Below are 137,779 nucleotides of genomic sequence, written 5' to 3'. Positions count from 1 at the left end.
CACTGTTAACTCTTAAAAAATAATTTTAATTTAGCACACCCTTAGAAATCACATGCTTAGGCCTGTTCAGAGAGCAGGGCCTCCCATCTTTTTGCTCCTTTTCCATTTTGCACTCACTTGAGGAAGTGGGGAGTGATACATTGTATATTGCCATTTTTTTTAACCCTGCCATTTTTCTCAAGATAAAGCACTTTTTGATCATGAAATACATGGAATCTTTGTGTGATGTGGATCATGGTTTCTCAGGCTCCCCTAGATAATCTGCTTATGAATATTATTCTGACTCTATGAAGAGTAGAAACCTTTGCTAATGTTAGAAAGTTTGTATTATTGATCTAGAATGCATTTTGCTAGCTTACAATGGATGGGACAGTGAACAATGCTGCATTCACAGTTTATAAGTTACTTTCCCTTGAGCCTTAAGGTAACTTTTTTTGTCAACAACAGCACTGAGTTATTGTAAATGAATGAGATTCAGTTTTCAGGGTTAGTTTTAGAGTACTGTAAATCAATTAGATGTCTTCCTAAACAGTTACTATTCCCATTGAATAAACTGAATAGTGGGAGTGTGGGTGGGGCTGGGGGGGGTGGGGAGATAGTTTGTAGAAAAGACAAAAAAAAAAATAAAAAATTACCTTAAGATATTAGAGACAAAAAAAAAAAGTGCATGTCAATGCCCTGTTTGAAATTTCAAATATAAGGTAGAAATGGCAAATTATAACTTCATTTCCCATTTTAAATCTAGAAGGCAGCCATTAATTTTCAAATGTTAGACCCCAGAAGTTTCAAGAGATAGACTATTTAAAGTCACCATTCCAAGTCCTCAGTCTTAAAACAGTTTTATTATTGATAATTTAACAGACTCTTAATAAATGTGGTCCAGTTGTCAGTACCAAAAGTTAAATTTGGAAAATGAAAAAATGAAGACTTATTACTCATGTAATTCTCAATTGGTATCTGTACCTCTGATCTAAGTAAGACCTTATGACTATATTTCCTAATGAAATAGGGAATATGTCATCAATGTAATCACCTTTATTCACAGTCTTTTACTTTTTTTTTTTTATTCTCACCCGAGGACATTTTTTTTTTTGCATTTATCTTCAAGTAGAGCGGGAGGGAGAGAGGGAGGAAGAGAGAGAGAGAAACATCGACGTGTGAGAGATACATTAACTGGCTGCCACCCACACAACCCCAACCAGGCCGGGGACAAACTGCAACCGAGGTACATGCCCTTAGCGGGAACTGAACACAGGCCTCTCCAGTCTGCGGGCCGATGCTCTAATCGCTCAGCCCAACCGGCCAGGACACAATCTTACTTTTCATTTGAAAATGTAACATGCCTCTTGAATCAGACATTCCCACTGGGACAGGCAAAGCCATGTTAGAACAGCAGCAATAGAGTAGGACTGTACTTGTAATTAACATAAGATTTTGAGTCTAGGAGCAAATTTCATCTTCCCTATGTTGCATACAGTGTCCCACCTATAAGTGAGGGCTGGTTATATCTTTAGTGTGATGAAATGTGGGCTCCAAGTATTGGAGAGAAAAACGATAGACCTGTCCAAGTTCATTGTCCACCAGCAGTTTTTTTTTATCCTACCTTCAATAATTTCAACAGCTCTTTCAAGAAAATTTATTTAGACCACTCCTTAGTCCTTAAAGGTAAACTTTCATCCCCATTCTTACCCTGTGTCACAAGATCAGGCTGATTCAAAAAGATCTTTATATTTAGAAATAGCAGAGCAAGTAGTATTTTTCTCCCTTTAAAATTGCTTTTTCAGGAACATATAACTACAGGGAGAGTCCTAAGGAAATTGAAAAAATTATATCACTAAGCACAGGTGTAGGAATTTGGGAGTTTCGCATTCAGCTTTACAGACAGGAGATGTAGACCCTGTTCTCCCAGCGGCCTGCATGTTCCCTGTGTGCAAAAGCTCTGGATGCCTGGAAGTGGGCAAGTGCAGAGCAGGGCATACTTCTAAAGAGGGGGCAGTTTTGCATGTTACAGTAGCAGGCAAGTATATTTGAGTTTTTTTGATGATTATCAATATTTGAATAATGTTAAGAGTATCATTGTATTTGGACTTCTTTTTCCTAAAGTTCTAGGGAACTTATGCTTCCTTTTGCACCTTCATGCGGGTGTTTTCCCTGATCACCTTTAAAAGTCTGTTTGTATTGAGATGTTTCTAGTCATATCTGCCAGGGCTTCCTTAGGTTAGATTCTTCACTCCAAAGTGAGGCTGATGTCCTGCTGGTAGAGAATCTCCAGGCATCACTTGAATGAAGTAAAACCAAATCTTGACAGCAGGAGACAGCTTCCTGGTCTTTTTAGATGTACAACTAGAGTTTAGGTTGGAGGTCACTTTACACTTGATCTTGGCCAAAAGGCTGAGAAGCAAGGGGAGTTACTTTAAAAGGGGTTTGGGGGTGTGTTCAGTCTGTGTAAATACCCACCTGCTGTGCATTGTAAACCAAGTGTGTGTTCTTATGTGTGAATTTGTAGGACTGACTTCTGCTTCAAGAGAAGCTGCACCTTTAATTTTATAAGGTTCCCTCCACCTGTAACCCTATAAATATTTGTAAATAGAACACTAAAATTTGTAGTGATAGGATCAATTTGGGAATATCTGCTGAGAGACCAAAAAGTTCATTTTTTTAAAGTACCTTGGTTAAAGAGTAAAGATTATTCCTCTTATTTTTTAAAAGAAGAATGCACTTTAACAAACAGCTGCATGGGCAATTCAAACAAATCCGTGAAGTGCAGTACCCATTCAGAAACCATACTTCCTGGAAACTTCAAAAACAGAGTCTAGATGGGCTGTTGATCTCGCTGCCTGGAGGTTGAAGCTCAGATTGCGGTCAATTTCAAGATGAGCAGGGCTGCTTCAAAAGAGCATGTGAATACAGCCAGAATCTTCAGACAGGTCTCTAAAATGGCGGGTCCCATAATTACCACCAACTAGCAAAACTGACAGAAAAACTCAGAGAGAAAAAAGTGTAAGAATCCTTACTGCTGGTGTGTACTCCTTCCAATAACAGACTTTTGCAAATGGAGTTTTACAGTCTATATTTAAAAAATTGTATGTTTGTAACAAATAAAGTATGCGGAAAAGTGAATGACAATCTTGTGCTGATGTCTCTAATTTAAGGAATTGCCTGGTGACTGGGAGGGGGATGCCATTCAGCATCTGCTGGTGCTCATAAATGGGTATGGAATTGGGTAAGTTCCCACCGATGTGACTTATAAGCCATTGCATATTTCATCTGCCCGGGATTCCCATAACCCTTTCCTAGTTAGTAAGTAATCTGTGGAGTAAATCAAAGTTGCAAATTAATTTTATGCTTTGGTTCATTTCCCAGACAGGCCACTTGTCGCATCCCCTACTTTCTTCCTATACTGGCTTTTGGACGCTCTCATTTCCAGTGGATGTAAAGAAACTGTTCCCTTGCTGTATATTATCATAACTGACTTCTTACAGAGTAGATTAGGCCAGTCTTAAGCCAATATTAAAGGAAAAATAAAATTGATACGTTCGGGAGGATGGGAAGAAAAACCAAAGAATTTCTATGTATATGTGCATAATCAATGGACATAGACAACAGTGCAGTGAAGGTGGGGGGAGGAAGTGGGCAGGAGGGTGTCTGGGGGGAAAAAAAGAGGGATCTGTAATACAACAATAAAAAAAATTAAATATTATAAACCACACACACAAAAATTATGTCCGTACACAGAAAAACATTGCTTTGCTGCCTTTTACACACCCCCTACTGGGGATTGAGTGTACAGCCTTGCTGGGCATGTGCCCTGATCAGGAATCAAACCTGTGACCTTTAGGTGCATGGGATGACGTTCAACCAACTGAGCCACACTGGTCAGGGTACAAATAGAACTTTTTTATTTTTTTGTTAATCTTTACCAGATGATATTTTTCCACTGATTTTTTTTTTTTTTTTTTTTTTTTTTAATTAGAATGGGAAAGAGGGAGAGAACATCGATGTGAGAGAAACACATCAATTGGTTGCCTCCCACACAACCCCGACTGGGGCCTGGGATTGAACATGGAACTGAGGTATATGCCCTTGTTTGGAATCAAACCTGTGACCCTTCAGTCTGCAGGTGGACACTCTAACCTCTGAGCAAAACCAGCCAGGCAGAAATTGAACCATTTTTAAGAGAAAAATAACAAGTATAGTCCAGCTGGTGTGGCTCAGTGGTTGAGCATCGACCCTTGCACCAAGAGCTCGCTGGTCTGATTCCTGGTCAGGACACATGCCCAGGTTGTGGGCCTGATCCCTAGTGGGGGACAAGCAGGAGGCAGCCAATGGATGTTCTCTCTCATCAATGTTTCTATCTCCCCCCCTCTCTCTAAAATCAATAAAGAGAAAAAAAAATTTTAAATATCAAGTATAGCCTGGCTGATGTGGCGCAGTGGCTGAGTGTCAACCCATGCACCAAGAGGTCACCGGTTCAATTCTCAGGGCATAGGTTGTGGGCCTGATCCCCAGTGGGGGGCATGCAGGAGGCGGCCAATTGATGTTCTCTCTCATCGATGTTTCTATCTCTCCCTTTCCCTTCTTCTCTCTCAAAAATCAATAAAGGAAAAAAAAGAATGAACACCAACAAGGCCAAAAACAGTGTTAGGAAAGTAATTTTGACTCTCCCCCCACCCCACCCCCGAGAATATTTCGGGATCTCTGAGAGGTTCTGGATCACTCTGAGAACCACTGAACTAGACTGGGATGTAAAAAGTGTGCCTTTCTGAGGATCTGGTGGAATTGAAGACTAAGCTTACTAATCCTTTAGTTCTTCCCATGTTTCTTTTCTTTATAGTAGAGCCTCTTGCTCTACTATAAATACATCTTTGGGACACAGACACAAAGTATTCTACCTTGTTAAGATGAGAGGCTGGGCTGTGGGGTCCTGTGGTATAAGGAAGGGAAAGGGAGGAAGGGCTGGGATCTAGTAGAGGAAAACAAAAGAAGTGTAAGACCATAGAGGACTCTAACCCAGGCCCAGAACCTGTGACTGCTGTGCCAAAATTACCCACCTCATCACTGGCATGCAGAACCCTTTAGCATGTGCCAATCACTTGGAGGGCTTTTTTTAAATCCTCACCCGAGGACACTTTTTTGCGTTTATCTTCAGATAGAGAGGGAGGAAGAGAGAGAGAAACATCGACGTGAGAGAGACACATTGAGTGGTTGCCACCCACACAACCCCAACCGGGGCCAGGGACAAACTGCAACCGAGGTATGTGCCCTTAGCGAGAACCGAACCCGAACTCTCTGATCCACGGGCCGACGCTCCAACCACCGAGCCAAACCGGCCAGGGCAGGAGGGCTTCTGAGACACCAGTTCCTGAGCTCTGGTTCAGCTGGTGTGGGTGGAGCCCAAGAAGCTGCATTTCAAGCAAGTTCCCAGGTGCTGCTGCTGCTGCTGGTTAAGGACCCACTTGGAGCCTCGCTGCAGAAATTACAAAAGTTCTGGGGAAATTAGCTGTTGTCACCAACTGACAGAGGCCTCAGGAAGCATTCGCCCTGGTGCACTGGTTCTGCCAGAGCCCTGCTGAATTTTCAGCATGGTGTGAATTTGTCACTGCGGTTTTGTGCAGCCGGGCTGCAGCCTAAGAAGCTCTTTGAAGCCAGCACCTCAAGGAATAGGAGTATGACTTCAGAGTTTGGGTATTTTGTGAGTTAGGTTCTGTCCCTGACTCTACCATAAACAATGTGACTCCAGGCAAGTATCTTTAACACACAAATCCTTAAGGTCCTACAACAGTGTCTGGTTTCCTGGAGAAGCCGTTGGGACTTAGGGAGACGAGGGCCGCCTGGTGTTCAGCACTGAGATCTTTTTATTTATTTTTTCTTTCGTTCTTTTTTTTTCTTTATTGATTTGAGAGAGAGAGGAAGGGAGAGGGAGAGAGAGATAGAAACACCAATGAGAGAGAACATCCATTGGCCAACTCCACGCCCCCCACTGGGGATCGGGCCCACAACCTGGGCCTGTACCCTGACTGGGAATCGAACCAGTGACTTCTTGATGCAGAGGTCGATGCCGAACCGCTGAGCCACACCAGCCAGGCAGCACTGAAATATTTTTTTTTTTTTTTTTAATCCTCACCCGAGGATATTTTTCCATTTTTTGTACAGATAGAGTGGGAGGGAGAGAGAGGAAGGAGAGAGAGAGAGAAACATCGACGTGAAGGGACACATCGAGTAGCTGCCACCCGCGCGACCAACCAGGGCCGGGGACAAACTGCAACCGAAGTACGTGCCCATAGCGGGAACTGAACCCGGGTCTCTCAGGACCGCAGGCCGACGTTCTAACCGCTGAGCCAAACTGGCCAGGGCTGAAATCTTTTTAATAACCACTCTGCGCTCAGATCATCTGTATTCATTATTCATTCAGTTCTTTATTGGCAGCTCTGTGCCAAGTACCGTCCCAGGTGCAGAAGGTCCAGATAGAACTTAGAGTTCAGTAGATTGGGAGACAAAACAGTGCAGGAACCAGGAGGAACTACGGTACATTGGATTGAGGGTGTGCTTAGGATTTGGATGTTCTGGTTTATGTGACGAGGAGACGAGGGTGGGTTGCAGCTCAAATCTACTTCAGACCTCCCTTCTCTGAAAAACATCTCTATGAATCTCAAATCCTAAGAAGCCATTTCCCCAAACCCCAGGGAGGAAGTGGGCCGAGCGTAGGTGGACAGAAGAAGGAAGGAAGTGGGAGAATTCATTGAGCCCTGTCTGTTCTTTCCGTTTTTCCTCTGGCATCGCTCACCATACAGTTAGGATCTGGGAGGGGTGCGGCCCCATCACTGGGTGTGCGCCTTACGCTCTCACAGCTAGTGAGCACTAGTGCTAGATGTGACCAGGCCTGGTAGGTTTCCTTCTTGTCCACGCTTCCCCCAAGAGAGGTGACAAGAGGCCGTGGCCGGTTTGGCTCAGCGGTTAGAGCGTCGGTCCACGGACCAGAGAGTCCTGGATTTGATTCCCGCTAAGGGCACGTACCTCGGTTGCAGTTTGTCCCTGGCCCCGGTTGGGGTCGTGTGAGTGGCAACCAGTCGATGTGTCTCTCTCACATGGATGTTTTTCTCTCCCTCTTACCCCCTCTCTCCCTCCCGCTCTATCTGAAGAGAAATGCAAAAATGTCCCACAGTAAAAATTTAAAAAAATAAAAAAGAGAGGTGACAAGCAGGTTCCTAATGGAGTAAACCAGCCTCCATAGCTAATAACCAGACCTCAGTCCACGCAATAAGAGAATTTGTTTGAAACCTCATCCCTGACACAGGCCTCTATTGCTCTGACAGGAGACACCACCACTGACACATAAAAAGGCATTCCTCACGTAAGCGGTAACTTCTGGACTTTCATGGTACTTTATTTGACCCCTCAGTGGGCCCAATTCAGGTCTCAGAACTGGTTGGTGCAAGAGTGAACACATCGGAACCAGCTTCTGGCCTGCTGTACCACGCTGCCGCGGAAGGGACAGCACTCCTGTGCTAAGAACCTGGTAGGACACGTGACGGATCCACAGCGCTCTGCAGAACCTCGGTTGGTTTCTGTAGAAAGGCTGTCAGGCTTCGAAACTGAGGGACACACTCACCCGTGTTTTCAGGATATGGTATCTGAGAACAAAATAAAAATAGACCTGGCTGGTGTGGCTTGTATGGTTGGTATCCTGCGCTGGTTGCCGGTTCGATTCCCCGTCAGGGCGTATGCCCAGGTTTCAGGCTCCATCTCCAGCTGAGGGTGTGCAGGAGGCAGCTGATCAATGGTTTTTCTCCTTCTCACTTTCTCTCTCTAAAAATCGATGTAAAATATTTTAAAAAATAGTTCCCCAAAGTTAAAAATGCTGATTTGGTTCATTTATATCTATAACCAAGAAATAAAATGCTATAGTCTTCTATCAGAGTGAACAGCTTGGGATACCCAACTCAGTTACAAGTATGGCATCCTCTATACGTTAAAATCATGTTTTCCTTTCCCAGAACACAAATGGTTCCAAAGTCACTTTGCAGGAGTGGACTAGAACCACTCAGGACTTAATATGAAACCAGTGACATGGAACCATGTGGACCTGAAAATGGTTCCTTTTTGCCCTGGCCGATTTGGCACAGCGGTTGGAGCGTCGGCCTGCGGTACATAGAGACCTGGGTTCGGTTCCCGCTAAGGGCAGGTACCTCGGTTGCAGTTTGTCCCCGGCCCTGGTTGGTCGTGTGGGTGGCAGCCACTCGATGTGTCCCTTCTCGTCGATGTTTCTCTCTCTCTCTCTTCCTCTCTCTCCCTCCCGCTCTATCTGAACAAAAAAATGGAAAAATGTCCTCGGGTGAGGTTAAAAAAAGAAAAGAAAATGGTTCCTTTTTATGCTTTTATATTTTCCACATCCTAGGTGGCAAATCAAGAAATAGCCATGTTAGGAGTTATTTGGAGGTTGGCTTCATGGGGTTGACGGTCCTCAGGCAGATTGATCATGTCAGACAAAGTTACTATGGACAAATGTGATAAAGAGTTCAAGTACGGGAATGTCATGGTGCCCAAGGACATAGCCAAGCTGGTCCCTAAAACCCATCTGATGTCTGAATCTGAACAGAGGAATATTGGTGTTTAGCAGAGGCACGGATGGGTCCATTATATGATCCATGAACCTCACATCTTGCTGTTCTGGTGGCCACTGCCCAAGAAGCCAAAGAAATGAAGCTGGTGAGCCACTTTTCAGTGTCAAGCTTTTTTTTTAATCCTCACCCGAGGACATTTTTCCATTTTTTGTTCAGGTAGAGTGGGAGGGAGAGAGAGAGAAACATCGACGTGAAAGGGACACATCGAGTGGTTGCCACCCGCACGACCCAACCAGGACCGGGGACAAACTGCAACCGAGATATGTGCCCTTAGCGGGAACTGAACCCAGGTCTCCCTGGGCCGAAGGCCGACGCTCTAACCGCTGAGCCAAACCGGCCAGGGTTCAGTGTCAGGCTTTACACAGCTATCCTCACTTGCTAACATCTTTCTGATAACATCATTATGTTGCCTTCTTGTTTCTCCCCTTGATATTTAAAGGATGTTTACAATGTACTGTTTGAATGTGCTGGTGACTGCTGTGCTTCTTGAGCAGAGCCAACAGCACCGCGGCCCAGACACAGGGCTCCTCGGGCTGCAGCCACTGCTGAGTGTGACCCTGGAAACCATGGTGAACTCTGTCTCCAGCAGAACACATCTGGCAGATGGAGAAAGCATCTGAGAAGAAGACCACAGCTGTTACAGGGATTGTGGAAACTTGTTTTGTTGTTTTCCTGCCCCGTCTTGCGTGTATGGTGATTTATGTTTCGATGTATAGGAAACTTGCCATTTCATTCAAGAACTGTTTCGTGTCAAAAGCCTTGATTAAAGAGGAAGTATTTTTTAAAAAGAAAATGAAATAGCCAAGTTAATAAGCGAGCAATGACCCGTTTATTTAGCTGTCAAACAGGATTCCCAGGGATCGCTTACAGAGCAGAGGTTGGGAGGACGGACCGGGCCTGTGGGTACAACACTGGCCCAGGCAACCATCACAGGACTCCCTCTCTTCTCACTTCTACCAGGAAGCCCCTCAAGAACCCCTAGACTGTCCCACCCTCAAAAGTGTCCTGTCCTTTGCTTATTTACCCAGTACCTCTCATAATTGGTAGGCATCATTTTCTTTTTAATGTTTTTATTAACTTTTTAGAAAGAGATAGAAACATTGATGAGAGAGAAACATCTATTGATTGCTTCCTGCACAACACCAACCGGGGCTGGAGATCAAACCTATAAGTCAAGTATGTGCCCTTGACTGGAATGGAACCCTCCTCACTTCAGTCCAAGGGCTGATGCTCTATCCACTGAGCCAAACCAACCAGGGCAGACAACTTTTGATAATTAAAAAAGTCTCAACAGCCCTGGCCAGTTTTGCTCAGCGGTTACAGCATTGGCCTGTGGACCAATGAGTTGTGGGCTCAATTCTGGTCAAGGGCATACACCTTAGTTGCAGTTCGTCCCCGGCCCTGGTCGGGGTCATGCGGGAGGCAACCAGTCGATGTGGCTCTATCACATCGATGTTTCTCTCTCTCCCCCTCCTTTACACTCTGATGATAAATACATAAGTATCCTGGCCCTGGCCAGTTTGGCTCAGCGGTTAAAGCGTCGGCCTGCGGTCCAGAGAGAACCGGGTTCGGTTCCCACTAAGGGCACGTACTTCGGTTGCAGTTTGTCCCCGGCCCTGGTTGGTCGTGCGGGTGGCAGCCACTCGATGTGTCCCTTCACGTCGATGTTTCTCTCTCTCTCTCCCTTCCTCTCTCTCCCTCCCACTCTATCTGTACAAAAAATGGAAAAATATCCTCGGGTGAGGATAAAAAAAAAAAATACATAAGTGTCCTGGGGGAGGAATAAAAAATAATAATAATAAAAACTAAAAAGTCTCAACAGTGCTAAGTGGCTATCACATTTATATCTATATTGAAAAATAATTAGCTCAGTAGGTTAAAGGACAAGGAATTCATGTTAGGTACATTAATGACTATTTCCAGCAAATGTATCTTATTATTAACTGTGCCACAAAGTCAATAACAGTTATGCAGAAATTAAATTGAAAAGTAATTTAATTCTTCATTATTTTAGGTTCCATTCAATCAGGAACAGGCATATACATCTCTAATGGTAAAACAAAAATGATTGGGCCTCTGGAATTAAAAAAGAAGTCATGATTTCATGAGTTTCGATAAAGGGAGCATTTGCTTTTCATGCTTCATAGATCTGTTTTATTCTATATTCCTCTTTCAGGTAAACAACTTGCATTTAGAATTAGTAAGTCTCTGAATGAAGTGATTCTCTACTGAGAATTCATTCAACTGGATACAGAAATCCAGGTGTCCTTAGCTTTTGTGTTATGAAACTATTGTTCAGTTTAGGAATAAGAGAACTTTTTTTTTTTTTTTTTTGGATACATTATATGACCTACTATGAGTTCCCTTTGTACAGAAAACAAAAAAAATTCCTGACTCTACTTACATTTAGCTGCTTCTGACCTTGAAGCTTTTGCTTAGAATTCAGAAAGAGCCTTTATGAATATATATTGCGTCCCCTGTAAGGCATAGTTCACAACATAAAGGCAGGGATCCCACCTTTAATATAAATAATATAAAAAGATTCCAGGCTGCCCTGGCTGGTTTGGCTCAGTGGTTGGAGTGTCGGCCTGCGGACCAGAGTCCCAGGTTTGGTTCCCGCTAGGGGCATATTAAAAAAAAAAAAAAGATGCCAGGCTGATGTGGCTCAGTGGTTGAGCATCAACCCATGCACCAAGAGGTTGCTGGTTAAATTCCTGGTCAAGGCACATGCCTAGGTTGTGGGCCTGATCCCCAGTGCAGGAGGCATGCAGGAGGTGGCCAATCAATGTTCTCTCATCGATGTTTTTATCTCTCTCTGCCTTTCTTTCTCTCAAAAAAAAAAAAAAATTAATAAAGATAATATAAAAAGAGAACGTTAGGTTCCCAGGAAGAATGGCAAACAGTCTTCTGAGGGAAGGAGAGCTGTCGTCAGCAGTGTGGAATGTTCTAGCCCAGCAGCTGCCAATTTTCCGGCAGGGAAAACCCAGCTGGTGACATCACTCAGGCAAGTTGAACCATCAGGACAGTGGGATCTCCTCTGTCTGCTCCTCCTCTGACCCACACCTTTTCTGGTGGGGACTGCTAGCTCCCTTCTGCTTACAACTGCTGACCTCTCTCAGCTCAAGGTTTCTCTTTTGACTTAGGATGGAGATATGTGTGAGGAAGATTCTCCGGGTTTTTGTTGCAATGTTTCTGCACTCTCTACACTGTAACTACTGCCTAGTCTTTGAAGGCTTCTGAGAAAGCACTTCAGCATGTCGATTAATTTCCTGCCCATCCATTTTCTATGTAAATTAATGAAAGTAAGCAAATTCTCTTTAAGGAGAAATGCCAGCATCATTTTTCAAAAAGACTGATTTCCCCATTAAATTTTTTTTTTTCCTAAACATTTGTTGTTGCCCTGGCCAGTTTGGCTCAGTGGTTGAGCGTCGGCCTGCGGACCAGAGAGTCCTGGGTTCGGTTCCCACTAGGGGCACAGACCATAAAAAAACAAAACCAGCCCTGGCCGGTTTAGCTCAGTGGTTAGAGCGTCAGCCTGCGGTTCAGAGAGACCCGGGTTCGGTTCCCCCTAAGGGCACATACCTTGGTTGCAGTATGTCCCGGGCCCTGGTTGGTCGTACGGGTGGCAGCCACTCGATGTGTCCCTTTCACATCGATGTTTCTCTCTCTCTTCCTCTTTCTACCTCCCACTGTATCTTAAAAAAAAGTGGAAAAATGTCCTCAGGTGAGGATAAAAAAAACAACAAAAAAAAACATTATTTGTTTATTTATTTTAGGGGGGAGAGGGAAAGAAAGAGAGAGAAACAATCTTTTGTTCCACTTATTTATGCATTCATTGGTTGATTTTTGTGTGTGTGTGGTATGTGCCTCTAGCGGGAACCAAACCCGGGACTCTCTGGTCCGTAGGCCGATGCTCAACCGCTGAGCCAAACTGGCCAGGGCCATTTTTCCATTTTTTGTTCAGATAGAGTGGGAGGGAGAGAGAGGAAGAGAGAGAGAGAGAGAGAGAGAGAGAGAGAGAGAAACATCGACATGAAAGGGACACATCGAGTGGCTGCCTCCTGCATGACCCAACCAGGGCCGGGGACAAACTGTAACTGAGGCACCTGCCCTTAGCGGTAACTGAACCCGGGTCTCTCTAGACCGCAGGCCAATGCTCTAACCACTGACCAAAACTGGCCGGGGCATAATTTGCACTTCTTAATCCTTCATCTTTTTTTCCAACCCCCTCCCATCTGTATCTATGAGTCTGTTTCTGTTCTGCTCATTTTGTTTGTAGATTCAATTGTTGATAGATACGTATTTATTGCCATTTTATTGTTCATGTTTTCTTCTCCTCCTCCTCGTCCTCCTCCTTCTTCTTCAAGAAGATCCATCAACATTTCATATAATACTGATTTGGTGGTGATGAACTTCTTTAGCTTTTTCTTGTCTCGGAATCTCTTTATATGGCCATCAATTCTAAATGATAGCTTTGCAGGATAGAGTAATTTCGGTTGTAGGTTCTTGCTTTTCATCGCTTTAAATATCTTTTGTCATCCCTCTGGCCTGAAGTTTCTTTTGAGAAATAGGCTGACAGTCTTATGGGAGCTTCGTTGTAGGTAATTAACTGCTTTTCTCTTGCTGCTTTTATTTATTTTAATTAAATTTTTTTTCTTTATTTTAGAGAGAGGAAGGGAGAGGGGGAGAGAGAGAGAGAAACATCGAGAGAGAACATCAATTGGCCACCTCCTGTATGCCCCACACTAGGGATTTGGCCCACAACCTGGGCACGTACCCTGACCAGGAATCAAATCCGCGACCTCTTGGCGCATGGGTTTATGCTCAATACTAAGCCACACCAGCTGGGCTCTCTTGCTGCATTTAATATTCTCTATTTGTCTTTAACTTTTGCTTTTTTTTTTGGTGGTACGTGCCCCTAGTGGGAACCAAACCCAGGACTCTCTGGTCCACAGGCCGATGCTCAACTACTGAGCCAAACTGGCCAGGGCAACTTTTTGCATTTTGATGATGATGTGTCTTGTTGTGGACCTCTTTGGGTTCATCTTGTTTAGAACTCTCTGTGCTTCCTGGACTTGTATGTCTGTTTCCTCCACCAAGTTAGGGAAGATTTCTGTCATTATTATTATTATTATTATTATTATTATTTTTTATCCTCACCTGAGGACATTTTCCCATTTTTTGTTCAGGTAGAGTGGGAGGGAGAGAGAGCAAGAGAGAGAGAGAGAAACATCGACGTGAAAAGGACATATCGAGTGGCTGCCACCCACATGACCAACCAGGGCTGGGGACAAACTGCAACCAAGGTACATGCCCTTAGCGGGACTCGAACCCAGGTCTCTTGGGACCACAGGCCGATGCTCTAACCGCTGAACCAAACTGGCCAGGGCTCATTATTTTTTCAAATAGGTTTTCAGTTTCTTGCCCGCTCTCTTCTCCTTCTGACATCCCCATGATGTGAATGTTGGCGTGCTTGAACTTGTCCCATGGGCTCCTCACACTATTCTCATTTTTTTGGATTCTTTTTTCCTTTTGCTGTTCTGATTGGTGTTGTTTCCTTATATTCCAAATTGATGGTTTGCTTCTTGGCTTCACTTACTCTACTATTGATTCCCTGTAAATTATTGAACTCTGCATCTGTTAGGCTGCTTATCTCCATTTCATTTAGTTCTTTTCCCTGAGTTTTTTTTTTTTTTTTAAATTTGGGACATGTTTGTTTCCTCATTTTGGCTGCCTCCCTGTGTTTGTTTCCATGTGTTAGGTGGAGTTGCTATGTCTCCTGGGCTTCCTGGGTGGCCTGTAGGGTGGAGTGCCACAGCCTCTCTGGTCACCCAGCTGGGCCCTCGAGGTGCACTCCTTGTGTGGACTTTACACCCTACTGTTGTAATTGAATTTTGATTGCTGTTAGCAAGTCAATGGGAGAGTTTTACTCAGGCTTTTCAGCTGCAAGGACTGGCTATGCCTACTAACCACCGACCTCTGACTACCTTGGGCTCTGGTACCCCGAGTCCATTCCTTGAGTGTGTCAATTGTGCAGGTGGTTGGGTGGTGGTGCTTCAACAGGGTCTGAGGCTGTCCACTGTGTACTGGCTTTGGGGCAAGGTCAGCCACTGCCTGTGTTCTTGTGCTGGTCTTGGAGGTGCTCCGGCAAAGCCAAGATGTGAACCAAGGCTGGCTGCTTCTAGTGCCAGACCTGGGGCCACTCAGTGAGAGGAATGGGGCTCACGGTGGCCAGATGCTGCTTGTTTGAGAGAATTCAGGAAAACTGAAGCAGGAGCCAAAACAGGCCAATCCTGTGGTGAAGCCACTGGAAACAGCTTGTGTGGGTGGAGCAGGGCCTCAGGGAATCACCAGGGCGGGGCCAACAGTATGAGCCAGGTTGCTGGAGTCCAAGGGGGCATGTGCCAGCCTCCTGGGGGAAGGGCTTACGAAAGGTACAACAGCCTCCAACAGCATCACATCTGTCTAGGAGAAAGCTGCCTCTCCAGCTCTTGCCCAGGTGCCAAACAACTCAGTTCTTCCCTGTATGTCTCCGGCGCCTTTCGTGCTGCCTCCCCTCCGAGCTGAAGTGAAGAGGGAGCAGGTCCGAGTAAGCCTGTTTTTAGACAAACTGCCTGGGGCTCCAGAAGCCTCAGCCTTCCTCAGCCTCAATTCTCGCTGGTTTTTACAGTCAGGAGTTATGGGGACTTCTCTTCCTGGCACTGGAACCCTGGGCTGGGGTCCTGTTGTTGGACACGGACCCCTCACTCCTCAGGGAGGACCTTCATAACCAAGGTATCCCTCCTGATTTTTTTTCTTTATTGATTTTATAAAGGGGCGGAAAGATGGAAACATTGATGAGAGAGAAAATCAATTAGCTGCCTCCAGCATGCCCTCCACTGGGGATTTGGCCCACAATCTGGACATGTGCCCTGACCAGGAATCGAACTGGCAATGTCTTGGTGCTCAGTTCAACCACCAAGCCAAACCAGTCGGGCCCCCTCCTGATTTTTTTTTATCCTCACCTGAGGACATTTTTTTCCATTTTTTGTTCAGATAGAGTGGGAGGGAGGGAGAGAGAGAGAAACATCGATGTGAAAGGGACACATTGAGTGGTTGCCATCTGCACGACCCAACCAGGGCCGGGGACAAACTGCAACCGAGGTACGTGCCCTTAGCGGGAACTGAACCCGGGTCTCTCTGGACTGCAGGCCGACGCTCTAACCGCTGAGCCAAACCGGCCAGGGCTCCCCTCCTGATTTTCATCTGCCACACGTGAGTGTGGGACCAGTTTGTAGCGCCTCTGCTTCTCCTACCAGTCTCGATGTGGTTTCATCTTTAATTTTTTTGGTTGTAGGACTTCCATTCAGCTTGATTTCAGGCGGTTCTGAAGGATGTTTGTTCTGTAGTTTAGTTGCAGTTCTGATGTGGTTTTGGTGAGTACCGTATTTATCTACCTGCGATCTAGACTGGAAGTCCATTGGTTGATTCTTATATGTGCTCTGATCAGGGATTGAACTGGCAACCTTGGCATATCAGGATGATGCTCTAACAAACTGAGCTACCCAGCCAGGGTCCCACCAAATTTTCTTGACACCATTGTCAAACATCGAATGACCTTAGGACTCTAATGTATTCCACTGTTTTATGTCTGTTCTTATGCCAGCACACTATCTTGATCACTGTAACTTTGCAGTAAGTTTTGAAATGGAGAAGTGTGAATCCTCCAACTTCATTATATTTCAAGATTATTTTGGCTATACTGGTTCTCTTACATTTCCTTACGAATTTTAGGATGGTCTTATCAATTTCTACAAAAAAGCAAGCTGGGATTCTCTTAGATCTTTAGTTTTTTCAAGAACGTGTAGTAGTTTTAAGAATGTAAGTCTTTGCTGCTTCTTTTTTTTTTTAATCCTCACCCAAGGACATTTCTGCATTTATCTTCAGATAGAGTAGGAGGGAGAGAGGGAGGAAGAGAGAGAGATACATTGACTGATTGCCACCCTCACAACCACAACTGGGGCTGAGGACGAACAGCAACCAAGGCACACGCCCTTAGTGGAAAATAAACCTGGGACTCTGGTCCGAAGGCCGACGCTCTAACTGCTGAGCCAAACTGGCCAGGGCCAATCTTTGCTTCTTTTGTGAAATCTATTCCCAAATATTTTATTCTTTTAGTTGCTATTGTAAATGGAAGTGATTTGTACCTTTAATATTTTGTACATGTGAATATACTACTAGTCACTCAAAAGTTAACTAAATAATTGCATAGAAAAGCCACTGTCTTAGGTCAGGTTTCCCAGGAAACAGACTCTTACATGGGGATTTACCTTCAAGAAGTTTACTGCAGAATGCTCTTGGCAACATTACTGAGAGAATGGAGGAAGCAGGATTAAGTAGAGAGAGAATTTGAACTGCAGTGCAGTGTTAATCACACAGGAAAATCTGGACCTGGAAGGGCCCTTCAGAATTGTCCCAGATTTGCCCTGGCCGGGGTGGCTCAGCGGTTGGAGTGTCGGCCTGCGACTCAGAGAATTCTAGGTTCGGTTCCTGCTAGGAGCACATACCAAAAAAAAAAAGAATTGTCCCAGATTAAGGCAAAAACCCACCAATCACTGGAGGTATGCTGCCCCCTGGAAATGGGTGTAACTATGGGCAATGGTGTTCCTTTGGAAAAAGTACAATTTTTTTTTTCTTCATTTTTTATTCAGATAGAGTGGGAGGGGGAGAGAGAGAGAGAAACATCGATGTGAAAGGGACACATCGAGTGGCTGCCACCCGCACGACCAACCAGGGCCGGGGACAAACTGCAACCGAGGTACATGCCCCCAGCGGGAACTGAACCCGGGTCTCTCGGACCGCAGGCAGACGCTCTAACCGCTGAGCCAAACCGGCCAGGGCGAAAAGTACAATTTTTTGGAAGACACTACACACCAATGATCAGTCAACACTCTCAGGAGCTGAAGAATTAAACTGTCTTGGTTTTGAAATCATATTTGAAACTGCACCACAGCTTATACTATACCAGTGGTTCTCAGATTTTAGTGCACAGCAGAATCTCCTAGAAGGCCCCATCTCCAGTTTCTAATTCAGTAGGTATGAGTTTGGGATCAGAATCTGCATTTCTAACAAATCCTAGGTGATGCTGATGCTACTGGTCTAGGCAGCACACCTTAAGATCCCTTAGACTAGATCCAGCAAATTTGAATAATATATTCGTGTTTGGTAATTTGTCATTTATAAATGCTAATGCCTAAAATTCCCTGGTTAGATTGGTGCTCCTTATGAGCTCATACTGCGGTCTCAGAAACCCTAGCTCACTGCAAACTAGACTTTATTTACTAACATATTTTGTTAATAGGCAGTTTCTCTGTTTACAGAGGCCAGAAAATTTCCCTTTTCCTTCAGTCTGTGGGCCTCAATATATTTCTCCCATCTCTCAACTGAATACACAAGTTGGTAAAGGGACTACCTTGTCTGTGATGAGAACCAGTTATTTCAACCTAACTCCATTTCCGTTGAAATATCTATCAATGACAGGAAGGCTGAGGGGCAAAGAGTGGAGACAAAATGAATTTCCTGTCAAGAAGTTAGCATTCACTGGTTATTTATCACAAGCTTGGTACAGTGCTGAGGACTTCCTCATACATTATCCAAATACTGCTCATGGCAATCTGTAGAATGTGTTGCTATTTTCAGTTTTACAAAGGACAAAACAGGCCTGATGATATGAAATCCGTTGCCCAGGTCACTCACACTTCTAGTGAGTGAAGGAGTCTGAATCACTCAAGCCTTTCCACAGACCAACCATCTCAGTGGCTTTAAAACAGTACATGGCGCCCTGGCTGGTTTGGCTCAGCAGTTAGAGTGTCCGCCGGTGGTCCAGAGAGAGCTGGGTTCCCTTCCCACTAAGGGCACGAACCTCGGTTGCAGTTTGTCCCCAGCCCCACTGGGGTTGTGCAGGAGGCAGCCACTCCACGTGTCCCTTTCACTGTTAATGGTTTTCTCTCTCCCTCCCACGCTATCTGAACAAAAATAGTAAAATGTCCTGGGTGAGATTACAACATAAACACAAAACAACAACAAAAAAAACAGTACATTACGCCCAGCCGGTGTGGCTCAGTGGTTGAGCTTGGACCCATGCACCAAGAGGTCCCCAGTTCAATTCCCTGTCAGGGCACATGCGCAGGTTGTGGGCATGCAGGAGGCAGCCAATCAATGCTCTCTCTATTCCATGTTTCTCTCTCCCTCCCTCTCTAAAAAAAAAAAAAAAAGTACATTGGGCTGGTTGAGCTTCCTTTACTATACCAGGAGGTTCCTGGTTTGATTCCCCGCAGGGCTCCGGCCCGGGTTTCGGGCTCCATCCCCAGCAGGGGGCGCGCAGGAGGCAGCTTTCTGCCTGTCGGTAGAGATGTTTCTCTCTCCCTTCCTCTATCTATACAATTAACGTTTAAAACAGTGTGTTCTTCCCCTTCCTTCACCAAGTGGCATGGACGGGTACTTGGTACTGTCCGAGCCAGGAGCGGTGGCCCAACAGCGAGCCGCGCCAGGGGCACCAATCGGTTGGCTGAGCAGGCTAAGGGCCCAGGTGCAGCGCGCTGGGCCGGCACCCCCTCCGGAGAGGCCGCGGCGGAGGGGAGCCCTCGACCGCACCTGAGGGGCCACCCCTGGAGCCAGCGAAAAGCTGCGATGGGCACTGTTTCCAGCAAAGCGGGTGCGCCCGCGCTGAGCAGGGGCCAAGGAATGCAGGACCTTCTGGGGCTCTGGGGCTCGCCCAGAAGTTGACCAAGGTAAGGCTTGTATTTGACTATTTACTGATTGTTTTGTTGCCAATCTTCATCGAGGACATTTTCCTATTGACTTTGAGAGAGAAGGAGGGAGACACATCCACTGGCTGCCTCCCGCACCCCACCCCCGACCGCGGGACCGAACCCGCAGCCACGCAGCGCCCTGGACGGAGCCGCGCCGCGCGGGCTCCACGCGCTGCGTCACCGGCGGGCAGACCTGGGCTCAGGAACCTGGGGGCCGTGGAGGAAGGCGCCCCGGCTGCGGCCGCAGGCGGGCGGTGGGGGGACCAGCCGAGCCCAGCGCCCCCTCTGCGTGTCCGCCTCGGGCCAGCTCGGCGCGGCTCGGTGCTCCACGCCCCAATGCGCGGAGGCTCCCGCCGACTCCCGGACCCCTCCCCGCCTCGGCCTTCGCCCCCCGAGCTCGGTCCCTCTCCTCCCGTCAGAGGTCCCCTCACGGCGGGGCAGGCCCGCCCCGCCCCGCCTGGCGCGGCCGGAACGGCAGCGTGAAACGGGTCGGGGAGATCCGGCCCGGGAAGCCGGCGGCCTGCGGGCACGCCCGCCTCCTCCCGTCCTCAGCGTCCCAGCGGCCGCGCGCCTCTCCTTTCTCCCGGCGTGCCCCGGGCTAACCTAACGCGGACGGCAGGGCGGCAGCGTCCGCCGCGCCAGGGGTCCCGCTGACGCCAACAACCCCTGGCGTCTGAAAACGCGCGGGCGGAGCAATGCCCAAGGCCGCTCGGTTCCAAACAGTTCTGAGAAGCCGGAGAGCCGACGCTGCGAATGCGCGGAAAAACCTCCAGTCGCTTCCCATTGGTTAATCCCACTGTCGTTTCTGACCGCCCGCCTCCCGTGCTCGCGGGCGATGTTCTTATTGGCTGGTTTCCGCCAGCCGCCCGCCCTCACTGGCCCATCCCTCCGTTCGTTAGGCTCGGCAGCAGACACAGGCGGAGAGAGCCGCGTGGCCCCGCCCCCTCTCGCGCACAGCGCGTCTGTGTTGAGGCTGGAGGTCCCGCCCCCACGTGCCGTGTGCAGAAACAAACAGCCGTTAGAGAGGAGGTGTCGGGGGCGGGGGCGGGCTAGAAGGACACACGCGATTGGACCGCCGCTGGGGTTCAAACTAGCAAAGCGAGCGGCCATTGGCCGGGGCGGCGCGAGGCGGGTCCCGGTTATTGTCCGGGCTCCGGCGGTGGCGGCGGCGGGGGTCGGTGCTGCGGGAGCAGCGGCGGCGGCTCGGCGGGAGTGAGGGCGGGAGCGGCCGAGACCATGGTGAGGGCGGCGTGGCGGCGGCGGCGGGGCGGGTGGGCTGCGGCGGGCGGGCAGAGGCCAGGCGGCCTGGACGGGCGGCAGCCCGTCCGGCGCCGGGAGCGAATCCGAGTGCTTAGCGGCGCGCCGTGTGGACGGGACGCGGCGCTCGGTGGGGACGCGCGGGTCCCTGGCTCTCTGGCCGTGCGGCCCGGAGCCGGAGCTCTTCCGCGCGGCCCCGCTGGTGCTCCCAGGGGTCACGCGCGCCAGCGGTCGCCCGGTGTCCCTTTACCGGCAGCTAAAAATACCGGAGGCACTGAGTTGTCATCCGAGCGCTGAGGGTTTTAAACTTGAGCGGAAGTGCGCCGCGGCCGTTGGGGGACCGTGCGCGCGTCCTGATGAAGTGACTCCGTCCTGCCACAGGTGTGTCCCGCCGCGGGGCGCGCCGCTCAGCCTCGCTCGGGGCTCGGGGCGCCGGGAGGCTGCGGGTTCGAGCCCCTCCTCCCAGGTCCGTCGCCCGCCCGGGAAGCGCAGGGCTTGTGTTTTGTTTCTGGCGGCCACACGTGTTCAGGTGCAGGGGCACGACGCCGGGGGGATGGGCGCGTGTCCGCGGCGCAGTGTCGGCCGCAGCCGGCGGTGCCGCAGGAGGCTGGGCGCCGGCGCCTGCGGGTGTGTCTGGACGCGGAGACCGTGGCCGTGGTGGCGTCCGGTGCCGAGGTTTCTGAGCACGGACTTGGTGTCTGCTTTCTCAAAAGGCAGGTGAACGCACAGCTAGGATGAGCCGGCGAAGCGGAGAAGAGCGCCTTGGGAAGCCCGCAGGGGGTTGCCGGTGACGGCTTGTGTTAGTAACGAAGGAGAGTCGCGGTTCAGAGAGGGACAGTGGTTCGAATTTTAGGCTGTGCACCAGCTGAGTGGTGTCTGAGTGTTTTATACCAGGGCAAACAGCGGAAAAGCTTCTGAGGAGTAAGTGAACATTTAAAAACTTATACAGTATCTTTTTCTTGTACAGAAGTAAGGTCAGAAACTATTAAAAGTTTATGAGGCATCCTGGAGAAATCTAGAGAGCCTCGTTTCTCGCTGTCAGTCTCTTGCTAAGTTGTTTTATGTAAGACACACATAAGAATTCATTCTTGGCTTTTCCCTGCTGTTTTTACCTGCTACACCCTTTTACAAAAATATATAGTTTTCAGAGATAGACATTAAATTTAAACATACACTTATGGGGACTATACACAGTTGACTTTTTTTTTAGCCTCAACCTGAGGACTTTTTTTTTTTTTGTTCACATAGAGTGGGAGAGAGAGAGAGAAACATTGCCGTGAAAGGGACACATCGAGTGGCTGCCACCCGCATGACCCAGCCAGGGCCGGGGACAAACTGCAACTGAGGTACATGCCCTTAGCGGGAACCGAACCCGGGTCTCTCTGGACCACAGGCCGATGCTCTAACCACTGAGCCACGCCAGCCAGGGCCACATTGGCTTTTTAAAAAAGATTTTTAACCCTGGCTGGTGTGGCTCAGCGGTTGGAGGGTGGAACGTTGACCCGCGGACCAAAGAGTCACAGGTTCAATTCCTGTCAAGGGCATGTACCTCCGCGGTTTGTCCCCAGCCCCGTGGGGTCGTGCGGGAGGCAGCCAGTGGATGTGGCTCTATCACAAGGATGTTTCTCTCTCTCTTCTTCCCTCCCACTCTATCTGAAGGTAAATGGAAGAATATCCTTGGGTGAGGATTAAAAGAATAAATAAATAATTTTTTAATTGATACGAGAGACCTCTTGGTGCATGGGTGGACTGAGCCACACCAGCCTGACAATTGGTTGATTCATGTATGTGCTCTGACCAAGGATCAAATCTGGAAGCAGGCCAGGGGCTGTATAGTGGGTTTTTAACCTAAATTTCTCTCTCTCTCTCTTTCTCTCTCTCTTTCGTGGTACATGCCCCTAGTGGGAACCAAACCCGGGAATCTCTGGTCTGCAGGCCGACACTCTAACCGCTGAGCCAAACTGGCCAGGGCTAACCTAAATTTTTTTTTTTTTTTTTATCCTCACCTGAGGACATTTTCCCATTTTTTGTTCAGGTAGAGTGGAAGGGAGAGAGAGGGAGGGAGGTAGGGAGGGAGAGAGAGAGAGAGAGAGAAACATCAACGTGAAAGGGTCACATCGAGTGGTTGCCACCTGTACAACCCAACCAGGGCCGGGGACAAACTGCAACCGAGGTACGTGCCCTTAGCGGGAACTGAACCCAGGTCTCTGGACCGCAGACCGACGCTCTAACCGCTGAGCCAAACTGGCCAGGGCTGACCTAAAACTTTTTTAAGGAAAACATTACAGCCCTGGCCAGTTTGGTTCAGTGGTAGAGCGGCGCCCCTGGACCAATGAGTTGTGGTTGGATTCCAGCCAAGGGCACATACCTAGCTTTCAGTTAGTCCCCGGTCCTGGTTGGGTCATGCAGGAGGCATCCAGTTGATGTGTCCCTCTCACGTTGAAGTTTCTCTTTCTCCTTCTCTTTCTACCTGAAGATAAATAGGAAAGTATCCTCAGATGAGGATAATAAAAAAAAAAGGGCCCTGGCCAGTTTGGCTCAGCGGTTAAAGCGTCGGCCTGCGGTCTGGAGAGACCCGGGTTCGGTTCCCGCTAAGGGCATGTACCTCGGTTGCAGTTTGTCCCCGGCCCTGGTTGGTCGTGCGGGTGGCAGCCACTCGATGTGTCCCTTCACGTCGATGTTTCTCTCTCTCTCTCCCTCCCTCCCTCCCACTCTATCTGTACAAAAAATGGAAAAAAAATATTCTCGGGTGAGGATAAAAAAAAAAAAAGGAAAGCATTACAAAGGGGAAATGCCTGCCTTGGCTAAGTAGGTCATTTGGTTAGAGTGTTGTTCCCATATGCCAAGGTTGTGGGTTCAATCCTCAGTCAGGACACACACAAGAATCAACCAATGAATGCATAAATAAGTGGAACAACAAATCGTTGTCTCTCTCTAAAAAAAATAAAAATTTGAAACTAAAAATGGGAAAAGCCATTTCAAAACTCACCCTGTACTTCAAAAATATAGACCTTCAAACAAGTAGCCAATCTTGTAAACTCATTTCTTTGAATAACTTTTCTAACTTACTGTGTGACCTAGAGTGTATGTGTACACACACACACTATAATACACCATTCCTACATAAACAAGCTCCCTGCACTTGTAGATACCTTGCCTTTTTCATGAAGAAGTATGTTTTGTAGGTTGTTCTTTAAGATAGTCCTCACTTAACAGTTGTGGATAGATTCTGCAACTTGAAGCAAAACAAGGTATAATGAATGCAGTTTTATCACAGGCTAATTGATAACGTTTTTTTATGTTATAACAAAATAGTGTTGAACAAAAAGGCATTCAAGGACCTGGTGTATTTCATTGCATTTATATACCATGTCCTATTCGTAAACATAAAGATTAATGGAGAAATACTTCTTTTCTGTCAGATGAAAGTAGTATTTATTTAACCCCTTGAGTATAAGTTTGAAAGTCTTTTTTTAACTGTAAAACATTTAAGTGTACCGTTTAATCATTACTGCAAGTCATCTCCAGAACTTTTTCATCTTCCCAAACTGAAACTCTGTGCCCGTCTACCCCTCTCCCAGCTTCTGGCTCCACCATTCACTTTCTGCCCCTGTAATTTTCACCTCATATAATTGGAATCTAATGATATTTGTCCTTCTTTGGCTGGCTTATTTCATTCAGCATAATGTCTTCAAGGTTCACCCATGTTGTAGCCTGTGTGAAAATTTCCTTCCTTTATACAGCTGAATACTATTCCACTGTATGTGTGGACCACATTTGTTTTACCTATTTATACATCATTGAAACCTTGAGCTGTTAACATCTTATAGCTGTTGTGAATAATGCTGTTATGAACAGGAGCGTACAAAAAATATCTGTTCAAGTGCCTGCTTTCAGTTCTTTGGGTATATATCTAGAAGTGGAATTGCTGGATCATATGGTAATTCTATGTTTATTTATTTTAGTCAATCCTCACCTGAGCATATTTTTTCTATTAATTTTTTTTTTTTTTTGAGAGAGAGAGTGGAAGGGGAGAGAGAGAGAAACATCGATGTGAGAGAGACACACACATCTACACGTTGCCTCCTGCACACACACTGGCCCGGGGAGCTAAGCTGCAACCCAGGAATGTGCCCTTAACCAGGAATCCAAGCCAAGACCCTTCAGTGCTCGGGCCAATGCCCCAACCACTGAGCCACACAGGCCAGGGCTCATTTTTTAAAAATTGGTATCTAGAGAGAGGAAGTGGGAGGGACATCTTTTGGGGGGAGAAACATTAATTGGCAGCCTCCTGCACGTGTCTTGACCAGGGATTGAACCACAACCTGGATATGTGCCCTGATGACCAGGATCAAACCTTAACCACTCTTTGGTGTCCAGGAACACTGACTGACTACGGCTGTGTTATTGGGTGGTTTTTTTTTGCATTTTTTTTCCGGGAGAGAGGGAGGAAGAGAGAGAGAGAAACATCAATGTGAGAGAGAGACACATTGAGTGGCCACCACCCACACCACCCCTACTGGGGCCGGGGACAAACTGCAACCGAGGTACGTGCCTTTAGCGGGAACCAAACCCTGGCCTCTGTGGTCCATGGGCTGACGCTCTAACCGCTGAGCCAAACTGGCCAGGGCTATTTTTTTTTTCCTCCTAGAAGAGCTAAGTTCTGAATGTTTTTGTGGAAATTATATGTTGACATTTAAAAAAATTATTTCATTTGAAACATTTCTGGCATAAAAGTTATGTTGACTTAATGAATATTCTTAAGTCTGAAATTTGAAAAGTATGTTCAAATTTTTAGCAATTTTATTTTATTTTAAATATTTAAGGCTTGACCTCATTTTATATACATTAATAAATGGTGATATAACATGTATATTGTATGTATATTTACATTATTATTAATTTACTTAAAATTGACAATCACCTAGATCTTTTTTAACTCACTAAAATAAAACTAGAGCCTGCGGCTGGTGTGGCTCAGTGGATGGAGCGTTGTCCCATAGACTGAGAGGTCCTGGTTTGATTCCTGGTCAGGGCACATGCACTGGTTGCAGGCTTGATCCCCAGTAGGGGGCGTGCAGGAGATAGCCAATTGGTGTTTCTCACATCCATGTTTCCTATTTCTCCCTTCCTCTCTCTCTAAAAATCAATAAAAACATAGAAAAATAAATAAATAAAACTAGAAAAATTTTGTTTCCTGAATATTTTTGAAATAGCATCTTCATCTGGAGCCTTTTTTCATGTAGGCTGGAGGCAAAGCTGGTAAGGACAGTGGGAAGGCCAAAGCTAAGGCAGTGTCTCGCTCCCAGAGAGCTGGGCTACAGGTAATGTATCCATGATGTCATAACTTATTAATAAATTGTTTTCTTTACTGTTGTAATTTTATGATCCATCGATGTTTTATTAATTACAAAAATACTGCTGAGCTTTAGTACTGAGATTAATTGTTCGAAATGTAAATCATAAAGCAATTATCTTAGTGTGTATTCTCTCTTTTAAACAAGAACAAGTTATGAAGAGGTCTTAAATAAATTTAGTAATTTTGCTTTTGTAAAATCTATTTCTAGATTATAATTGTGTTCCTGATTCTTTTATAAAGTGTATCATTGAAATGAGTGTGCTGTGGTTTTTCTTTTGAGGAAGGTTTTGTAGTAGTGCATTAACTTTCAGGATGAAATAGAATTCTTGGTAGAATAATGAATTATCCACTGGTCCTCTGAATATTCCCCTAGTAGCTTTCATTTTAGACTTAATGATATACCCAAAACACTAAGTATTTTTAAACTTCATCTATTTGAATAGTTGTACCTTTAATCCACAAACCAAAATTTTTCTAGTTAAGAATTATTCTCTCTATATAAGAGACACTTTGTAAACAGGAAAGTTGGAAGGCCAGACTGTAACATTTGGTGGATTTTATCCTCTTGGGAGTGATGAGCCATTGAAAGTTTTTGAGCAAAAGGCTGACATCTAGGTGGTACTGCAGGAAGAGGGACGGAAACTTAAACTTGATGGGTACATTCTATATTTTAACTCAGCAGGTCAATTTCTGTTAGAACTTATCTGAAGTGGGAGATGAAGACAGATGAATATACGTGATATACGTAATTAAAGTGGGATGGAGAAGAATAGGAGTCAGATGTGTGCTTCCAAAAAGTGGGAGGGCAGGTATAGTGTTGAGAGGAAAGTCAAAGGTTTCTGTAAGCCTTAGAACTAAGGGACACAGGAGTTTGTGGTAAGGACAGCTTATAAGATTTAAGACTGTGTGTGGGGTCATTTTGAAGTTTTGCCAAAACATCCATATGAAAATTCTAAAAGTTTTAGATTTGAGTCCAGCTTTTCCAAGAAAGGTAATCAAAAGAATTACGAATTTAAAATCATTTCTGTAAAATTGGTGGTTCGTGCTATGAATGCATCTCCAAGTGGAGCACAGAGAGGAGCACAGGGCCGTGGTGGGTCCCTGAGAAGCACTGAGAAGACACAGGAGCAGTCGGGGTTTGGAGGTGGGGCTAGAGCTCTGTGATCTGCAGCCCAAGAAGAAATGGTTTTTGAGGTCCTGCTATGTGTCAGATGACACGCTGATCACTGAGGATGCACTGGGGAGTAAGGCATAGATCCTGCTCTTGGGGAGCTCAGAATTATTTAGGGAAGCAATATGAACATTCCCCCCGGCCAGAAAAATAGATGTGTTGTGCCTTTTCACCTTAGGGATGCCATTTAGAGGTGGCTGATACGTTTGGCCATTAAAATGTCACCGCTGGCCTTCAAGAATGGTGTAATGTTTGGGAGAAAATGGGTGACAGGAAAGTAAGGGTTTCAGGATTTGCTTTTATTTATTTTGTTTAATTTTTTGTGTTTTTAATTTTTTAATTGACTTTAGAGAGAGAGGAAGGGAGAGGGAGAGAGAGATAGAAACACTGGGGATCAGGCCTAAACCTGGGCATGTGCCCTGACCAGGAATCGAACTGACGACCTCTTGGTGCATGGGTCCGACGCTCAACCACTGAGCCACACCAGCTGGGCCAGGATTTCCTTTAAAATTTTGCCTTCGGAAAGCAGGTATCTAGGCTGTAACTGGTGGCACTTGACATAGACATGTGGGGAGGTTTTACGTGAAGGAAAGGAGCCTGTGGAGAGGAAGAAATTGGAGCTGTTGGAATGGTGAGGCCAGGAACAGGGTGAGAAAGATCCATAAAAAAGTGGTAGAGGATAGTCAAGGGTGCAGACCAGGAGGATTGGGGTATTTTGGAAATGAGAAAAAGAGAGTCACAGTAGAGAACAGTGTTGGTTTTCCTCAGGCCCCCTCTTGAAACTGAGGAAAGATAGGATGGAGTTGGGGCTTAAAGTAAGGTGGTGGAGTTTCAGAGTCATGAGGCTGTTATGTGAAAGAATTAACCAGAAGAGAATATGATGATGTGGCCACATGGAATGTGCAGTTGACAACTGCACAGCAGAGTCTCTCTTCATTTTATGATGACACGAGATGAGGCAGAAACTAATTCATAAAGCCCTCTGGTGGTTTGTGTTCTAACTCTACTCTTCTCAGGAGGGTCAAAGCAGGCATGAAGATTCAGGGCTAAATACTAGGACACAGCACACAGGCCTAGGGACTGTTAACTGCCAAATAGGTTTGGCTTCTAATATGGGCAACCAAATGTTTTAACTTTATGCTTTGCTTATGTGCCTTTGATTACACTCAGTGGAGTGATGTTAAGACTCTTCAGTGCCTCCCATTCAGATGATGTCTCTTTCAGTTTCCCGTGGGCCGCATCCACAGACATTTGAAGACTCGAACCACAAGCCACGGAAGGGTTGGTGCCACTGCGGCCGTGTACAGTGCGGCAATCCTGGAGTACCTCACTGCTGAGGTGTGTGGGGGTGTTGGATATGGAAGTCCAAAAATACTAGACTAGAAAAGGCTGGGACTGTGGAATGTGTTTGAAACAAAAAACACACATCTGCTTGTTAGTCTCTTTAATAGCAGTTTTAGATGTGTTTTCATCAGCCTGTTACCCAGTACCAGTGACAGAGAGAACCTTGGTGTACTTGTTGCTCTTTTTTTAAAACATATTTTTATTGATTTTTAGAGGAAGGGAGAGGGAGAGAGAGAGAAACATCAATGAGAGAGAAACATCAATGAGAGAGAACATTGATTGGCTGCCTCCTGGATGCCCCCCTGGATGATCCCCACTGGGGATCAGGCCCACAACCTGGACGTGTGCCCTGATGAGGAACTGAACCGAACCGCTGACCCCTCAGTACATGGGTCAGCACTCAAGCACTGAGCCACACAGTCTGGGCTGATGATACATTTTTATTCATTTATTTTTTTCTATTTATCTTCAGATAGAGTGGGATGGAGAGAGAGGAAGAGAAGAAAGGGAGAGAAAGAGAAACATCAAGGGACACTGGGTGTTGCCTCCCGCACAACCCTGACCAGGGCCAGGGACGAACTGCAATGGATCAAACCCGCGACTCTTTAGTCTGCAGGCCGACGCTCTGACCGCTGAGCTAAACCGGCCAGGGCAAATGATACATTTTTTTAAATCACAAATATAATATGAAATCTGACTAAAAACTTAATGAATCATTCTGGTTCTATACATGATTGTATGCATAATATACTAAATTGTGCTCAGGAAGATAAGTTACTTGGTCAACAGTTCTTTTTTTTAAGATTTTTAAAATTGATTTTTTTAACAGAAAATTTATAAAGATTAAACAGTATGAAAAGATGTTCAACTTCAATATTACCAGAAGAAAGCAAGTTGAAGAACAAGAAGTGATCACTGAGTGACTGCGTAATTGACACATTTATAAGTCATTAGTCTTCTGTGGTGATAGCAGGGCTGTGAGAAGAGCTCTCATGCACCTTCAGTTTTCTTGAAGTATAATTTACATGCAAGAAAATGCACCCATGTTAAGTGTACAGTTCAGTGAGTTTTGGCAATAATAAACATCCGTCAATTCCCCCCAAAAAATTGATTTTTAGAGGGAGACAGAGAAACATTGATGTGACATCAATCGCCTGCCTCCTGCTCAGCTCCTACTCGGGATCAACCCTGAAACCCAGGCATGTGCCCTGACTGGGAACTGAACCAGCATCTTTTCATTGCATGTTATGACATCCAACTAACTGAGCCACACCAGCCATGGCTGGGCAGGAGTTCTTCATTGCTGGGTCATGGGCCACCACTTCCTCTGTTCTGGCTCCTCCTAAGGAAAACATAGGTGGCCATGGAACTCCAAAAGCTGTATTCCAAGCAAGTCGAGTGGTAGAGGTAGCCAACCTAGTAGAAACAGAAGGAAGATTTTTACTTGAGGAAGATTTAGGTTCAACCTGTATGTTAATTATCTTTGCTGTCATTTCATTAACCTCACCTGATCGTTTGTGTCCTGTTGAAGAGTTTTTTTGTTTTTGGTACATGCTCCTAGCAGGAACCGAACCCGAGACTCTCTGGTCCGCAGGCTGACGCTCCAGTCGCTGAGCCAAACCGGCCAGGGCACCGTTGAAAATTTAATATTGAATTACTGTGCCCCTGCGCCCCTCCGCCCCCCAATCAAGCCCTGGCCAGTGTGGCTCCACTGGTTGGGCATCATCCCATGCACAGAGAAGTTGCTGGCTGGATTCTGCATCAGGGCACATGCCCAGGTTTCAGGCTCACTCCCCAGCAGGGAGTGTGCAGGAGGCAGCCTATGGATTTTCCACCCTCACATCCATGTTTCTCTTTCTCCCTCTCCCTTTCTCTTCCTCTTAAAAAAAAAAAAAGTCTCCAAAGGCTTTCCATTGCCCTCAGGAAAAAATTTAGATGGGGGTTGTGAATCAATAAATAAATAGAAGAGATTGGCTTACTGGTAGTTTCAGCTTTGCTATGTTGTGAACCGGGTTTTGTTTTGGCAATATGGTACTAGTTGAGAACCTATCTTCCCCTTCCTTATCAGTCTTATACCAGTTTTTGTTTAGCTGCAAACTTTTCAGAAAAGTACCTGTTTTGTTCACTACTAGAGCATCTTCTGGCTCAGAATGTTCAGGTCCCATCTGAACTCCCATTTTCTTTATTCTTGGAAACTTTGATTACAATTAATTAGGTTAAGATTAGATAGTAAACCTATATAAGCAGTCAACATACTTTCAGATATATAAATTTGGGATTTTCATCATTAGTACACGCATAGAAAATAATGTAGTCATTAGTAGAGGTAATCACTTTCAACCTTGGCTTCCTGCTGGGATCACTTCGGGTGCCAGGCCAGTTGGAGTCCCAGGGGGAGAAGAAGGTGGGGTTCTGGTGGATTTTAAAGCATGCCAGTCACTTCAGATGTACACCAAGGCTTCCTGCCACCCTAAATGCAGAGGTTCTGTGGAGTTTCTTTTGTACTCTATTCTATAAGGATTTATAATGCCAGTGTAGTCTGTGGAGGCAAAACAAACTAACAAAGTACATTTCTCTAGCTAGCTGGGACTTTGAAATTCTTCTAGTTGAAAATGTCCATTGTAGCCCTGGCTGGTTTGGCTCAGCGGTTAGAGCGTCGGCCTGTGGTCCAGAGAGACCCAGGTTCGGTTTCCACTAGGCGCATGTACCTTGATTGCAGTTTGTCCCGGCCCTGGTTGGGTCATGCGGGTGGCAGCCATTCGATGTGCCCCTTTCACATCGATGTTTGTCTCTCTTCCTCTCTCTCCCTCCCACTCTGAACAAAAAATGGATAAATGTCCTCCGGTGAGGATTAAAAAAAAAAAAAAGAAAAAATGTCTATTGTAGAATAAAGGTCTTCTAGCTTATTACATATAGATTATAGGGCCCAGTGATGCTAAAAACTCTGAACAAAAAAAAAAAAATTTTAATCTTTTTTACAAGTGCTAAGAAGTAAATTGCAGCCATTAAGCACTATACCAAAGTAGACAATATGGATATGTTAAAATTTATGATTTTTCTACATGTCCACATTTAGAATCTTGGCTGAGGAATAATATTGTCCCTTGGCTTTACTTTCTATAGAAGTAACTTTTTGCTCAAGTTTCTACCGCTCTTGCAGAAAATGAATATTAACAGGCCAAGTGAAGTAATGAGAGCTCTATAAAAGTATTCTAAGAATATGAAAAAAGAATGAACTTTGGAACGTTTGAACATTTCTATGATCTCTCTCTTCCATGAATGGCAGGGGTACTTATGAAAAACAGAATCTCTGTTCTCAAGGATATGATTGTTTTGAAATACATTGGGTGGGACTTGTTCATATGTTTATATTCCTGTTCAATGCCAAATCCATTGTCGGAGGAGCATTAATAAATATCCCAGAATTCATTTTTAAAAAATGAAAAAGAGTCCGGCTGGTGTGGCTCAGTGGTTGAGTGTAGACCCATGCACCAAGTGGTCACTGGTTCGATTCCCAGTCAAGGCACATGCCCAGGTTGTCGACTTGATCCCCAGTAGGGGGCGTGCAGGAGGCAGCTGATAGATGTCTCTCTCATGGATGTTTCTATCTCTCCCTCTCCCTGACTCTCTAAAAAATCAATAAAACATACTTTAAAAATATGGAAAAGAAAAATGTACTGTTGGTTTTTACATATTTTGTGTTTTATGTACAGATGCTATAGTGATCTTTTTAGCTATAATTGTGAACATTACACCAAATCCTTAAACACTTCACCCTTTGATGTGCTGTCTCATGGGTACTGTGTAGGTGCTGGAGCTGGCAGGTAATGCTTCCAAGGATCTCAAAGTGAAGCGGATCACTCCACGCCACTTGCAGCTTGCAATCCGTGGTGATGAAGAGTTGGATTCTCTTATCAAGGCTACCATAGCGGGGGGTGGTATGTATCTGAGCTCTTCAGCCTAGAGTGTTGTTGGCCTTTCTAACTATAATTCAGATCAGTGATCCAGTGCATTTCATCAACTAGCTAGAACACTTATAAACTTAAATTCTATGTTAAATTTTGTTACAATTCTAGGCTTCTTTTCATTATCACCTTAAGAAATATTTCTCCATATGCAAGGCTGCAAGTCCTTTATCTAAATTTCATATGATACTTAAAATCTGGTGTTTAAAATATTTCCCATGCTTGTTAAACTATTTGGAAAATGATCTTGAGAAATTGCTTAACATGATGCCCTTGGAAATCAGAGCATGATCAGATGAGTCAGGATCAGTGCAGGTGAGATGTAAATTGGTGTCCCTTAACCTTTTTTGGGTCACCTTTGGAGAACCTCTTGAAAACTGTGTTTACTCTTCCAAGAAGCACATAAAATCACATCATTTTGCAATCTTAAAGGGGTTCCCAGACCCTGAGGTGGGCCCCCTCCCTTGGTATAGATACTTAAACTGGATCAGACGTGAGAGGGGACTTAAGTAAATTTCATTCTTTGTATAATTGCTCTTTTTGGTTTGAGGCTCTGAAGTTGTCAGATACAGCCACCTAACGTTCTTTAATATGTTTCTTTTAATTTCATTCTAGGTGTGATCCCTCACATCCACAAGTCTCTGATTGGAAAGAAGGGGCAGCAGAAAACTGCTTAGAGAGTTATTTTAACCAGCCCTCTTTCCCCCTGTCATTGTACTGTAACTAGGACAGAAGAAATAATGGGGATATGTGGAATTTTAAAAACAGTTAAATGGAAAAGCATAGACAATTACTGTAGACATGGTAAGAGAAACATTTGTATGTTCTTAGACTCTAAGTTTGATAAAAGTACCTTTTCACGTGGCAACAGTTGTGTGTTGATTGGCTGGATTTCTCCCATGTGTTTTATACAAAAATGGAATCGATAAACCATTTTTTACAAAAATAATGTGTCTCAAAACTGTTCTGTTTATGATGGTTGGAAATATTTTGCTCAAACTTTGAAATTTTTAGTATTTCAAATTGGTTGTATATTCAGAATAATCTTAAAATACAATTTGGGAATATAGCTTTTCCATGATTGATACTCATAATTAATCTTAGATGCTATCCATTTCTAGTATGCAGTTACTTTACATACTACTAAAGAAAGAAAAACTGCCCATTAACCATGATATGCCATTGATAATTAAATGCATCCCAATTTTAGAGATTTTAGAAGATGAAACATACCCTTAGAATTGTTGAAATAAGCCCTGGCCAGTTTCTCAGTGGTTAGAGTGTCTGCCCGCAGGTTCAATTCTGGTCAAGGGTACATACCTCGGTTGCCGTTTGGTCCCCAACCCTGGTTGGGGTGCAGCGGGAGGCAACCAGTCGATGTAAGACATCGATGTTTCCTTCCCTCCCTTCCACTCTGAAGATAAATAGAAAAAATATGTCCTTGGGTGAGGATTAAAAAAAATAATAAAAATAGAATTGTTGAAATTAGGATAGTGGGACCATTCAATTTACTGAGCATTTACTGTATGGCAGGCCCTGTGCTAAGTGCTTTACTGACCCAGAAATTTTATTACCCCCCACTTTAAACATGTGGAACCTGGTAATTAAATAGTTTCCCAGAAAACATTAAGTAGATAGAAGATGGTGGATCTGGGAAACAAACCTAGATATGCCTGACTTCAGAGTCCACACTCTTACCTAGATTTGAAGTTAAATTTTTATCAGTTTTATGCTTTTGGCTTAAAATTCAAACTCTTAGTCGTTTTTTATTGATACAGTAATATTCAGTAATTTGTACAATATTTTAAAAATTATTTTTGTCAATTTCTAAGTAACTTGTATAATGTGTCAGATAGTGGTACGTCAGACAATATTTTTCTGCCTGGAAGTCCTCATTACAAAGAGAAAAATTTTAATGTTTTATAATGTAACACTATCAAAACAAAACTCATTTAAAAAAAACTTATGGAAATTTTCAGAAATAAAGAGAATAGTGTAATGAATACCTGTGCATTTACTCATCCTGCAATCCTAACCATTATCCTGAGGTCAGTATAGTTTTACTTGTACCCCCTACCCCCCAGTCTGCCTCCCAGTGGACCTTTTTGAACCCCATTTCAGGCTGATTTATTTTCATTTCTGCATACTTCAGCATGTCTCTAAAAACCGGGTACTTTTTAGACTATAACCTAATATCATTAACTAGCGTATTTCATAATATCAAATATCACATTAGTATGCAAATTTCCGATTGTCTCATAACTTTATAGTTTGAACCAGAATCCAGATAAGATTTGTATCTTATATTTTCCTGATAATCTCATTTCCTTTTTAAAAATCTTTTTACCGATTTTTCAGAGAGAAACATTGATCTGCTGCCTCCTGCACGCCCCCTACTGGGGATCAAGCCCACAACCCAGGCATGTGCCCTGACTGGGAATCTAACCAGGACCTCTCAATCCACTCTCCATCTACTGAGCCACACTGGCGTTTTTTCTTTTTTTTATCCTCACCCGAGGACATTTTCCCATTTTTTGTTCAGATAGTGCGGGAGGGAGGGGGACAAACATCGATGTGAAGGGACACATTGAGTGGCTGCCACCCGCACGACCAACCAGGGCCAGGGACAAACTGCAACCAAGGTACATACCCTTAGCGGGAACCGAACCCGGGTCTCTCTGTACCACAGGCCGACGCTCCAACCGCTGAGCCAAACCGGCCAGGGCTCGTTTCTTTTTAATCTATAGATTTCTCACTTTTTTTCTTACAATTTTATTTTTGAAGAAACAGCTGTCCTATATAGAATTATATCTAACTATAGATTTTACTGAATACATCCTAATGGTATTTTTTTTCTTTCTGTTCCTTGTATTTTCTATAAACAGCTCTAGAGGGCCTTTTTGTTGCATTCCCCCCCCCCCCCCCCGACATGTTTTTATTCATTTGAGAGGAAGAGAAAGAAACATTAGTGTGAGAAATACCAACCAGTTGCCTCTGTTATGTGCAGACCAGGGATCAAACCTGCAACCTAGGCTTATGTACCCTGACCACAGCCTTTTGGCGTATGGGATGATGTTCTAACCAAGCCTGGCTAGGGCACATTTTGCTTTTTCACACAAGAAATTCATAGGAGAAACCATGTACTTCTATTGGATCCAACACCTAATTCCTGCCTCATCTTGTAACATGAAGACTGATTGATGGTGGGTTGGGTATTGTCAGCCTGTTCTATCCATCAAGTTCTCTTCCCTCATCAGTTACTGCCCAGATCCAGGACCTATTGAGGGTGGCCAATGGGTGATATCCTGTCATCCCTTCTGCTCTTGAATTTATAAGGCAGGACAAAAAGACTTTGTCACCCGAGGGTATTTTTCCATTGATTTTTACAGAGTGGGAGGGAGGGACAGGGAGACATCGATTGGTTGCTTCCCATGGCACCCCAACAGGATTGAACCTGCAACCCAGGTACATGCCCTTGATTTGTAATCAAACCCGTGACCCCTTCCATCCAAGGGCTGATGTCCTAGCCACTGAGCCATATCGGCCAGTGAGAAATGTTCCTTCTAATGGGAATATCTCCGCGCATATTTGGACAAGTTTCTATACTGGGAGGACCCGGTTATCCGTATGTGAACTTTTAATAGTTTTTGGAATCCGAAGTAGTGATAGAAATGGCAATAATTGACCTGGCCAGTTTTCCTCAGTGGTTAGAGCATTGGCCTGCGGTCCAGAGACCTGGGTTCAGTTCCCGCTAAGGGCATGTATCTTGGTTGCAGTTTGTCACCGGCCCTGGTTGGGTTGTGCGGGTGGCAGCCACTCGATGTGTCCTTTTCACGTGGATGTTTCTCTCTCCCTCTCTCTGAACAAAAAATGGAAAAATGTCCTCGGGTAAGGCTAAAAGAAAAAGCAAATAATCAACAGAGAATAGGGTTCTTTTACTTGAGTTTTCTAGATAATTGGTTCAAACATGTTTCCTTTTGATACTGTAGTAGTTGTTTTTTTTTATCCTCACCCGAGGACATCTTTTGATATTTTGTTCAGATGGAGAGAGAGAGAAGCATCAACGTGAAAGCGACACATCGAGTGGCTGCCACCCACACGACCCAACCAGGGCTGGGGACAAACTGCAACCAAGGTACATGCCCTTAGCGGGAACCGAACCCAGGTCTCTCCGGACCGCAGGCTGACGCTCTAACCGCTGAGCCAAACCGGCCAGGGCTATACCATAGTTGTTTGACTGTCTCCAGGGTCATATCCTTTTTGACTTTTAGAGAACTATCACTTTGTTGTTCCACTCATTTACTGGTTGATTCTTGTGCCCTGACTGGGATTGAATCTGCAACCTTTGCAAAGAGATGACGCTCTAACCAACTGAGCTACCTGGACAGGGCAGACGTGATGTTATTCCTGTCAGGTTGTAAGACGGACTCATCTGGTTGGTGAGCCCTTGAGCAAGAGAACAGTCCTGTGTTACCTCCCAAGTAAGTGTCTGCTACAAAGCTGACCCTTCCCTGTGGAGCCAAGGCGATCATGGCACAGGCCAACACCTTGATGGCAGAGGGCTGTCAAGCTGTACTCAGATCCTTGACCTACAGAAATAGATGTTTAGTCATTAAATTGGGGATAACTTGAAACCCCTGAGTAGATACTCATACGATATGCTTTTAGCATGTGTGATTCACAACAAAAAAGTTCCTAATTCTGGAAGAGTCAACAGGGTGCATGTTCAAGTTTCACACAGTTCAGTATTTGAGCCTCCCGTGGGCCATGTACTAGGATTCACTGAACACACTGGACAAAAACCCAGGGGTTCACACTCGCAACAAAAACTAATATACCATGTACTGAGCACTCACAGGAGTGCTGGACAGTGGACTGCTCAACCCCATGCAGCAGTGCACCATATGTAAGGAGGGACTGTATAGAATGTAGACTTGGTTCTGAAAGAACTAAATGGGCAGACCACCACACAGCTTGAGAATTTCCTATGGGTGTCCCCGGAGAGCCTAGCTGCAGCCTCTACCTCCGCAGGTTACACCACTCCAGGTACCTGACTTTTCTTATCAGACTCGATGTTGTTAATTCATATATTAAGCTTTATAACACACCATTTATTCTTCACCTACATCTTCAAAACGAATAGTTCCTACACCATTATTTAAAACAAACCATGCCTTTCGATTTGTTACAGCACTCTTTTTGATAACACACCTTTGAATGTATCAAGTGACAACTTCCTTAAAGGATCATTGCTCCCAACCTTTTCCTGCCCCTGCCTACCGCTCCAGTATTCCACTCACAGCTTACCTGGGTGAGATAGTGAGATTTAATCCTTAGGTTAGGAAAGCAGAAAAAGTTAAGTGCCCTGTGGAATTAACCAAACAGCATGGTTGCTTTAGTAATCTGTTGCTGCTTAAAATGAAACCCAAACAAAGACAGACAATTGTTTAGTTTTTATTTCATAATCATAAACTTAACTCTGCAATCCAGCTAGACTTGGAAAGAGTAAAGAAAATATGGAACTCAACGAACTGCGGCAAGAGCATGAATATTATAGACATTCCAAGCAGATGGGGGCGAAGGGGTGGCTCTCCTGAGCTACAGAAGGAATGGTCTGGTAGTTAAGATAAAACACAAGTCAAATTTATGAGAGTTGTCCACAGTCAGCAATGGTGACCTTTTTGCTGGTCTTGCCATTCCTGGACCCAAAGCTCTCCATGGTTGTCACAATATCCATGCCATCTTTCACCTGGCCGAAGACCACGTGCTTGCCATCCAACCTGGAAACAGAACAATCACTACTACCAGTGACAAGAGACAACAAACAGCCTGCATTGTGCATTAAGATGAGAAGAGCAGCCCTGCCGGTTTGGCTCAGCGGTTAGAGTGTCAGCCCGTGGACCAGAGTCCTGGGTTCAGTTCCTGCTAAGGGCACATACCTTGGATTGTGGTTTGTCCCCAGCCCTGGTTGGGGTCATGTGAGTGGCAACCACTTGATGTCTCTCTCTATTCCGCTCTATATGAAGATAAATGCAAAAATGTCCTTGGTGAGGATTTAAAAAACAAAACAAAAACAATAGTGTCCCACAGACCAATATAGTACACCCAAGAAAGCACCAGACAGGTGGCTTATTCAGCCTTTAACACTAATGTTGCCTGGCTGGCGTGGCTCAGTGGACCGAGCACCATCCCACGGACTGAGAGATCTGGTTCAATTCCCGGTCACGGCATATGAATGCCCAGGTTGCAGGCTCCACCCGGGGGATCTTGCAAGAGGCAGCCCATCCATAAGTCTCTCTCACATCAAAATTACTCTCTCTCCCTTCCTCCCTATTTAAAAAAAACACAAAAAAATCAAGAATATATATATATATATATATATATATATATATATATTTCCTTTGATATGTGCCCCTAATGGGAGCCAAACCCAGGACTCTCTGGTCTGCAGGCCAATGCTCCAACCGCTGATCCAAACCGGCAGTGAGGGCAACAAAAATGTATTTAAAAAAAAAAAAAAATACTAGCTAATGTTAAGTAGTTAAATACTGGAAACATTGCTTATCCTTCTACCTAAAGGAAAAGGCAACAATAGACTGACCAAAAAAAGGTGGCTCAAGATTCTCCAACTGTGGCTATAAATTCAGTTTAGAATGGACTCCTAAAATGGGTCAGTAAGTCACATGTTAATTAGACAGAAGTACTGCTAATAAGCCAAATATCCAGCAGCTAAGTTGCCCTGGTTCAATGTTACACACAACAGATCCCTACTACCTCCAAGATGGAACCAGCAGGGAAAGGCTGAAGCCAACAAGTAGCGCTCCATGGCTGCCCCTTACCACTCAGTCTTGGCAGTGCAGATGAAAAACTGGGAACCGTTTGTGTTGGGTCCAGCATTTGCCATGGACAAGATGCCAGGACCCGTGTGCTTCAGGATGAAATTCTCATCTTCAAATTTCTCCCCATAGATGGACTTGCCGCCTGTGCCATTATGGCGTGTGAAGTCACCACCCTATGAATGTAACAGAGAAACCTGTCACTTTTGCAACATAATCAGAAAACATGCCAAGCCTGCAAGGTTCAAATGTCAAAACTCACGCTTAAACTGACCAGAACGTTTAAGTGACACCAAAATGGTAGAATAACAGCTCATGTATACATCCTAAATGGCACTGGCTCAATCCCAAGTTAAGGTAACAAGGAAAATCAAAATCAGTGAATTTCATACCTGGCACATAAATCCTGGGATAATTCTGTGAAAGGAGGAACCTTTATAACCAAATCCTTTCTCCCCAGTGCTCAGAGCACGAAAGTTTTCTATTGAAAACAAAGAAAAAGGACATACACATGTAGACACACATACACAATTAAAATTCAACTGCCTTTATTAAAGTGAAAAGGAACTAACCTGCCGTCTTTGGAACTTTGTCCATAAACAGCTGTAAGAGAAAAATCACACCTGCTTACATATTTAATTGTTAACTACCCATGTCTTTAAGGGCTTCTGAATCAAATTCATTTTGTCACTAGAAAAGAATGCTTCAGTAATTACTTTGAATCCCAAATAAGTGCTCCAGGCAGCCTTAATGTTCTGTGGGGGTGAGTTAGGCAACATGAGACCCAAAGACATGCCAAAAATCCAGAACTTGTAAAGACTTACATAGTGTGAGGCTTCTAAAAAGTGACTCAGAACTTTATGACACCTACTCCTAAACAGATATATGGCTTCTCAAATGTCCATCACCTCCCCAACCTCAGCTGGAACTGAAGGACAAGATTTTTAGGCATAGTAACTGCTGCTCCACCATCCGGGGTAAATTGCTCTAATCTGAGTCACTGGTAAAAAAAATATTACTGCCTCCAATCTTTTAACATAACTTAAAAGATTAGATAAGCAGTCACTTCTTGGATTCCGGGTCCCTCACCTAGTAGTGGGTTAAAAAATACAAAGACTGGTCTCTAGTACCTGTCTTGGACTTTTCCTGTGTGTATAAAGCATTTAAGTCCTTTCAAAAAGACAGCTTGTTTCAAGTTATCCGACTACTCCAGAAACCTGCACCACAATATGCATGCACACCCCAGGAGGTTCACTTGGGAAGACGCATTTTTAGCTTCTGCGTACTTGTGCCCACCACGCAGAGCCTTTCTAAGCTGGGCGCTGGGAAGTCGCCGCACTGTCCCCGCCACCCGGAGCTGGGGTCGAGGCCTAACTGGCAGCCCCAGCGCCGGCCTCGCCAAGGGATCTGCAGGAGGGCCTATCTCGTTTCCACTAAGCCCCGCGGCTAACCCGACACTAACACGTTAAAAGCATTAGGCTCCGGCCAAGTTTCCACGTGGGCCCTTGACAGTTGGTAGGAGACTCGGCGGCGGGCGGACGACTGGGACGTCCTGTCTGTGCCACGAGGCTGCGGAGCCCGCGCCCAGCGCCGTGTGGGCAGCAGCCCGCGCCCTCGCCCTGCACGAGGCCCCGCACCCCGAGTCGCCGGCTCCGGAGAAGCGCTCGCCGACCAGCGCGGGGAACGCGCCCAGGGCGCCCACCCCCCGCCACCACCGAGCGCGGCCCGGCCTCGCCCAGGGCGTCGTCACGGCGGCGGGAGGCGGGCCGCGGCGCCAGCACGCTTCCGCTGGGCGGGGAGGGCCCGGCGCGCGTCGGCCGCCCCGCACGGCCTACCCGCCGCGACGCCGAGTCACGCCGGGTCGGGGCGGGAGGCTGCCTCGCCTCCGGGCCGGCGCGGGGAAGGCGCCCTCGGGTGCGGCCGTCGCTCAGGGCGGCAGAGGCAGCGGCGCGCTCGGGGCGGCCCGGCGCCCGCCGTCCGTTAGGGGCGTTGCCGACCCGCCGGGCCTGCGGTTCGCGCGGCGGCCAACGGCTCACGGTCCGAGCACGTGCGCGGCCGGAAGGGCGCGGCCGCCCCTCCCCCGTCGCCTTTGTCTGCGCACCGCCCCCAGCCTCCCAAAATGGCCCCTCTTCAGGAAATGGCGCCGCGCCGCTGCGCTCCTCAGGCGGGCGTCCGCCCCGACCCCTCGGCCGCCGCCCCCGTCCCCGGCCCGGGCCCACCCGACGCGCCGCCTCCGCCCCTCAGACCTCGAAGGTGACGCGGCCCAACGGATCGCCATCGACGGCGATGTCGAAGTACACGATGGGGTTCACCATGGCTAGGCTCGAGCGGTTCCGGTACGACGGTGTCTGCAAGGCGGCACGAGTCTCGCCGCGCGCCCCTCTTATAGCCGCACCGGGCCCCGCCCACGGCCGGTCGCGCGCCGCCACCCTAGCCAATAGCGACCGCGCGCTGGTCGGAGTGACGGTGCGGCTGGCCTCTGAGCAGAGGCGGCGCCGCGGGGGGCGGGACTGTAGGCGCGCGTGCGCACTGGCGTTCTCCGGCAGGTTCCCGCCCGCGGGCTCGTCGCGGCACTGCGGCGGAGGGTCGGGTGCGGTGGCCGGGGACGCGGCCTAGGGTGGGGTTGGGGGGATGTGGGAGGGGCCCGGCACGGCCCGGGTGGCCGGTGGGAGCTCGAGGGGGCGCTGCGGTTGAGCGGCCGCCCCCACTCCGGGCGTCACCCCACTGCGCAGAGGGGGCGACTGAGGCGAACGCAGGCCTCAAGGTCGCGCGGCGCGCTAAGGTCGCCCGGCCGGCCCCGCCGCCCGGAGCCCAGGTGGCCTGGGGCAGCGCGGTCCTCGCGCTGCAGAGGCGCAGCCGCTCCCGCCCGAGCGGTTACGACATGCTTCCAAAATGCCCTACTTTCCGAAAATACCGCGCTCGCCCCGCCTGCGCCCGCAGGACGAAGGCGCTGCCGCGGCAGCCGGGCGGCGACGCTGCACCTCCTGCCCTGCCCGTCTCTGCCCCGCGCCCCGAGGTGTGCGGGCTTCTGCCGCGAGACACGGCGGCCACGCCGCGAACCCCGCGGGCCGAGACCTTCACGTTCAGTGCTGATGCCAAGTGTCGCCTGGGCCCGTGTTCTGTCCAGAAAACCTGGAAACGGGGAAGATTTATGTAACCTCCGCGGCCACTCCGTTGCAGTGTTCGGAGTGTTACCGAGTGTCTCCAGCTCAGTTTCTTCGTCTCCAAGACCAGGACCGGCTGCAGGAGCGCACGGGAATCCTGGGCATGGAGGGTCCTAAGGGTGCGAGAACCTGAGTGTGGTTCCGTTCTCACAACCTCCCGTTGTGCCCACTCACAGGTGCGGGCAGTCGGCGCCCCGTCCCGCAGGCTTGCGCCAGGGTCAGCAGAGCCAGCCCCGGAAAGGGGCTCTGTGACCTTGAGGAAGCTGCTTGCCCTCACCTGACACGACAGGAGCCAGGCCCTCAGGCATAAATTCCTTCAACTTCTCCCGTCCACTTTGAGCCTGAGAGCAGTTAGGGCCGCCCCCGTGGATGAACGAACGAATGAATGAATGCAGAAATGCCTAAAGACACTGGTGTTGAAAGTCCTGCCTCCTCTTCACCATCAGCCTTGTCACAGCCTGGCCCTAGGTCTGCTCACTGTATCCACACGGGCACACGGTGTCCACACTCAAAGCGGACGTGAAGGTGTTTTGTTTGTTAAGGGCGAGCAAAAGTGGTAGCGGGTCTTTAACTGGCATCGTCTGTTGTTGACCTGGACTTCCCAACTGAGGAAGATATCAGCAGGCGCAGAACCTCCAGAATGTGGGGCCGTCTGTGTCTTATTTGGACTATTCAGACCAAAATCGAATTCAGCAGAGCCCTGACCTGGCTAGCAGGTGTTCCATGCCCGCGCGCAGAGACTCGGTACCTGTTCACGCAGCATAGTGTACACGAACATTCATCTCAGAAATGTCTCCGAGCAAGAGAGAATGCCACAGGAAATTAAGCAGGTTATCCAAATAAAAACACTCCTGTGAGTGAGGGCAACCTGGCTCGTCTCCTTACGGCCTAGCTTGGTTCTTCTGGCCTCTTGCTTCTGCTCACAACCAGATGGAAGCGGCCCCTGCTGGGACAACCAGTGACATCACAGTCCACAGACCCGGGCGTCTTCCAGGTGGTGTTTCCCCTCCATCACGCCCGTGTACCACTTCCTGCTTCCACAGCTTTCTCCATGGCCTTGACTTTTCTCTGCCATTTCTCCAACTTTTCCCCTTGAACTGTTCCACTGATTTCTCATGTGTCTGAGTTGCACAGTTGACCTTTTTTGTCCCTTACACACGTGCCCTGGTGAACCTCATCCATTCCCCTGGCTCAGATTCTCAGGTGATTTGTAAACCAAGCCCCTCCTCAGGGCTCCTCCCTCCCCACCTCTCTCCTCTGTCCCTACTGCTACAGCTCCAGCTTGGCAGCCTCTTCACTGGTTACTGGGCCCTTGGCTTTCCCAGGTATTTCCAGAGTGGTCATTCTCAAAACCATCTGATTTTGTTGCTCCCATACTATACAGCCTCGTTGGAGTCCTCCTAGGCCAGGCTCACAGTACAGGACGCAAACAGCCCCCTCACTGTCTGGCACCAGCTGGCTGGCTCTGCCGGCTCTGGGTGAACATTTCTCCCACCACATGGAATCTCTCTTACCCCGCCCTGTGTTTCCAGGGCTCACCTCCTGCCTGGGCAGGGCATACCCCCCTAACCCTGCTCTTCTCCACTAGTAAAGCTCACCTGTTGTCAAGGTGGGAAATGCATTACCTCTCCCAGAGTCATAGCACCTGCAACATCCAAGCTCTTAAAGTGACTTGAATGGATGTATAAACAAGGTTACAACCCCACAGGTGGGTGATGAGAGCCAACCGGAGCCTGGCCCTGCAGTGTGTCCCCTGGGGTGGTTAAATCCTCACAGGGCCCAGACCCTATGACTGGCCAGCTCTGCAGTCCCCCATCCTCTTCCGTCAATCAGCCCAGGAGAAAATACGGGGGGGGGGGGGGGTGAAGCAGCTTCACTTCAGCACCCCCTTTCCCACCCTGGGAGTCAGGACAGGTCACCCCAGGTTTGGAATTGCAAGAAACATTGGTGTTCTTTAAAATTTTGGTAGAATTCACCCCTGAGCTGTCTGGACCTGAGCGTTTCTGCAGTGATGGGGGAGGGCATCTGACTCACTCTTGCTCCCTGTGGGTGTTCTGCATGTTTCCAGGGATTTGTTCAATTCAGTGATCTGATTTATTGGCACACAGTTCTAGTATCCCCTCATCCTTACTTCTCGAAGCCCGGTAGCAGTCCCCCCACTTTCATTTCTAATTTGTCGTATGTGCCTCTTGGTCTGACCAAAGCTTCTCTCATTTTGTTGCTTCTCAAAGAAGCACTTGTGCTTATGTTGACTATTGTCTTTCTGGTCTCTAGTTCGCCTCTGCTCCCTCGTGATTTCCTCTCTACTAGCTTTGTATTTAGTGTGTTTCTTTTCTACTTCCTTCGAGTTAGATTATTCGAGACTTTTTTTATCCTCACCTGAGGACATTTTCCCATTTTTGTTCAGATAGAATGGAAGGGAGGGAGAGGAAGAAAAGAGAAAAACATCAACGTGAAAAGGACACATTGAGTGGATGATCCCAACCTGGGCCAGGGACGAATTGCAACCAAGGCCCTTGATCAGAATCAAACCCGTGATTCATTGGTCTGTGGGCTAACACTCTAACCACTGAGCCAAACCAGCCAGGGCAAGACCTCGAGACCTTTTCTTTAAATGTAGACGTTTAGCCCTGGCTGTTTTGGCTTGGCGGTTAGAGCGTGGGCCTGCAGTCCAGAGAGACCCGGGTTCGGTTCCTGCTAAGGGGACGTACCTCAGTTGCAGTTTCTCCCTCGCCCTGGTTGGGTCGTGTGGGTGGCAGCCACTCGATGTGTCCCTTTCACATCGATGTTTCTCTCTCTCCCTCCCACTCTATCTGAACAAAATATGGAAAAATGTCCTCGGGTGAGAATTAAAAAAAATAAATGTAGATGTTTACAGCTATAGATTTCTCTTTAGCAGTGTTCTCACACATTTCACTGTTTTGTATTTTTTTTTAACCCTCACATGAGAATATTTTTTCCATTTATCTTCAGATAGAGTGGGAGAGGGAGAGAGACATCGATGTGAGAGGGATACATTGACTGGTTGCCTCCCACATGACCCTGATCAGGGCCAGGGATGAACAGCAACCGAGGCACGTGTCCTTGGCCGGAATTGAACCCAAGACTCATTGGTCCTCCAGCTGATGCTCTACTGCTGAGCCAAACCGGCCAAGGGGAGACTTTTCCGTTAAATGTAGACATTTGCAGCTGTAGGTTTCCCTCTAGCAGGAGTCTCACACATCTCACTGTTCTGTATGTTTTGTTTTCACTCCTCTCAAAATATCTTGTCACTGTGATTTCTTCTTTGATCCTTTGGCTGTTGGTTAATTTCCACGTGTTTGTGACATTCCCCCCCCCCCCCCATTATTGGCATCTAGCTTCATCTCACTGTCAGAGAATCACTTTGCATGATTTCGGTTTAACTCACTGGGACTTGTTTCAAAGCCTGCCACGTGCTCTGTCATGGAGAAGTGCACTGTGTTGCTGGGTGGTGTTCTAGACCTGGCTTTGTTTAATTGTGTAATGGCTGGTACAGGCATAAGGATGCATGACACATGACGCACACTAAGGTGAAACCCCATACAGCCACCACCCTGCTAGGGCCGTCACCACCACCACCACTGCTCTTCCCCACACCCCACCCTGTCCCCATGGGGAAGCAGATGTAAGAACTCCATGCAATGCAGTTGGTATTGGGCTTTTTGATGGCATTTACTAAAAAGCCCACACCCTGCCTGTGTCCCACATTGTTTGAGAGGGGTCCATGGTGATGTCAGGGCCACAGTCCCCATTCCACTGCCTGACACCTCCACAGTCACTGCTCAGTCCTTTAGGTACACTCCTGCCTGAAGACTCCGAGTAGCTTGCAGCCTTGTGCTCATCTCCTCCTGACCCCAAGGAGCACCCGCAGAGCAGCATGCTGGGCTGCACTGATGCCGGGAGACCATGCTCGGCCCAGCATCCCAACCCCAAAGGCCACAGGTGGCAGGGCCTGCTGATAAGCATTGTGCTGGGCCTGTCCCTGCCTGGCCGCCTTGCTCATCCCTGGGCTGGGCTTCTGGCCCCTGGCCTGGACTTCAGGTGTCCCCTGTGGTGCTGGCGGTACCCACTCACCCCCAGCAGCCAGACAAGCTGGAAACAAAAGCTGCAGTAGGACAAGCTGGGATCCAAAATATCAACAGGCAAGGGCGGGCACGTCCTTGCTCTGCCAGCGTGAGGCCAGACAGACCCCCGCTGGACAGGAAGGTCGGGCCCACCAGGCGGCCAGAGGGCCCACCCCAGGCCAGGTTCCCTGACCAGCACTTCCACGCGAAGAGGGGACGAGGTGGCAGAGGTGTCTCCCGGCTCTGTGAGAGACACTACGCCAAACAGCAGAACAGCTCTCAAGCCGCAGCCAACTTGGAAAATTCCAGGGACAGTAAATACCCCGCGGGTGGGGCGGGCCGGGGTTGGGAGCGGCGCGCAAGGAGGACCGCGGGCCACCGTGGGAGTCCTTTAATGGAGACGGGCAGGCGGGGCGCCCCACTCGGCCCGGCCAGGGGACACGGGAGGCGACTGTAAAAACGCGGAGGGGCTGCATGTTCTCGGCAAGGGGCGTGGGGTAGGAAGCGAGGACGAGGAGGCCGCCGCCGCTCACTGGAGGTGCATGGGGTGCCGGTCAGTGCGGGACGGGGCCAGGGTCAGCACCTCAGCCCACAGCCCGGCTCCACGTGCCCGCAGCTGGGGGGTGGGGTGCGGGGTGCGGGACCTGCGGAACCGAGTGAGCTCCTCTGGGCTGCGGGGGCAGGCAGGGCGGGTCGGCTCCGGTGGGCGGGACCTGCGTGATGTGTGTGCAGTGGCAGAGGGCAGGGCGCGGGGCGCCCGCAGGAGGGGCGGGGCTTGGCGAGGTGGGCAGAGCCGGTCCCCTGAAACCCCCTGCAGCAGCCGGCTGGGCGAGGGCAGGGCAGGGCGCGGCACTGCGCGGGCCCCTCCCAGCCAGCGCAGGGCTGCTCCCAGCTTCGGGAAGGGCGGATCCAGGTGTGCCTTGGGGAGGGGGAGGGCATGAGGGCTGGTGTCGGGACTGGGCTGGAGGGCGGGGGCATCTGGCATGTCCCGCCTGTGGGCAGGGCCAACGCGTTCAGTTATTCTCGAAGAGAGAGAGCAGGTCATCGTTGCTGTTCGTGGGGAGGTCAGGAGGGCCCAGGTAGGACAGCAGCTCATCCGGGTTGGTCAGTTCTGGGAGCAGCTGAGGACGAAAGCAAACTGGCCTCAGACCCGCCTCACCCCCACGTGGCCACCCTGTGCCCGCGCCTCGCCAGGTCAGGGCGGGCTGACATGCAGCGCCCCCTCCCGGACCAGGCTGGCGCTGGAGCCTCAGTGCGGGAATCACGGACCACAGCGCCGGCCTGCTCCGGGAACAGGGCGCACACAGGACTTGGAGGGGACCAATGTGAACAGGGCGATGCAAGAGACAGGACCCCAGTCCCCAGGATTTCCTGCTTTGAACTGCTCTAGTTTTTCTTTCCACGTTGGGCTTGAGTTTCTTTTATTATGGCTGAGGGACAGTCTTTACACATTGATTTTGGCTCACACACCACCTGTGATGGACAGCTCACATCAGACCCCAAGGCTGGTGAGCCCTTCTTCTTAGGAACCCTGTACATGCCACCACGACGCTCAGGTCCCAGGGCTTCGCCTTTGCTTGGAAATCACTGAGGTGTAAGCGTGTGGCCCCAAGGACAACAGACAATCAGTTCCCAGCCAGGCACCCACGTGCTCCCCAGCTGTGGGTGCGGTACTCACATCCAGGGCATGTTCTGGGGCCTCCCCTGCCCCAGACATGGGGGGCCCCACTGTGCCTGTGGCAGCGTGAAAGGCCAGCTCGCCAACGGGGCCTGAGCTCACTGGGCCCAGGGCCTGCCGGGTCGCTGGGGGAGGGTTAGGGTGGTGCAGCTGGGGCCCTGGGGGGCCTCCAAGGTTGGGGGTGTGCAGACTGGGTGGCCCAGGGTTGTGAGCCGGGTCCAGGTGACCTGCAGGTGCCATCTGAGGAAGGAGAGAAGGACCTGGTAAAGCGGCCAGGGCCCCCGTGGGAGACAACCCCTCGGCCCCCTCAGCCTGGCACTGACCTGGCCTGGGAGGCTGGGTGTAGACTTCTCTGGTGTCAGGAGGCTGCTGGGAATGTCGGACTGGTAGGAGATGGGGGGTGGCCCCGGGGTAAACTCAGGAAGGGTTGGCGTGCTGGGTGTGGTGGATGGGAAGGAGTCGGGGAAGGTCCCGGGTCCCAGGAAGCTGGAACCTGAGAGAGGAGAGGCAGGTCCTGGGGGGCCTCAGGAGGACAGGGCCTGCAGCACCCACAGGCACCGCTGGAGTTTAGGGAAGTTGCTGTTCAGAAGAGGCCTTGGCTCTCATCCCGCCAGGGAACTCATAGGCCAGGAGGGACAGGAGTGGGGCCTGCCACGCCACGCAGGCCAGACGGGCGTCTGGATGTGTGCCAGCAGACGGCCCCTTGTGTGACCTGCCAGGAGGTGGGGGCTGCTCGGGCTGAGGGCCTGCTGCCTCTCCCCACTGGCTCAGAAGAGGCTGCATCTGCACTGCCATGTCCTCGACCAGCCCCCACCCAGGTGTGGCCCATGCAGCAACACCCGCACAGGTAGCTGACTGGTCTGGAGAGGATGGTCATTTGCCCAGGGTCATCTGTGTCTGCAGACCAGGCACGGTACTCACCCTGGCTGGGGTAGTCGCTGGGGGCTGGGGCTGAGGGGGGCTGCAAGGGGGTGAAGGGGGCCGCCCCTGGGCCCAGGGCAGCTATCATCTCCATCACACTGGGCAGGAGCGCGTGTGCGGGGCTCACGGTGCGGCAGCGTTTCAGCACCGGCCCATCTGGCTCCTCCTTGACGTGCACGTCTGGCTTCACAGGCACCGGCTTCCAGCTGCACGAGGGGTCGATGGTGATCTCCTCGTAGTCAGAGCTGGGCGGGGACACGGGCTGGTCACCACCTGCCCTGCCGCATCTCCGGCCCCAGGGTAGAGGCAGATTCCCCGTGGCCTGGAACCCAGTGATCTCCAAGGGAACCACCCCACCGGCTCCAGGGCTGCCCTCTGCTGGCCACAGAGGCCGGAGGCTGCAGGGAAGACTCACTTCTGAATGTAGATGAGGATGCCCAGCATGTACTGGTCCACCTCCAGGCCCTCCAGCAGGGCTGTCTTGCTGCAGAAAACCAAGGGGATGTGGCTCAGAGCCTGGCCAACCTCTCCCTGTCACTTCTCAGCTCCATCCTCTGCTTGAGGCCGCCCCATGAGGTGACCTGTGTGAGGTGTCCACCCTGAGCTACCAGCCGTGTCTGTAGTCTGTGCTGTGACCCTCACAGGTGGCTTGTTGTTTCTTTTTGTTTTTTTAAGATCCCTTCCTTCCTTTTCCTTCCTTTCTTCCTCCCTCCCTTCTTCCTTTCTTTCTTTATTGATTGATTTTAGAGAGAGGAAGGGAGAGGGAGGGAGAGATGGAAACATCGATGAGAGAGAACATCGACTGGCTGCCTCCTGCATGTCCCCCACTGGGGATCACAACTTGGGCATGTGTCCTGACCAGGAATTGAACAGGTGACCTCCTGGTGCAGGGTCCGCACTCACTCACTGAGCCCCACCGACCGGGCACCTCGGTGTTTCTCGACGGCCTGTGAAGAAGCCCCCCTGCCCCCAGCGCCGCACGAGGACTGTCTCTGGGACACTCACTTGCACACGGGGCACCTCCAGGTCCCCCGCTCACAGTTGAGCTGCAGGTAGGACTCCAGGTCGAAGCACTGTGGACAGGGAGACCATTTCTCATGCTGGGCAGTGCCAGCCAAGCACTCCGGGAACAAGGCGCATCCCCTCGCGTCTGAGGAGCTGCGTGCAGCAGGCTCCACTGCACCATTGTGCCGCCGGGCAGGCGGGGACAGCCATGCGGCCTCACGGGACTAGACCACCAGGGGCCAAAGCCAGGGCTGGGCCACTGTGCACTTATGTGGCCACGAAGGCAGCGGGCGCAGCTGTCCAGTTTCTGCACAGGGAGCCCGCACGGCACTCCTGGGGACACAGGAGAGGCCGCACCCTGCATCCCCGATGTGGTCAGCACTGGGGGCCCTGAACGCAGTCAGGCTACTATGCTTGAAGACACAGAAGCCAGCCTGAGGGGAACAGGGAAAACCAGGCCACCTGCCCAATGGCTGTCTGTCCTGTCACCTGCCAGCCCAGGTGCTGAGCTTGGCTAGAGAGAATCAGATGGAGATGTTCCAGAAGAGCCTGGAGACCACCCACCTGTATGTGGCGACAGTCATGGCCTCGGGCAGGGAGCTGGATCCTGCGGAAGGTGACGGGGCACTTGAGGGACACCTTGATGGCCGTCTGCTCCACCCCATCCTCTCCGTTGGGCCCAGGGGTGCCAGGGATGGTGCCGCTGCTGAAGTTCCGCTTTACTGGAGGCAACAGGGAGAGAACTGAGAGCGGGGTCGTGACCGGATGCGGCAATTCCCAGGAGCTGTCTGGGGCTGACCGCTGCCCCTGCTTGGAGCCTCCATCCAGGGGAGAAACTCGTCTGCCAGGGGTCCTGCCAGGGGCAGGGGTGGGCAGGTCACTCACTCTTGGTGACACAGTGCTCGGCAGGCAGCAACCGCTTCTTGAGGAGGCCCTGCAGCACCGAGCGGACCGCTGGCCGGTGCACCAGCTGCAGCACGAACAGGTGGGACTGCAAAGCAGGTGCGGGTCAGGGGCCTGCAGGCAGGGTGTGGGCTGGGCCGGGGTGCCTGCAGCCCACATCCTCCCAGTGTGGTGCCCAGGCTGGCAAGCTGCCTTGCCTCAGGCACAGGGGTAAAGGGCGGGCCCTGGCCACCCAGCTGCCACTCCAGGCCCACCCCCCACCCTGCTCCTGCAGAGCACACTCACTTGGGGCGACAGCCCATCTGCCTGCAGCAGCCCCGCCCCACCCCCACCCTGTCTATGCCTCAGGCTGCCCCTGAGTGCAGCTGGCTGGGTCCCAGTGCCCGCTGGAATCCGACTAAGGACTCCAAGCTCCATGAGCTTCCTCCCACAGAGACGCAGGCTCAGCTCGGTGTCTCCTACAGTGACGCGAGCGTCCGCTTTGTGAGGGACCTAGCCGGAAGCCATGAGCCGGGTCTAGCTGGGTCTTCTTCAGGGTCGGAGGACAATGGAGCAGGACCCCTGGCAGGATGAGCCCACGGCCTGCAGGGCCGCGATGCCAGGGAACTCACACAGCAGCAGGCCGTGACGGTGATCTGGATGGTGTTGCGGCCCGGCTGGCACACGTGCTTCAGGTGCAGGGGCTTGTGCGAGGTCTTGTTGTCGCCGCGCTCGATGCTGAGCGGGGTGGCGTTGACGCTGACCTGCACCGAGGCCGGCCAGTTGGTGCTCATCTGCCGGTCCTCGTGGTGGTAGCACTTGAACTGCAGCTCCAGGTCAGGCCTGCAGGGGGAGGGCGGGCGCTGAAAGCCAGGCGGAGGCGCGCGGGCCGCAGGGGCCGCCGCCCACTCACCTGAGCATCAGGGTCTTGTAGACGGAGTCCCGCAGCTGGAAGGCATGGTTGCTCACCGCCAGGTTGTGCTGCAGGCGGAAGGGCTCCAGGACTACCCCGTCCCGCACGGGGAAGGTCAGCCGGAGCTCGTCACAGGGGCTGCTGCCTGAGAGCAGGCCCGTGGGTGAGCAGGCCTCCTGCGTCCGAGCAGCGCGGAGGGCCACCAGGCGGCCTGCACCCCCACGGCAGGGACCATCCTCCCTCCACCGGGCTGGGGACAGGGCGGCACTTCTGGAACCCTGGGCCGCACTACTGCCTCTGATGGTAACAGGATTTTCCCGGGCTCCATCCTGCCTGTCACCTGGCTCAGTGTCCCTAGATCATGACCTGAGAACATGCCCTACCCAGACAGAAAGCGCTCCTGGTGCTCGCGTGGGTGGGAAGACAGGCATCCCCGGGCCACCTGTCATCAATCACCCTAGAGCTCGGACTAAGTTTCCGGACCGCGACCACCAGGGTTCTGGGCCAGGCGGGGCTTCAGGAGCTCCACAGAGACTGCATCCACGGCAGACCCTGCCCAGCGCCCCCTGCAGGACCAGAGTCAGGCCTGCAACACTCACCAGGCGGTGACGGGTGCAAGGAGCTCACGCTGGGCTTGAGGTCGGGCAGGAAGGGAGACTTTACGTCCTGGCTGGTGGACATGTAGGGGACGCTGCTGCCGGGGGTCATGGGTGGCGTGGGGCTCCCTGGCAGTGGGGAGCTGGGGTAGCCAGGGATGGAACGGGTGGGCTGTGGGGTCGAGCAAACAGTCAAGGCAGAATGGGGGGGCTGGAATGTGTTTCTGAACACCCACTTGGAAGGGTCAGGGCATCCCAGGGGTGCATGGGCGCCCTCTCTCCACGCACCCACCCCGGGGGCCTCCCGCCCGTCTGTTGGCGGCCCGTACCCCACTCAGGCCAGGCTGGCTGTAGCCAATGCTCCCGCCGCTGAAGCTGGCGCCCTGCCCGTTGAACTGCTCTGCAGGCTGAGGAGAGAAGACCGTGTGCACCTGGGGCTTCAGCTCGCTCCTGGCCAGGCCCTGCACCAGGCCCAGGAGAGGGCTGGGGGCGGGGAGCCCCCCCCCCCAGGCCTTGCCTTTCATTTCCTTCTTTATTCACTTTTGTATTTTCCAGATAATCTTAGGGAGCACGTACTGACTTTTCACTTGAAAAAACAGCCACATAAACACAGGTGGCCCGTGCCAGCGCTGTCTGCCGACACTCTGGGCGTCCTTGCGGAGCTGCAGCCTCCTGGGGAGCCTGCTCAGGGCCCCTGGGACGCTCCCGCTGCTGTCACCCAGCACAAGCAGGCCCCTCCCCAGCCAGCCGACTGCCAAGGCCGTCTGTGTCCCAGTGTCAGGCAGGGGCTGTCTCGGGCCCAGGAGCTGGCCCTACCTTGTAGTGCAGTCCGGGGGGGCCGGCGGTGGACAGGGGCAGCCTGTGACCAGGGTAGGAAGAGGAGGCAGGGGGCTGCCCGGGGGCATACTGGGTGGCACTGGGTGAGTACTGGCCTCCCGGCAGGTACTGCTGCCCTGGATACACCTGAAGGAGGGAAGACAAATGCCCAGAAGAACAGGTGCTGGGAGGCCAGTGCCCACCAAGGAGCAGCAGTGCCCGCGGCCAGTTCTCTGAACGTCTGACTCCACTGACTCCGAATGGCACTTGGGTTGAGGGTCCAGACACTCACCTCGTTGGAGTAGGCTCTCTTGACCCCTTGTCGGGGCAGCGGCTGGGCCTGGGGAGGCCCAGGGTACCCATGCTGGGGCAGGCGCTGCCCTGCATACAGAGGCGCCATGCCAACTGCCCGAGTGGGGTTCATGCTCATGGAGCTCATGCTGGAGGGGCCCATCAGCCCTCCTACGCTGGCAGGGTTCATGCTGCTGGGGACGCTGGGCCCCCGGGGACCTCCATGCTGCAGGAACTGGCTGTTAAATGACTGTCCGGCCCCCATCTGGGAAGAGAAGAGGGACCATCAGGCCCAGCCACCCCCGTGGGCGCCGGTCCTCTCCCCAGCGCTCTGCCCGCCCACCGCCTCCAGGGTGTCCTCAGGGGCTGCACGGGCACACTGCGTGCACACCCGCACCCAGCCTGAGCCCGCGGGCTGGCCGGCCCACCTCCCCGAGCAGGGCACGGGCCCTCGAGGGAGGGGCTGCGGCCTCACCGCTCCGTACTGGCTCAGCTCCTGGCTCTGCTTCTCCTGGAGGGCGGCCACGGCCGCGGTGGCGGTGGCGGTGGCGGTGGCGGCGGCAGCAGCCATGGCAGCAGCAGCGGCTGCCTGAGTGAAGTCCGTGGAAGGCCGTGTGGCATGGGAGGGGAGGCCCAGACCCCCAGGTCCCCCGGGGCCACCTGCATATCTGCAAGAGGCGCAGAAGGCTGGCTCCAAAGTGCCTCCCCGTGGCCCAAGGGGTGGGGCACACGCAGCACCTCCCGTGGCCCAGACCCCCCACGAGCTGCAGGCGCTGGTGCGGGGAGCAGACCCCATGTCCAGCCAGTCCCTGCCACGGTTCTCAGGGCCCGCCCCGGGGGGTCCTGCTCACCCCGTGGAGAAGCCGGGGCCCCCGGGGCCGTACACGGCCTGCTGCGCGTAGCCCTTGCTGGCGCTGCCCTCGCCGAAGGCCTGCTGCCCCAGGCACTGCGGGGAGCTCAAGGCCGAGCTGCCGCTGGCCATGCCAGGCATCATGGCGCTGCCTGGGGGGCTCCCTGCAGGACCCATGGGACTCCCCAAAACCTGCAAAGAAGCCAGAATCACCGAAGGCAACCATCCAAATAACCTGCTTCACACCGTGGCTCCAAAGTGTGGAGAGGAGAGGCCTGGCGGGGGCGGGAGCGGCTGGGTCTGGGCAGGCCAGGCAGACAGGAGAATCGCAGCCCGTGTAGGGAGGACGGGCCTGCGAGGACCAGGAGTCCGGGAAGCCCGGCTCCACGCTGTCTGGGCTGAATGGCTCACCTGGCTCTGTGCCGCGTTGCCGACTCCCCATACGGTGGTGACCACGGACAGCGATCCTGCCGGCTGAGCGGCACTCTGTTGCCAAGGCACCGCCTCGTACACAAAGGGACCATCACTGCAAGGACGGAGTAGGGGAGGCTGGGTCTGCAGGCCCAGGGGCCAAGGTGCCAGTGGGAAGAACTCAAGGCCGGGAGCAGAGGGCTCCACTCGGCCGCCCCCCACATCCCTGGGGCCCGAGAGGGCAGGGCAGCAGGAGCCCCACTCACCCATGTGGTGTGGAGGGCAAGGCAGGTTTCATGGGGTTCATTGGCTCGGGAGCAGCCTAGAGGCCTGATCTGTGGGTGGCAGAAAGCAGCCTTCACTGGTGCTGATGTGGGTGTCCGCTGCTCTGGCTGCGGGGACGGAGGGAAGAGCGTGAGTGGAGGTGAGGCCCTGGGAGCAGGGAGCAGGGTCGGGTCAGAGAGCAGGGCGGGGAGCCCGTCCCACACTGCCGACCCCAATCCAGCCCGGGCCCGGCCCCCCGGGCGCCCCCTGAATGGCTCTGGAAGCGGCTTTCTGACCCCAACACTTCCCACTCTCCACTCAGAGGCCTGGAAAGTCACAAAAGGTGGGGAATATCCAGACCACCCCAGAAGGCCGGAGGGAGAGGCCAGGGGCCAGCCACCCTCCAGCCTGGCCATCTGCCTGTCCAAACTGGCAGCCCCACTCCCACCCCAGGACTGCAGCAGGCAACTCACTCCCACACCCTGAAGCCAAGGGGACCGCCTGGCATGGACTTGGGGACAGGCACCACAACCCCCAGAGTTCCCGATGGCACAGGACACAGCACTCCGGGCGCAGGTGGCGGGGCCAATGGGCAGGGCAGCGGTGGTGGGTAGATGCTGGTGGTCCTGTGTGCTAGTGCCCCCCACCCCGTTCGGCATCTCAGGGCTGGCTGGCCCTCCAGGCTGCCAAGCGTCCAGACACCCCCACAAGCCGGCCCTTCACCAATAGGCCTAGGGCCCTTGCTGGCTCCCCAGGGCCTACTTCCATGCCCGCCTCTGCCTGGCCTAACCACAGTGGCATGTGGGCTATGGTTCTCGGGGGTCTCCTGGGAGGCACCCTCTTGGGGTCGAAGGTCAGGCCTGGAGCCCCACTGCATTTCAGGGGCTGCGAGGCCTCACACACAGGCCAGCTGGGACATGCCCCAGCACTCCTGATGTCTCCTCTGGCTCAGCTGCCACACGGTGTCCCCAGCACCCCCCCAGCCCCAGGCTCGTCCTCCTGAGTGATGACCGACCACAGGCTGCTGGGGGGGGGGGGTGACCACTGCGTCCTCTGCACAGTCCTGGAGGTGCCCGAGGTCAGCCTGGCCTGGACCCGTGGCAGGGAAGGGCTCTGTGGGGCAGCTCTGCTTTGGAACGTGTGCCCTCGCGGGCCTGAGTCCCAGCACAGCCAAGGCAAGAAGGAGGGGAGGCCATCACGGCCCGGCACCTCCTAGGAGTCAGGCCCAGGTTCCTCTCCTTCCTCCGAGTCTGGATCCCACCCAGGAAGCAGAGGCCAGAAAAAGGACAGGGCAGTGGCTCCAGAAGCTCAGGGCACCTGGACTCTGGGCAGAGGCAGGACAAGGAGCCAGGGTCAAGCCAAATGGGAAGACTGGAGTCCCCAGACCCCACTGCCTGACTCTGGCCCGACACGGGTGGGAGGAGGGAACCCGCCAACAGTCAGAAACTCCACAGACCTGCTGGGTGGGGCCTGGAGCTCTGCAGGGTTTTCAGGGTTCAGAATATCAGGGGCTGATTCAGACTGTGGTGTTGGCAGAGGGACAGACACAGAGCAATGGGAAAGGCCAGAGAACCCGAAACAGACCCACACAAACAACAGTGCAAAGACCGAGGACGACAACAAGGGGATCAGAGAGGCCAGAGAGAGACAGGCAGGAGACCTGAACCCCAATCACAAAGAGAAACAACGAAATGGGTCACAGATGTAAATGCACAACATGAAATGAGAAAATCTTCAGGAGAATACACAGAAGAAAATTTTTGGGATCGAGCGCTAAGAAAAGCGTCATTCGGCCCTGGGTGGTTTTGCTCAGCAGTTAGAGCATCAGCCTGCACACTGGAGAGACCCGGGTTCGGTTCCCGCTAAGGGCACATACCTCGGCTGCAGTTTGTCCCCGGCCCCAGTTGGGGTCATGGGGGTGGTGACAGTCTGTGTGCCTCTCTCACATTGACATTTCTCTCTCTTTCTCCCCCCCTCCCACTCTATCTGAAGATAAATGCAAAAATGTCCTCGGTGAGGATTAAAAAAAAAAAAAAGATAAAAGAAAAGCGTCATTCGATATGATACCAAAGGCACGATCCGTGAAAGGAAAAACGGAAAACTTCTCTGTGAAAGGAGACGAGAAAACTAGCCACAGGCTAGGAGAAATACCTGCAAACCTCGTATCCACAAGGCAACATCTCGAATATACACTACAAACAAGTCCAACTAGAAAGAGGGCAAAAGACAAGAGACATTTCACTGAAGAGGACATACAGATGGCAAATGAGCACAGGACATGATGCTCAGCATCACCGGCTGATGGGAAATGCAAATTAAAACCACAGCCCTGGCCGGTGTGGCTCAGCAGTTAGAGCGTCGGCCTGTGGACCAAGGAGTTTCAGGTTCGGTTCCTGCTAGGGGTACGTACCTCGGTTGCAGTTTGTCCCCAGCCCCCGTTGGGGTTGTGTGGGTGGCAACCAGTTGATGTGTCTCTCACATCGATGTTTCTCTCTCTCTTCCTCCCTCTCTATCTGAAGATAAATGCAAAAATGTCTTCGGTGAAGATAAAAACAAAACAAAACAAAAAAACCACGGCACGACGTCACTGCACACCTACTAGGATGACCAGAGTAAAAACAGTGGCACAGAATCTCTCCCACGCAGTGGGTGAGAGTGTGGGACACGCCACCCCCTGCAAAACAGTCGGGCAGTTTCGTATAAAACTGAGCCAGCAGCTACCATCTGACCCAGCAACTCACTCCTGATCACTCATCTCAGAGAAACATAAATGGATGTTCAGGTAAAAATCTGCACGTGAATGTTTACAGCATCTTTACTCCTAACGACAAAAAAACAGAAATGCAGATGTCCTCCAGGGGTGAAGATTGACCAAGGGCTGCGCACCCACAGCCTGAGGCATAAAAAGGGTGAGCCAATCCAGGCATCTGCCTTCAGGAATCTTGAGGATTCTGCTGTGTGGAAAGAACCAGTCCCCAAAGGCTACACACTATAGGACTCCTTTTATGTAACCTTCCTGAAATGCCGGAACTACAGACACAGAGAACAGAGTCGTTGCCAGGGGTGAAATGTGGAGAGAGCCGCAGAGGTAAAGGATACACTGGCAGTGTCATTCTTACAACTGCATATGAAGCTAGAATTCTCACAAAATAAAAACTTAGGTAAAAAACCACCACTGTTACAATGTGTCAGCGAGATAACCAGAGACGCACAGCCAGCCAAATCGTAAAAGGAGCGCTTCATTCTCGTCGGCGGGCTGTGGAGGGCGTAGTCTCCCCTCAGATCAGCAGCCTCGATTCTCCTAGCTCCTCCAATTTTAAAGACAGGAGCCCCATCCTCCTTTTGCCCCCCTCCCGCTGAGGACCTGTACAATAGTGGGCGTGACAGTGATTACAGAAGTCAAAATTAGCATTATTCACCGGGCTCACGAATACCTACAGATGCCTCCCAACATGTGGGGCAACTATAATCTCAGGCAAAATTCCTTTACTTCTAGGGGTAATTAACCTATTATTGGAAAAATATTGAGGAAGGTCCATTGATGATAAAAATGGAGTTAGTCGCCTTAGCCGAGAGGCCGACATAAGAATGTAATCTAGTCGCTTTAGCCTTGGGGCCCAGGTCACCACCAGCAGCCTTCTCTCTCCAGAGAGGCCCACAGCAATCCTTTCTCACCCCTGCGCTGGTTGGGTTGGCGGGACCCACTTTGCTGTCCCAGAAGCAAAAGGTGGAGAAGGGCAGGAGGAGTCTGAGTCCCAGGGCAGGGAGCCTAAGGTGTTCCCTTTGGAACTGCCTATACCAGAATCACTGGGAGGGCTGGAGGAGGAGGACAGGGCAGGTGCAGGGCGGCCTCCCACACCACGTGGGTCTGGGGAATTCCACCAGGCTTCTCTGCTGTGGACAGACCACAAACATTTCCAGTTACCCCAGAGCTTACTTGGTGGGGGTGGTGACTTCCTGCCTACCCAGCTCCTGAACTAAGTCTGCTCTCCTCCTGAGAAGACCAGTCTCCAGATACCTCTGCAGGTACCCCAGCCCCTGCTCCTGCCAAGGAGAGGCGTGCTGTGAGTCCGCCCCCCCCCCCCCCTGGCCTGGAGCAGAACTGGGAAGGAGCCCGGAAGTGTGCAGGGCCCGTGCCTGCCTGTCCACCAATTCCAGCTGGAAGCCAGGACCCCTTGGCAGAACCGTCCTGGCATGAAGTCAGTCTAGGAGGCCACACAGCTTTCTGGGGATCAGATCACATCTTCCTCCAGAATAAAAACTACAGACAGCTCACTACCCAGACCCCTCTTCCCAGAATCTCACAGCAGCTGCACCCAGACTCCTGTGTGCCAACGAAGGCAGATGTTAATGTTAGTCAACCCTCTTGCACCCTCCACTGCAGTTCCCTTGCCTGGCTGCCCAGGGGCTGCCCCCCCCCCCCCTCAGTCACAGAGCAGGCACTTCCTGCCTGCAGCAGGAGCACGGAGCTGTGGTTCCAGGCTACTCCAGGGGGACACTGGAGTCAAACAGGCTGAGACCCAGTGGAGCGGACACGAAGCTGGGGGCTCACATGCCCAGGTGGCTGGAAGTCCTGCCCTCTACCTGCCTGGACACTGCTTGAGTCCATCCAGAAAGCCCGGGGAAGAGGACTTACGGACGGCTGGGGTGTGGGACAGTTCAGAGACCAACGGAAGGGTTTTACTACCTTGAGCCTTGGTTTATATATGAAATGGGTACTCGGTGGCCAGCCCAGGACCGAGGAGAGGAAAGGACACGTGACCACCTTTATGTCATCAGCCCTGGCTCCTGTCCTGGACACAGGTGCTCGTGGACACTCCATGGGATCAAGTCAGTCATGAGTCCTCCTCCCCTAATGCTTGTTCCAGCCTGTGACCATTCACTGGGTGTGACAAGTCCCCAGGGCCAGGACCCACGGGCTGAGGCCGATTCCCTCGCTGATCCTGTTACCCTTCTGCCGCTTCTCCCAGGAAGGCCCTCTGGTTCTGGCAAACCAGAGTGGGGAGTCTGTGTGCGCCCTGTCTGACCCACCCCATCTTCTGTGTCGAGTTAGGTGTTCTGTATGTTCCTGTGAAATCTGAGACAACGAACGACTTACAGACATCGCCATGGACGTTCTGCAATTACTAGGAAAGAGGGCAGGTGTGGGGGCAGGAGGGTGGGAAAAGGTCAGAGGGGGCAGCAGGTCTGGGGGAAAGCAGGTCGGAAGGGGGAGGTCAGGGCTGGAAAAGGGGAGCAGGATGGGGAGAGCCACGCAGGTGGGCAGGTCCTACGGAGCAGGACACCCCCGCCTGAGCTTCCAGATGCCCCGTTCGGAGCGGGGTGAACCCACCGACGGACGGCTGGGGCTGAAAGGTAAGCGTCGCCGGGCCACGATCCGAGCCGGTGGGCGCGCACGGCCCGCGGGGACCCACCAGCCTCACCGCGGAGCGCGGCCGCGGGCCAGGTCGGCGAGGCCGGGCAGCCCCCCGCGCACCCCGCGGGCGCCGGGCCGGCTTCCGGCCGCCGCAACAAAGGCTCAGGTGAGGGTCGCCCGCGAGCACCGGCCGGCCCCGGGGGCCGCGACGCAAGCGCAGCAGGCCGGCTCCGGCCCCGGGGCCCCGCCGAGGCGCCGCCACCGCCGCCCCGCACCTGCTGCACCTGCCGCCCGCCGCCCGCCCCTGCTCGCGGCCCGCTCACCTCCGCGCGGCCGACCCCGGCCCCTTGCCGCCGCGGCCCCCGGCCCGCGCCGCTCCATGCGCTCAGCCCGCCCTGCGCGCCGCCCGCCGCCCCGGGACCGTCGCCGCCCGCGCCATCGCGCCGCCGCCGCTCCCAGGGCACAATGGAGCCGCCGCGCCGCTCATGCATATGCATGACGCCCGAGGCCCCGCCCCCAGGCCAGAGCAGCGGAGCCCCGAGCGGGCGGCGGGGGGCGGGGCGGCGGCGGCGGGCGGGGCGGCGGCGCGCGGGAGCCCCAGGGCGACCTGCGAGGCCGCCCCCGCCACACCTTTGCCAGCAGCACCGCGTCCGCACAGCCACCGCGCTTCCTGCTCGCTGTCTGCCGGGCGGGGCCGGGTGGGTGGGGCCAGGCCCGAGGAGGCGGGGCCAGAGCGGCGGGGGCAGTAGGAGGGGCGGGGCGGGCCCGGAGGGCGGGGCCAGGGGCGCGCGGGGCGGGGCCTGCGGGCGGAGGAGAGGGGCAGGCGGGCCTCTTTGGAGGCGGGGTGTCCAAGGAAAACCGCGCAGCCGAGGGCGTCGCTGTGCTCCTTGCTCCCCTCTTCCCGGAACTGCCCGGGTGCAGGGTTTTGAGTTCCAGCCCATGGAGCCGCCTCTTTGATCAGGTTGCACCTTTCACAGGCTGTTATCACCCCGTAAGTTCTTCTCCCCTCTTTAGAAAGACCGCCTTGTCGTGATTACCCGCAACGTTCTCGTTGTGTTTAAGTGCACACAACGTGAAATTGACCATCGCAGCCACTTCTGTTGCACAGTTCGGTGGCATTGAACACGTTGATATCGCTGCGCGGCTGTCACCACGTCCAACCACAGAGCTCCTCCTGCAAAGCTGAACCTCTGTCCCACTCACTCACTCACTTCCCACCCCTCCCCCAGCCCCTGGCACCCCGCCTGCTTTCCCTCTCCACAAATATGACGATTCCAGCGACCTCGTGTAAGTGGAACCATTCAGTAATCCCTCTGGGACCAGCCTGCGTCCTCAAGGTTCATCCACGTTTCCTTCCTTTTTAAGGCTGAATAATATTCCATCGTATATACAGCACATTTTATCCATTCACTGGGCAACAAATGCCCCACAATTAGTCTTTTTTTATTTTTATTTATTTATTATCCTCACTTAGTCTTTTTTTATTTTTATTTATTTATTATCCTCACTTAGTCTTTTTTTATTTTTATTTATTTATTTATTTAATTATTATCCTCACCCGAGGGCATTTTTCCATTTTTTTGTTCAGATAGAGTGGGAGGGAGAGAGAGAAAAAAACATCGATGTGAAAGGGACACATCGAGTGGCTGCCACCCACACGACCCAGCCAGGGCCAGGGACAAACTGCAACCGAGGTACATGCCCTTAGCGGACACCGAACCCGGGTCCCTCTGGACTGCAGGCCAACGCTCTAACTGCTGAGCCAAACCGGCCAGGGCCAATTAGTCTTTTTTTTTCAAAACGTTTTTCTTTATTGATTTTAGAGAGATGATGGGAGAGGGAGAGAGAGATAGAAACATCTATGAGAGAGAACATCGATTGGCTGCCTCCTGCATGCCCCCCACTGGGGATTGGGCCCAAACCTGGGCATGTGCCCTGACCGGGAATCGAACCAGCAACCTCTTGGTGCCTGGGTCAATGCTCAACCACTGAGCCCCACTGGCTGGACAATTAGTCTTTAATATTGCTGAAATTTTTCCCAACCAGGCTATGTGAGCCCTGTGCTGTTTCCTTTTGTTATAATGTGTCAGGGAGATAACCAGAGGCCACAGCCAAATTGTAAAGGAATGCTTTATTCTCGGTTGGGGGCTGCAGAGGGCATAGTCTCCCCTCAGATCTGCAGCCCCTATTCTTCTTGCTAGTTCAATTTTATTTTATTTTATTTTTTTATCTTCACCCGAGGACATTTTTCAATTTTTTTGTTCAGATAGAGTGGGAGGGAGAGAGAGAGAGAGAAACATCGATGCGAAAGGGACACATTGAGTGGTTGCCACCCACACGACCCAACCAGGTCCAGGGACAAACTGCAACAGAGGCCCTTAGCAGGAACCAAACCCGTGTCTCTCTGGACCGCAGACTGACGCTCTAACTGCTGAGCCAAACCAGCTAGTTCAATTCTAAAGACAGGAGCCCCATCCTCCTTTTCTCCCCCTCCCTCCGAGGACCAGTACAATAGTGGGCGTGACAGTGATTACAGAAGTCAAAATTAGCATTATTCACCGGGCTCAGGAATACCTGCAAATGTCTGCAATTACTGGTACTCAGAAACTACAGATGCCTCTTAGGCAAAATTCCTTTACTTCTAGGGGTAATTAACCTATTATTGGAAAAATGTTGAGGAAGGTCCACTGATGATAAAAATGGAGTCATTTAGTGGCCTCAGCCAAGAGGCCGACATAAGAATGGAATCTAGTCCCCTCAGCCTGAGAGCCCAGGTCGTTTTGAGAATCATTAGGTCACAGGACACATCTGGTGGGCCTGCCCGTGTGCCAGGCAGAGGAAATGGCAGGTCCCGCCAGCTGCACCTGTGCCCAGCTACATCCCACGTAGGCCCCACTTCCGGTGTCCAGTCTTTGCTCCATGCACTGGGCTGAATGGTGGCCCCCAAAGACATATGTGCACCCCAGAGCCTGCAGATGTCACCTATATGGCAAAAGGTGTGACTAAATTAAAGTCTGTGAGAGGAGGAGCTTATCCTGGATGATCCCAGTGGGTCCTGACATCCTCAGGGAGAGGCGGGGGGTGGGGGCGGGGTGGCCTTGAGCCAGACACACAGACAGCGATGTGACCACGGAGCAGAAACTGGAGTGATGTGGGCACCAGCCAAGGAAGTGTACTTGCAAAGAAGGATTCTTCCCTGGAGCCTCCAGGCGGAGCTGGGCCCTGCCCACACCTGGATGTCCGTCCCTGGCCTCCAGGCTGAGAAAATAGCTTCCTGTTGTTTGAAGCTCCTAATCGGTGTCATTTGTCACTGCTGCACTTATCCTTCTGGACCTTGTGGGGCCAGTGGCTCCTGTCCTCACCAGGTCACAACACTGGCGACCAGACCATCCTTCCAGGGTGCCCCCTCTCTCTGGAGCTACCTCCCCTTTCTCTGGACTTGCTGTCCCTCTCCCCTCCTCCCTGGGCACCCTGCTTGGCCTGTACTTGCCAAAGTCACCTTCTCAGGGGGCAGTCCTCCCTGTCCTGCCGGAGGAGGCACCAGCCCCAGGCTCAGGCCTCGAGGCATCCTGTCCCCCACACTGCAATAGCTTACGTGGCCCTTAGCTCTATGCATGTGAAAAGGACGCTCACACGTGTCACAGCCACCCTCACCTTCCCTGGACCCAGCTGACCTGGCGGGTCCACATCTCTTCCTGATACCAGTCAATGTCCACGCGTCCAGCATGGAGCTCGGGCCTTCCCGAGCCCTGCACATGCAGCTCTCCTTTTGCTCTTTGTAACATCTTACTTGAGATACAATTCACATTCCGCACAATTCACCCGCATAAAGTGTAACATTCAATGGTATTATGTTTACTCAGAGTAGTGTAACCACCACCACAATCAATTTGAGAATGTTTCATCATTCCCAGGAGAAATTGCATACCTGTTAGCAGTCACCAACCTCCCCGCCCTCCCCCAGGCCCTGGCAACCGATAATCTACTTTCTGTCCCTATGGATTTGCCTACTCTGGACATTTGTTTTTGTTTTTTGTTTTCTTTATTGAGTTGAGGGAGAGGTAGAGAGAGATGGAAACATGGATGAGAAAGAACACTGATTGGCTGCCTCCTGCATGCCGCCCACTGGGGATTTGGCCCACAACCTGGGCGTGTGCCCTGACCTGGAATCGAACCAGTGACCTCTTGGTGCATGGGTCAATGCTCAACCAGTAAGCCACACTGACCAGGCTGGACATTTCACATATATGAAATCATATAATATGTTGTAGCATGTGTCAGTACTTCATTCCTTTTTATGGCTGAATAATATTCCATTATATGGGTAGACCATTTTTTTTTTTTATCCTTACCTGAGGACATTTTTTTTGCATTTATCTTCAGGTAGAGCAGGAGGGAGAAACAGAGGAAGAGAGAGAGAAACATCCATGTGAGAGAGACACATCAAATGGCTGCCACCCACGTGACCCCAAATGGGGCTGGGGAGAAACTGCAACCAAGTTACGTGCCCTTAGCACGAACTGAACCCAGGACTCTCTGGTCCACCGGCTGACGCTCTAACCACTGAGCCAAACCGGCCAGGGCCACGCATAATTTTAAATTGAATTTATTGGAATGACATTGGTTAATAAAATTATATATGTTTTAGCCATATATAACTTTCAATTGAGCTGTAGAATTTATATATTCTAGATACAAGTCCTTTATCGGGTTTATGATTTGTAAGTATTTTCTGGGCTGTCTTTTCACTTTCTGGATGGTGTCCTTTGACTCACAAATATTTTTTTGTTTGTTTTTGTTTTGTTTTGTTTTGTGGTATGTGCCCTTAGCGGGAACTGAACCCGGGACTCTGGTCTGCAGGCTGACGCTCAACTGCTAAGCCAAACTGGCCAGGGCTATTTTAACTTTCATGAAATCTGATTTATCTGTATTTCCACGTTACTTAGATTTTTTTGTGTTATATTTAAAACTGTTGCCCTGGCCGTTTTGGCTCAGCGGTTAGAGCGTCGGCCCACAGACCAGAGAGGCCCGGATTCGGTTTCCGCTAAGGGCACGTGCCTCAGTTGCACTTTGTCCTTGGCCCTGGTTGGGGTCGTGTGGGGGGCAGCCAGTCGATGTGTCTCTCTCACATTGATGTTTCTCTCTCTCTCTTCCTCCCTCTCTCCCTCCCGCTCTCTCTGAAGATAAATGCAAAAATGTCCTTGGGTGAGGATAAAAAAAAAAAATGTTGCCTAATCCAGAGTCACAAGCTTTATACCTGTTTTGTTCTAAGTTTTTTTTTTTTTTTAATCCTCACCTGAGGACATTTTCCCATTTTTTGTTCAGACAGAGGAGGAGGGAGGGAGGGAGAAACATTGATGTGAAAGGGACACATCGAATGGCTGCCACCTGCATGACCAACCAGGGCCGAGGACAAACTGCATCTGAGGTACGTGCCCTTAGCGGGAACCGAACCCGGGTCTCTCTGTACCACAGGCTGACGCTCCAACCGCTGAGCCAAACCAGCCAGGACACGAGTGATGCCTTCTTTTTATTTATTTTTATTTTTTATTTTTATTGATTAATTTTTGTTACAGATGATTCTCCTTTTTCCCCCCACTGATTCCCCCCTCCCCTCCTTCTTAATGACATGAAGTTTTCTGCCCATGAACATGGAATATCTTTCCATTTACTTAGGTTTTCTTTTATTCTTCTCAACAATTTTGTAGTTTTCAGCATACAAGTTTTGAGCTTTTTTGTTAACTTTATTCCTAAGCATTTTTTAGAATAGAACCAAATAGTTTATTACAACTATTCAAATTATTAAAAAGGGCGCCCTGGCCAGTTTGGCTCATTGGTTAGAGCGTCTACCTGCAGACCAGAGCGACCTAGGTTTGGTTCCCGCTAGGGGTATGTATTTCAGTTGCAATTTGTCCCCAGCCCCGGCTGGGGTTGTGTGAGTGGCGGCCACTCGATGTGTCTCTCTCTCTCTCTTCCTCCTTCTCTCCTTCCCTCTCTATCTGAAGATCAATGCAAAAATGAGGATAGAAAAAAATGGTTAAGTTGTGGCCAGTTTGGCTCAGCAGTTAGAGTGTCGGTCTGCAGACCAAAGGGCAGCAGGTTCGATTCCTGGTCAAGGGCACGTACCTTGGATGCAGATTAGATCCCCAGCCCTGGCTGGGGTCATACAGGAGGCAGTCAATCAATGTGTCTCTCTCACATCAATGTTTCTCTATCTCTCCCTCCCTCCCTTCCAGTCTATCTAAAAATCAATGGAAAAATATATCCTTGGGTGAGGATTAATAAAAGGGGTCAAAAGTCAGATTTTTTTTTTTTTTTTTATCCTCACCCGAGGACATTTTTCCATTTTTTTGTTCAGGTAGAGTGGGAGGGAGAGAGAGGAACAGAGAGAGAGAGAGAAACATCGATGTGAAAGGAACACATCGAGTGGCTGCCACCCACACAACCGACCAGGGCCGGGGGACAAACTGCAACCGAGGTACATGCCCTTAGCGGGAACCGAACCCGGGTCTCTCAGGACCGCAGGCCGATGCTCTAACCGCCGAGCCAAACCGGCCAGGGCCAGTTAAAGATTTTCATAAACACTGTTCCAAAATTTTAGTTTTAAAATGTTACTAGTAACGTATGCACCCCCCTATGTTCCTTCCCTCCCTCCCTCTCAAAATACACTTGAACACCCCGTGTAACAAACACTTCAGGGAGAACCAGAAGCCAGTCTTTGAAAAGGTGAAGGGGGAGCAGAGGGTATGCAACAGAGGCTGGTTCTGCCCAAGGGGCTGATGCAGGCTTCGGTGGCATTTAGCGCCCCCTGGTAGGCACGAGGTGTCAGGAACCTTGCTCACGCACATCTGGAACTAGGCCACTGGGCACATCTGGAACTAGGCCACTGGGTGACTGCAGACTCCGAAGCACGAGCGCTGGTGTCTGCCAGCTGCCTTGGGAAGCCTGCCCTGGGCTCGAGACGGGCCTCCAGGCTTTCTCCCAGCTGCACCTGCAATAAAAACGACTGTGAGTTCCATCGAGTGAGCGATGCCGAGTGGCCAGCGGCTCCTCTGCAGCAGGGGCCCCTTCCTCCTGCTCAATGTCCAAGTATCGTCCAGTAGGGCAGGAGGCATGTTGGCCAGGGGCTCTTTTTATTGATTTTTTAGAGAGAGAATCATCGATGTGAGAGAAACATCAGCCGGTTGCCTCCTGCTGGGGATCGAGCCCACAACCCGGGCATGTGCCCTGACTGGGAATCAAACCGGGACCTCTCAGCTCATGGGACGATGCTCCGTCCACTGAGCCACTCCTGCCAGGCCAGGAGCTCTGCAACAGATCCAAATTGGGGTGCTGAAATTGGGGATCCCAATGGTAGTGTTGATTCAGTGGGTGCCTGCTGGGGGCCACACCACCTCTGCAGGAAGAGAGAGGAAGTTAACTTGAGCAACACCTCATTTTCCTCCGAGGGCCACGGAAGCCTGTGGCAGTGTGGCAGTGTGCCAAGACCCCCGCAGCGCATGCGGATGCTGCCAGTCCCACCTGCATTGTTGGAAGCAAGGCCAGAGAGCCCTTTTCCTCCAAGGAATCTGAAATGATAGCCGCCTTCTTGGGAGGAGCGTGGCTGCTCTGGAGTCCCGGGTCTGGATCTGGGAGTCCTCAGTGACAGCGCTGATCGCAGTGGAGGTAACGCAGATCGGTTTATGAGCTCTCGGCCTCTGTGGGCCACGCACGCTCCCCGAGCATTTCACTTATGATGCTGTTGCAGAGGGAATTTTTCTTGATCTCATTTTCCAGTTTAGTTGCTAGTGTGTGGAAATACAACAGGTTCTAATATATTGACTTTATGTCCTGCAACCTAGCTGACTTCATTTACTAATTCTAATAGTTTTTAAGATGGATTCCTTAGAGTTTTCTGTATATAAGATCATGCCATTGCAAATGGATAGTTTTCCTTCTTCCTTTCCAATCTGCACGTGTTTTGCTGCGTCTTCTTGCCTAACTGCCCCTGCAGTACAATGTTGAACAGAAGTGGTGAGAAGGGCCGGTGGCCGGTCTCCGCCTCTGCTCTCACAGCCAAACAGCCAGAGTGAGCTGCTTAAAGCCTAAGTCAGCCCGTGACACTCTTCTCGGACCCTGTAAGGCCCAGGCTGCGCAGCTCAGTTGGTTAGCGCATTGTCCGGACACACCAAGGTTGTGTGCTCCATCCCTGGCAGGGCACTTACAAGAACCAATGAATGCATAAATAAGTGTAACAACAAATTGATGTTTCTCTCTCCCTTCCTGAAAAATCAAACATTTTTTTTTAAATAAAGAAAGAATCGCCCTGGCCGGTTTGGCTCAGAGGTTAGAGCGTCGGCCTGCGGTCCGGAGAGACCCGGGTTCAGTTCCCGCTAAGGGCATGTACCTCGGTTGCAGTTTGTCCCCGGCCCTGGTCGGTTGTGCGGGTGGCAGCCACTCGATGTGTCCCTTCACATCGATGTTTCTCTCTCTCTCTGTTCCTCTCTCTCCCTCCCACTCTACCTGAACAAAAAATGGAAAAATGTCCTCGAGTGAGGATAAAAAATAAATAAAAAAAAAAAAAATAAAGAAAGAATCCTGTAGTGATTTCCTACAGCACTCGGGGCAAGGTGAAAGCCAAGCCTCAAAGGCCGTGCGCTGGTCCAGCGTCCCCCTTCATTCCCGCTCCTCCCCTGCTCACTGCGCCACCTCAGACGCCCAGCCTCTCCAGCGAGCCTTTCTTTCTACTTCCTGTGCCGTTTCCTGTGTTAGTCCTTCCCCAGATTTCCACGTGGCCTCACCCTTTATTTCCTTTGGGTCAGTGGTTCTCATCGTCTTTGGGCTCGGGACGACTTTGTATTCTTAACAATTACAGAGGGAGACTTCTGTTTCTAGGAAGAGAGAGATGTACTTCTCCCTACCCCTAACTCAGGCGGAGTTCAGGGCCTGGACAGCTGTCAGGCACACTCGGAGGCTGTGTTGGCTCTGGGCACACATAGGAGGCCCGCTGCCGTCGGCCCAGGCCTGGAGGACCCCGAGCAAGCTGCAGGAGTACACAGATAAGAGGAAGATTCCGAAAAGGCTTTAAGGACGAGGTCCCAGGTGTGACCTAGAGGACGAAGTGACCAGGGGTCTGCTACTAGAGGGCACCGTGTCCACACCCAGGCCTCTCCCCGAGCTCCCCCAGTGCTGGCCTCCCTAGCAGGTCAAGGCTGTCCTGTTGTGAACCCAGACTGGGCCTCGTCAAGAGGGGACACTGGACCCGTCCGTGGGGGATGGGATCTGCCGTGTGGCCCAGGCTCTGCACAGATGGCCCAGGGGACCCACCAGGTACACCTTTTTTGGTCGAGTGGGAGGGACTGAGAGGCTCAGACGGGGACCAGACTCGACACGTACGTGGACAGCAGGGAGCCAGCCAGGTGGGCGGGCGATGGCCCCGGGGACCCCGCAGGGCACGGGCGCCATGCAGTGGGGGCAGGTGGAAGAACGACTCACAGACAGGCCCAAGGTAACTTAGTTTATGAGTCAAGCCAAATGCAACGCAATGTTGTTTTGCTTTTTTTTTTAACCAAAATAAATAGATCAGATCTGTTCCTGTGACAGGTGAGGGGAGGCCCTCACCCTGCCCCACCCCCACCCCGACCGGCGTTGGCTGGGCTGAGAGAACACTCCAGGGGCTCCACTGTGTGAAAGGGACACAGGAGTCTGGGCTGTGCTGGGCCGAGCGGAGGTGCCCGTGAGCAGGACCCAGAGCAGTGGGGCTTTCTGACCGCCCACTCTCCGGCCCTGCACGCCTGGGACCCTCTGGGAGGCCAAGCGGACACGGTGGAGAGTGGGCCTGCCCTCTCTGTGCCAAGTCAGGCTGCCCCACCAGCTGCCGGGGCCCCACCCAGGAGGAGAAACCCACCTCGTGCAGGCCCCTGGCTGGGGGTGCGCCCCACACAGCTGTCCTGGGGGGAAGCTGGGGTGGGGCTGGCCAACCCTCCCAGGACACCTGCGGGGCTCCCTCTCCCCCAGATCCCGCGGCCTCCACAAAGCTGCACGGCGGGCCGGAGTTGGGGGCCCGGGGAGTGTGGGCCTCGTGAGGGGCAGCAGCCTGGCGGCCAGTGGGCGAGAGGCGTGTGGGTAGTGCGCGGGCAGAGGCGTGGGCAGCACGAGGCACTAGGTATTCTTTAGTTGAGAAGCGAGGGCAGTGGTGGACGTGGAGGCCAGTGGTCCAGCAGCATCTATGAGAAGTTCTTGAAGGCGTCCAGGTCAAAGGCCGTGTCCAGCAGGCGCTGCAGCTCCGTGAGGTGGGTCTTCTTGTTGCCAGTGGCGGGAGCGGCCGCGGGGTCCCGGCCAGCATACCTGGGGTGGGGACAGAGGTGATGGCACGGCCACCGGGCCCGGCCCCCCTGCCCCTCCTCCCTGGTCCGGGGCTGCAGCCTACCACACGGGCTTGGCACGGCTGATGGTGGTGCGCAGCCGGGGCTTCACGTAGTCGTAGTAGCCCTGGTTCTTGTGCTCCTCCTGGCACCAGGCCAGCTCAGCGTTGGGGTACTTCTGCACCTCCTGCAGCAGCAGGTCGAAGGGGAACGGCGACAGCTAGGGGAGGAGGCTCGGTCAGGCAGGTGCGCGGAGCAGCCGGCAAGGCTGGCGCCACAGGGACGGTGTCCTGGGGGAGCTCCAGGCCCCACACCCCAGGAAGAGCGCAGCCCCCGCGGCAGCGCCCGCCTCACCTGCTCGATCCTGGTGATGGCCACCTGCTCCACCATGCCCCGTGCTTTGCGCTCTCGAGTGAGGTCGTAGTACACCTTGCCAGTACAGAACAGAAGTCTCTTGACGTTTTCTGGGCTCTGGGCTGCAGGGCCATCTTCTGGGATCACCCGCTGGAAGTGCGTTCCTATGAGAGAACCCGGACTTGGCTGAGGACGCCAGGGCCCGCCCATGAGTGAGGGACCAAACGGCAGCCCAGGACTCGGGCCGTGAGGCAGCGCGGGCCGTCCCCACCCACCTCCCCCTCACCTCCCACCCCATCAGCCTCTGATGCCCTTCCATTTCCAGACGAGGAAGCTTTGAGAAGTGCCTGTAGGAACAGGCCCCGGGGGCAATGCCAGCCTTGATGGGTGACAGGGTCCTCAGACCGCAGGGGCAGGCAGCTGTGTCCGGGAAAACATCCCATGACCATTCCGCTCAGACTCTCAGGGATTCAGACACTAAAATGTCCCACAGCAAACGGTCAGATCAGGTCTGGGACCGGGCCCGTGAGAACAAGGCCGACTTAAGGAAGCTGTGTCCGAAAGGAGGGCCGGCTCTCCTAGTCAAACACACGCACCGCACCAGGACGAGAGCTGCCTCCACGCGGTAAGGCAGGCGTGGGAAACACGCACCGCACCAGGACGAGAGCTGCCTCCACGCGGTAAGGCAGGCGTGGGAAACACGCACCGCACCAGGACGAGAGCTGCCTCCACGCGGTAAGGCAGGCGTGGGACACACGACATCCTGCTCGTGGTGAGACTGAAAGCCGCCCTGAGACAAGGACAGCACGAGGGTCACTCTCACCACCTCCTTCCAACAGCCCCCGGGTTCCAGCCACAGCAGTCAGGCAAGAAAAGGAAGCAAAAGGCATCCAAATGGGAAAGGAAGAAGTAAACCTGCGTGTACATGACATGATCTTACATGTGAAAAACCCTAAAGAGTCCACAAAAAACCCCGTTAGAACAAACAAATTCAGCAAAAGTGCAGGACAGAAAAATCAACAACTAGAACCCAGTTGTACTTCTATACGCTAACGACGAATAACCCAAGAATGAGATTAAGAAAACAATCCCATTTAAAACAGCACCAAAGCCCGGCCAGTGTGGTTCAGTGGACGGAGCATCGTCCCATGGACTGAGAGGTCTGGGTTCGAATCCCAGTCTGGGCACATGCCAGGGTTTTGGGCTCCAGCCCCAGTTGGGGGGACATCACATTGATGTTTCTATCTCTCTCCCTCTCTAAAAAAAAATCAGGAGAAACATCTGTAACAAAAATAAAAAATAAATAAATAAATAAAAACATTTACAAATAAAATAGCATTAAAAGATTAAAACATTTAGAAATAAACTTAATCAAGAAAACGAAAGATTTATACACTGAAACTACAACACGTTCCTAAAATGAACTGGAGAAGACACTAGTAACGTAAGCGTGTGTTCATGGTCTGGAAGACTCGACACGGTCAGGGTGCTAACACTGGCCCGTGATCTGCAGTCGGTGCAGCCCCATCAGAACCCTCTTTCTGCAGAAACAGAAACACCCGTCCTGTAGCTCATGGAATCTCAGAAGGTCCCAAACAGCCTCTGTCTTGAGAAAGAAAAGCAAAGCCGGAGGACTCACGTCCCGACTTCAAAACCACTAAAAGCACAGTGATGAAAACGGCGTGGCCCTGCCCTGGCCGGGGTGGTCCCGTCCTGTGCTGTGCAAGGGTGCTGGGCGGTTCCCGGTCAGGGCACCCAGCTCTCTTTTATGCACTGTTATAATGAAGAATGTTCTGCATCACCAACCAACCAGCCAACCACAGGGTGGTCCTGGCATAAACACACCTACAGACCATGGGCCAGAACTGAGCCCAGAAATAAGCCCTCACGTCTGTGTCCAGTTATTGCCGACAAGGGTGTCAAACCGCTCAATGGGGAAAGGACACTCTTCTCAGCAAACAGTGCTGGGAGGACGGGACATTCCCGTGGAAATGAGGCCGGACCCTCATCCGTACACCTACAGTAACGCAACGCGGATCAGAAACTTAAATGCCAAGAGGACAAACTCTGAGGAGAAAACGCAGGGCAAAAGCCCCACAACACTGGACTCGGAGGGACTTCCTGATGTACACCGCAGGGGACACCACCACAGACGCAGGCGTCACGGAGCCGTGTCCGCAGGTGACTTCACCACAGACGTGGGCGTCACGGAGCCGTGGACAGCCGTGTCCGCAGGTGGCAGAGCGGGGAAGAACTGCAAGCACACATCCGACAGGGCTAACGCCCAGCAGGCAGAGAGAACGGCACTGAACAAAATGCAATGGAAACATCGGCAAAGGCACCCTGGCCAGTTTGGCTCAGCGGTTAGAGCACTGGCCCACAGACTGAAGGGCTGCAGGTCTGATCCCCAACTCCAGTCAAGGCCATGAGGGAGGCAACCAATCAATGCATTGCGCTCACATTGATGTTTCTCTCTTTCTCTTCCTCCCTCCCTTCCACTCTCTCTAAAAATCACCTGAAAAATATTTGCAGCTGAGAATTAATAAAACAAACAAAAGTCAGCAAAGGACTTGTACAGACATTTATCTGAAAAAGATGCAAAGAGCCGATATGCAGACACAAAGAGAAGATGCTCAGCATCAAGGGAAATGCACCGCGAAGGTGGGAGCAACCCGGTGCCGCCAGGGTGAAGGGCGAGCACAGCCTGACCCAGCGCCGCACGGATGCTGCAGGTGTCCACGGATCAGGCCAACTAACAGCTCTGCTATCGACCTGCTTTTCTCCAGTTAAGCCGCATAAACCAAAACAAAAACAAGAACAGGGCTAACAAGATGTGGTCCACCCACGTGGAATGCCGTTCAGCCTCGACGAAGGACCGCCTGACCCCTGCTCCCACGAGGCTGGACCTTGAGGACACTGCTGAGTGAACCAAGCCAGACAGAGGACGTGCACCGTGTGGCTCTGTGTACAGGAGGGCCCTGGGAGTCAGGTGGTGCGGGGGCAGGGGAGGGGAGTGAGGTGTGATGGGGACGGAGCATCGGTGTGGAAGACGGAAGGTTCTGGAGGTGACGGCTGCACCAGTGTGACTGCATTTTATTCACTGAGCTGTGCACTGAACACGGGCGACGTGGTGAAGGATGTTACGTGTATTTCACCATAATGAAAAGTTGAAAAACACAACAAACAAGAGGTTCATACTGATGGGAGGGAGCCTGACGGGGGACCCATGGCTGGGAGGAGGTGGGCTCTCCATGAGCCGGGGGACGTGCGGGGCCTCACCTCACACCAGGGAACTGGCAGGTTCCTTGGCAGGCCCCACCCACCCAGTGCCCTTCCTCAGTCCCTGAGGTGACTGGGGCCAGTCTCCAGAAGCTCAGCCCAGGTGGTGGGGTGAGCTCTAAGCCCAGACTCATTTCACTGCCTCTCAAGGGCCCTGGGGATGCTCTAGGCAAAGGCCACAGACCTGGGCAGACGTAAGACACACCTTTTTTTTTTTGTATGTGCCCCTAGCGGGAACCGAACCCGGGACTCTCTGGTCCATAGGCTCCAACCACTGAGCAAAACCGGCCAGGGCGAGACACACCTCCTGACCACTTGCGGGCGTCTGGGCTGTCATGGTCGTGGTCTCTGCTCAACTACCCAAAGTATGGCAAGGGCCACAGTATGAGCCCCAAAGCCCCACAGGGCAGCAGCCAAGAACCCCGGGATGCCCATCCCTGCACCCACCTGGCAGCATCTCGTCGAAGCTGGTCCTGGCCTCAGGGTGCCGCAGCAGGGACTTGGGTGTGAAGATGATCAACTGAAACACAGAACCATAGGCTCATGAGGGACACGGATCTAAGGGTTCCAGGCAGGTCAGCAGCGGGGGGGGCTGCCTAGGCCTCTTCAGGACACTGCCCTCCCAGCTCCGGGGTCAGAGGCGTGAAGAGTGGAAAATGGCTGGTGCTATTCCCCATGTCTGCCTCGCCCCTGCTCTGAGAGGAAAGGCCCCACTGAGCCAGAGGAAGGGCCCCACTGAGCCAGGCACCCTCTCCTCCAGGGCCCATCCCAGCCTGCTCTGAGTCCGAGGCAGCCCCTACCACATACCTGGGAAAGAGCCCCCCTCCTCTCTTGGCATCCCTTCCTGTGGCTACCCGAAGCTGTCCCATGATGTGGGCCTGCGTGGCCTTGTACTTCAACCGGCAATAGCAGAAGGTGCTCTCCCCCTGGACCATTCACACACACTCCTATTCATCCTTCAACACCCCGCCCAAGTGGCTCCTGCTGGGGTTCACCTGTCTTCCAAGCTCAGTGCACCACCTATACCACCCTTCCACATGTCCACCCCCCGTGGCCAGGGAGTGCCCCACTGACTGGCTTGCGGAAGGGCAGGAGGATCTGACGGCGCAGCACGTGGAAGAAATTGCCGGGCGTGGAGCAGTTGACAACCACCCAGTTGCAGTCGTACAGCTGACATATGTCGAAGTTGGCTTCTTGGAGGTCCTGCAGCGAGGAGGGGGTGCTTGTGGGAGCTCACAGGGTCTGCCGCCCCCTCCCACGCTCGGCCCTCCCACCTCGCTGACTACTGCCCGGCCTGGCCCAGGTCCTGCCTCCACCAATCTCTTCCTAGCAGAGCGACCCCGGCCATCAGTCACTATAACCCCTGAGTTCCTCCTGCACGTCTGCCTGAACAGACGGCGCCGCCCCACGCATACCCACTGAGCAGGCGGAGGCCACGCTGTCTCTGTGCATGGGTGCCTCCCTTGAGCCCCAGTATTGTGGGCCCCCTTCCAACCCTCCCCGCGACGGCCAAAGGGGCAGAACCGTGGCCCTGCAGACACCTGGCCGGCACCCGCTCACCGGCAGGACGTCGGGGTCATCGTTGCACATCTGCAGGAACCTCTCGGGCCTGGCAGAGGAATGTTCTGGGCCCTGGAAGCAGACGGTGGCTACAGCTTTACTTCTCTGCAAACGCCCTGTGGTGCTTGCCTGCTGGCAGCTCCCTCCCCTTGCCTCCCCCACAGTGTGGCGTGGCCACCCAGGCCGGGCCCAGCACGCACCATGCCCTCCATGCCGTGAGGCAGCAGGAGCACGATGCCGTTCTGCCGCACCCACTTGGCCTGCCCTGGGCAGATGAACTGGTCGATGATGCACTGGGCTGTGTTGTGGAAGTCGCCAAACTGCGCCTCCCAGAGCACCAGGGCGTTGGGGCTGGCCATGGCAAAGCCCAGCTCGAAGCCTGCAGAGCAGGGAGGGGGTCAGAAGGAAGGTGGGGACAGGGCGGTGGGGGGCAGGGCAGGGGCTAGAGGGGGGAGGGGCGGGGCGGGTGGGTCCTGCTTACCCAGGACCCCGTACTCAGACAGGGAGCTGTTGCACACAGTGTAGGGGGCCTGGTTGGGCCACAGGTGGTTCATGGGGATGCAGGTCTTCTTGTCCACGTTCTGGTCGTGCAGCACGTGGTGGCGGTGGCTGCGGAGGCGACAGCAGTGAGCAGGCCGGAGTTGCCCTGCTCCACAAGCACCCGCCCTCCTGACAGGAGCGCCCCCCGTAGAGCAGGAGTGAGCTCTGGGTCTGGGACTGCGGCCGGCACGGCCCTGCCCCTGTTCTCTCTGGAAGAGAAGCACCCGCCCCCACCCCTCTGCTCCGAGAGGCCTGGAACCTCACCTGAAGGTGCCCCGCTCCACGTCCTGGCCACTCAGCCGGATGTGGATGCCCTCCTTCAGCAGGGAGCCGAAGGCCATGTACTCTGCCAGGGCCCAGTCCACGGTCCTGTTCTTCACCAGCTCCCCGCGGGTTTTCAGAATCCGGCTCAGCCCTGCAGACACAGGGTCTTACCAGCTGCCCTGCCTCCCACGAGAGCAAACCACCGGAGTGTGGGGGAGGGAGCGTGAGAAGACTAAGCTGGTGAGCGTGATGGGCCCTCTCTCCTCCACGGTTGCCATCGAGGACCATGCTGGGCGGGGGTGCAGGGAGGAGAGCTTCCTGAATTCAACCACCCCATCTCGGACAAGGACTGGGTCCCAAGCTGGTGAGAGTTCGTCAGTGGACTTTGCCCCCGGCTTCCGAAGGTCAGCGCAGTGTCCTCACCTCCATGAATGGTGAAGTTCTCCACAGGCACGGAGCTGGCCACGTTCCCAATATGGGTCAGGACGTCCTCCGTCAGGCCCGTGGAAGGGCAGGTCATGCTCCTGGGCTGTCCGTCCAGCGTAAAGAAGCCTAGGATGTAAGGGACAAGCTGACGCCAGCCGCACTGCGGGCCCGAGATGCTGTGGAAAGGCCTGGGCCGGCCTCCCAGGAGAAGGGCGTCAGCGTGCGCCTCCAGGGCCTGCGAGTGCTGGGGGTCCGCTGGCCACACCTCACTCACCAGGCCAGGGGGAGTCCAGCCAGTGCTTGATGTGCAGGATCTTCTCGTCCTTGGACCGGGCGAAGGCCTCCTCACAGATCTTGTCATATTTGGAGATCTCCTCCTGGAGGGCGGCACAGCGCAGCTGTCGGGGGCTCTGCACGGGCGCCAGGCAGAGCCCTGGCCCTGGGGTCCCATGTCCGGGAGCCATGCTGCCCGTGGCTCCTGCTCCCCAGCTGGGGCAGACCCTGCTCAGAGTGGGGCCTCCAAGGTCTGGCCCTCATGGCTCCTGCAGCCCGTAGGACGGGACCCCACAGCGCCCTCTGCGCATTCGCCTTTCCCGTGCCTCCCGCAACAGCCGCCTAGGACTCACAGGCACGCCGACGCCTTGCCCACTGCCCTGACCTGGACCTGCACCCGCCACTCACCCCGACACTGGACTCCTCCAGCTGGGAAGCACAGGAGGCTACCACCTGTGACCAAGTGCTCAGATCCCACCTCCCCGTGGAAGTCCTTGGTGCCCACACCCCCCACGCCCTGCAAATGTTATGCAGTGAAATGCTGTTTTTTTTTTAACCCTAACCGAAGGATATTTTTCCATTAGTTTTTAGATAGAGTGGAAAGGAGGAGGGAGGCGAAGAGAGAAAGAAAGAAACACTGATTGGTTGTCCCCCCCCCAATCCTGACCAGGGCCAGGGATTGAACCTGCAACCCAAGTACGTGCCCTTGACTGGGAATCGAACTCGAGACCCTTCAGAACACAGGCTGACGCTCTAACGGCTGAGCCAAACTGGCAGGGCTGAGAAGCTGTAGTGTGTTTCACATGCCCTCACTGGGACTAGCCACTCTGCAGCGAGCACTGGCCTCGGTCGGCCCCCCAACCGCAGCTCGCGGGCAGACACACCTCATACTCGGGCTGGTTGACCACGCCCTGGGACACCAGCAGCTCTGCGTACTTCTGTAGCACGGGCTTCTGCCGGCGGATCTGCTTGTACATGAGTGGCTGCGTGAACATAGGCTCGTCCATCTCGTTGTGGCCGTTGCGCCGGTAACACACCTGGGGACAGCAAGGACGCCCCGAGCCGGTGTCAGGGAGCACGTGGGGGGCTTGGGTTCTCGAGGACCGACCCCTCCCCGACATGCTGCCTTGGTCCACCTCTAGAATCAAGGCCCTGTCTAGCTCTCCTTCCACACCACGGCTGCTGCAACTGTCACAGGAGATAAAAGGAGAGCAACCTGATGATGTCCTGGGACAGGACCCGATGACCTTCCTCCACAGCTGACTCACCCAGGCTGCACTCTCAGGAGCTCTCGGGAGGGCACAGGTGGCCCTGCACACACAGCCGGAGCTGCGGCCTCTCCAGAACAGGCCAGGGCACTCACCAGGTCCACCACCACGTCCTTGTGGAAGGTGCTCCTCCACTCCGCGGCCACCTTGCACACGTACATGACGGCCTCTGGGTCATCAGAGTTCACGTGGAAAATGGGGGCGTTCACGACACGGGCCACATCGGTGGGGTAGGGTGAAGAACGGGCCATTCGAGGGTCTGTGGTAAAGCCGATCTGCAAGGGACACACTGCTGAGCATGGGAATGGGGGGCCAGTGGGGGCCGGGGTGGGGAAAGATCACAGGCGTGACCAGGGCAGCCTGGAGGTGGGGACAAAGGCGGGGGGGGCACGGCTACGTTGATTAGAAACCGGACGCCGTGGCCTCCTTGGCCTTCTCTCTGGCTACCTGGTTGTTGACGACCACGTGGACTGTGCCATGAGTTGTGTAGGATGGCAGGTCGCTCAGGTGGAAGGTCTCGTACACGATGCCCTGGCCGGCAAACGCAGCGTCCCCGTGCAGGAGGATGGACATGACCTGCAGACGTGCAAGGACCAGGTGAAGCAGCCTGGCCACCTGCCCATAGGCAGTGAGACTGAGTCACAGTCCACTTTTATTTTTTTACTTTATTGATTTTTAGAGAGAGAGGAAGGGAGAGGGAGAGAGAAACACTGATGAGCGAGAACATCGATTGGCCCGCATGTCCCCACTGCATGTGCCCTGATTGGGAATCGAACCAGTGATCTCGTGGTGCAGGGTCGAGGCTCAGCCACTGAGCCACACCAGCTGGGTACAATCCACTTTAAAAAAATGTCTTCTTTAAATTCTATTCGAGGGTACTTTCCCAATGATTTTTAGATGGAGCAGAAAGGAGAAAGGGAGGGAGAGAAAGAAAGAGAAACATTGATGTGAGAGACACATTGATTGGTTGCCTCCTGCACAACCCTGACAAGGGTTAGGGACTGAACCTACAACCGAGGTACACGCCCTTGACTGGGAATTGAACTCTTTCGGTCTGACAGCCGATGCTCTAACCACTGAGCAAAACAAGCAGGGCTCAAAAAACATTTCCTGAGATCATTCCAAAGTTAGGGCACAAAGAGCCCCAGGCCCTCCTGGGCCCCGGCCTGCCAGTGGGAGATGCCCACTGCCTGAGCACACCACAGGGGACCCCCCAGGGAGCACTGCGGCCACAGCCTCGGTGGCGCGGGTTCAGGTTCTGGCTGCCCTCATGTCTTAGCTCCGATGGCACCTCGTGACCAGACTCAGCAATGGCGCACTCCACCCAAGACACGCCCGCCTGTGCTGGCCTGTCCCACGCCAGTGCAGCTTTGATCACCTGGACAGGTAGCTGCCTCTGTCTCTCCCTACAAACTCCATGGGGCTCCTTGGTACTGAGAACAGTGGCAGAGCACGGGGGCACCTCTGCATCCCGTCTCTCAGCAGCTCCCACACGCCTATCCTCAGGGTCCCGGAAGATCCTCTCCTATCACCGGTCACTCATTTGTACTAACACATGCTCATGGACCCCGATGTCACCAACAGGTCTAAGTGATCGCATCATGTGGTCCCGGACATGGCCTGGGCAAAGCCCATGCGGGGACGTGACTAGGACAGGCAGATGGTGGACACGGTGCTGGATCTGCACAGGGGCCTCCCCAGAGGGCGCAGCTCTGCCGGTCCCAGGCAAGTTGCCATGGGGTAGGAAAGTCACCGGGGTTGCTCGGTGTCCTCCCTGCAGCCTCTGCTGCCCAGCCTGGCCTTCCTCCGCCACGCTGGTCGCACACTACAGGGCTCACTCCGCTCTCGTCACACTGTTTCTCTGCCGACTGCAGCCTGACGCTCTAACCACTGACCCAAACCGGCCAGAGCCACACTGTTTCTCTTAATCTTCTGGTGAAGCCAGACTGCACCCATGCCTGACTGTCCGGAGGTTCCCTCTCTAGGTGGTCCTTGTGCCCGACAGCCCCTGGTGGCCCCTCTGGACCCATGTGAGGCTCCCTGCGGCACAGGAAGCTGCTTGCCCACACAGCACCCCAGGGCCTCGGGCTCGGTTCTGTACCAGCTCAGTGAACAACCTCAGCTACATGGACAGAAACCATACCCTTCTTGTCAAGTGCTCCTGGTCACAGCACATATTCCCTAAATTCTGAATTTAACAGACATCAGACAGCTGCCTGTGGTTTTTAGAGGAGTCGCAAGGCGAACAGGTGTGAAGGTCTAGAAGAATCTGGGCCCATGGCTGAGGAGGGGTGAGGGTTGGAGCGGCTCAGAGGGTGGGCTGGGGTCTGAGGGACGGGCTGTGTGAATTACACATGGACAGGACCACTCCTAGAACAAATGCCTATGACCACACAGGGCTAATCAGCCTCTCCTGGCCTGCACCCCCCAACAGGACCACGGGTGCAATCATTTGGAAGTTCATTTCAGTCCTCAGGATGTTTCTAGCATTCTAAGTGAGTGACTGTTGTCTGTAATTCACGTCACACAAAGCTTTCTGCAACCCTGCTCCTTCCCCAGCCCCTAGTGTCTGGCCAAGGACAGTGGGAATGCTGGACAACTGGTGAACAATACCAGTGTCCCCAGCCACCGTGTCAGCAGTGCCCTGGGGACTGCACAAGAGGCAGCTGCCTGGCTCTGCTTCTGTGGCACCGTCCAGGCCCCAAGCCTGACACCCTCCCTGCAGACACACTCTGACAGCAGGTGTCTGTCAGTGCAGGAGCCAAGTCCTGCTTCCAAGGCTGCCCGGGCCCGAACCCCATCACCTCCAATAGCAGCTTCTCTCCTTCTGGTGGTCCAAGCCCAGGGCCAGCAGACTCCTGGTGTTTGCAGTCAGACCCTGCACCCTGACTCTGGGCTCCACCTCGAGTCTGACCCTCCACCCTCCCCATCTTCCGCTGCAGAGAACTCCCTTCCTGCCCACCCGCCACTCCTGCTCTTCAGTCAGACAACTCCTGCTCCACAGACGAGGGCGACGAACTCCCCTCACCCTGACTCCGCACACAGCTCGCCCACTGCCCTGCTGAGGCTCACCCCACAATGCACCCCTGCCTTCTGCTCTACAGCTTTCTTTCTGGGGAACGTGGGAGCTGGAAGCAGATTGGTGCCGCTGACTTCGCACCCCCAGCACACACACCAACACCGACAAGCGTGGCATTCCTGCCTGTGTGGCTTCGAGGCTGTGACCCGCTGCACGTGGCAGCGGTCAGTCTGTGAGGGTTTGCACACAGCCAGTGACCAGCCTGTGCCCGGCTGGCGCTCACACTGACACCTGGAACCCGGCTTCACAGGGCCCGTCTGCTCACAGCACCCCCCAGCTCACCACACCTGGGAAGACTCCCCACCTGCTCAGTGAAAGCGCCTCTGCCCAGCACGACGCTGCAGGACAGGCTCCTGCAGACAGGGAGGCCGTGCGAGCAGACAGCCCACTGCCTTCCCAGGCCCACTCACAGGGCTCCGCTGAGGTCCAGACAGAGGTGGGAGCCTGCCTAGGACTGTGAGCCGCCCTGGCCCGTGACCTTACCTTCTTCCCCTCGGTGTCTCCACAGTAAAACTGCTCAGCTTTGGTCTTGCCCATCACCACAGGGTCGGCGGCCTCGAGGTGGGAAGGGTTCGCCACCAGCGACAGGGTGATGTTCCTGTCAGTCACACGGTTGATCCGCCGGTGATACATGCCCAGGTGGTACTTCACGTCCCCGGAACCCTGAGGACAAGCAGTGAGGCTCGGTCCTGGCAGCATGCGGCAGCCCAGCTGTGCCCCCCGTTCCCAGAACCCCCTCTTGGAGGCGAGGGCAGGGTCTTCCCAGGGCACAGGACTGCTGGGCCGCGGGCCAGGCGGCCACCCCTACCTCCCAGAGGCCAGTTCTGGCCGCCTGCTTTGTGAGCAGTGGGGAAGGTTCTGGCCCCTGCAAGTCTCCGCGGAGACAGCGGGGCCAGGGCTGCTGTGTGGCTGTGGACACAGAGCTTCTGCAGGAAACAGCATCTCACCTCATCGGCAGCCTCCAGCTTTGAGTCAAACTGACAGAAAATCTGCTCCAGCTCCTTCCTGATGACGTTCGCCAGCACGTTCAGCCGCCCCCTGGGACATGTGGGGGTCAGCAGGGCCCAAGGGTGCCCCGGGCGCCCCTTCCTCCTCCAGGGCACAGGCAGCACCTTGGTCTGCTGCCCGAGAGGCGCCAAGACCAGAGCTATCACTGAGCAGCCCTCCCTCAGGTTCCCTCCCTCTGCTGTGACCCCAACAAGGGCACTCGGTTTTAGCTTTTATGAGATGCAGCACGAGGCCAACACGCCCGTCTGAGACCACCTGTGGCCTCAGGCATGACTGCCTGCAGCGAGGGCCTGGGTGACAGTCGCCCTGCGGCAGGGGTGGCAGGGCGGCCAGGCGGGTACCTGTGCGGCATCCCCATGATCACGTAGTCCACGCCGTTCTCACTCGACTTGTCGATGATGGTCTTGAGGGCCGGGATCAGCACCTCGCAGCCTTCCAGACCAAAGCGCTTCTCAGACGACCACTTGCGCTGCAAGAACTCCTCGAACCTGATGGGGAGCCAAGCCGCCCTGAAGAGCAGTCGCAGGGCCATCCTGGCTCCTGACAGGCTGGCCACGCCCCCCATACCCGGCTAGGAGCGCAGCCCACCTGGTGGACCTCACGAGCCTGGCCAGCAAGGTGCGCTTCTCCTCGTTAGTGAACTGCATGACCCCAGGCGTCTCGAACTTCTGCCGGATCCACTGGCACTGCTCCAGGTCGTTGATGAACATGAACTCCACCCCGATGTGCTGGCAGTAGGCCATCTGTCCACAGACAGGCATGTCAGCGCGGGCATAGCTCATACCCAGCAGCCCCTTGACACCAGAGCTGCGGCGCTGTGCCCAGGTCCGCGGTGCGTGCGCGTGGGCATGTCGAGGGTGCCCTGCAGGCTCAGTGCCCACGTCCACAGAGGGGAGAAGAAAACCAGGGGGGTGAATGAGCAGACCACTGTCTGCACAGGGCACCGCCAGGCAGCTGAGGCTCAGGTGTGCGCACTGGGACCTCAACGTCTGAGAGAAACTCCCACTGGGACTGGAACCCACAGACTGTTTTCTACTTTCTGTGGTTGGTTACAAAAATAAAAACCATAGATTTTTTACCTACAAAATAGCAAAAAACAAAACAAAACAACTCTTTCCCTTATGTTTAAAAAATACACAGGCCCAAGAAAAACCCAACCAGGGAGGAGGCCTCTGCCAGCACGGGCTTTCCCTGGAGAGCGGGGCGCCCTCACCTCCAGCCGCCGGATGATCTCCCGCAGAGGGAGCGCCGACTCCTGCCCGCCGATGAACGTGGTGGTCGGCAGGTGGAAGACCTTGTCCAGGTCGGACTCGTCCAGGCCATAGAACCCTGCGGGGCGAGGAGAGACGGGCAGAGCCACACGGGGACCACAGTTTATGGAAAGGGGAACAGACTCCCCAGGGGAGAGAAAAGAGAAGAGAAAAAAAACATAAAAACCTCTAATATATATTAATATAAATGATATTTTATAGCTAGAAAACACAAACTTAGCAACAAACAGAAGCTGAGAATATTACTGGGTGTCACAGGTAAATAAGAATGAAATTCATATATGCATATATTAGTCCAGTACACCAATTATTCATAACTTAGAGAAAAAGTGTGTTTCAAAGTCCCAAAGACAACAATCAATTTGTTTTGAAAAGGCACTGGGGAAGTCAATCAGAAAGCAAATGAAAGAGTTCAGGAGGGACTTCAAGCAGAAAGCGAGGAACTGTACAGAAGAGGTCACCTGTCTGGGCTGTGGTAACACTCGTGTTGGTGAGTGACAGGGAGCTGGGAGACTGAGAAGGGAGGGACAGTCGCCAAGAAGTGGATTGGTCTGCGGAGCGCAGCGGGCAGCACAGCGAGGCCACACAGCCGTCCCCTCCCTGGGAGTGCGGCGCCCGCATCCTGGACCCACCCTCCGGTCCAGTTCTCACTCCTGCCGAGGGCTCACTAGCTGGGCGGGGTGAGGGAGGGCAGAGACTTGGAGAACTGTTGGGGGCACTGCAGAGCGGGCTCCCACCCACCTGACAGAGGCGTTTCCTGGCCTGGGTGCCCGGGGTCACCAGTAAACACAGCTGTGTATCTGAGCCCCCCGGAGACTAGTAAAAATGCAGTTTTCCAGGCTCCGGTCCCAGAACGGGCTTACGCTGCGTGGTTGGGCATCCCCGGCGCTCCCCTTTAAGCTACAGCCTTATCTATCTAATGCTAAGCAAAGTCTACGTTTCTCAAACCCCAGGGGAGGGCTTCATTCCTGCCGTGGTGTGGGAAGGTGGCTCGGGGGCTCGGCACTGTTCCCACTGTCGCCCTGTCAGAGTGAGGGCAGCCACGGGGACCTGGGTCTGCACAGCTCTGGCCACTCACGGCCCAGCTCTCGGGGCCCACGGAGGAACACGGGGTCACCGGGGCACTGCTCCTCACTGAGGGCGCCCGCAGGGCTCAGCAGGCCTCAGGGCAGCAGTGCCGTGCACTGTGGGCAGCTGGCACCATGGCCTTCCAGCACAAGGGGCAGCGGCCTGGCTGTGCCCGCGGTCTGCACTTCTACCCTGAGCCGGTCCTTCTGAGCCTCACACCGCGGGCCCCACTCCTGAGTCCTTGGGTCTTGTGAGTAATCAAATCCTTAGGGTTGTATTCCGGGAAGTGGGGAATACTCTCTCCTTCCTATTGCCCACTAAGTGTTACCAACCCCCCAGACATCATCCGTCAGATGACTCTGAAAGGTGGGGAGGGAGGCCAACCAGCTGGTGGTCCTGGTTTCCTCCTGGGCTCCCACGTCCTTGACCTGGAGCCACCCTGGAGCCATGAGCCTGCAGCCTGGGCAACAAACAAGCTTCACTACCGCTGCTCTCACGACAGGACCAGGAGAGGGCAGCCCCACCGTGGACCAGAGCACCCCGCAGCCCCACGCCCCTCTCCCCACAGGGCACTCCAACCTGTGGCCTCCGCGGCTCCAGAGAAGACCCAGTTTTCACCCCTCGGGAAGGTGCTGTGCCTCCCACTCCCCCCCCCAGCAGAGTGTGCGCAGAGGAGACGGCTGTGGCGGAGACAGTGAGACTCACGTCTCCTGACACCAAATGCTCTGGTTTTAAAGAACAATCACTCAAACGAGAACCAGGACGACCTCAGATTGGAAAGACCATCACCAGATACCAAAGGGACACAGATGTTGGAATTACCTGACTAGATTCTCATGAGTCCATCGCCACATGGCTTCAGGAGCAATTAGAATGTGACAGAGACAAACAGAAAAGATTGAGACGCAGAAAAACAACAGAAAGTCTGCAAAAAACTGAAGATACAAAGGACCAAATGGGAAATTCTGAACCGGCGAAATATAATAATCCAAATTAAAATTCAGTGAATAGGCCCTGGCTAGGTGGCTCAGATGGCTGGAGCAATGTCCCATGTACCAAAAGGTTGTGGGTTCAATCCCCATTGGGGTGTGAATGGGAGGCAACTGATCGATGTTTCTCTCAGAAAAGAAATAAAAAAAACAGAACAGCCCTGGCCGGTTTGGTTCAGCGGTTAGAGCATCGGCCTGCGGTCCTGAGAGACCTGGGTTCAGTTCCCGCTAAGGGCATGTGCCTTGGTTGCGGTTTGTCCCCGGCCCTGGTCGGTTGTGCAGGTGGCAGCCACTCGATGTGTTCCTTTCACATCGATGTTTCTCTCTCTCTTTCTCTCTGTTCCTCTCTCTCCCTCCCACTCTACCTGAACAAAAAAAAATGGAAAAATGTCCTCGGGTGAGGATAAAAAAAAACAAAAAAAAACAAAAAAAACAGAACAGCTCTGGCTGGCTCGGCTCAGCGGTTAAAATGTTGGACCTCGGACCAGAGTTGCAGGTTTGGTTCTGGTCAAGGGCACGTGTCTCAGTCAAGGTTCGGTCCATGCCCTGATCGAGGTTGTGCAGGACCAGTGTGTCTCTCTCACATGATGTTTCTCTCTCTCTCCCTCCCACTCCATCTGAAGAAACATGAAAAAATATCCTCGGGCGAGGATTAAAAACAACAACAATAAAAAACCAACAAAACAAAACGTACCGTTGGGTGAGGATTTAAAAGCCCCAGTGGACGGCTCCGTGGCAGAGCCAGAGACGGGGACCAGCTACCTTGCAGACAGAATGGAAGAAATCAACCAGTCTAAAGAGGAGAGAGAACAGCGACCAGGGAGAGTGAAGAAAGCGGTGGGGCGTGTCACCCCATCACAGAATGCGTCACGCTCGGCACGTCCTGTGGACAGGCCACGGAAGTCAGAGCAGGAAGAGGGCAGCTGTGAGACGTGGCCGAGCATCCCCAAGCACGCAGAAGGCTCACACCCACAAACTCAAGGAATCCAAAGGAACCCAAAATATGTCAATTAAGCCTCTGAAAATGAAAAAGTCTCAGAAGCAGCCACAGTAAAATGACACCCAGGGGGAAAACAACTCAAACAGCAAGATTTCTCAGCAGAAGCCCAGAGCCAGGAGAAAGGGGTGCCTCACTCCTCAGAGCTGAAAGAACGGTCTCCCCAGAAACCTACACCCAGTGATAGTATCTTCTGGGAGAACTGAGCCATGCTCGGATGAAGGGAGTAAGAGAATCTGTGACCCTAAATGGGTGGCTACAGCATGTGCTCTCAGCAGAAGGAACGCTGGTCAAGGAGGAGGAAAGAACACCAGGAAGTAAAACACGTCCCTGCTCCTCTCAGTTCTTCTGAATCATGTCTGACGGTCGGAGCAGCTTTCCCAACACTGGCCACTGTGGTTCTAAACACCAAGTAGGGAACAGGGCCACTGCATGTTCAATGGAGAGGGTGGAGAGAAGTTAAAGGTGCCTTCCGGACTGGCAGAATGACGACACCAGCAGATGGTGCAGATGTGTGCACACAATGTCACACCCACACAACCACTACAAAAGGCTAAAGGGACAGAGATATGCCCGAAAATACGATGTATAAATAAAAACGCAACTCAAAAATATAGGCTTAAAAATCCACAAGAAGTCAGGAAAAAGAAAGCAGAGAAATGAGAAAAAGGACGGACAAAAAATAAAGAATAAAGTGGTAGACTTAAGCCCTAACATATCAACAATTACATTACATACAAATCATCTAAATATACCAATTATAAGACTGGCAGAGTGGACAGGAACCAACCCCATGCTCATCCACAAGAACTTCACCCAAACCCAATGACAACACAGGCAGACTGAAAGGGAAGAGATGGAGGAAGGCACGTAAACAGAATCAAACAGAAGCAGAAGTGGCTGTTATTTACAGATAAAGCAGACATCAGAGCAAAGAAAATGATCAGACCCAGAAAGGCACATCATACAATGAGAAAAGGGACAGCCCACTTAGGAGACACACAATCCTAAACGCCCACACACCCAACGACAGAGCCGCAACACCCGTGAGCCCAGAACTGGTAAGACTCAAAGGAGAAGCAGACATGCCCACAGCTGCAGGTGAGATTCAGCACCATCCTCTCAATGACTGGCTGAAAAACTAGACAGAAAATTGGCAAGAACATAGGACTCTTCACCCAACAACAGAATGCACATTACACTGAAGTGTCCATGGAAATTATGCTGAGACAGAAAATACACTGGGCCACTAAAAAAAATTCAAAACTCAACCAATTGAGCAGAACTGAGATTGTACAGAGCACTCTCTCCAACCACAATAGAGTCAAGCTAGAAACCAAGAACACAAAGGTAAAGAAAGATCTCCCAGTTCTTGGAAACCAAACAATACCCTCTAAATAGTCCCTGGGTCAAAGAGGAAGTCTGAAGGGATATAAAAAAAATAAGTGGAAGTGAATGAAAATGAAAGTACAACATATCCCAGTATGTGGGCGGTAGAAGCAGTTCTGAGGGGGCCATTTATAGTAAATGCAGACAGTGGAGAAGTGTCTAGTCAGTCATCTAAGGTGCTATCACAAGCTCCTAGAAAAAGGAGAGGAAAAACAATAATAAAGATGAGAGCAGAAATCAAAACAACTGAAAATGGAAGAGGAGAGAAAAACCAGTGAAATAAGAAGCTGGGTCTCTGAACCAGCACTGAAGAACCTCAGCAAACACAGACACTGACCAGTATGAAGGGAACAACCATCGCAGACCTGCAGACACCAAGAAGCACTCAGGGGCTACTATGGGAACGTACACACTTGCTTGGCAACTTGGACGGGCCATTCCAACAGCAACACAAACTGCCCCGACTCACCCAGCATGAAGCAGGTCATCTGAACAGCTTTAGGAATACTGAAAAAACGAAACTCAAAAAGCTTCTGAAAAAGATCTCCAAATCCTGATGGTTTTGCTGCAGAATTCTACCAAATGTTTAAAGAAGAATTAATACCAATTCTACATAATGTCTTCCAGAAAATAAAGTAGGAGGAAAATTTCTTTTTATGAAGCTAGAATTACTGTGATATCAAGAGTACACAAAAACAGTCAAGAAAGAAAACTATAGACCAACTCCCCTAAGAATACAGATGCAAAAACATATACAGAAGCAGTGATATATAAAAAGAATTATATATCAGGACCATGTGAGGTTTATTCCAGGGATACCAGTTTGGTTCAATATTTGAAAATCAACTGGGCTGGTGTGGCTCAGTGGATTGGGCTTCATCCCACAGGCTGAGAGGTCCCCGGTTCAATTCCCGGTCAGGCACATGCCTGGGTTGTGGGCTCGATCCCCAGTGGGGACATGCAGGAGGCAGCCAATGGATGTTCTCTCTCGCATCGATGTTTCTAACTCCCTTCCTCTCTCTCTAAAAAATCAATAAAAACATATTTTAAAAATATTTGAAAGTCTATCAACCACACAGTTAAGTTAAACAAGAAAGATCACATTGTCCAGCTGGTGTGGCTCAGTGGTTGACCGCCGACCCTGCACCAAGAGGTCGCCAGTTCGATTCCCAGTCAGGACACATGTTCAGGTTGTGGGCCTGATCCCCAGTGGAGGGCATGCAGGAGGCAGCCAATTGATGTTCTGTGTCATTGATGTTTATCTCTCTCTCTAAAATCAATAAAGAAAAATAAATAAAAGAAAAAAGAAAGATCACATTAATAGATGCAGAAAAAGCACCTGATGAAATTCACCACCTATTCATAATTTAAAACTACACAGAAACAGAAACAGAAACAGAAACAGAAAGGACCTTCCTCAACTTGACACACCTTACAGCTACAGCACACTGGATGGCGGAAGATTCAGGCCCCCACCCTGCTCAGGAACAAGGCATAGCGCTCACTCTCATCACTCGTATTCAACACGGGGCTGGAAGTTCCAGCCGGGCAAGCAGACAAGAAAAGCAAAGGCACAAGTTGGAGAGGAAAAGGTGACTGTTCCTGTTTTCAGATGACATGATCATTCAGACAGAAAACCCTAAGGAATTAAATAAAAGTCCTAGAAGCAGTGAGCCCAGCAAGACCATAAGACACAACATGAACACAGACATCAACTGTGTTTTCAGATCTTAGCGATAACCACATGGACACTAAAATTAGAAAGAAAAGAGTCCATACCCTGCCGGTGGGGCTCTGTGGACTGAGCATAGCCCCCGCACCAGGAGGTTGCTGGTTGATTCCCGGTCGGGCATATGCTGGGATTGTGGGCTCGATCCCCAGTAGGGAGGGCAGCCGATCAATGTTTCTCACTGATGTTTCTATCTCTTTCCCTCTCCTTTCCTCCATGAAATCAATAAAAACATATTAAACAACATTTTAAAGAGAAAAATATCCATATGAACTTAATGAAACATGTATGGACCTGGTATGTTGAATACTACAAAGAGCCCTGGTCGGTTTGGCTCAGCGGTTGGAACATTCGGTCTGCAGACCAGAGAGTCCCGGGTTCGGTTCCTGCTAGGGGCACATAGCAAAAAAAAAAAAGAAAAGAAAACTACAAAGAACTGATGAAAAGAACCTGAGATGTGAACAAATGCAGACACACTGTGGTCAGTCTGGAGGCAACATGTCAAGGTGTCAGTTCTTCCTAAACTGACCTCTAGGCTTAACACAGTCCCTGCTGAAGCTCAGCACGGTTCTCAGCAAACAAGTATGAGCCTGTTCTGAGTTTAGGTGGGAAGACAGGCTCTGAAGCCAAGGCGCCTCTGAGAAAGGAAGAGAGTGTGTGCACCAGTCATGCCGGGTGCTGCTAGTGGGACAGACGCACAGACCAGAGATCAGAACAGACCCCACCACGTAAGCCCTGCTGATTATTCACAAAAGTCCAGAAGCAATTCAATGCAGGAAAGCATTTTTTCAGCCAATGGTGCTGGAGCAATCTGACATCCATAGGCAAACCTCCTCCAAATAAACAAAACTCTTCACCTGACTTCACATCTTCTGCAGAAATTGACTCAAAGTGGATCACAGATTTAAACGTAAAATGCAAAACCCTTTTGACAAAGACACAGGAAGACACCCATAAAAGGAAAACTGATAAACCAGAGTCTTCAGAATCTAAAACTTCTCCTCTTCAAAAGACCCCATCAGTCAAAGGAGGAAACAGCCCAAGGTGCACCAACAAGTGAGTAGTTACAACCACTGTGGCCACCCAGGGCCAGGATGCTACCTGGCAATCAAAGGGACAAAGTGCCAGAAAATAGCCCAGGCAAAACTCAAGAAAATCAGGCTGATCAGAAAAGGCCAATTCCCAATGTTACATATGGTGACCCCATTGGTCTAACCTCCTGGAAATGACAAGGTCACAGAAACAGAGAGCAGACAGTGGTTGCCAGGGTCACACACAGGGGTGGGCGGGGGAGTGGTGTCACACGGCAGCAGGAAGGACTCTGTAGGGACAGGCAGGCAGTGGCAGCACCAGCTGGGACAAGGTGTGACCACTGGGGAACTGGCTGGGAGGCACATGCTCTGTTACTTCTAACAACTGCCTATGAATCTCAAGGTAATGGGTTTAACCAAAACTAGAGTCTCATCGATATTGTGAGTACGATGGAGGAAAAAGAGAACTGAGACACCTGGTAAGAAAGGAAAACGGGCCATGGATGAGCGACAGCAGGCAGAGGACCCCGCAGCCCATCTGGACTCCTCAGAGGCGCTCTGCCGAGCCCAGGGCCAGTTAGGGCTCCTCACTCCGTGGTGTTTTATCAATATACCGAACAAGAAACCTTGCCATAGGTGCCAGGAGGCAGAATCTGAGAGTGCAGAGTCCAGCTGAGGGCCCAGCGTGAAGGGGGATGGTGTGTACATGCAAAACGCAACATGGTCTCAGGTGCAGCGACAGCAGGGGCACGGAGCACGGCAGCGCAGCGAGGGTGCCGCGGCAGGCGGGGGCGCTCCCGGACACCGACAGGGCAGGTGGACAGACTGGTGGGAGAAGCAGTTCTGCCTGCTGGGCCACACCGAGTGATGGGCAAGCACACTGCCAGCACTGACAGCAGTGTGGACTTCTCCAAGGGCATGCTGGGAGAAGCCGCACGCTGTCCGAGGCAGCCCGGCTCCAGGGAGAAGGCTCGGTTTCCATACCTCCCACTGTTAGCACTCGAAGTCGTTCCTGGAAAACGGCAAGGTCTGAGAGCAGGGGAGTGTGGGGGAGTGCGGGAGGAAAAAGACAGGTGAGAGTTAGTTCAGAACCTCCCCCCACGCCACGGCAGTACGGGAAGCACAGACAGTCACAGACACAGACACTGGAGGAGGACAGGGTGGGTGACAAGGTCGGGGGCTCCTGTGGTCAACAGCTGGCCTGAGGTGAGGGGGGAAGACCACCAGGGTCAGTGTTTGAGACCTTGGGCCCCCTCCCACAGAAGTGGCCGACACGTGGCTCCTGGGAAGGAGTCCGCCCATTCTAGACACTTTGGGAAAAGTCAAGGAAAAGATGAAAGATTCTCATTCCTCAGCCCTGGAGCCTGAGGCAGGAGACTAAACCCGAACCCTCAAGATTCTGGCAGATTCTGCAGTGGAAGGCAGTGCCCCCTCCCCCTCCCCGGCAGGACTAGCCACCAAGAACTAGCCCACAGCCATGTGCTCAGCAGGCACCGTCTACCACACTGGCAGCTCTCCTGGCTGAAGTAAAATCACCAAATACTTCTTCCGACCTGGTCACCTGGGTGTGTGGGCTGATGGCTGAGTGGTCAGAGCGTGGTCACCCCACTGCAGCCAGTCCGGAGTGCACAGAGAAGCCAGCGCACTTTCCTGGGAGTGGATGCAAGGACTCCTCAGGCCCCCTGGGTGGGGACAGCAACACCCATCAAAACCCTGGAGCCAGTGGCTCTGAGACAGAACACACACGCTCTGCTGGGCAGATGCTCTGCCCAAGGTGGGAATGAAGACCCTGCTCTCCTTCAGTCCTCAGAATCAGGACACAGGACCATGCTGTGGGGCCACCTGCAAACACACCATCTGTTCAAGTCTAAAGGCAAGTGATCAGACGTTCACACTTGCTCACCTGTACAGCAAGCAGCTCCCCGCTTATCTGTGGGTTAGCTATCAGAGGTCAACTGTGCCCAGAAATATTAAATAGAAAAATTCAGAAATAAACAGTCTGTAAGTTCCCAGTCGCATGCTGTTTTCAGTAGTGTGATGGAGCCTGTGCGCCCTGCTCTGTCCTCCCTGGGATGTGACTCATTCCTCTGTTCAGCATGCATGCCTGCTGGTCACTCCGCAGCCACCTTCATTATCAGAGAGAAGAGGGACCACGTTCTCCTAACATCTACCACAGCACACTGTTATAATTATTTCACCGTCAGTCATTGTGGCTACTCTCTCACTGTGCCTAATTCATAAATTAGACTTGTCCCAGGTGGGTGTGCAGGAGAAAACAGTACACATACTGTTCACTCACTGGGGTTAGAACATATCTCTGCAGATGGGAGAAGACTGCTGTATTTTTTTTTTTTTTATTCTCAGCTGAGGACATTTTTCCATATTTTGTTCAGATAGAATGGGAGGGAGGGAGAGAGAGAGAGAATCATCGATGTGAAAGGGACACATCGAGTGGCTGCCACTTGCACGACCCAACCAGGGCCGGGGACAAACTGCAACCGAGGTACGTGCCCTTAGCGGGAACCGAACCAAACAGGCCAAGGCAACTGCTTTTTAGCTTTATTTTTTAGCTTTTAAAAATAAAATGCAAACAAAAGACACAAACCAAAGGAGAGCTAAGGAGAAATTCTAGCTGTCACCTGCGAGAGCACACAGGGTCCCCAGCACCTGAGCACCTGAGAGAAGTACTTCTTGCTGAGCACACAGGAGGCCCTGCTGGATATGGGGGCCAGGGCTGGACCACTGTGCCCCAGCTGAGCACACGGCAGGCATAGGCAGGACGGACACTGGGCCTGGGCGTCCAGGATGGAGGATAGCCCGAGCCCAGGCCCCCCCCGAGTCACTGAGGAGCCTGAACCCAGCTTGCCACTCACAACAGCCAGTAGTCACTAAGTCCACTGCTCGCCACTGCTCTCAAGTTATGCAAACTGATTAAAAACCAACTGCTTTTACCTCATTCTCCCAGCCCTCAAGGGACGGTCTTGGGGGTGAACTGATTCAGTTAAGCAGCTAAAATGTTACAATTCCGGTCGTCCGTCCGTGCACCCATCCATGTATGTGCCCCTTCCATCCATCCATCCATTCATGTAAGTGCCCCTAGTGGGAACTGAACTCGGGACTCTCTGGTCCGCAGGCCGATGCTCCAACCACTTAGCCAAACCGGCCAGGACAATTCTGGACTTTTAAATTGGGTTTCTAACTGTTTAACTCAAGTTCATTTCCCAAGACTGGCAGTGTGCAGACACTGCGGTGCCGTCCCTCCCATGAGAGAATGTTTCCGGCTGTGCTTGACCTGAGTCTCATGCAAAGTCAGCCTCGATCACCGTCACCTGGGCAGTCCAACTGTGGCGTTTATTCAGGGGCTACTGTAGATGGCATTTTTTTTCTTTTTATATTCTCACCTGAGGATATTTTTCCATTTTTATCTTTAGATAGAGTCGGCGGGGGTGGGTGGGGGGCATCGATGTGAGAGAGACACATCAATTGGTTGCCTCTTGAGACCCTGACCAAGGCCGGGGATCGAACCACAACCAAGGTATGTGCCCTTGACCAGAACTGAACCTGAGACTCTTTGGTTCATGGGCCAATGGTCTAACCACTGAGCAAAACTGGCCAGGGCTGAAGACAGCATTTTAAAGTTGGAATCTAATGAAATGTTGCACGTGAAAGAGGAGACAGAGGACAAGAGTTAAAGGGAACTTTCTCCAGGTCCCCAGACCAGTCAAGGCCAGCTCAGCTTGGCCAGAACCCAGAGGGTCAACGCCAGGACTGGCTCAGCTCCAGCAAAGAGGACACCGAGGGGCTCACCGCAGAGCGCCCACCCTCCCCTGGGAGGTGGGTGGAAGGAACAGCCTGGCACCTGGCACCTGGCCCCAAACACACATCCTGAGAAAGGGCACCTGTTCCTAGCAGTCACCTTCACCGTAACAGAACACAACCTACTCCTCATGGACTGTCCTAAACTAACTGAATTTAACTAGAATTGCAGCAAGCCCTCCATCTCGACGCCGCTGTGCTGCGTTCACAGTGAGTCCTGCACAGGCAGTGTCCTTGACGTCCCTCTGAGAGCATCCAGGACACTCGGCTGCCTAGCCTGTCAATGACCCACTTCTCCACCTGACTTCAGGGGCCGGGACAATTTCTGGGCCAGCATTTCCCAGCCTTCTCAAAACTGGTCAGAAAAGGTCCAGAACTGGGCAGGAAGAATCCACATCCCATGTGAAGAAATTCTGCATGGCCAGAAGCCCTGCTCGCACCACAGATGTGCTCTAAACGCGTGGGGTGTGTGCGCCCATGAGCCTGTTTCCCACAAAGTGAGAAGCCCAGGAGGCGTGGCAGGGGCTGAGGACACAGCAGCCACTCACTCACCCCGGACCCGCAGGTGAGCCACGTTCCCACATGCAGTGACACTGCACCCCATCACCAGGGCGCACCCAGGCCTCACCCCTACCCCTATCCCTACCCCTGTGTGACTCAGGCCCCATGGCTCAGCTTCTGAATCTGTTTCTACCAGACGGCCAACAGCCCCTCCCTAGACTGTGCCCATTACGCTGGCTCATGGCCTTGCAGGGCTCAGGGACCCAGGCTCCATTCTGAGCTCAGCTAATCCTGAAACCACCTGACAGATGAGGAGCCAGGCGCCCACCAGAGCCAGACCTGAGGGCTGGACCACGGTTTTCTTCACCTGCACACATCCAGGATGAAATTCAAGACTAACTTTCTTACAGACTCGAATGCATACTGAATTTACACTATTTCCTCTTTTTTTTTGTAGCTAAAGAAAAAACTTAAAAGTGCACTTTTCTGCAAAGGGTGGGGCGTGGCTCCCCGACTCTGTACAAGTGGTTCTGAGGACTCCTGGCCAGAGGAGGCAGCATCTCTTCCTCCACTGAGCTCAGGACGCTGTGGGGCCAGTGCTGGTGTCCCCTAGTGATCAGGCCCCCTCACTGCGAGATGCACTCAGGGGCACCGTTCCAGAGCAGACGCAAAGCAAGGCCACACGGCCTAGAAAGAACAGAGGCCCTGCACTGAGAAGCTGGGCAGGGTCCACAGGCCGGACTTCTCTCCCTTCACATGCACCACCTGTGCCTGGCAGCTGCACTGACCCTTCCTAAGCAGTGTCCAGGGGGACAGAGGGGAGCTCCAGGCTCCCCAGGCAGTTCTAATGAGCTCAGAACCTCTAAAAAAGGTCCATTTTGGTACCAAGAAACTGGTACCCTTGGATGCTCTGGGAGGAGAGCCCACCTCCCACGTACCCTCCCTGCTGCTGGAAGGCTTTGCCATGTGACACACAGGTCCTCTCCTGGGAGGACACGGGTACTGAGGTGGTGTTGGGCCTGGGTGCTGCAGGGCTACATCCTGAGGAGGAGGAGGGGCTGTGTCCTGGGGGACACCTAGAGAGAAGCCCACTTCAAGAGCACAACGTTGTCACCCTGAAGAAAGCAGCGGGACTCACTGTGTGCCTGCCTACAACCTGAACTGCCCTGTCCTGCTACGCATAGGAGGGCTCCCCTTCTAGAGCGCAGACACCGCGCAGAGGAAGCCCCATACCACCCAGGGCTGTTTCTGAGATGATGCCGCAGACAGAGGCCAGAGCCCGTGTGGTCTGCACCCAGCCTTACCTGACTAGTGTCTGACCTCCCAGGTAGCACTGAGCATTCTTACTCAGAGGAGACGGGTGAGGTCCCCTCGCAAGAGCAGCATTAGCCGGGGAGATAATTGTCAGTCTCATTAGCATGCAGTGTTTCTGCGACACCGCCCACTTCGGAATTAGTCACGCCATCATCTTTAGCATGGGTTAGCAGCATGGTGACTTAGAGCAGATTAACTCAAGGAAGCGACTGCAGGTGTGAGCCCAGCCACGCCCTGGACAACAGCAAGGGTGCCTGTGACAACGGCCTGTGCACCTCACAAGTGGCTCCCTGTGCACCGGGGCGCCTCCCGAAGTTTCCTCAGTGTGATCACTGGCAGTTAAGAGTCGACACCCCCAGCTGCACAACCTGCTCTGGAATGCGCCCTGCCAGAGGCAGTACACACCTTGCTCAGAGGGACAGTGTGGCACAGGGCTGAGCATGGCCTCCCCCCACACAGGTGGTCCTGCACCGAGCGGGAACCTGGAGCCAGAGGCGCACGGCTCTGATCATCTTCTCATCTGCCTGCACAGGTGGGTCATCCTCTTCCCTGTGTCCCAAACCTTTTCTGTCCCAAATTTCACTTTCCAATTCCAGACTCAGACAATTAAGCTCATGTCATCTGTCTGAGAAGCTGGGATAAAAATAACTTGCCCCAGCACACTAAGGCTGAATGACTGATAAATTTCAAGTGATCAGAACAAAGGAAACTTAAGAGTCTCCCCTCCCATCGGGGGTGTCTGGCTGTCACAGGCTGGGACACGGAGCTAAGCAGCGCAGCGCTGGCCGCTCTCAGGCCCTCACCAAGTTTGTCTGTGGATGAGATAATGTCAGCGGGCACGGAGGAGTCCAGATCGGCATCCAAAATTCCCAGGGGGTCCAGCTGTGCTACATGGTGCCCTCGTATCTACGAAAGGGCCAGCAATGGAGAGGGAAGGACACACACAAAAGGACAGGAGAAAAAAAAGAGGGAAGGGGCAAAAAAAGTAAAATTACATTAAAATGAGCGTTTACATATTAATCCTCACCCACGTTTGAAGAAACAGTTACTGGAGCATCATCAAAATTTACACAACTAATTCCGAGAGGATCAAGTTTTGCAATGTGGTGACCCCTGACCTGGAAGTAATAACACAAGCAGTGGTTAAGCAGGTTCCGGGCTGTGGGGTAAAATCACATGTGGTCAAACCTTCCCTGAGAGCAGCGAACCCGAGTACCAGATTAATTTGTAAAGGCCTGAGAACAGTCGACTTTCCCAGCGCTACTGCACACAAAGGCTCTTTAATAAAAAGGGACAAATTCTCAGGTTATAAGGAATTTGGGAGTCTAAATGGACCCACTTCTTGGGACTCTTAGTTTCCCTGGATAAATGGGAATGGGCTCTGTTGGGACTGTCACTCAGTGTGACACCAACGCAGCTCAAAACAGGAAAGGACCCTGAGGAGGAGATGCAGCAGCGTCAGGCCGTGCGGGTGTGTCAGAGGAAGGATGCTATGACAGGGACTTTCGCCTCTGACCTGAACTGCCTGAGCGCAGGAGAAGGCAGCCCTGCGCACCTGCTCCAGTGGGCACAGGGAGGGCACTCATGCTCTGCATAACCGCGGGACAGACGCCTGCTCCAGGCTGAGTGCAAGGCCGCCTTCTACAGCCACGCCCACCGAGCAGCCCGTGGGGCCTGGCCTGCTGCCTTCCCTTCCTTGGGGAGAGCACCCTACCTGCCGCTGTTCCCCGTGCACCTGTCCTGACACCTGACCCGTCTGAAGGCAGACGATGCCCCTGCTGCGTGATGACAACGCAAAGGCAGCAAGCAGGGGAGCCTGGGTCCTGATGGCTCCCCGAGATATCTGCTCCCCGACCAGAAGCCCAGGTCTGGACTCGGGCTCTTCCCCATGCCAGGCAGCTACCCAGGGCAAGGTTCCTGGGCTCGCAGACAGGCCGGCACCAGTTCTCCTCCAGGGGACTGATTGAGAACTGGAGTACCCTCACCTGCCTGTCCCCACTCCGTGGGCACGCTATCCCCACACCCTGCAGGCCCCTTCCCTCCTCATACTTGGGTGCTGGAGGCTGGCATGGGAAGCACTGTCTCCTGCTCACTGGCACTTCCCACTGACTGGCAGTCTCCCTGCCCACAAGTCTTTCTAGCCACCTATGGACACAAACAAGGAGCCATGTCCAGGCTGCGCTAAAGGCAGCAGAGAATGGCTCCACGGCGAGACTGTCCTGCACCTGTCCTGACCCTTCATTTCTGTGTCCCTCGGCCCGGGGCAGGGAGAGAGCACCCGTGTCTGCAGGGCTGGAGTGAAGACACCTGGGAAGGAGCAGTGCCGCCTTACCTGGTAGGCCCTGATGAGAGACTGCACTGCCAGGTGGTCCTCCACCAGTTTGTCCACGTTGGGCTGGGCGGCCACCAGGGGCTGTGCTCGGGCCACAGCAGACAGGGCGCCCGGGCTCAGGGGAAGCGGGCTCTGGTAGGCGGTGCCTGGGGGCGCCCCAGCATTGGTGTTTCGGAAAAAAATGTCCCAGGACTGAAGAGAGAAGGAACACATGTCACTGCACAGAAAAGAATTGTTCTTGGCAGACAGGTTATGTCCTGGTTGGGCGACATCCTCCTTTTCGGGTCAGCTGCTTCCACCCCCAAAGGGTGGGTCTCCTGGAGGCTGGGCAGCCTCCTTCACCCTTCAGGATGCCCCACATTAAGGACGCAGATGCCCTCTGGCTGCCCTTCCATCATCACCCCAAAGGCTGAGGCAGGACAGAAGCCTGCCTGCCTGTGTGTCCTGATCTTGACCCCTCAACACAGCCTCCAGGTTTGCCTGTGCTCTAAACCCCACACACAACGAGCCCTTGTATAAGAGGCAGCCCGGGGCGCGGACAGAGAAACCAAGTCGTCCATCCTCGGGAGGGCCGCTCAGGAGCTGAGGGCTCTGGGAACATGGTCAGAGGGAGAACTTTTCCTGAGCCCTGAAATCTCGGCACAGTCCCTAATGTCCGGGCTCAGTGAAGAGAAAAACGTGTCTTCTTCCCAGGTCTGCTGTAGAGACCGAGTTGTGCAGGTGACAACAGTCAGCACACCACCTGCAGGCAGTAAGAGCCTAACCGTGTTAGCGTCAATTTTCTCTGTGCTAATCAAACTAACTCATTTACTTCTTTTTCTACTACTTTTGGCTATTTCACGTTTGAATGATTCAATTTATAAACTGCACAGGCACCGTAAACTATAATAGTTTATTCATCTCATACAAAGATGTGGGTTTTGTTTTTTAATCCTCACCTGAGAACATTTTTCTATTTATCTTCAAATAGAGTGTGAAGGACGGAGGGAGAGAAACATGGATGTGAGAGGGACACATCGACTGGTTGCCTCCTGCACAACCCCAACCAGGGCCAGGGACAAACCGCAACCAAGGTACATGCCCTTGACCAGAACCGAACCCACGACTCTTTGGTCCATGGGCTGATGCTCTAACGACTGAGCCAAACCCGCCAGGGCCAAAGATGTGGGTTTTAAATAAAAACATTTCAGAGGTTAGAGAAACTAAAGCTTAATAAAATTCGAATGCCAACAAAAACCCCAACTATTAAAAACCAGAAAGGTTGGAAACATGAAAACACTGTCTTTCTTCTCTGCCATACGTTTTCCGGTTTCTAAGGTCATTCCATCAATAGACTGATTAGGTTTTTTGAAGAACCTGGAGGGAAGCATCACTTGATTGCGTTCGCCCGTTTAGCGAGGCCACCCAGAGGCAGTCAGGGTGGCACACGGGTCTCCTGCTCCTGCAGGCTGGCCTCCAGCGCTGTCCCTGACTCCACCGTCCCCGAGCCCACTGCCTGCTGCCGCCAATCACCAACCAGAAAACCTGCTGTGGTGAGTGGAGGCCTGGGGCACCCTCCTCACACAGGGCAGTCTGGCCTCTTGCTTTACTGTTTCTAGGGGAGCTTTGCCAAATGCCCAAATCATTCTGCAGTTAGAACATGTTCCTCCTTCTCAGACACTTACACAAATCCCACTACTGGGTGACGACTGTACAACATGGCGAACATGCTAAAAACCAGAGTGTTGTTGTTTTATCCTCACCCGAGGATACTTTTCCATTTATCTTCAGACAGAGTGGGAGGTGGGGGGAGGGGGAGAAACATAGATGTGAGAGAGACACATCGACTGGCTGCCTTTCACACGACCCCAACCAGGGCTGGAGACTAAACCGCATCCCAGGTACATGCCCCTGACCGGAATCAAACCCACCACTCTTTGGTCCACAGGCTGATGCCCTAACCACTGAGCAAAGCTGGCCAGGGCCAGAGTGTTGTTTTTGTTGCCAACCCGCACCTGAAAATAGCTTTCCATTGATTTTTAGATAGAATGAATGGAGGGAGGGAGGAAGGGATAGAGACACACATCAATTGGTTACCTCCCACACGACCCCAACCAGGGCCAGGGCCAGGGCCAGGTATCGAACATGCACCCCAGGTACGTGCCCTTGACTGGGAATCAAACCCACAACCCTTCGGTCCATGAGCCGACGCTCTTACCACTGAGCCAAATCAGCCAGGGCAAAAACCAGAGCTTTTACCTTAATAAAAACTGAATTATCTCTTAATAGTAATTTTTAAATGTTTTACTAAATCTCATTATTCAAGGTCTTCTTGTTTTCCCTATTCTGGTTGACTGTCAGCGTGTTGGCAGATGGTGGGCTAGAGCTCTGGGGTTCTGGGCTGGCACCAGCCACATGCCAACTGCAGAGCACCTGTACTATGTACCTGCCACGGGTCGCCCTCTGCCCCTTGGGTGGGACTCAGCATCCAAGACCGTCCTCTGCGCCATTTATCAGGCTGCTCCCACCGACGCTCTGAGCCCCGCTCTGCTGCACGAGAGGTACCATGTCCGTCAGCAGCAGGGCTGACGCTCCTGAGAGAAGGCAGAGGCCACCTCAGTGTCCACTGCCCACGGCAAGGCAAAGCCCCTACTGGGCTCCTTGCCTAGTTCATTACAAGGATATATGACAGGACACCCCAAACATTCCTGTCTTCCTAGAGCTTTGACAGCAGGCCCAAGTGAGCTCCCTTGGGCCTGGGAGCAGCTCTCCCTGCCCTCCATTCTGGCCTCCAGTGACCAAGGGCTTGGCCTACAAGGAGCACCTCCATCATGGCAGGTAATGGGGGCAGGAGCCAGCCCAGCCTTGAAAGGCAAGAACCAACGGCAAGCTGCTCTTGCCTGTATCTACAGAAGGCCCTGCTCTGGCCCTGGCCGGTGTCACTTAGTTGGTTGGAGAATGCTGGCCCACACACTGAAAGGTTGGCGGTTCAATTCCCAGTCAGGGCACATACCTAGGTTGCGGGTTCAGTCCCTGGTTGGGCAACTGATTGATGTCTCTCTCTCTCTCTCTCTCCCTTCCCATCTCTCTCAAATCAGTAACACAGATCCTTGGGCGAAGATTAAATGAAAAACAAAGGCCTGCTCTGGACACCCAGGGCTGTGAGAAAGCAGAAGGGCTGGGCCTGACCCCAAACCAAGGAGCTGCTGGAAAGGACGCTCTGTCTTCGAGCTTCACAGCAGGTGGTCGTCTCCTGCCTCACAGAACGCCGAGGGTGTGTCCAGGGACAGGGCAGTCACCCAACAGCAAGTCCTGGGACCAAGGGTCCCCAGCCACATGGCCGCCCATCATCCTGATGGCCCCAGCTGCTGACAGAGCCAGAGCCAATGCCACACAAAGGCCCAGTGTCACCCTCCCTTCAAAAGCACCAATGACCAGTGACAGAGGAGGGAAACGCTGTTCGGGTGCCTGGAGCCCCTGCAGTGCCAACCTCCCGTTCCTGGAAAGATTCGGGGCCTCCAGGCAGGGATCTGGCTCAGGATGAGGAGGGAAAGACTATTCTCACTGCCACTGGACTATGAAATAAAATGAATTTCCAGGGCTGCTGCCCCAGGGCACAGGGCTCCTTCCAACCCAGCCCCGGGAGGGGCAACTGCCATCTAACCTTCTAATTTGCAGAGGAACGTGGCACAGGGGCCTGCAGAGAGCCTACCAGGAATGTGCTTCCACCTCTCCTGTGACTCACCTCACCGCACGACCTCCACCAGGCCTCGGTATGTTCTAGGCAGCTGGTATGGGAACCTGCACTCAGGTGTGCCCCACCCACCCAGCCCTAAAATGAGGAGCCCACCCCAACAACAGTAAGCTCCCTCCCACCAAGACCTGAAAGTTTTTCATCTGGGTGATGGACAGCGCTTGACTGTGTACACTTGTCAAAACCTGAGCACCGCAATTTAGAACAGGTAAAATCAAGGCCAGCCCTGGGCCTGTGTCCCACGGAGCTGGGCTGGTGGCACTCCTCCTGCAGGTGTGCCACAGGCAGATTTAGCTGCTGCCTGCCACGCTCAAGTCAAGACACATAGTCACCGAGCTCACAGGCCCCAACCTCTGTATCTGCCTGTCCCACAACTAACTCAGTAAGGCAAGGGACCCCCTGCGAGGCCTTGGACGGACCAACAGCCCGACGTAAGCACTCATTCCTCTGCCCACCAGAAGTGAGAGGAGTGTAGCCTGAAGGAGGAAGGACCTTGGCCTCAGGAGCGCAAGGGAAGGTACCTACCCAGCAGGCCAGCACCTCCACCTGACAGGGCCACAGGGTCCAGCCGTGTTCTTGGTACAAAGGGACTGTCTCCCCAGCTGTGTGCATCAATGAGCACGAATGCTCAAAAGCAGCACTCCACAGACATCTTCCGAGGCTGCCTTTGTGCAGTGCTCTGAGGTCTGGGGACAGGAAGGTCTATGAGGAGCTTCTCACTCTGGGAGCAGCAGGGCAGTCGAGGGGACATGTCATTTCAGAGCCAGTGCTGAGGACAATACATGGAGGGTAGCCGACTGTGAAGAGCTCAAGGGAAAGATGGTCACACGGGCATAGGCGGCCACGTGGGTGAGCTGGCAGACAGGACCAGGAAGGTGGGCTGGGACCAGGTCTTGGGCAGCCAGGCAGTGGGCAGTATTATGGTGCTCCTTACCTGTGCCTGGCTAGGGGCTCAGAGGGAGTGGGGTAGAGACAGCCTATCCTCAGAGGTGTGGGCCTGCAGCCACCTCGCGTGAGTTTAAGGCCATGAACTTGTTGCCAAAATGAATTAAACCAAAACATGACAGATTTTAAGTGTAAATAAGGGTAACTAACATTCTGGTTGAAATGAAACCAGGACTCTTTAATTTTACGTAATGAAAGCATTTAAGTGTACAATCGTCCCTCATTCATCACGGTTAATCTGTTCCACTCTAGTGGTTGCCCCTGGTGTTGAAGAGTTCCTGGGTGCTTGAATACATAGGCCTACAGTCCATACGTACAGTCATTTTCATTTTAATTATAATACAGGGGTGTATAATTGACTCAGACAACCGAGTGCGTGCTGTATCATTTTCACTGTCTCGGTCAACTTTTTAACGAATATATTTGAAAAAAAACCACGATAGAGTGAAGCCACGAAAGTCGAAGTGCCAAGTGGCAAGGGACGACTGTAGTCCACGGAGCTCTGCTTTCAAAGGCTACTGCTCCTCCTCTGCTCTCCCCCAGCCTCCCAGACCTTCGAGAACCATGACAGGTCTCCCTGCAGCCACAGCATCCCTCTCCTCTGAAATGCCCTAAGGGAGTCCGTCTAGCGCACAGCAGGCTCAAACTCCATGGGGCCGGCAGACTGACAGGCAGGTGTCAGGTGCGGCGCTGTGTGTGGTGTCAGCTGTATGAACCCTGAACACCCAGGGTCCAGAGGTCTCACTCCACCTCAGAGAGAGGCTGACCTCAGCAGGTGTGGGACTGCTAACCAGGGAATGTAGGTGTGAGTGGTTCCGGGAGGCAGACGGACTTTGTCTGTTTACTGCCAGCACCAAGTTCCTGTTGAGCTCACATCAGACTTGCACAGAGGCGTCAGTGCTGGAGGGCTGCCAGTACTCCACTTGGTGTCCCTCGCTGGCCTCAAAGGCCCCACTGTGTTGAACACGTCAGCCAGCTCAAGTGTGTGACCTAATAGGGCCACGCCCACGACAGAGCCTCCCACGACGGGCCTGCCTGCTGCCAGCTCTAGGGTCTGGGAGTCCCTGTTCCCTCACCACAGGCTGGGAGAAAACAGGGAAGGCACCTGGGCTCTCTGTGCCTGGCTCCTCGCCTACAAAAGCAGGAGCACAAGCTACATAGGACACTCTGTACCTGTACAGCTCCTTGCACTTTAAAAAGCACCTGCAGAGACGAGAAGTTGGTGATCAGAACTCAATCCTCGGTTACTAATGCTTGTACCAGCTGCCAAATTCTAGGATTCTGGGTTCTGGACTTCTGTGGCTGTCTTGCTGTCTCCACCTTTGATAGGAATCTGTCCCACCTGCCCACAGACACACCCCGATCACCTGATGGCCACCCTGGAATGGACCAAACCCCAGGTTCAAAGGCCATCACACACTGTTAAACTAATGACTGCTGGTCCACTTCAGACGCCAGACGCAGCAGACAACCACATTAAGTTCTGATCCTAACAAAGTTTTTTAACTGCTTACAAATAGAAGATTCAAGGCAACAAGTCACCAAGGAAAACAGGTGCATGGCCAGCTCAAAACAAGGTTTGGCCAGTTCAGTCGAACAAATGGACAGGCAATGACTCCTCAGGCCAAGGACAGTTGGTTACCAGTCTTCCCAGACACCTTGCACACAGGGCTCTTCTGGGTTAGAAAGTGCGGCAAGTCCTGCCTGGCATCCCAGCACCAGGTTCCTGTGCACACGGTCAGTTCACATCACTACTGTGCAGCAAAAGGAGCACTGGGTGGTCTCTCAATCCTCCCAGTGCGTCCTCTCTGTGCTAATCACTGGGTTCCACACACGTCCTGAAAACACAGTGTGTGACTGCCCCATCTGTACAGGATGCCCAGGTGAGAGAGGTTGGTGGTCGACTGCCCACCCCCACAGAACCTGCACAAAAGGTTCCTGCTTTAGGGCTAAGCATCTCGAAGGACAGCACGCGGGACGTGGAGTGCTGGCCTCAGACCCCCATCCACTGCAAGACCTTGCTCAAACCATCCCCAGCTGAGGACGGGCAGGGCCACATCCAGACCCAGCTCAGAGCACTGCCCACCACTGCGTCCAGGAGGCACTGGGATCCAGGTCTGCCTGACTTGTCACCATGGAAGCAGTTAAAATTGGGAGTTCTGCTTGGGTATTCCTCAGTGACAGAAACCAAACGGATTTATGCTCGATGACAGCAATGCCACTGTTTTAAAACCATAGGTAGGCTCTGAGAGGAACATCTCCACACAACTTCACTACCTTCTCTCTATGATGTGCAAGCAAAGTATCCAAGAACTCCAAGGTCAGAGAAGAAAAGCTGCCTCAGCTCTGCCCTTTTGGACCTGTGGAGGGTGCGAAAGGTCTCTGCCCCACTGAACTGTTAGAGAAAGGACTATGGCCGGTTGTCCAGGGGCCGCACGTTCCCATATGCCCCTCCAACACCCCTGTCACAGATGAGCCTCACATACATTCAGGTGCTAGTCTCTAAAATCGACTATAATTTAAGAAGACCTGGTTGGTTCCATTAAGAGGTCATATTCAGGAAAAGGCAGGCAAGGGATAGGCCTGAGCACGAGATGACAGTCTGGTCTCGAGACCTCTGGCTTCCAACACCCGGGCAGGGCTGTCTTCACAGCACTTCCTTCCAGACCACCCACTGTTTACAGCCTGGGGAAAGCTCCAGAGAGCCTCTCGGGAAATCAGGCCCAACCAGGCTCAGGCGGCCAAAGAAACAGGAAGGACCCAGCTAAACATCCTCCTTGGTTGAGCCATGATGTTCAAAGAGGTGGCATTTCTGGTGAGACAGGGCTGGTGGCTCCTATAGTCACACAAATGTTTCCAGTCTTCAATGTCACTAACATAAAGCTTATTCTCAGGGCCCAATGGAAGCAGGCTACCTTTTGACGGTGCGACCCCAAGATTCACAAGGAAGATAGAGGACAGTCGAGAGTGATGATGCCAGCCTACATGGAACACATCTCTGCCGACCCGAGCACCTTCCACAAACCATCCGCTGCAATCCCCCACACCCACCACCAGGCCCGAGGAGCCGGAGCAGCTTGGGGCCCCACCCTCCAGCTCCTGCGCTGGGCCACTGCCTGACCTGAAAGCCAAAGACATGGTCACTGAAACCCAAAATTTCCACTGGTTGATGCTGTTGAGAAATTCTGCCACTGGGTGTACCTTGTACCAAATATACTGCGAGAAGAGGGCGGTGAGGAGGACACACCTCACAGATGGCACAGAGGAATTTACCTCCAAATACAGGAGAAAACCATGAGCATAATGATCTAGATTGTGAATGACACTGACATCACATGAGATGCTTTTAGGCAGTCCTGAGGTCATCCTTCCGCTGGCTTTTCTCCGGCGTCCCCACCTCCAGCAGCCTCATGGAGATACTGGAAGTGTTGCAAGTGCATCTTCAGATCCTTGCGGGTTAATTGCTGTCTGTCCCAGAGTGCAAGGCTCAGCAGGCCAGTGACGCCCTCCAGGGAAGGCGGTTCCTGTTGGGCCTGGGCGGCTGCAGAACACTGGAGTCGCTAGGCTCCCAGCTGCCGCCTGCCTGCCTGCCCAAGGGCTCCTCAGGACACTTACCTGGATGACCAGCCTGTATCAGCCATGACTCCAAACATATGAGGACCCGCTCCTGCGAGTCTTACCTTGTGAACACTCTTGGGGTTCTCCAGCCAGGCATAGTACATCTCCTCCACATAATTGGAGCTAGTCCCACTCAGGAAGGGCTCTGCAGCCACAGGGGCAGTGTAGCACCGGATCTGCCCAAACGTCCTAGCGGCTGCTGGTCTGTTTTGGGAAAATGTCTTAACAGTCTGTGAGGCCGTCAACGGCCTCAACTTAGTAGCACAAGTCCTTAAGTGAAACATCCTTGTCCTGAAGCTTCTCACAACTGCCTGCACAAAAAAAGAAAGAAAAGTCAGAAAGAGCATTTTAGCAGATAAAGCTACTGGGGAAGAAACTCACAGGCTATGGAGGAGAAAGAATCCAAACTGCACTGGTGGCAGGGTACCCCACTCCAGTTGAGAGCACACCCGAGCGTGAGAGTCAACCCACACCAGCTCCACATCCAGGGCCTAAGTTCCATAGCTATAGGGGCAGGTCTTCACTCATAAGTGTAAGTTCTAATTTCAGAGATACAAACTATCACATAATGTAGACATGTAACATCTCTGGGTGGATACATTGTATAAAACAATTCCAGAAAAGGCAACAAAGATTGATTGATTACAGATTAGATTTGGATTAAGGGCAAAATGAGAAAGATGTTCTCTCCTTTATGTGGAAACTATGGGGCACCTGTAGGACTCACTATATTCTGAAGAATACTGAGAAATTGGGAAAAATATTTCTCAAATAATTTATATTTGAGCACAAGAAAAAACAAAACAAAATTAAAAACACCACAGAGAAAGCACTGAGTGCTTGAGAGGCACAGAAAACGCCAACTCCATGGAAGACGCATTCCATTCAGCCCGGAGGCTGCCATTTTCAGGCACCCTACCTGAAGAGTCAGGAGGAGGGAAGGCAGAGAGTGGAAAAGCATGAAGAACACGGGATAAGCAGGAAACTCTGGTTTAGGACAGCAACTGGGACCTCAGAGGTTCAGAAGGAAAGCAACTCCCCTTCCGTTTTACAGGTCAGCTTTCTGAGTTTCAGTTTACATTTCCCCCAAGGCTTGTTGCCTAGCACTGGGAGCAAGAAGGAGCAGGGAGGAGATATAACTAATGGGTAAGGGTGTTTTCTTTAGGGGGCACAAAAATGCTCTAAAACTAGATTATGGTGATGGCAACACAACCTTCTAATATACTGGAAAACAGTCAACTGCACAATTTAAATGGATGAATTGTATGGCATGTAAATTATATCTTAGTAAAGTTGTTTATGTCCAGGAAAAACATAAGTGAAGTTATAAATGCCAATAAAATACACAAAGTAACACTATTTGCAACACATTAATTTAAAAATGCGTGTATAAATTTATACATTTGACAAAAAATAAGGTTTAAAAAGTAAAAACCCAAACAAAATTTGTTTATAAGGATTTGTAGCTCTGCTCATAGGGAACTATATGCTGAAATAAACAGAATTTTATCTGTGCCTGTACCTTCCCCAGCCAGGCAGTACACACCCTAGGTCACCTCCCCACACACAGAATGGGGTCATAAATGAACTGATGCCTATCAGCGTCGCGTTGGCCCGGCAGAGGGGCAATTAAAGAGGCAACGTCAGCAGAAACAGCCTGAATACAGCATCTCAGGAAATGAGTCTTGGAGGGAAAAGAGCATGTACCATTAGGTGACTGTTACCCGTGTGTTGCCTGACAACCATTTGAAAAGAACAACTCAACCTGAAAATATTTTTTTCCGGTTTCGGACTCATTAGGACCCCTGTGCTGGCCCTGGCCAGTCTGGCCCAGAGGTTGGAGTGCTGGCCCACGGACCAATGAGTCTCAGGTTCGATTTTGGTCAAGGGCATGTACCTCGGTTGCGGCTAATCCCTGGCCCTGGTCAGAGTCGTGCGGGAGGCAACCAGCTGATGTGGCCCTCTCATGTTAATGTTTCTCTCTCTCCCTTCCTCCCTCCCACTCTATCTGAACATAAATGGAAAAAAAAATCGTTGGGTGAGGATTAAAAAAAAAAGACTCCTGTGCTGGATCAAGAAGACAGTGCGATACACACCAACGTCACTCCCTGCCTGCCATCACCTTAGTTCAGCAGTGATGCAAAGAGCACATGTAGGGAGAGAGCAGCATCCATTCTCCCTCTGAAATGAGAATTGCAAACTCAATGTCTTTCCCTTGTAGCTCCATCAAACATAAACTAGAAACAGGGAGGCAGTGAGGATCACTTTTTCAACTGCGCAGGCATTTTGCTATCACTAGACAGAAATGACAACTGAGCCCAGGGGCAAACATGCAGAGTGACTGACCTAAAATGCCTCACTTGATTTGTGTTGTTTCCTTCACATTCCTGCAATTATGATGCAAACATGATAGCACACTCTAGAAGTGTTTCTACAATTACAGAATTACAACCTACCAAGAAAAACGATCAACCAAAGATCTCTTAAAAAGCTGAAGTTCCCAAGGTAAACCTAGATGCAAGTTAATTCAGAGTGGGTAGCTGGCCAGATCTCTAGGAGGGGCTTCCACATCCACAGTCAGAACCCCAAACAAGCTTTAGTTTGGGGGGCCTGCAGGCTGATATGCCCGCACCCAGACTGCACCCTCGACGGGAGGTAAACTGGTTGCAATGCTCCAGGGTGCAGGTAAACAGGCACTTTCCACAGTTTTGATTAGAGTACAATTAACTCTTTATGGAAAGCAAAGGCATTTATCAATATTTATTAAAATATGTAAAAGCATACCCGGCTGGTGTGGCTCAGTGGTTGAGCATCAACCCATGAACCAAGGGGTAGCCGGTTCAATTCCTGGTCAGGGCACATGCCCAGTTTGTGGGCCTGATTCCCAGTGGGGGGCGTGCAGGAGGCGGCCAATTGATATTCTCTCTCATTGATGTTTCTATCTCTATCTCTACCTCTCCCTCTCCCTAAAAATCAATATAGAAAAATAAAAATACTTAAAAGCATAGACAGGATTTCCGTTTCCCACCCAAGGCAGCAAAAGACATGAAATGCTACGTTTAAAACAAACCAAAGACTCTGAAAGATGGAGAGGAGACAGACTAGGAAGGGACTTTGGGGCCCAAAGAAAGACACAGCATTGAGTTATTGGTTTTCTTTTTGCTTCACATATCCCAGACTAGATGATGGAGAAGCTAGCAACCCAGAAATGCCAACTAATGCAGGCAGAACACCCACAACGAAAGCTGGCTTCTTCTGGCCAGAAGACAAGAAATAGGGAAGCCTAACAGGACAGAATATTTTAGATAACAACAGCAGTTAACCCCACAGAAAACACTGGCCCACACCTACCTCACCTGGTAACGTCAGAGATCGTGAATTTCCATTCCCACTAGGTGACAATTAGCCCCTCTCAACAATGTCAGTGGAGGCCAGGAGGGAAGTCTGGCTTCTATCCCCACCCAGCAGAAACAGGGCAGCACCCCTCTCTTTCCAGGCAGGATGAAATCACAAAGGCCTGATAGGGAACTTACACCCACACAGTAGATACCAAGGAGGCTGGGAGGGGAGCTTGGATTGCAACCCCCGCCCAACAGTGACCAGGTAGTGTACCCCCATCCCCCATCAGTGTCAGAGGAAGTCTGTTCCGCTCAGAGATTTAAATAAGATCCAGTCTCATAACATAACACCCAAATGTCCAGGCTGCAATCAAAGATCACTTACTACATCAAAAACAAAGACGATCTCAACTGAAATCACAAAAACAGACAACCTAGAGACACCAACACCAAAATGACAGATGTCAGAATTATCTGGCAGATTTTAAAGGAGTCAGCATCAAAATGCTTCCATGAACAACTATAAACATGCTTGAAACAAATAAAGAAATGAAAAATAAAAAGCCTCAGTAAAGAAATAGAAGCTATAAAGAACTAAATGGAAATTTCAAAATAGAAAACTTGATGGATGGGTTAAACCACAGAATGGAGGAGACCAAAGAAAATCAGTGAACACGGAGATGGAATAAAAGAAATCATCCAATCTGAACGACAGAGAAAATGAACAGGGCCTCAGAGACATGTGAGACCATAACAAAAGACCCAACGATGACATGAATAATGAAAGGGGAGTCAAAACATTTTCAGATGAAGAATTTGCTGCCAGCAGACCTACCCTCAATGAACAGCTAAAGAAATTTCTCTAAACAGAAAGGAAATGATAAAAGGAATCTTGCAATACCATGAAAGAAGAAAGAACGAAAAGAACACATATTGAGTAAATATAATTTCCTTCTCCTCTTGAATCTTCTGAACTATGTGTGATAGTTTAAACCAAAAGTACATTATATCTCATGTGCTTCTAAATGTGTATAGAGAAACCAGTTCAATTTTTCAACGGGGAAGAGTAAATAAAGGGATGTGAATGCAGGTAGGATTTCTACACTACATCCAAACTCATCATGACACCAGTGGACTGTGATAAGTTGTGTATATATAATGTAATATCTAGACAACCACGACAAAGCTATACAAAGAGATATACTCAGCCCTGGCCGGTTTTGCTCAGAGGTTAGAGTGTCAGCCTGTGGTCCTGAGAGACCCGGGTTCGGTTCCCGCTAAGGGCGCGTACCTCGGTTGCAGTTTGTCCCCGGCCCTGGTAGGTCATGTGGGTGGCAGCCAGTCGATGTGTTCCTTTCACATCGATGTTTCTCTCTCTCTCTCTGTTCCTCTCTCTCCCTCCCACTCTACCTGAACAAAAAATGGAAAAATGTCCTCGGGTGAGGATAAAAAAAAACACAAACAACAAAGAGATATACTCAGAAACACTACATATTGCCCTAGTTGGTGTGGCTCAGTTGGTTTGGTATTGTCCAGTGCACTTAAAGGTTATCGGTTCGATTCCTGGTCAGGGCACATACCCAAGTTGTAGGTTTGACCCCTATATGGGCGGCACGGGAAGCAACTGATCGATGTCTCTCTCTCTCTCTCTCAAATCAATAGAAACATATCCTTGGGTGAGGATAAAAAAAAAAGCCCTGGCCAGTTTGGCTTAGAGGTTGGAGTATAGGCCTGTGGACCAGAGAGTCCTGGGTTCAGTTCCGCTAGGGGCACGTGGCTGGGGTGCAGTTTGCCCCCACCCCTGTCGGTCCGGTGGGTGGCAGCCACTGATGTTTCTCTCTCTCTCCTTCCCTCTCTATCTGAAGATAAATGCAAAAATGTCCTCGCATGAAGATTAAAAAGAAAAAAAAAGGGCCCTTGCTGGTTTGGCTCAGTGGTTGGAGCGACGGCCTGCGGACCAGAGTCCCAGGTTCGGTTCCCACTACGGGCACACAGCAAAAAGAAAAAGTAAATGAATGTGAACAGTAGTCTAAAAAACAATAGCATATTCTGACCTTCCTCAACTTTCCGAGAGTTAAGCCGCTCAGAGCGACGTACTCAGTGGGCCTCGAGTCCTTGCTGCAAAGGCAGCAAAACGAGGCACCTTGGGCCCCAGAGTCCGCTGTCCTCTGTTCTGGGCAAAGGGCAGACGGCAGGTTCTTGTCCATTCAGCCACCAGTTTTACACTAAGTGCGGTCGGTACACAAGGTACACTGCTGTCAAGCAGGTGTGCCGAGGGAAGAGGTCCGGGAATAAGGTCTTCCTCCGGGCAGCGCCTGTCATTCCGCCACCAAAGCCCCCGAAGGATAAGGCCGCGGGGTGCTGCAGGGCGAGCCACTCGCGAGGGCGTAACCCCAGGGAGCGAGGAGCGGCGGCGCGGTGGGTACTGTTTGGCCAGCGGGGAGTCTGCGAGAGGTGGGGCACCGCGCACGAGAGGTGCTGCCGAGGAACTCACTCAAGGGCGTCGCCCCAGGAGCGCAGGGACGCACCGCGCCCTGGGATGCGGAGCCACAGGCCCGCGGCCCGCAGTCGCTTCAAGGGCGTGCCGTCCGCCCGTCCCTCCGGGCGCGCAAAGGACGCGGCGGGGCGGTCCCACGTGACGCCTCCCGACCTTGGGGGTCACCCCGGCGGCTATGCCGTTCCCTCACATCCGCCGCGCGGCCCGCCCCGCGCCCGCCACGACCAATGGAGCGCCGCTCCGCGCCCCGCGCGCGCCCGCACCCGCCAATCTCCGCCCGCCAGGCGGCGCCCGCCGCACCATTGGCTGCCGCGTCCGTCCCTCAGACCCCCGTCCCGCCCACCCTTCCCCGTCAGCCCCGCTCCATCCAGCTTCACTCCCTGTCACCGCGGCGCCGGCGAAAACAAGGGCGCGGCGGCCTCGTCTCCCAGCGCGACTCCTGTGCCCTGCCCGACGGGCGCAGAGCCTCCACACCGGGCCGGGCCGGCGGCAGCGCGCACTTACCTGCCTCCTGCTCAGCTCCACCCGAATGAGGAGCCGACACCCCACTCCGGGGCACCAAACTCTCAGCCCCGCCCAGGCGTGTGGCGTCAGCACGCAGCCCCGCCCCGGGAGTAGTTCCCCCGCCGCGAGGGCGGGCTCAGTGACGTCACAGAGCCGCGCCGCCCCCGTCCGCGGCGCGTCCTTGGAGTGGCGGGCGGGCGCGGGTGCTGCGGCGAGGGGATGACCTTGGTGCGCGGGCCCGGGGCTTGAAAGGGGTCCGCGCGGGCCCGCAGTGGGGTGTCGGGGGCCTGTGAGGGGAAGCTGAAGGCGGACGGCAGGGCACCTCGGGCCGCGGAGATGGCGTGGGAAGCCGGCGGCCCCGGCGCGCCCCGTACGTGGAGCCGGCGTGGAGCTGGGGCTCCCCGGATGGGCCGCGGATCGCTGTGCGACGCCGGGGCCTTCGGTCGGTGCATCGAGCCATTGCAGCCCATGCAAGTGGGCATCGGCTTGAGACGTCGTTTTCCTTACTGCGGAGAAAACATGCTGATTGTTAGATGCAGCCCTGCTTCAAGATGTGAAAATGTGGAAACGCATGGTTAGAATTGAAATAGGTGAATGGTGGTCAGTCACAGAGAGGTGGTTTATTTTTAAGTAGGGAGTACTGTATAAATGCCTGTACGGGCAGGGCTGCTGGGGAGAAGGATCTGGAGATGGAGAGAAAGTGAACCAAGGAACCACCTCAGTATGTTGTTTTCTTTCCCTTTTTATTTATTTACTTTTTATCCTCACTTGAGGACATTTTTTCCATTTTTTTTGTTCAGATACAGTGGGAGGGGGAGAGAGAGAGAAACATCGATGTGAAAGGGGCACATCGAGTGGCTGCCACCCGCACGACCCCAACAGACTGCAACCGAGGTACGTACGTGCCCTTAGCAGGAACCGAACTCGGGTCTCTCTGGACCGCAGGTCGACATTCTAACCGCTGAACCGGCCCAGGGCTCTTTCCCTTTTTAAAAAATTGTAGTAAAGTGTACATATGAAAGTACTTGTCCTTTAAAGTGTACAATTTAGTGGCATTAATTACATTCACAATGTTGTACAACCATCACCACTGTTTCCAAAACGTCTCCAGCACGCCTAACAGAAGCTCCCCGTATCCCTCCCCTCTCCCTTCTCCCTAAACTTTCAGTCTCTATGAATTGACAAGTCTGGGTATCTCATATAAGTGAATTCATACAGTATTTGACCTTTTATGTGTCTCTTATTTTACTTAGCACGTTTCAGGGTTCATTCTCGTAGCATGTATCAGAAGTTTTTATGGCTGAATATATTCCATTGTATGGACATGCTGCACCTCGTTTAGATTGATTTCATTTTTTTTTTTTCTTCTTCTTCTTTATTGCTTTTAGAAAGAGAGGAAGGGAGAGGGAGAGAGAGATAGAAATGTTGATGAGAGAGAACGTTGATTGGCCACCTCTTGCACGCCCCCACTAGGGATTGGGCCCACAACCTGGGCATGTGCCCTGACCGGGACCAAACCAGCGACCTCTTGGTGCATGGGTGGACACTTAACCACTGAGCCACACCGGCTGGGCTGTGTCTTTAATTTCTTTAAGCAATGTGTTGCAGTTTTTGGTGTACACATTTTTTTTTACCTTGGTTAACTTATTCCTAGGTATTTTATGCATTTGTATGTGTAATTGGTCTCTTAATTCCTTTTTCTGATTAATTACTGATGTATTGATTATTACGTGTTGATCTTGTGCCCTGAAATTAAACTGAATTTGTTTATTAGCTCTAGTAGCTTTCTTTTGGATTCTTTGAGATTTTCTGTATTTAGGATCATATCATCTGTGAATAAGGATAGTTTTTCTTCCTTCCCAGTTTGGATGTATTCTTTTCTTTTTTAATCCTAACCCAAGGACAATTCTCCATTTTTTGTTCAGATAGAGTGAGAGGGAGAGAGAGGAAGAGACAGAGAGAGAGAAACATCAACGTGAAAGGGACACATCGAGTGGCTGCCTCACGCAGGGCCCAACCAGGGCCCCTGGGGACAAACTGCAACCAAGGCACGTGCCCTTAGTGGGAACTGAACCTGGATCTCTGTGGACCGCAGGTCAACGCTCTGACCACTGAGCCAAACTGGCCAGGGAATGTCTTCTGTTTTTGTTTTTCTTGCTGAATTGCTCTGGCTAGAACTTCCAGTATTATGTTGAATAGAAATGGTGAGAATGAGCACCCTTGTCTTGTTCCTGATCTTAGAGAAAAACTTTTCAGTCTTTCACCACTGGGTATGTTTGCTGTGGAATTTTCATAGATACCCTTTATCATGTTGAGGAAGGTCCTTTCTATTCCTAGTTTTCTGAGTGGTTTTGAGATGAAAAGGTGTGGGATTTGAAGTGCCTTTTCTCAATTGAGGTAATCATGTGTTTTTTACCCTGTTATTCTATCATTGTGTTATATTACACTGGTTGATTTTCTTATGTTGAATTATCCTGGTATTTATGGGGCATATCCCACCCGGTCATGATGTGTACTTGTTTAAATATGCTGTTGGATTTGGATTACTAGTATTTGTTGAGGTTTCTTGTTTTTTTGTTGTTGTTGAGTTTTACATCTATATTTACAAGGGTTATTGGTCTTAATTTTCTTATGTTTTTCGCTGTAGTATTCGTAGTGCTGGTCTTACAGAACAGGTTAGGGCACCAGAATGGGTTAGGAAGTGTTCTGTCCTTTTCATTTTGTTGGTAGAGCTTACGTAGGATTGGTGTTAATTCTTTCAATGTTTAGTAGAATTCACCAGGGAAGAGATCCATTCCATACCAGTTATGATTCTTATTATGTTACTTTAGGTAATCTGTGTGTTTCTAGGAATTTGTCCATTTCATCTAAGTTGTCTTATTTGTCGGTGTATAATTGTTCATAGTGTTCTCTTATCTTTTTTATTTCTTTAAGGTCAGAAGTAATGTGTCTGTTTTCATTTCTGATTTTAGTGATTTATGTCTTTTTGTTGATCTTTTTAGAGAACCAAATTTTATTTTCATGGACTTTTTTACTGTTAATTTATCTCTAATTTAAAAAATAATTTATGCCCTGGCCAGTTTGGCTCAGCGGTTAGAGCGTCGGCCTGCGGTCCGGAGAGACCTGGGTTCGGTTCCCGCTAAGGGCACGTACCTCGGTTGCAGTTTGTCCCTGGCCCTGGTTGGTTGTGCGGGTGGCAGCCACTCGATGTGTCCCTTTCACATCGAGATGTTTCTCTCTCTCTCTCTCTCTCTCTTCCTCTCCCTCCCTCCCACTCTATCTGAACAAAAAATGGAAAAATGTCCTCAGGTGAGGATAAAATAATAATAATAATTTATTTTATTTTTGTGGGGTTTTTTTTATCCTCACCCGAAGACATTTTTCCACTTTTTTATTAAGATAGAGTGGGAGGGAGAAAGAGGAAGAGAGAGAGAGAGAGAGAGAGAGAGAAACATCGATGTGAAAGGGAGACATCGAGTGGCTGCCACCCGCACACCCAACCAGGGCCGGGGACAAACTGCAACCGAGGTACGTGCCCTTAGTGGGAACCGAACCCGGGTCTCTCCGGACCGCAGGCCGACGCTCTAACCGCTGAGCCAAACCGGCCAGGGCTAAAAAATAATTTATTTTAAATCCTCACCCAGGGATATGTTGTTTTTTTTGTTTTTTTTTTTGGTACGTGCCCCTAGTGGGAACCCAACCCAGAACTTTCTGGTCCACAAGCCGACACTCCCAACTGCTGAGCCAAACCGGCCAGGGCAGGATATGTTATTTTTTGAAGTTGATTTGAGAGAGAAAACATCGACATGAGAAACATCAATTAGTTGCCTCCTGCATGCACCCTGAACCCACTGGGCATGTGCCCTGATAAGGAGTGCGCCACCTTTGGTGTATGGGACGATGCTCCAGTCAACTGAGCCACCCAGCCAGGCTGTTTATCTCTAATTTTCATTTGTTCCTTTCTTCTTCTGGCTTTGGGTTTAGTTTACTATTTTTCCCTTTCGTTTTAGTTCTTCAAACTGAGTTGATACTTTTTTTAATGTAGACATTTATGTCTTCACTGCATTTCATGACTTTTGCTCAGTATGTGTTTTTGTCAAAGTATACATTCTACATTCATTAAACAAATGTTTATAGCAGTTTGGTTCTCAGTGCTGGGGATACAGAGGTGAATACGACAGGCAAGATCTATACAATATACAGTGGAGCTGCCATTTAGGGTAAACCAGCAAGACAGCAATTGATGGTTTCAAGTCCATAAAACAGGGTACTGTGATAGAGAATGGTGGTAACAATAATATTTCAATTTTAGGTAGGTAACATAGACACATGGTTTGGAAATAAAAATGATATTAAAAGGCTCTGACTACTATGGCTCAGTTGGTTGGAGCATCATCCTGTATGCAGAAAGGTGGTAGGTTCAATTCCCAGTCAGGGCACATGCCCAGGTTTTGGGTTTGATCCCCAGTCAGAGTGCCTGTGGGAAGCAATTGATGGATGTTTCTCTTTCTCCCTTCCTCTCTCAAAAAAAAAAAACCCACAAAAAAACTGTTGAATGGGAAAAAATATATATTTTAAAAAGGTATTAAAAGGTCTAGTTTGCAGTCTCTCTTGCACCTCTGATGTCTCTTACCTCATCTGCTGGCCTGCCAGGGGTAACTATTGGATCAGGAGGCAACCGGAGAGTGGCAATTTACCAAGTAGAACAGAAGTATTTCTATTTTAATCAGCACAGTCATAGTGGTGTATACTGACTGAATATTCACGTGACCTGTAAGTAACCTCTTCTATTAGTCTTAGTCTTCCAAAGATAATTTTGTACATAATCTTTCTGTACCTTGCTTTTTTGTTGTTAATCTTCACCCGAGGATATTTTTTTATTGAGGTTTTAGGTAGAGTGGAAGGGAGGGAGAGAGAAAAACATCGATGTGAGAGACACATTGAGTATGACCCCAACCATGGCTGGAAATTGAATCTGCAACTCAGGTACATGCCCCTTGACCAGGAATCAAACCTGCAGCCCTCAGGTCTGAGGGCCGATGCTCTAACCACTGAGAAAACTGGCCAGAACTGCACCTTGCCTTTTATTTATTTTTTAAAGTATGTTTTATTGATTTTTTTAGAGAGGAAGGGAGAGAGATAGAAACATCAATGTGAGAGGGAAACAGATGGGCTGCCTCCTGCACATCCACCTACTGGGGATCCAGCCTTGTGGCAACCCAGGCGTGTGTTCTGATGAGAGTCTGTGGGATGACTCAGTCCACTGAGCCACACTGGCCCGGCACCTTCCCTTTTAAATGTAGCAATATATCCTGGAAACCTTTCTTTGTCAGTTTATAGTGTCCTCATTTTTTCCCAGTTGCATAATTGCACTGAGTGGTTTTGGTGGGGTTAGCTGGTCCTTGTGCTATGTATTGGCTGGGGCAGCCCCTCTAACTGTAGGGTCCAAAAGGGCTTCATTCCAATGACGTAGCTCAGTAGGGTAGGGTGTCAGCTGGGTTTCAAGAGAATGAAAATGGGAGTCTGAAGGCCCAGAATCAGGTGGAGGGAAAAACATCTCACCCTCAATGGGAGAAGCACGTAGGTCCAGGGAAGTGAGGCACTGTTGGAACCAGTCTCTGCAGACTGTACCACACCATGAGGTCGGCGAAGGTCACACGTCGCTTGGGGATTATGCATCCAAATTAGTGTCCCCCTTCCTCACTTTAGTTTTTTTTTTTTTTTTTAATTTTTTTTATCCTCACCCGAGGATATTTTTCCATTTTTTGTACAGATAGAGTGGGAGGGAGAGAGAGAGAGAAACATCGACGTGAAGGGACACATCGAGTGGCTGCCACCCGCACGACCAACCAGGGCCGGGGACAAACTGCAACCGAAGTACGTGCCCTTAGCGGGAACCGAACCCAGGTCTCTCCGGACCGCAGGCCGACGCTCTAACCGCTGAGCCAAACTGGCCAGGGCCTCACTTTAGTTTTTTAAAGGTCGGTCCCAGTTGTCATATTCTGGATTTGCCTCATGATGTCCTCTAAACTTAATTTCCAGTAACTGCAAGACAAAATACCTGATTCCGATTAAACATTACTTACAAAGGTATTGTACCATTCATCGGTTTTACAATGATTATCTTGCCAGGACAGAAGGATTTTGAAGTCTAAGCTCGCTAATCCGCAAAAATCCCCTAGGGTTCTCATTTGCCAAAGCCCTTAAGAGGTCCAACAGGCCTGCCTGACCCTCCCACGCCTATCTAGGACCACACTCACCCTGCTTCCACTCCTTGGGTCCGGGTTCAGTCCCAGCCCTCACGGGATAGTGTACGCACGCCCACCACGCTGGCGGACGGGGCAAGGGGGTGGGGGGCGGAGGTGGTTGCGGTAGAAAGGCATTTTAGCGCATGCGTACGCTCTGCGCGGTCGCTTTGTGTCTACTGGGAGCGGGGCGCAGGCGCGTGTTGGCAAGTGTGGGTACTGGACTACGTCGCTGAGGGGCGGTGGGGCCCCGGCCCCGGGCGTCTCGCGCATGCGCACTCCTCTTGCCCGTGCTCTGGCCTGAAAGACGCAGGGCGAGCGTCACTGCGCGCGCGCGCGCGCTAGGCGATCTGGCTGAACTGCGTCGCCTGGGAGCGGGGCGCAGGCGTGCGCATGCGCGTTGGGCGGAGGGCGCGTGAAGGCAGGTGTGGAATCCCCACGGCGACCCGCGATGAGGCGGCCGGCGTTGCTGCTGCTCGCGCTGTGCGCGGTGGGCGTCCGGGGGCTCTACTTCCACATCGGCGAGACCGAGAAGCGCTGCTTCATCGAGGAAATCCCCGACGAGACCATGGTCATCGGTCAGGCGGGGTGGGGGTGGCTAGGGCCCCGCGTGTTCCCCGCCGCGGCCGCGGACCCCTTCGGAGTGTGGGAGCCGGGCGCGGAGGCGCGCTGTGACAGCTCTGTCGCTCCGCAGGGAACTACCGCACCCAGATGTGGGATAAGCAGAAGGAGGTCTTCCTGCCCTCGACCCCCGGCTTGGGCATGCACGTGGAGGTGAAGGACCCCGAAGGCAAGGTAGGGCCACTGCAGGCCGTGGCGTGGGGTGCGCGGAGCCGGAGAACCTCGGCCGCCCCCGGGGAGCAGTGCAGGCGGGGCCTTCACTGCCTGCTGTGCTGCAGGTGGTGCTGTCCCGGCAGTACGGCTCGGAGGGGCGCTTCACCTTCACTTCCCACACCCCCGGCGACCACCAGATCTGCCTGCACTCCAACTCCACCAGGATGGTGCTCTTCACCGGCGGCAGGCTGGTAAGAACGTCCCCTGGCTGCATCTCGGAATCTCTCCCTGGGTTCCAAAGTTCTGAATGGTCGCCACCGTCATCTGTGACCCTTGGTGGCACAGTCATAATTAGGGAAACAGATGTTGCTCTTGTGTCCCACAGTCGGGGATAAAAATGGATTCCATAGTCCGGAATAGGCCGTCTGAGGCTCCCCGACCCAGGGTTTCTCCCCAACCCTGTGTCCTTGCAGCGTGTGCACCTAGACATCCAGGTTGGGGAGCATGCCAACAACTACCCTGAGATTGCAGCCAAGGACAAACTGACGGAGCTGCAGCTCCGAGCCCGGCAGCTGCTCGATCAGGTGGAGCAGATCCAAAAGGAACAGGACTACCAGAGGGTAAGAGCACGGACTGTACTGGGACCTGGCGGTTGACCTTTATACCCACCACACCCACCAGAATTTCTGCTTAGGGACTTCCTGATGAGCTGTTCAGAGTGCAATGGAGGGTATCAGTCTAGAGCACCAATTTTCAACCTTGTTCATCTCATGGCACACTTAAACTAATTACTAAAATCCTGCAGCACACCAAAAAATATATATTTTGCTGACCTGATACACACAAAACGTATAATTTTGATTCATTCACACAGGACAGCTATTGTTGTGTTGGCTGTTGTCATATTTTTATTTGACAAATGAAGGGAAAAGAGGTCAGTGCCCCTGCCTAAATAGTCATGTTCTAAGACGTGTTGCATGTTTTAAAAATCCTTGTGGCACAATGTTTGAAAATCCCTGGTGTAGGGGGCTCTTTTCAAGCTTTATAGCATAAAGTGAAAATCTAGGCATCATCTTTTTACCTTGGAATCTTGCTTGAAACGTCAGGAGCATGACTCCGTCCCAGCAGATTCTTGTGGAGTGGCTGCCCGTCACTTCTGTGGGGCACTCCTGTGGAGTCAGGCAGCACAGAAGGCGTTTGGTCCCACAGTTGGGTAGTCCTGTGGGAGGGGGAGTGGCCCCACAATAGCCAGGACTCATTTTTCTTGCACATTTAATCTTGGGTCTGTTGTCCCCCACAGTATCGTGAAGAGCGCTTTCGTCTGACCAGTGAGAGCACCAACCAGAGGGTCCTGTGGTGGTCCATCACTCAGACGGTCATTCTCATCCTCACTGGCATCTGGCAGATGCGTCACCTCAAGAGCTTCTTTGAGGCCAAGAAGCTGGTGTAGTGTCCTCTGTGTGTGACCCTTCCCTCTCACCTCAGTTATATGGTACTTTCCCCACCCAACACCTTATCCACCTGGCTTGTGAGGGGGGAAAAAGTGAAAAAGAATATAAACCACATTGGTTCCCTGGCAACAAAGCATCCCAGTCAGCCACTTGTTCACTCTGGTTCTCAAGGACGCAGAACCTTGGTCCAAGCTTTCAAAGATGTCTTGGAGTTTGTGCACAGTCAGAGCTGGCCCCGGACTAAGTCCTGCTTCTTCCACCTCCAGTGATTCCCCTTCACCCTGTCACAAACCAAGCACATGACAAGTCTCTCCTGTACCTTCTGTCTTCATCTGCTCGTGCATGGGTGATGGAGATGCCCCACCAAGGAGGCCCTGCCTCCCTGCTCCCATCAGTCCTGGGTTTGCTCAGTGGGCTGTGTGAATGTAAATAGGGGGCAGGGGCCCTAGAGGATTGAAATGTTTTTCTATGCATTAGAACTATTTTTTGATAAATTATATTTTTTCTTTCCGAGTTGAGGTGTTACTGCCTGTGTATGATTAGCTGAAAACACCAGTGCAGCCCCCTCTGCATTCTGTTTATCCATGTTTTTGGTAACTACTGTGGCAGTTCTCAGGATTTCAGCCATTTGTGGGCCAGAAGGCAGATGTCCCAGCTGCCCTCAGGGCCTTAGCAGAGGGCCAAGCAGAGACTCCGCTGGGACACTTGAGATTTCCCATGAGACAGGGCCTCAGTAAGAGTGAGGTCGTGACGGCTTGCACAAGGCAGGGCCCTCTTTCCCCCCCTCTTTCCTTGATCTTTATTTAAGCTATGGTAAATGTTTTCATGGAACCAGGTTTGGTTCTTTATACAGATTTTTCCAGTGAAATAAAACGTGTTATACTAGCTGTGTCGGAAATGAAATATGAGGTTGTGGGCAGAGTGGAGGCACACAGGGACATGGAGGAAAGGCTGCTGGCCCTGCCTGCCTGTGCAGCTGGCCCCGGGTGGACTCCTGGTGCCAGGGCTGGGCCTGCCTGCAGTTGTGGGATGTGTCTGCTACAGAAAACAATGCCTTTAATTGCCCATTCTTGACAGTGTGTTTCATAGTTTTATTTATTTGATCTATAAAATCAAATTTTTCCTTTCGTGTTTTTCCCTTTATGTCCTCTACTATTCCATATATGTACCTTTTTAAAAATTTTAATCCTCACCTGAGGGTATTTTTTCATTTATCTTCAGATAGGGAGGGAGGGAGGGAGAGAGAGAGAGCGACATCCATCAATTGGCTGCCTCCCACATGACCCTAACCAGGGACGGACCAAACTGCAACCGAGGTATGTGCCCTTGACCAGAATCGAACCTGCAACTCTTGTCCTTGGGCCAAAGCTCCAACTGCTGAGCCAGACTGCCCCGGGCTACCTATTTTTACTTGTAAAAATATATGTAATCTAGATTTATGGTAGTTTCTAGTTTTATTCATGTTCAAGTAAACGGGGAAAATCAGAACTAGCTGACTGTGTGGGCTACTAGCATGAGGCTTGGGCAGAGTATGAGACTTGTCTGCTCTGTGGCTGTTCCTAGGAATCCAGGAAAAGAAAATGGAGTCTGGGCTATGGGAGGACAGGAAGCTACAGGTAAGAGCTGAGGCTGGCCCTGGCCAGTTTTGCTCAGTGGTTAGGACATTGGCCCATAGACCAAAGGGTCACGGGTTCAATTCCCAGTCAAGGGCATGTACCTGGGTTGCAGGTTCAGTCCCCAGCCCCAGTCAGGGTCGTGCAGGAGGCAAGCAATCAATGTGTCTTCCTCCCATTGATGTTTCCCTCCCTCCCTCTTCCGATTCTATCTAAAAATGAATGGAAAAATATCCTTGGGTGAGGATCAACAGCAAAAAGCTGAGGCTGGCTGCAAGTCTGCAGATGCCAGACGAGATTACACCCTCATTGCGCAGTAGGTCAGGATGTCCCAGGTTTCTCCTGTCGGTGTTTTTGTTGTTATTCCTCGCCTGAGGATATTTGTTCCCACTGGTTTTTAGAGAAGAGTGGGAGGAGTGGAGGGAGAGAGAAACATCAATGTGAGAGACAAATCTATTAATTACCTCCCACAGGTGCCCCAACTGGGGCCGGAGATATAACCTACAACCCAGGTACATGCCCTCAACCAGGAATCGAACCCCAGATCCTTTGGTCCTAGGACTGACGCTCTAACCACTGAGCCAAGCCAGCCAGGGTCAACTGTCAGTGTGTGATAGGAAGCCGGGTGGGGCGAGGACAAATGTGGGATTACATTACACGACCCTGGTGGGGCAGATGGGAGGATTCCGTACTGCTGTGGTACAGATATATTACAGCCCCAAAGTTTTTAAAGACAATATAGCTACTACATCTGTGGAATTCAGGTGACACCGCCACCCCACTCCATTTCCCTGATTTCCTTTCTGAAATTCTTTCTTAGAGCACATAACATCCTTACCAGTCAGCCTTCTACCTTCGTACCTCAAAAAAAGGAAATAAAAGGGTTGGGGGAGACACTCTACTCATGGCCTGTCTGTCATTCTGGGCCGGTCCCCAGCTCTCACTGGGACTGGAGGCCCCGTCTCCTTCTGGTCCCAGCCTCACTTGACCTGTAACTGCTCTCTATTCTCACTTTTACCTCTGGTAATCATGCTGGGCCCACGACAGAGATTATACAAAGGGCCATCTGGGAAACTCATCAACACAAATTCCTCAGTAACACCCAGGTTCAGTCTGATTAAGTGGGTTTGTGTTTGAGGTCGTATGGTAGGCAGAACGATGGCCTTCCAATGACGTCCGTGTCCTAATCCCTGGAGCCTGTGAATACGTCACCTGACATGGCAAGGGGGAATTAAAAGGTGCTAACCCCTGATTTTAAAATAGATTCTCCTGGATTGTCTGGGTGTGCCCAGTGCCATCACAAGTTTCCTTGAAGGTGGAGAAGGGAGGCAGAGTAAGGTCACACTGATGCAATGTGAGGACTCAACCCACTGTTGCTGCTTTGAAGATGGAGGAAGATGGGCCGCCAGCCAAGCTGGGAAAGGAAAATCAGGAATTGTCCCTCTAGAGTCTCCTGAAGGGAATGCAACCCTGCCAACAGCTTGATTTCAACCCCATGAAACCTTGTCTGACCCCTGACCTACAGAACCACAAGTAATTAATCCGTGCTGTTTCAAGACACTGCTTATAGTAATTGTTACAGCAGCAATACCAAACTAATAAAGGTGGGAACCAAGAACCCCCTCCCCTTTTTTTTCAAACTATAAGAGAAAGTTTACCTTCCACATACACTTCCCAGGGAAAATCTTCAGCTAGAGGGTATATAAGTCATAGGGACTTAAGATCTAATACTCACTTCTAAGTTCTCAATATGGATGCTGGTGGTCTCTAAAGACCTACCATTAATGGAGGCTGCGGAGCAGAATTAGGGGAGGGCGGGAGGCAGGCAGGCTTGGGAGAAGAGACTGTTAGACTCAGGGAACATATATATGTGTGTGTGTGTGTGTGTGTGTGTGTATATACACATATATTTTTTATCTTCACCTGAGGACATTTTTCCATTTTGTTGTTCAGATAGAGTGGAAGGGAGAGAGAAACATCGACGTGAAAGGGACACATTGAGTGGCTGCCACCTGCACAACCCAACCAGGGCCAAGGCCAAACTGCAACAGAGGTACATGCCCTTAGCGGGAACCGAACCCGGGTCTCTCGGGGCCGCAGGCCAACGCTCTAACTGCTGAGTCAAACTGGCCAGGGCTCAGGGAATATTTAATTCGGGTTTTAGCACTATTATAATAAAACTTAATGTATTAATTAAAGTGGGGTTAGTGACCATAACAAGCAAAAACATCTATAGATGTATACACATAACCATACATAACTCAGAGGACAGGAAACAAATCTTTGATTTACCCCTCATTTTTCAAGACTTAAAGCCAAAAGAACATATTTTTAGCTTGTTAAATATAGCATTATTCTATGTAAAAAAAGAAAAAGTCACGGAGGTAGAAGTGAGCCACAGGGGAAATGGGTTCAGTAAACAAGTTATCAGTAGACGGATGGATAAAAAAGCTGTGGTACATATACACAATGGAGTACTATGCAGCTGTAAGAAAGAAAGATCTCTTATCCTTTGAGAGGACAGAGAGGGACTTGGAAAGTATTTTCCTAAGTGAAACAAGCCAAGCAGAGAAAGATAAATATCACGTGATCTCACTTATTTGTGAAATATAATGAACATAACAGTCTGAGGAACGGGGTACTCCCAGAGAAGTGGAAGTGGGGTACAGACTGACAATCCCCTGAAGAGGGAGTCGGGGGGGAGATAAACCACAGAACTTATATGCATGTATGTATGAACAATGGACATGGACAACAAAGGTGGGGACAGGGTGGGGAGGGAGGGGAAGGAGGAATAAGTGAGGGAAAAAGGAAAAACATCTGTAACAAAAATAAATTAATTAAAAATAAATAAACAGCCCTGGCCGGTTTGGCTCAGTGGTTAGAGCTTCGGCCTGTGGTCCAGAGAGACCCAGGTTTGGTTCCCGCTAAGGGCATGTACCTCGGTTGCAGTTTGTTCCCGGCCCAGGTTGGGTTGGGCAGGTAGCAACCACTCGATGTGTCCCTTTCACGTCGATGTTTCTCTCTCTCTCTCCCTCCCACTCTATCTGAACAAAATATGGAAAAATGTGCTCGGGTGAGGATAAAAAAACAAAACAAAAAATTAATTTAAAAAAAAGTTATAAAGGCAAAAAAAGGGCCCTTGGCGCTTAGGAGAAAGAGGCAAGGAAAACACACCTGGGGGCAAGAATCCTCTGTTTTTGTTTTTTTTAAAACTAAAAGAGCTGACAACTTTATTTTTACATTTCACAGTACAAATGAAAATTGTTTTTTTTGTCCCACTACTGCCTTCCCAAACGATTCTCTTAGGAAGAGTCTTCCTTGTCGTGCTGTTAGAAAACAGGGCAAGTCACAGCACCACGATCTGGTAAAGCAGAACAAGTGAAACAAAACTGCTAGAAAGAGTGCCCCCTCTCGCCTTATCTGTCTGGTCCAGTTATTCCTGGCCGAGTGGGCACCATCATGGGACAGGTGGGAGTCATCACTGGGGGCCCAGGCATCATTGGCAGGTGCCCTCCCACTGGCAGCCTCATTCCAGGAGTAGGTCCCACTGGCATAAACCCAGGAGGAGGAGGACCCGTCATTGGCATCATGGGAGGGCTCCCATGGGGTGCTGGCATCATATCAGGGATAGGAAGACTAGGGGGAGGGGGGAGTATCACCCCTACAGTGGGGGGAGCGGAGAATGGAGGAGGAGGCATCTTTCCTGCTGAAACGCTGCGGTGGTTTCATCAGTCGGGCTCTAAGCCTGCTCCTCCCTCCACCTGGGGCCGCAGTCGGCCACATTCTCGGCGGGTTCCTACCGCTGCAGTGTCTCTCTCAGAGGGAGAGTCATGAGTGAGTATGCATCGCAGTAGTCACAAAACTTGGGCCTGTTGCTCTGCAAGCCGTTGGCCACTCCGTTCCGCCCGCAAGAATCCTCATTTTTAACCAATCTGTGCAGATAAGTGACGGGCAGCCAGGTTTGGGAACCCCAGACAGACCTCCCTTCCTCTTGGTCTCGAGCGACTCATTCTACCGACGCTCGTCCCGCACAGTCCAACCGCTGGGGCCTGCCCTGGGACTGGCTGTGGCCCGGACCTCCGCCAGCCTCTGGCCTCTACCGCGTGCCGCCACACCCACCGTCCCTTGCGCTCTACTCAGAAAGCCGCCGGCCGCCTCCGCTCCTGGGTCCCGGTGGCCGGCCCGGAGCCCCCCGCGGGGCGCTCTTCCCGAGCGCAGCAGGTGGGGCAGCGGCTCCCAGGCCCGGACAGCGACGCCGGGCTGCTGGGCAGGCAAGGGCGCTTCCGTGAAGCTACCACGGGCCGCACCTGTTCTCAGGGAGTCACGGCCGGGGCGCCTGCGGACTAGGGCGACGCTGGCCGAAGACGCGCTAACGATGCTAACGCCGGAGCCTGCACCGGTCTACTTGCGAGCGCCGAGGGACCACACCCGCGTCCACGCAGCCCCGCCCCGCCGCACGAAACCCCCACCCAGCCGGCCTCAGGAGGCAGCGTCAGGGGGCGGGAGGGGACCTGCGGGGCGCCCAGGCGACCCCCGACCCCCGCCGCTCTGTCCGGAAACCCGGACCGCGCGCGTGCCCGCAGCCGCAGAGCTCCGCCGGAACACCGGAAGCCTAGGCTCCAGCACTTCCGGAAGTGACGGCTCCTCCGACTCGGATTGGCTGTTGCTTTGAGCCTCGTTGTGGCTTTGCGCCTGGCGCGCGTGCGCGCTGTCACGACAGAGCCCCAGGATGGCGGACACCGAGGCTCTGGGGTTCGAACACATGGGCCTTGACCCTCGGCTCTTGCAGGTAGTGGCGGGCTCCGGCCGGCCTGGCGCGGGGGTGGGGGCAGAGGGGCCGGCCTGGCGGGGTGGTGGGGACCGCGGAGTCAGCCAGCCTGGCGGGGCTGACGGGGGCCGAGGGGCCGGCCTGGCGGGGTGGTGGGGGCCGAGGGGCCGGCCTGGCGGGGTGGTGGGAGCCGAGGGTTCGGCCTGGCGGGATGGTGGGGGCCGAGGGGCCGTCCTGGCGGGGTGGTGGGGACCGAGGGGCCGGCCTGGCGGGGTGGTGGGGACCGCGGAGTCAGCCAGCCTGGCGGGGCTGACGGGGGCCGAGGGGCCGGCCTCGCGGGGTGGTGGGGGCCTCAGGGCTGCGCGCGTCTGAGCCGCCGCTCTCTCTGCTAGGCTGTCACCGACCTGGGCTGGTCGCGGCCCACGCTGATCCAGGAGAAGGCCATCCCGCTGGCCCTGGAGGGGAAGGACCTCCTGGCTCGGGCCCGCACGGGCTCGGGGAAGACGGCCGCCTATGCCATCCCTATGCTGCAGCTGCTGCTCCACCGGAAGGCGGTGGGTCGCGGGCCGCCCCAAAGGGCCGGGAGGGAGATGCCGGCGTCCCAGTGTCCGTCGTGCCCTCTTTTGTTTATTTTTTTATCCTCACCCGAGGACATTTTTGCATGTATCTTCAGATAGAGCAGGAGGGAGAAAGGGGGGGAGAGAGAGAGAAACATCAATTCAAGAGAGACACATCGACTGGTTGCCACCCACACGACCACAACCAGGGCTGCGGACAAACTGCAACCTAGGTAGTGCCCTTAGCGGGAACTGAACCTGGGCCTCTCTGGTCCGCAGGCCAACGCTGCCAGGGCAGTCGTGCCCTTTTGGAAAGTCATGCCGTGTCATGAGTCTTCCTCAAGAACCTGGCTTTCTCTTTGGCTTCTTACCTGTGAGGGGTGGTCCCAGAGATCCTAGTGCTGTCGTGGCAAACGTTCTGGGCTGGAATTCAGGCCACCTGGGTCCTAGCCCAGGCCCTTCTCCAATAAATAGCTGTCTTTTCTTTTTGCTATAAAAACTGGGTATATGCCTCTTCCTACTTATACGCTATTGTGAAACTCTAGCCCTCTGACTGGTTTATTTTAAGTAACTTAATAACCATAAAGTAAGTTACTGTTTTTGAGGGTCAGTGCCTGGGAAAAGAACCCTCTGTTCCACTTTCTGAGGTAGGGAGAAGTAAGCAGAGTCATGTTGAAGTCATAGCAGTTGGGTCAGATTGCCTGGAAGAGTTAGAGAAAGCACCAGGTGGCCAGAATGACACGAACTGGCTGTCTGAAATGTCTAACTCGTGCTGTTGCAGACTGGCCCGGCAGTGGAGCAGGCTGTGCGTGGTCTTGTCCTTGTGCCCACCAAGGAATTGGCTCGGCAGGCCCAGTGCATGATTCAGCAGCTGGCTGCCTACTGTGCCCGAGACATCCGGGTGGCCAATGTCTCGGCCGCTGAAGACTCCGCCTCTCAGAGGTGGGTGAAAGCACCAGGACTATAGGGGAGTGAAGCTACGCAGTGACGTGGGATTGGGTTTGTGTGCTGCAGTAAAGGGGGCTGGTCCAGGTGAGGTCCTAGCTGTACCTTCTTCCCAACACTGAGGTGTTGCCCGCCTGCAGAGCTGTGCTGATGGAGAAGCCTGACGTAGTGGTGGGGACCCCATCTCGCATATTAAACCACTTGCAGCAAGATAACTTGAAGTTGCGGGACTCCCTGGAGCTGCTGGTGATGGATGAAGCTGATCTTCTCTTCTCCTTTGGCTTTGAGGAAGAGCTCAAGAGTCTTCTCTGGTAAAGAGGAGGCTTGTGGGGGCTTTGAGTGGACACCTGGGCCTGGGGCAGGCAGCCAGAAGTCCGGCTGCCACAGTTTAGAGGCCCTTGGAGCTGGAGTCTGATGGAACTCTGTTTTGTTTTAGTCACTTGCCCCGGATTTATCAGGCTTTTCTGATGTCGGCTACTTTTAATGAGGATGTACAAACACTCAAGGAGCTGGTACTGCATAACCCGGTGAGTGCCCTGTGCAGATGTCTGGAGTTGCTGACATGTGACACTCAAAGACTTGATCCTCTCTGCTCAGAGGAGCCTTCTGATGTTTGCTGGTTCAGCCTCTCTGGTTCTAAAGCACAGGAAGCCAGCAGTCAACGACATCCTGCCAAATCTAAACCACTGTATGGTTCCAGGTGTTTCCCAGGTTGTAGACCATGCTTTGTCTGAAGGCCTGAGCAGGGACCCCCAAGGGACAGAAGGGCTGCCGTTAGCAGCAGGGCCAAAGGTCTCTATGTGGCCTCTGCTCCTGAGAAAGGCTGCTTCTGTGAGCATCCCACCTTACTATTATTTGTTCTGTGCCCCAAATACTTGGCGTGCAGTTTTATATCTTTTGTACCCCACTGTAGTTAGGGTCCTTTGAATCCTTATACCAGCTGGAGGGGACCATGGTGCCCTGCACTAACATGTTTGCTCTGTGTTGGAGAGACAGTGGCTTGTGGCAGCATTTCTATCTTCTTTCCTGACCCCAGGCCTGTCCCTCCAGGTTACCCTCAAGTTGCAAGAGTCCCAGCTGCCAGGGCCAGAGCAGTTGCAGCAGTTTCAGGTGGTCTGCGACACTGAGGAGGACAAGTTTCTGTTGCTGTACGCCCTCCTCAAGCTGTCGTTGATTCGGGGCAAGACCCTGCTCTTCGTCAACACTCTGGAGCGCAGTTACCGGCTGCGCCTGTTCCTGGAGCAGTTCAGCATTCCCACCTGCGTGCTCAACGGCGAGCTCCCCCTGCGCTCCAGGTGGCCGTGGCTGCTGTCTCACTTGAAATTCCTTGAAGATGGGGATTAGAGAGGGGGAGACTCAGTTGACGGTCCTGTTGTTGTTTTTTAATCCTCACCGGAGGATATTTTTCTATTTATCTTCAGCTGGAGTGGGAAGGGGTGGGGGGGAGACATTGACTGGCTGCCTCCTGCACGACCCTGACCAGGACCGGGGATGAAGTGCAACCAAGGTACATGCCCTTGACTGGAATCAAACCTGTGACTCTCTGGTCTGTGGGCCAATGCTCTGACCATAGAGCCACACCAGCCAGGGCAACGTTCCTGTTTTTTTTGTTTGTTTGTTTGTTTGTTTTATCCTCATCCGAGGACATTTTTCCATTTTTTTTTGTACAGACAGAGTGGGAGGGAGAGAGAGGAAGAGAGAGAGAGGGAAACATCGATGTGAAAGGGACACATCGAGTGGCTGCCACCCGCATGACCAACCAGGGCCGGGGACAAACTGCAACCGAGGTACATGCCCTTAGCGGGAACCGAACCCGGGTCTCTCTGGACCGCAGGCCGACGCTCTAACCGCTGAGCCAAACTGGCCAGGGCGCAACGTTCCTGTTTTTTAAATGCTTTAAGGCCAGGCTCTGGGCTTGACAGATACTCAGTGATTCTGGCACAAACTCTGAGATACCCGCTGCTACTGTGTCTTTAGCCGAGGGGGTTGACTCACAGATAAACAGGGGAAGAGTTTCAGAAGAGGAAAGGCAGAAGAGTGATGTTCACAGTGGTGCTGGGGTGATGAGCTGCCTCCAGCTTGCTCTTGGGGCTGACCTGCCCCTCTTGTGCCACAGGTGCCACATCATCTCACAGTTCAACCAAGGCTTCTACGACTGCGTCATAGCAACTGATACTGAAGTACTGGGGGCCCCAGTCAAAGGCAGGCACCGGGGCAAAGGGCCCAAGGGGGACAGGTAAGTCCATGTTTTTGTCCTTCCAGCACTCCCCAGGAAGACTGAGACCAGAGTGCCAGAGTGGGGAGCCATGCCTGGCTGCTGGCATAGCCCACAGAGCCCATGCTTGGCTGCTGGGCCTGGAGAAAGGGAGTGAGGGCACAAGTGGCCCCTGGCAGCACGAGGGGCCAGGCTGCCTGGGCTGTTGGCACACTGGCCAGGGGAGGTGGCCCAGCCTGCGCTGGGTGCAGCTGTGACGTGTGGGGAGGATGTTCCTGGGGGGAAGGGAATCCGCAGTCTGTCTTCTGATGGGATTCTCGCATCAGCCTGTTGGACAGTGAGTTCCACTGTTGCCCCAGAGCTGAGGTCAGGGCAAGGGTGTGGCCGCCCCCTGTGCCCAGCTCCTGGAACAGTTCTGAATTTTATTTATTTACTTATTTACTTTATTATTGCTATTTTTAGATAGAATGGGAGGGAGGGGGAGAGAGAGAGAAAGTAAGTCGGTGTGGGAGAGCCACATCAATTGGTTGCCCCCTGCAGGGCCTGTGACCCGGAGGCAGGTGTGGCCCGTGGCATAGACTTCCACCATGTGTGTGCTGTGCTCAACTTTGACCTCCCCCCCAACCCTGAGGCCTACATCCACCGAGCTGGCAGGTAGGAGACCCGGTCATGACGGTCGGGCACCTGGACTGTGGGCACCCCTAGGGGTCAGGCCAGAGACATGGGCTGGGCCATCTATCTCTCTGCAGGACAGCACGTGCCAACAACCCAGGCGTAGTCCTGACCTTTGTGCTGCCCACGGAGCAGTCCCACCTGGGCAAGATCGAGGAGCTTCTCGGTGGAGGTAAGAGCCAGGCCCAACTTCACCTAGGACCTGGCGATGGGGCAGGGACAGTGGTGTGACCAGCTTCCGCCTCTGCTCAGCCTGCCTGCCCATGCCCCTCGTTCCGTCCTCGTCCTGCCCGCGGTCCAGGCACTGCCCTGTTCACAGATAAGCACGCCCAGGTCCAGGGTCACGTTTAGGGGCAGGAGGGCTGGGGGTGGGGGAGGGGTTTTGAGAAATGGGGAGAAGGCTGGTGGTGTCTCAGGAGGCAGCCCTGGGAGAAGACACTGTCTGTCATGGGGCAGTCAGGCCGGGAGAAAAGGACAGTGGAGGAGGGGTGGTGGGCTGCCCACCACTAGGGGGTTAAAGGCACAGGGTCCAAAGTGGCCCCAAGGGAGGAGAGTGGGTGGCTGGGCAGGCCCTGAGGCTAAGGGATGTGATGAGCACCCAGGACACGGGGACACGGGGCTGCCCCGGCTCTAGCACCCGGGACACGGGGACACGGGGCTGCCCTGGCTCCCAGCACCTGGGACACGGGGGACACGGGGCTGCCCCGGCTTCAGCACCCAGGACACAGGGGACACGGGGCTGCCCCGGCTCCAGCACCCGGGAGAACTGTTGTGCTTGTTGGGAGACCCAGGCTTCATGCTGTGTGTGCACATCCGAGTCCCAGGGAATGAGTGGCAGGGTGCAGGCTGCCTCACCCTTGGGAGGGGTGCGGGAGGCTGTGGGTCCACAGCCCGGGGGCCGCTCACTGCTGCTTCTCCACAGAGCACGGGGCCCCCGCCCTGCTCCCCTACCAGTTCCACATGGAGGAGATTGAGGGCTTCCGCTACCGCTGCAGGGTGAGTGAGCCGGGACGGCAGTGGGTTCCTGTGGGACAGGCATCCCAGCAGCCCGTGTCCTGACCCTCGTGTCCATCCAGGACGCCATGCGCTCGGTGACGAAACAAGCCATTCGAGAGGCAAGGTTGAAGGAGATCAAGGAGGAGCTTCTGCACTCGGAGAGGCTGAAGGTGAGGAGGCGCTGAGCTTGGTGCTTGGGCCTTGGCGGGTGGGGGCCCTGCGGGGAGCCAGTGGTTGGTCTGGCAGGAGACTCCTAGGAGGATCTGTCCCACGACGGCAGTGTCTGTGAACGTGCATGGTTATGCACAGGTCCAGGTTCATCGTGGGTTCTCAAGTCCAGAGGTGGGAGCATCTGGGTGTCCCCTGCAGGGGTGTGCTGACCAGAGCAGGGCGTGGTGCGCCACAGGTGGACGCTGTTTGTTGTTAGTGTGGGGCAATCTGGCTGGCGCCAGGGGAAGAGGTGCGCTGTGATACCATGTGCCCCAGCCGCTGCCTCTGGGAGAGGACAGGGTGGTCGGGAGGCAGTGGGAAACCGCGGCCTTTTACATTCTAAACACGCGTTACCTGCTCAGAAAGCCTGTGAGATTACACGGGGAGACACTCTGCAGCTCATTGTCTCTCCCTTGTCAGACATACTTTGAAGACAACCCCAGGGACCTCCAGCTGCTGCGCCATGACCTGCCTTTGCACCCTGCCGTGGTGAAGCCTCACCTGGGCCACGTCCCCGACTACCTGGGTGAGTGGGGCCTGGGCAGGCCCCAAGCTGTTGGGGATGGTGGTGCTCGGCATTGTGTGCTGGGCTGACAGGACCACGGAGAGCGGCAGCGGCGCTTGCGCAGATGTGCAGGTCCCCTCGCTGTGTGGCCCCGGTGCATGTAGCTCTCTGGTGGAGACAGGCATGCAGAGCAAGGAGGGAGCCCCGTCCTGTCACAGAGCAGCAGAGTCACTTGTCCGCAGTGTGGCCGGCAGGCTGGGGTGCAGAGTGCTGCTCAGAGCCCCTCTGACAGTGTGGCCTGGCTGGATGGGGCTCTGCCCCGTGCCAAGGGCAGGTGGAGGTGAGGGCAGAGGTCAAGGATCCTGCAGCAGGTTGGGGGAAGTGACATGTCTGACAGGTGAAGGAAGGATGTGTGGGGAGAGGCTACCAGTTTGGGATGAATTTGTAGTAACAGATCACGTGGAAAAATCACAATTTCCCCACTTCAGCAGCATTTCCTTCTTTAAGATACATCTTTGTTTTCTCCTGTGTGGTCATTGCAACAAGCCAGTTACAAGTAGCTGTGCGGTCGCAGGCACTTTGATGTGGGTCAGCCCTGGATCACAGCGAGGGGCCTGTGTAGGTGAGGAGGGGTCAGGCAGGGGTCGGACACAGCTGCTGAGGCTCGTGTCTCTTTCAGTTCCTCCTGCTCTTCGGGGCCTGGTTCACCCCCACAAGAAGCGGAAGAAGCCGTCCTCTAGGAAGGTCAAGGTATGTCCCCCGGACCTTGATACAACTGCGCTCCCCTCCCCACTTCATCCATCGTCACCAGGGTGTGCACATGCTTTGGAGGAGAGTGGCCCCCACAACCCGCCAGAACTCCAGCCTCCTGGCTGCAGGGCCCTGAAGTGGCAACACACCCACTTGTCAGAGTGTCTCAGTTTGGGCATTCTCCAACTGACCTGTGGCCTTGCTCCCACAGAAGGCGAAGACCCAGAACCCACTGCGCAGCTTCAAGCACAGAGGAGAGAAGCGCAGACCCACGAGGGTGCTCTCCTGAAGTCGGCCAGGCAGCCTCCTGTCTTCCCGGCCTGAGCACAGCGGGGAAGCTGGCTTCTCCCAGACGGACTGAATTCCTGCCTGGACTGCTGGCCCAGGTTCCCAGGCAGCCAGACTCTGTGGTCTCCAGATCCACGGGGCTGCCAGGCTGGCCTTTTGTGCCTTAAAGACAATAAAGATTCCAGCTGCCTAGGCTCTGGCCTCCTGCTGGTAGGAAGGTGGCCTGCCACCTGAACCAGCTCTGCCTGCTGCGTGCAGCGCTTGGCCAGCAGGGGTCAACCGTGCAGCGCTGCTGCCTGGGGCCTTCTGGCCCTGGGAGCCGCCTGCACTGCCCAGGCCTCTTTCCAGCCCACACCTGCCCTGTGACCTCTTCAGGGTCACGCTGATGATTTTCTGCTCTGAAGCTCACAATGGTAGTTTACCCTCAGGGAAGACGGGCCTTCCTCATTTGGAGCCTGCTGCCGCCCCCAGTGTGGTAGGTTCAGCGCTCCCCTCGCCACCGGGAACAGTGTCCTAAGCTCCCGCGCGGCTCTGCTCCCACCCGCACTGTGTGCGTGTTCTGAGTGCACACAGTGGGGGGCGAGGTGATGGACCCACACGCATTGCGCTTTGCACTCTGCTTGGCCGTGAGGGCCTGACACTGGGCCCCCAGCTCCTGCTGCCTGGTGGAGGGGCTCTGCTGACTGCCCTTGATTGTGTCCCTCACCCTGGGATCACCTCCACCTGCTTGTCAGGCCTCACGAGGCCAGGCTGTGGGGGGAAGACCTGGGGTGGGCTTGGGGGCCCGGAGACAGTCGGGAAGGTCTGACGGACCTGAGTTTCAGAAGGAAAATCTGGCCGTGGTCTCAGCACAGTGGGTGTGCACAGGGGCGAGGCTGGGCGTTTGGCGGTCATCGGGTGTGGTAGGACTCAGCATTGGAGGGACATTGGGTTTGGGTCTCAGCGTTCCCTGCTCTGGTTCTGTTGGGAGGATTTTCAGGGATCCAGGCTGCTCACAGGGTGCCATCCCCACATGGTGAGGCAGCAGCCAGGACGGCGCCCGGAGCCCATGTGTTCCTGGGGCTCAGGTGCCCTTGGAGCAGCAGTCACTGCGGCCGAGTAAGCGCCTGCTGGGTTCCCTTGAGTGTGGATGGCACAGCCTTAGGCCTTCCAGGCGGCGAGGAGCCGAGGCCTGGACCCCGGGACACAGCTGCTCTGCAACAGGATGCAGCCTCCTGTTTCCCTGCCCTTGCCCGTGAGCCTGCGTCCCAGAACCAGGGCAGATGTGGGAGACTGGGCACCTGGGGCTTATGCAGTGATGTTCCTTCTTGAAGGGGACTGCTCTGGGCTGTGTCCCTGCTTGGGGCTGGGCGGAGGCCTGGGGGCCCCGCATTCCCCGTGAGTTGTTGGCCCTTCCGTGCTGAGCCTTCTGGGAGCGTCCTGTGGGAGTGGAGGCGCAGGAATCCCTGGCATTGAGGTCGCCGCGTGGGGAAGGTAGGCAGGGCCTGGATGTCAGCGGAGGCTCGCACTGGTGCCTGGGCTGGCCTGCTGTCCACCCCACCATGGGGCAGGTGCCATCCCAGGCGCTTTGGGAGCTGGTCACGCCCAGGTACCTTCCTGAGATGGAGCAGTACCTGACACTTGGCAGGGTCTGAATTGGCCAGGCTGTGGAGAGTGTGCTTGCACCCTGAGTTCACAGAGGGAGGATGTCCAGGGGCCCAGGCATTTCATTCAGGCCCCACATGGCTCTGTTTACACATGAGGAAG

General features: G+C 52.5%; 7 protein-coding genes across 13 annotated transcripts in view; 4 read left to right on the top strand and 3 right to left on the bottom strand.

Moving 5' to 3' along the window:
- The window catches only part of PURB (purine rich element binding protein B), a 5,879-nt gene extending 5,320 nt beyond the window's left edge, over positions 1–559 (top strand). The window contains exon 1 of the mRNA XM_036247017.1: positions 1–559. This exon is cut by the window's left edge and continues 5,320 nt beyond it. The gene's annotated coding sequence lies outside the window, so the exon portion shown is untranslated.
- A 20,088-nt stretch (positions 560–20,647) lies between these two features.
- Positions 20,648–33,276, top strand: LOC118620312 (histone H2A.V). The gene is made up of 6 exons (XM_036247388.1): positions 20,648–20,798; positions 21,198–21,385; positions 25,915–25,992; positions 28,423–28,536; positions 32,351–32,480; positions 33,123–33,276. The coding sequence occupies exons 1-6, from the start codon at positions 20,648–20,650 to the stop codon at positions 33,182–33,184; spliced, it is 723 nt and encodes a 240-aa protein (XP_036103281.1). The 3' UTR covers positions 33,185–33,276.
- A 4,660-nt stretch (positions 33,277–37,936) lies between these two features.
- On the bottom strand, positions 37,937–41,712 carry PPIA (peptidylprolyl isomerase A). 2 transcript variants are annotated; one of them, XM_036247481.1, is made up of 5 exons: positions 41,590–41,712; positions 39,916–39,946; positions 39,736–39,824; positions 39,347–39,519; positions 37,938–38,287 (listed from the first exon to the last, which is right to left on the bottom strand). In XM_036247481.1, exons 1-5 carry the CDS (start codon positions 41,656–41,658, stop codon positions 38,152–38,154), a joined length of 498 nt encoding a protein of 165 aa, XP_036103374.1. In that variant the 5' UTR covers positions 41,659–41,712; the 3' UTR covers positions 37,938–38,151. The 2 variants fall into 2 exon arrangements, with proteins under 2 accessions (XP_036103375.1, XP_036103374.1); XM_036247482.1 differs by lacking the exon at positions 39,916–39,946 and having other exon boundaries at positions 37,937–38,287; positions 41,590–41,690.
- Positions 41,713–46,999: 5,287 nt separating this feature from the next.
- On the bottom strand, positions 47,000–60,933 carry ZMIZ2 (zinc finger MIZ-type containing 2). Of its 3 annotated transcripts, XM_036247301.1 has the most exons (19): positions 60,899–60,933; positions 55,222–55,347; positions 54,956–55,070; positions 54,546–54,736; positions 54,170–54,362; positions 53,696–53,959; positions 53,404–53,550; positions 52,917–52,994; positions 52,591–52,759; positions 51,992–52,136; positions 51,711–51,921; positions 51,082–51,187; positions 50,761–50,918; positions 50,197–50,264; positions 49,607–49,675; positions 49,192–49,436; positions 48,594–48,763; positions 48,271–48,510; positions 47,000–47,713 (listed from the first exon to the last, which is right to left on the bottom strand). In XM_036247301.1, the coding sequence occupies exons 2-19, from the start codon at positions 55,260–55,262 to the stop codon at positions 47,606–47,608; spliced, it is 2,718 nt and encodes a 905-aa protein (XP_036103194.1). In that variant the 5' UTR covers positions 55,263–55,347; positions 60,899–60,933; the 3' UTR covers positions 47,000–47,605. The 3 variants fall into 3 exon arrangements, with proteins under 3 accessions (XP_036103194.1, XP_036103193.1, XP_036103196.1); XM_036247300.1 differs by lacking the exon at positions 47,000–47,713 and having other exon boundaries at positions 47,952–48,510; XM_036247303.1 differs by lacking the exon at positions 47,000–47,713 and having other exon boundaries at positions 47,952–48,510; positions 52,591–52,657.
- Positions 60,934–70,057: 9,124 nt separating this feature from the next.
- Positions 70,058–114,106, bottom strand: OGDH (oxoglutarate dehydrogenase). Of its 4 annotated transcripts, none has more exons than XM_036246184.1 (23): positions 114,042–114,106; positions 107,765–108,013; positions 99,407–99,598; positions 98,102–98,192; positions 84,183–84,298; positions 83,558–83,712; positions 83,311–83,457; positions 82,909–82,999; positions 82,445–82,624; positions 79,330–79,458; positions 78,978–79,157; positions 78,499–78,651; positions 77,616–77,718; positions 77,339–77,467; positions 76,916–77,066; positions 76,593–76,720; positions 76,312–76,490; positions 76,112–76,183; positions 75,626–75,754; positions 74,999–75,071; positions 71,273–71,436; positions 70,984–71,138; positions 70,058–70,901 (listed from the first exon to the last, which is right to left on the bottom strand). In XM_036246184.1, the coding sequence occupies exons 2-23, from the start codon at positions 107,984–107,986 to the stop codon at positions 70,781–70,783; spliced, it is 3,060 nt and encodes a 1,019-aa protein (XP_036102077.1). In that variant the 5' UTR covers positions 107,987–108,013; positions 114,042–114,106; the 3' UTR covers positions 70,058–70,780. The 4 variants fall into 4 exon arrangements, with proteins under 4 accessions (XP_036102077.1, XP_036102076.1, XP_036102075.1 ...); XM_036246183.1 differs by lacking the exon at positions 98,102–98,192 and adding an exon at positions 97,878–97,980; XM_036246182.1 differs by lacking the exon at positions 114,042–114,106 and adding an exon at positions 113,095–113,366.
- Positions 114,107–120,094: 5,988 nt separating this feature from the next.
- Positions 120,095–123,396, top strand: TMED4 (transmembrane p24 trafficking protein 4). Its single transcript, XM_036247573.1, has 5 exons — positions 120,095–120,131; positions 120,981–121,081; positions 121,186–121,311; positions 121,534–121,680; positions 122,361–123,396. Exons 2-5 carry the CDS (start codon positions 120,998–121,000, stop codon positions 122,508–122,510), a joined length of 507 nt encoding a protein of 168 aa, XP_036103466.1. The 5' UTR covers positions 120,095–120,131; positions 120,981–120,997; the 3' UTR covers positions 122,511–123,396.
- Positions 123,397–128,830: 5,434 nt separating this feature from the next.
- Positions 128,831–137,779, top strand: part of DDX56 (DEAD-box helicase 56) — a 9,210-nt gene continuing 261 nt past the window's right edge. Inside the window, exons 1-14 of the mRNA XM_036247324.1 lie at positions 128,831–128,916; positions 129,288–129,449; positions 130,234–130,394; positions 130,538–130,708; positions 130,834–130,924; positions 131,448–131,692; positions 132,514–132,633; positions 133,153–133,266; positions 133,362–133,456; positions 134,207–134,280; positions 134,361–134,450; positions 134,911–135,016; positions 135,675–135,745; positions 135,957–137,779. The exon at positions 135,957–137,779 is cut by the window's right edge and continues 261 nt beyond it. Of these exons, the coding sequence (XP_036103217.1) occupies positions 128,857–128,916; positions 129,288–129,449; positions 130,234–130,394; positions 130,538–130,708; positions 130,834–130,924; positions 131,448–131,692; positions 132,514–132,633; positions 133,153–133,266; positions 133,362–133,456; positions 134,207–134,280; positions 134,361–134,450; positions 134,911–135,016; positions 135,675–135,745; positions 135,957–136,034 (1,638 nt within the window). The 5' untranslated portion in view covers positions 128,831–128,856 and the 3' untranslated portion in view covers positions 136,035–137,779. The remainder of the gene's footprint in view (positions 128,917–129,287; positions 129,450–130,233; positions 130,395–130,537; positions 130,709–130,833; positions 130,925–131,447; positions 131,693–132,513; positions 132,634–133,152; positions 133,267–133,361; positions 133,457–134,206; positions 134,281–134,360; positions 134,451–134,910; positions 135,017–135,674; positions 135,746–135,956) is intronic.

This window comes from Molossus molossus, unplaced genomic scaffold (genome assembly GCF_014108415.1).
Source record: "Molossus molossus isolate mMolMol1 unplaced genomic scaffold, mMolMol1.p scaffold_m16_p_7, whole genome shotgun sequence".
In the NCBI taxonomy this organism is placed as follows: Eukaryota; Metazoa; Chordata; class Mammalia; order Chiroptera; family Molossidae; genus Molossus; species Molossus molossus.
The sequence above is the reverse complement of the archived record's forward strand: the minus strand, read 5'-3'. Positions and strand labels throughout refer to the sequence as shown.

What these genes read in the sequence shown, in the direction of transcription:
- ZMIZ2 (XM_036247300.1), bottom strand. Translation starts at nt 55,262, where the DNA reads ATGAACCCCATGAAACCTGCCTTGCCCTCCACACCACATGG. An exon ending in CAGCGACTACCCCAGCCAGG is followed by an intron (nt 48,764 to 49,191) that starts GTGAGTACCGTG and finishes CTCCTCTCTCAG; the next exon opens with GTTCCAGCTTCCTGGGACCC. An exon ending in CACCCAGCCTCCCAGGCCAG is followed by an intron (nt 48,511 to 48,593) that starts GTCAGTGCCAGG and finishes CTCCTTCCTCAG; the next exon opens with ATGGCACCTGCAGGTCACCT.
- OGDH (XM_036246182.1), bottom strand. Translation starts at nt 113,247, where the DNA reads ATGGACAAGAACCTGCCGTCTGCCCTTTGCCCAGAACAGAGGACAGCG. An exon ending in GAGACACCGAGGGGAAGAAG is followed by an intron (nt 79,459 to 82,444) that starts GTAAGGTCACGG and finishes GCACGTCTGCAG; the next exon opens with GTCATGTCCATCCTCCTGCA. An exon ending in GTCTGAGTACGGGGTCCTGG is followed by an intron (nt 76,491 to 76,592) that starts GTAAGCAGGACC and finishes CCTGCTCTGCAG; the next exon opens with GCTTCGAGCTGGGCTTTGCC.
- LOC118620312 (XM_036247388.1), top strand. Translation starts at nt 20,648, where the DNA reads ATGGTGAGGGCGGCGTGGCGGCGGCGGCGGGGCGGGTGGGCTGCGGCG. An exon ending in TCTGCTTTCTCAAAAGGCAG is followed by an intron (nt 21,386 to 25,914) that starts GTGAACGCACAG and finishes TTTTTCATGTAG; the next exon opens with GCTGGAGGCAAAGCTGGTAA. An exon ending in GGCTACCATAGCGGGGGGTG is followed by an intron (nt 32,481 to 33,122) that starts GTATGTATCTGA and finishes ATTTCATTCTAG; the next exon opens with GTGTGATCCCTCACATCCAC.
- TMED4 (XM_036247573.1), top strand. Translation starts at nt 120,998, where the DNA reads ATGTGGGATAAGCAGAAGGAGGTCTTCCTGCCCTCGACCCCCGGCTTG. An exon ending in TGAAGGACCCCGAAGGCAAG is followed by an intron (nt 121,082 to 121,185) that starts GTAGGGCCACTG and finishes GCTGTGCTGCAG; the next exon opens with GTGGTGCTGTCCCGGCAGTA. An exon ending in TCTTCACCGGCGGCAGGCTG is followed by an intron (nt 121,312 to 121,533) that starts GTAAGAACGTCC and finishes GTGTCCTTGCAG; the next exon opens with CGTGTGCACCTAGACATCCA.
- PPIA (XM_036247481.1), bottom strand. Translation starts at nt 41,658, where the DNA reads ATGGTGAACCCCATCGTGTACTTCGACATCGCCGTCGATGGCGATCCG. An exon ending in TCCCAGGATTTATGTGCCAG is followed by an intron (nt 39,520 to 39,735) that starts GTATGAAATTCA and finishes TTACATTCATAG; the next exon opens with GGTGGTGACTTCACACGCCA. An exon ending in TGCACTGCCAAGACTGAGTG is followed by an intron (nt 38,288 to 39,346) that starts GTAAGGGGCAGC and finishes TTCTGTTTCCAG; the next exon opens with GTTGGATGGCAAGCACGTGG.